Raw genomic sequence first — 121,896 nt, 5'->3', positions numbered from 1 at the left:
AGTGTGTGTGTGTGTGTGTGTGTGTGTTAGTGAGTGTGTGTATGTCAGAGAGTGTGTCTGTTAGGGAGTGTGTTTTTATGTGTTTGTCTGTTAGTTTGTCTGTTAGTTTGTGTATTTATCATGGCTTGAAGAAAGTCTATAAAGGGTACAGAATTTTCTTAGTCTGTTGCAAAAAGCTGTCCCATCATAATATGGGGGGGGGGGGGGAGTGAGGTGTTCTACACTTATTGTCTGTGCATCAGATAGGACAGAGGTGCTATATTGTATGTTTATTAGGATTTGGATTATATATCTTTTAATGTAAAATCACAAAGGGTTACATTTTACATTCTTATTACATGCATATCAGTAAGATTTCCTTTTAAGAGTGTCTGCGTGTTTAGTGAGAATTAGTTCTACACTACATACATATCTCTGGACTTAGAAACCAACCACCACCTACTTCCTTGAAGCAATGATGAAAAATGAATGTACCAGGAAACTCTTTGACCATGAGCATAGCAGAAGGAAGTACATATGGTAAAATAAAAACACAAACACAAAAAAGTCATTTAAAAAGATTTATTTATTCATTTTATTTAAGCAAAATTACTTTTAATAACTTTTTTCAGTATTATTTTTACAAAAAAAGTGTTTTTTATACATTTTTTCAATGGAGGCGGTAAGAGAGGATGTACACTGAGAGGAGGGGGATGGTCAGTAAATTAAGACATCCACACATCACGCACGCCCCTCGCGCTTCTAGACACAGCAGAATGAAAGATGAAATGCAGATTTAAGAGGGTGATGGGAGGGCCTCAGAGAAATGGGGAGAGACTACTCTTAAATCTCACAGTTTTTATTTTTAACGTCTTCAATGCCAGAAGGTTTATAAAATGTTAAAAATATCACCAGCAACAGAATAATCACCATTAAAAAAAACCCTACCCTAAAAAAGCATCAGCCCCTCTTTTGACTCACTACAGCATTTTGCGTCTTCGTTTACCCTTAAAGGGCCTTACAAAGAATTGTGAGTCGTTCTAGCAGTAATTAGTTAAAAGCCTTCTCCTCCGGCAGAAAAAGAGTACATTTCTAAAAATAAACGCCAATTTTCTGCATTTTGTGGCAAGCAAAAAAAAACAAAAAAAAAAGGTTAAGAATAAGAACATCTTTTCAAAGTAAGTAGCAAATGTAAAAGGAAGATATTTTTTTGCAGATTTTTCTCTTACCCTCCCCCCTCAAAGTGAGAGAAGTCACACACGTTTTATAATACAATATAAAAATAATAAAGTTCCCTTACAGTCGCAGGCCGATGGCATCAGCATGGATTGAATTCCAAATATAACTTACAACAACTTATTATGGCAGTGTGATGGTGAGAGGGGGAGGATTAGAAAGGAAGCACGCCCAGAGCTTACACATGCTTCTGGGAATCTCAAGTCATGAAGGAGTGCAACTTTCGGCACTGTTTATGTAAAGCAGGATATAACAGGGGCGGACTGAAGAAGGCAAACCATTTCTACTGGCCCAAATATCAGGCTACAAGTAGCATTCGCATTTACAATGCAGTTATCAACTGATCCGGAAAACCTACAAGTCTACTGAACCAAGACAAGTTAAAATGAAGGGACGAGTGCAATAGAGATCATCTTCATAAGCAGAATTGTCTATCACCATCCTGCTTGTCAAGGTGTTCTTTAGCAAGTTGGCTTTACTACACCAGCCTTGTTTGTAGACAAGTGGTCTTCTATGGTGGCCCATATCCTTAACACTTCACCAGCCTGGGGGACACACGTGTCCCATGCCAACCACTTCTTGAGTGCATATATACAGTGCATGTATGCCCATACCTGTGAATGTCTGAGTGTATTTATATCTATGTATTGTATACGAGTATGCACATCTCATTATATGCTCTCTTTGGCCTATACAGGTATATACGCACTCAAACAAACATGCACACATTCCATTTTTACGTAAAGTGTATTAAAGTATACACTGTAAATGTGTGCACGAATGTTTGCGAGTGTCAGATTGCAGGCTCTTCTATAAAATGTAGCTGCCTGGCTCCTTGTTAAAGATGGATATCACAAGAACAGGAGAAAAGAAAATGGTGGAGGACTCTATGGACGGATTGACAGGAGAGGGGAGGGATAATTGGATCCTTTTACATTCACACCATGCAGTAGCACCATAGTTGATGAGGTTACTCGTAGCTCTTTGTTTGGTTATTTTCTCCGTCGGCCACAATACTTTCCTTGACCACAGAGTCCACCACCTACAGAGACATTAAAATGTATATTGTGAATAGAGTTAAGGGCTAATACTATGATATAATTATGAAGGCTTGACATATATTCACTAAAACTCTGCTAATATTTGAAACAACAGAGCACAGGTAGAGTATTCTAGTTCTACAATTCTATTGTCATGTTTTAGAAAGAAACCTAATTAGCAAGTTAAAAATATATAAGTACGGAGTCCACTCATGAACAAATGTTAGGTTCGTGTATCACATAATCAGTGGGGACTGTGAGGATTTACCGTAGACATCTGAGAATCAGCTCATTTACTTTTGAGACTAGACTAAAAAACCCTCACACCAAGACAGCTTTAGGGGGGCCTCAGGTATTATAAGTATTTTGAATTATGACATTTTGACTGCTTTATATTTATTGGTGGACATTTTCTAAATACTAAATGTAGTCCATTTGATGGAGCTTTGGTTTGCTTGAAAACCATTGTGACTTTTAACCTAAATTCTGCTATTTTGTCTAATTAGTCTAACTTTATCAGGGTTTTACCTCCTTTTCACTCTTTTAGGGACAGCTTACCTGAAGGTACTATTAAAGGTAGTTTAAAAATATCTATATAATCAGAAAACAGATTTGAAGAGTAAATGTTTTTATTTTTATGTTATTTATTTTTAATACGTGTTCCGTCTATATCATTAGAATATAATTAACAATATACAAGTAATATTTATTTTAGGAACACATATGCTGGAAAATATCTGTTTATTTATGGGCCGATGGCTAACACTGGGAGCTATTTATATAAAGAAATTCCGGTGGAACATTCGGAAAAGTGGAGTTATGAACAGTACCATTCCACTAGTTTCCAAAATGACATTTTAGCACCAGAATTGTTCCTGAGATATAACCCCTGTTCTGTCTTTTTGCATGCTATAAGAAGAAATCGCAAATGATAAATCTAGTACAAAGAGAATGTTACTATAAATACCAATCATAAAAAGGACAATAAAATTATAGTCACCTCTGTAGTAAGATTTGGCTGGTTTTTGGGCTAAAACAAAAAACATAAAAATGTATTATACACTATAACTTAAATACTTTTTTTTATCCAAGTCATCACTGAAATACATAATAACTAACAAGTACATTTCTTTCCCGATATTCCTCCCCATTTCCTTCACTAATGTTGTTCCATCCATATGGTGCTTGGTTTGGAACAAAATTAGCCATCATATGTCATGTAAAGTTAAATATAGTTAATACAAATAATATATTTAACCTACTATGACATCTGCAGGCTAGAAGGATAGAAACCTTCAATTTGTTTTTAATATGCTGCTCTTTTACCTTATAACATTTCTCCCCTGTAAGGAAGGGATATTAACTAGCTAGTTCATTTATTTCCATATAAAATTCCTTCGCTTCATTAAGGCTCCATATCCACAGCAACTTATTGAAATGGAGGTTAGGAGTTATTACTTCATAAATCCTTGGTTATTTGGTTATTTTTAACTTAAACTCCTCCCTCATTCCCTCTGGTTACAAATCGAGAAGAACAATATCTCCATTGATCTCTCATAAGTTGTGAACACATACTGCCTGCTCACATTGACTATGTCAGTCTTCTTCACTTGCAGGAGATGTACTTTGAGATTGCACATACACAATCAGTTATGCTTCCAATACCTGCACATGTTGGAGGAAGTCTTGCATGATTTGAACATTCAATATGTGCTCACACTGTACAAGTATTTGGACGATTTAATGAGGAAGTGAAACATCAGTGGCAAGAGGGGTGGAATCTGTTTTAAGGCATTCGAAAAAAAAATAAAAAAAAAATGCAAATTTTTAAGATGAGTTTTCATAGACATCCTTCCACTAACAAAACAGTTAAAATAGGCCGCAGCAGATATGATTCTTATATTGCCCCTTTATCCCATCTCTGCCTTCTCCTCTAGATGTTATACATTATCTAAAAACCTTTTCTTGACACATAGCTGTCAGTCTTCACATAAGTACTATACGTTTACCTTTTGAGTAATTATAGCTTACTTCCTTTACAATGTAAGCTCGTTTAAGTAGGGCTTCATCGCCTTGTGTTTCTGTGTGACCAACTCGTTTTGTCGTATTTGCTTGTACGTTTTTTATACTCATTGTACAGCTCTGCAAAATGCACCAGCACTCCATAAATATTAATATTATTAAATCAAAATCCTTACCTCCTAAGGGGTATCCTTGACCAGCTCCAGCTAAAATAAAAAAAAATACAAAATACAAAAAGATAAGAGGCTCCATCTAGTGTTTACAATGCAGTATGCAAGTGATTGCTGACACATTTACCAAGTGCCCTTTTAAGATATGATAAGAGTGTGGTTTCAACAAACCAACTTTCTAGTTAAATACAGACAAGGCTTCTTTACCATGATGCATTTCTATATGTAGAATTTGATTTACTTAAAATTAAAAAGGTAAGTATAATGTATATAATGGGATACACAGCTAAGGCAGTCGTATTTGTCTATGTGAATTTTGCTGCCCCACAGTAAATCTAACCTTGAGTTACTTTCATACTGTGTGGAAATGTTGTTATGATGCAATTTAATAATTTATCAGTATTCAGTTCTTCTAGCAGTTATTTTCTCAGGGTAATTGGGAATGTGTGATGGAATTATTTTCTTTCAGCCTTATAGATGCCAAATTGCACAATTTTGAAACTAAGATAACTAAACATAAATAGCTTCAGGACTTCAGTAGTGTGAAAAGTTCAATTTCCACCCAGTGAGACCTTATTGTCCATCTCAACTAACACATTTGGCAACTGTTTATAGTTTTTATCTCCAATTTTAAATACACTGAAAATGATTGCCTGATTCTTGGTAATAGGGCAACATTTTAAACCTAAAATATAAAATTGTGTGAAAATGTCTGCTATAAGAGCATGGACTACAGGGAGAATAAAATCTTCCTGTGAATACTTTTCACTCATCCCTCTTCAAAATAAAGATGGCTGGCTGGGTTTAGGCCTTCTTTTGGGGTGCATTGTGTAAGGAAGCATTCTAAGTGACTGTATTAGTAGCTAGCTGACATTTAACAAAAATATGCAGCTCCTTCATAAAAGGAAAGTACATTTCCTTTTTTTTTTTTATTGCAAAGTGTGGCTGGAACCCCCAGGCCACATTGTCTAAGTCAGAGAATCTACACAATACAGAAACTATTTCTAGAGGAAATTGTGGCTGCCGTTTTACTAATGAGATTTAACTCCTTGACTGATGTGACGCTGCAATATCTCACGTAACAAAGAAATGAAAAGTTGGAAATTGTTTTGCCAGCAGATACGTTTGAGATTTAATAAATGGTTTACTAAAGTTTACTGAGCACAGCATGAGGAGTTTATTAGCCATTTTGCAGCCATTGTAAAGTATAATTCAATATGTTTATAATTCAATCAGTTTATTGTGCAGTTCAGCAATAAAACAAGTTTAATGAGAGGGGTATTTAAATCAGTAAACAAGAACATGCTTCATTGTATAATTTGGAGAATTGTAAGCATATGAAAGTAGGCCTGTTAGTCATGGAGGATTCATTCCAAATACTATAAAGTGAGCTGGGGGAAGTGCGTAAAGGAAACAGAAAAAGACAGAGAGAGGATCCATAAAAAAACTAAAAATTGTGTATTTTACTCCAAATTCAGACTTATCTCACCTCCTCCTACTCCTGTTCCTAATGAAGCTCCAGGCCCAAAACCACCTCCTCCGCCTACACCACCTACTCCTCCTCCGTAACCTGCCAATACAAAAACACTTACAAGTCAGCAATCCCATTCCAGTGGTCAAAGTACTGTATATACACACATTGACCTTAGACATTGTGCAATGAAGTTTCCTTGTGGATACTCATTGTTTGGAGAGGGGCAGGGGGGTTTACACATTGTCAAAAATCCCCATCTACAGACACCAGTTCCGTTAAATCCTTGTAGATTTTGCGTGTTTCCTTTAATCTTACCTACAGTGTCCGGCACATTATTAATATGCATTATTTTGAGAACACACCAAGTTTTTCTACAGAAAATATTTATGCAGTACTGCTTTATTATAATCTTGATCAGGTCAGTATAGGGAAAGATCTTCATGATCTTGGAGTGACCAGGACCAGGACACATGCAGAATAGAATGTATGAGGGACTCGTGGCAGTAAGGTTAGAAGCTCTTGTGATATGAACCAGTATGTACATCACGGTATGCTTTGATTTGAGAGGCAGAAAGTAACAGTCCTGGCTTTCCAATTTAGAGGGCCTGGAGACGTGACTTAAAGCCGCACTTTTAGTCTTCAAACTATTGACAGAGATGGTTTACGAAGACAGGGCAAGCTGGGAAATAATTAAGGCACTAAGACATCTTTAGTATAATGAAGTTGTTGTAGTGCTTACAATGTTCCATTTAAAGTAAGTGCTTTAAGAATGGAAACACACAGCCTAATCTATTATACCTGGTTTAGGGGGTTTTCCGCCTGCTCCCGGGTAGGTGCCTGCTGAAAAGACAAAGGGAAAGTGTCATTATCTCATCTGCTGACAAATGCATCAACTAAATCCTACAGAAACTTGCCTCACAGAACAGCACAGCCAAATACAAAGTTTGTAAACTGTATTGGTTGCAAGCCATGAGCAAACCTGAGACTCTTTCAGACACTTGCCATTGTATGTGATTGTTCATGGATCTCATTAGTGCACAACTCTTACCCCCAGCTCCAATCCCTCCAGGTCCATATCCACCTCCAGGACCGTAGCCACCTCCAGTTCCCAAGCCGCCTCCTTGTAAACCACCAGCTCCAGTACCCAACCCTGCTCCAGCTCCATAGCCTACAAATTAAGTTAGATCACGAAATTAAGCATTTATAATGTTCACATTGTTAGGCCTCACTCAGTCTTTTGTTTCTAATCCGGAGCATTTCTCTTGAATTTACCTGGTTTTGGTGGTTTGCCTCCAGCTCCGGGGTACACGCCTGGAAATGAAGGAAATATTTAAAAAGTATTACTGATTTACATATTTTGACATTTTAATGATTAAAGAAATGAGTAAAGCATCAAGAAAGTGTCAAATATTTTAAAATCTTTATATATATATATATTTAGTTTCTTTGTTTTTTCGTAATTTTATTTTTTTAATCAAGTTTATAAAGATGTATGCATTGACATATATCACTTAAGGATCCCTCCAAACGGCTAATTAGAGAATGTTCAGGCAGTTCAAAAGTACCACCATTTACCAGTATTATAGGGTTCTCATAAATAAACATATTTACTTCATAGACTATATAACTAGGTATTTTAATTCAGGGTATTTATTAAAAATGGCTTAGCCAAGGGGTAAGAAACCTTTTGCACTCCAGATGTTGTGGACTACATCTCCCATAATGTTCTTACTGGCATAATGCTGGCAAAGCTTCATGGTAGATGTAGTCCACAATATCCGAAGTCCTGAAGGTTGCCTACACTGGGCTTAGCCCATACCCTTAGATCCTGTTTGTCACAAATACAACAAGCCTACACTCAATTTAAACATCACTCTTAAAGATAACGTGGATTTAATGACTATATACTTGGGGGTGGACACTGATAAAGCAGATATAAATAAAATAGAACAATTGCCTGCTTGGATCTGCAAGTCAACAGGAAGGAAACGCAGCAATATGGCTTGCCCATTAGGTGGTAAGATATAGAGTATACTACAATCTGAAATGTGACTATTTGTTTGAATGGCATTCTAGTAATTGTGCAGCTATAGGTTAGAAATTATTTAGTCTGTTTCATCTTTTAAGTCATTTTGTCAAACATTATTGTTAATTGATATTAACTGCTGTACTTTCAATTCAAATCGTTAATCCTGGGGAAAAAAATGGAAGTATCATGCATCTGCTAAATAAATTTGTATATCTGAAGAAGCACCCTAGCACCAAGAAAATGAAACCACATTTATGGGTAAGCCTCTGTATATTGAAAGCCATATAATGGATTGATACTAATACACAATAATATTTTTTTTCCTAAATCTAGTATTTCTACTTGCTTTAGGGAACTTGAAGTACTACCCCAGGTAAGCAATTATTCTTCAATCTCACCTCCAGCTCCTGGTCTTACTCCTGTTCCTATGCCAGCACCAGGCACATATCCAGCACCAGGTCCATATCCACCTGTCCCAGTTCCGTATCCACCAGGCCCAGTTCCGTATCCGCCGACCCCTGTTCCGTATCCACCGGCCCCCGGCCCGTATCCACCGGCCCCTGGTCCGTATCCACCGGGTCCAGTTCCATAGCCTGCTGAAAAAGAACCAAACATAGATGTCAGAACAGGATTTGTCGAAAATCCAAATATTCAAATTGATCTATTTAGAGTCAACTGCCCATGATATAGTAATGTTTCCTACACTTCTAAACTACTACTTTCTAATAGCAGCCTGCCTCTTCTTTAGTATTATGTTTAGCTTTCTGTATTCTCCCTTTTCTTTGATAGATTAGGGGCCAAAGATGAGGATGCCTGGAATCAGGACATTGTTTAATCCTACGTTGCTGTGTGTGCTCAAATTTGATCCTCCAATCCTTCTCCCAGTTTAAAACAATTCAAAATTCTGCCACAAAACAGAAAGAAAAACTTCTAGACTCTGGATCAACAAGCTTTTAGCCACATGTTAACTATTATATCATAGAAAAGCCTGTTTTTATAAAAAAAAAAAAAAAAATGATATTGTTTACAAATCGGTGCAGAATCTGATAAAGCAACCTTGTTGGATAGAGAATTTCACATCTATATGAGTCTTACTGTAAAGCTGTAAATAACTTTTTCTATACTCTGGGTAAAATCTACTTTCTTCTAGTCTAAATGGGTGACATCTTGTCATTTGTACAAAGCCTTTTCATGTTTGTTCACAGTTGAACATGTTTACCTGGTTTTGGTGGCTTTCCTACTGCTCCTGGGTACTGACCTGATATTAAGAAGAAGGAACACAGAATTTCATTAGACATCAAACAGATCATCAAACAATCACATGAATTATTGTCACAGCTCTAATGTTTGGATGTCATATAAATGAGTATCAAGAATGATGAAATTTGACAATATTTGACTGTATTTTGTTATGGATGTCCTGGGAGGCAAAGTATACCTTAAAAACACAGCTGCCCAGACTTATACATTTTGGTGACATTGACACCACATCCCGGGTGCTGCAGACTGCCATTGTGGTCGACAAGACATCCCACCTTAACCCTATTAAAGGGCTTGGTGGTAGAGAAAGCTTCATAGGTGCATCTGTTTTTTCATAAAACACTTGCGACCTTGCTAAAACAATAATTATGGATAATTATGGAGCTCCTAATGATAATTTTAACAAATCAATGTTCAGAAATATTTACCCTTAAGTATCTTACCTCCAGCTCCTTGACCGCCTGTTCCCAGTCCAGCTCCTGGATAATACCCAGCTCCAGTTCCTGCACCACCACCAGGTACTCCTGCACCAGCTCCAGCTCCGAGACCTGCACCAGTTCCATAACCTGCACCAGCTCCGAGACCTGCGCCAGCTCCATAACCTGAAAATACAGCTTTCATGTGGTTAATAATGTAAAGAGCTGTGCAATTCTTTTGTTATTACATAACAACCTGGCATCCCACCTGGATATATATGGCCTTGTATGCAGGGTTTAAAATTGGAATTAGCCAATAGCTAATGGAGAGTAAAAATGTAATCTGGCAAATAGAAATTCACAGCTGACTTGCAGTGGCGAGTAAGCCTGGCTTGGCTATTAGCATAAGACTTTGAATTTTAAACCCTTTTATATGTATATATCTGTATAGCTATATCTCTGTCTATCTATCTATCTATACACATACTATCTATTTATACACATACACGCAAAAGCAAAAATGAACATAAAATAATTCTAAAAATAACGTTTTTTTTTTACATATATATATATAACATATATATTCTCAGGGTATAGAGGGCAACAAATATCTTGAGACTAGCAGACTCCAACTTTGAAAGTAGCTGCACCCCTCACACACGCACACTGCACCCTCACACTCACACATTGCACCCGTCACACGCACACTGCACCCCTCACACACACTTCACCACTCACACACTACTGCCCCTATGCCATATCACAGCCCCTATCTCAGCAGATCCCAGGTAAGTTGTCAAACTGTTCTTAAACTGTTTTACTACTTACCCTGGAAGGGCACTACGGCACTACTGGCACCATAACCACTACAAAGTGCAGTAGTGGTTATTGTGCCTGGATTGTTTCTTTAAATAATCTACCAGTACCCCTCCCAAGATTAGGTTCTGGATCTGCACCTGAACGGCAAGCATTTCTGCCGAACAGGGGCCCAGTATATGCCGAAGTGCTGTACATATATACAACCTAGAAAATTGTTTTAACTGGGGCGCCTTGGAAAAATATTGAAGTATTAACTTAAAAAGTTTGGGAACTACTGCTTTAAATAAAAGAAATACATAGCAACTGTTTCCACTGTTACGCACATCAGTAAGACAAGATGCTGCATTGGTTTTTATAGTAATATCAATGTATTTTGTTTATGGACAATCCTTCTTGTTTAATTAAATGACTCAATAAATTAATTCTAAAACGTACTCAATAGTGTCATAATTCGTTTCTGCTACAACTGGAGCGTTCATATTGGAGAATACACATACGTACACACTATGCACATTATATTACATCACAGCTTACCTGGTTTGGGTGGTTTCCCTGGGTACAATCCTGCAATAGAAAAACATTGTCAGTTGCAGAATAATGGGCTGGGTGACTGAATGTTAGTATAATAGCATGTAATGTGTTACAAGCCGCAGGTTTAGCTATACTGGGGGCAGTACCAAAACCCTTGATGTCTCTACTTGATGGACACTGTATTAAATGTGTGCTGGGTATATTAAACTGTATTTGAACATTAATGGGTATATTATTATGGGATATGTTACATTTTATAGAATATTACTGAGCATCAAACAGGATGCCATGGATGTAGGAACCAGAAAATAAAGGTATTGGTGGTTATAACCTTTTGCTAAGAAATCCTAATTCTGACAGCCCCCATCAAACCATTTATACACAGGCACTGCCACTGGGGGGATTTGAGTGCAGTATTTTTATGTTTCCATGTACCATGTAGGTATTTTATACTTTTAGAGGATAATTCGGGATTTATAAAACAACATAATGGATTTGATTTATTTTCCTATTCTAGTTAATCAAACTGTCCATCCATAATTATCCTATCCTTATTTAACCACTGCTCCCCTCACGTGTCCCACTTCATCTATTATGGTAACACATTTAGAATCTTCCTTCTTTCTCATAAGCTTAGTCCGTTATGATGTATCCCCCAGTTCCTCACTGGTAAGGATCTATTTCCTCTGAACCCTACAAAGAACACTTCTTGAGAGGAATGTGTCCCCCCACTATATTGACCCAAAGTGATCTCTCATAAGTCTGCAAGGCTACCATATCCACCATGTTTTTAGGGACACAAATAATTTTGTCATATTTATGAAAATGCATGAAAAGTATAGTATATATCAGTGGACTACATCCCCCATAATGCTTTTAAAACCCACAATGCTGGCAAAACATCATGGGAGGTGTAGTCCAAAACATCTGGAGGGCCAAAGACTGCCTATGCCTGGTATATCAAATGCATAGGATTCTTCATTGCCTAATTACTTCATCTTATGCACCTTCTTCTGAATTCTACGTACTGCAGGACAACCATTTTCATGAGCTGTCCATCAATGTGATATGTGTTGCTGAAAACACGGTAGATATGATAACTATATGTATAGCTGTAGCTGGTATCATTGCAGCATGTTCTAGTGAACTTGTGAAACAGTGCAGTGATCAGTAAGGTAGGTGTTTGCAATCACAGTAGTGAGCATACCTCCCAGCTGTTGGATCATCAGGGAACAAGGTTCTCCTTTCAAGGAAAAAATTGACTGTTCTGGAATCCTTTAAATTTATATAAATCTTATATTTATTGCCTACACTAATCTAACCAACTACTGACCCTACTGGTTGTCAGTGTTCCAATCAGTTAGAACAACTGCTAGTGAGTTTAGTTGTATGAAGGGAGTTTGGACTTCACAGGCTCCCTGTAAGTTTTCAGTGTGGTTCCGTGAGGGTTGAAAATGAACTTTTCACATTGTTGGATATTATATCAATGTTAATATCAGTGTTAATAATTAACAGTGGTAATTATATCACAGTTAATTTTATAATGGTGATTAACCACACAGCCATGTTATGTACTAATGTAAAATAATAAAACCAAACTCAACCTTCTGAATGGAATGTTAAAGGAAAACTATAGGGTCAGGAACATAAACATGTATTCCTGACCCTATAGTGTTAAAACCACCTTCTAGCCCCCCTGGGTCCCTCATGCCTCCCTTAATATAGCAAAATCTCACTTGTATTCAAGCCTGAAGCTGCTGGCTAAGCCCTGTCTGCTTCAAACCAGCAAGCAGTCTGCTGACATCATCAGCAGTGGTAGCCTGATCCAATCACAGTGCTTCCCCATAGGATTGGCTGAGACTGACAAGGAGGCAGATCAGGGGCAGAGCCAGCACAATTCAAACACAGCCCTGGCCAATCAGCATATCCTCATAGATATGAATTGAATAAATGAATCTCTATGAGGAAAGTTCAGTGTCTGTATGCAGAGGGAGGAGATACTGAATGTCTGAATGCATTTTAGGCAGCATGACCCAGGAAGGATCTCTAACAGCCATCTGAGGAGTGACCAGTGAAGTTATCACTAGGCTGTAATGTAAACACTGCATTTTCTCTGAAAAAACAGTGTTTACAGCAAAAAGCCTGAAGGGAATGATTTTACCCACCACAACAAATGCAATAAGCTGTAGTTGTTCTGGTGACTATAGTGTCCCTTTAATCTAACTCTGCCAGTGGGTTAGTAAATGGGTGAATTATATCATATGTAAGGGGAATAACACTGACTTTAATTAAAGAAAAATGTATCTAAGGACAACATACTTATCTCACATTATTGAAATGTCTTTCATTTAAAAGACTGCATAACAAACTCTTTAAATAGGCATGTTCCGAAATGTCTCATAATTTAAAATGTACAATATTATGGGTATATTTAAGATACATACCTCCGCCTGCTGCACCAGTACCACCAACTGTTTAAAACAAAGAGGAACAGTCAGACTTTTTGGTTAAACATTAAAATATATTTGTTTAAAAGGTTTGAAAATGAAACCAATGAAATGTTAATGCTAACTGCTCCATTTTTAGACTTTTATTACAAAATTGCCATTTGTACATAGTGTTGTTATATTCAGAATCTGTAAGAAAAGTTACATTTAAAGGAACATTGCAATCACAAAAAATATAACAGCCTGGTGTAGTGGTTATGGTGCCATGAGCCCCCAGATGCTATCCTAGTGTAATTTGTCAGACTGTTTTAGAACAGCTTGGCAAAATATCGGAGTCCCTGGAACTGTTTTTGTGACTTTTACTTGATGAATATGAGATCTCTGTTCTATTGTTTATCTCCTGGTTTATGCATGAGTAATTGTATATATTCACCTTATCAGATAACAGCTCTGGGGTATAAATTATAATACTGGTAAATTACATGTCTTCTTGCTTCAGGAGCTGTTTAGGCGCTCTACTTGTGCCAGTGCCATGATTTTGGGAAATCTAGGGATGGTCCCTCCCCTACCTAACAGGATTGGTGCTGCTTGTTGCTGGTACACTGGTTTAATAACCAGCATATTGGAGTCAGAACGTAATGACAGCTGTCTATCATTACTATCTTTCTCCAGCAAGCTCAAATCTTGCTTTTTAAAGGAATATCACAGGAACTGCAGTGCGTCTGCTATAGTTGCTGTGATGCAGAACTGGAGAGCAGCAAGAAGCTCTCTGTCACTTTTATGCAATTTGTTTTCTCTTAGATACTTTCATTTACAAATGATTTAAAGTGACAAAAGGCATTACTTTTAATATTTCTGGAAACGTTTTAAAAATGTTATAAATTATTATATATGTATAAAAAAAATGTATCAAGTTATAAAAAATAAAAAAATATTGAAACTCTCATGATGCTCTTTCTTGTTTGTTAAATCCAAGCTTAGTAATAGGATAACTGTGACATATGATGTCAGACTATTTATTTATATGACCGGTACTGTCGTTTTTTAAATTAAAAAATCCAATTAAAAAGGCCTATACATTTTATTATAAATACACATATATGCTGATACATACCACCACCTGGACGAAAGCCATAAGCTATAATGCAAAGAAAGAAAATGTTTAGGGATACTATAGGCACCAAAACAACTTTAGATTAATGAAGCAATTTTGGTGTATAGATCATGCCTCTCAGTCTCACTACTTAATTCTCTGGCATCTAGGAGTTAAATCACTTTGTTGCCACCCTAGTCACACCTCTCTGCATGTGACTTGCACAGCCTTCCTAAACACTTCCTGTAGAGAAAGAACTAATGTTTAAATTTCCTTTGTTGCACATTCTGTTTAATTTAGAATTCCTTAGCTCCTTCTAGACCATACAGGAGCCTCCTGTGTGTTATAAAAGTTCAATTTGCAGAACAGGAGATAAAAACTTCTAAAGTAAGTTAACATCTGATTGAAAATAAAACAAAATTGTCATGCTGACTGTGTGAATGACAGCCAGGGGAGGTGTGGCTAGGGCTGCATGGAAAGAAACAAAAGTGATTTAACTACTAAATGGCAGAGAAGCAGTGAGACTGCTGGGGCATGATCTATACACAAAAACTGCTTCATTAAAGGGTGACTACAAGCACCATGACCTCTTCAGTAATTTGAAGTGCTCAAGGTGCTAGTTGTACCCCCAGCACATGTGACATACGCTGGGCTGCCTAATGTCATTTCTGTGCATATTTTGTGTATGTCGTCAATGCGCCTGCAAGGGGAAGATAGCTTTCCCCTTTCTCTTACTCTGTGGACGCTCCCTCCCACTTCCCACTGTCCAAGAAATGGGAGAAATCCACCTCCCTTCTCCTCTACATTTGACCTCGGGAGTGCCAGGTGACATCATGACACGGCGCGGAAGATACGTGATGAGAGCTGAGCATGAAGCTGGATTAAAGAAACATTTAAAACCTTTTTTGCAGGTTTTTACAGAGTGGGACTTAATAGTTATGCCTGAAATGGCGTTTATAATGTATTTTGTTGTATCAGGGTTCGAGTGACCCTTGAAGCTAAAGTTTTTTTGGTGCCCATAGTATCCTTTTAATAGACATATTATATAAACAACTATATGGCAATGTTCTAAAAGTGGTATGGTCTTTGTGGAAACAAAATGTTCTATCCATTCCGATTTTTCTACAGCAAGCTTGAGTTAATTCTTAAAGGAAAAACACAGCAGCTGCAGTGCATATGCAACTGTTGCTGTGACAGAGAGCAGGAGAACCACAAGCCACTGTGTGGCTGTGTGTACACCTAAATAGGTGCTCCAGCACTGTGGTGTTAGAGATACATGTTGTTCCTGTACACTGTGTGGCTGTGTGTACACCTAAATAGGTGCTCCAGCACTGTGGTGTTAGAGATACATGTTGTTCCTGTACACTGTGTGGCTGTGTGTACACCTAAATAGGTGCTCCAGCACTGTGGTGTTAGAGATACATGTTGTTCCTGTACACTGTGTGGCTGTGTGCAAACCTAAATAGGTGCTCCAGCACTGTGGTGTTAGAGATACATGTTGTTCCTGTACACTGTGTGGCTGTGTGCAAACCTAAATAGGTGCTCCAGCACTGTGGTGTTAGAGATACATGTTGTTCCTGTACACTGTGTGGCTGTGTTTTCATGTAGAGCGTATTATTATAAATTTGTCGCTTCCTTAAAATGTAAATATGAACTGCAAATCTGATGATGCTCATCTTTTGTTGGTTAAAGCCAAGCCCAGTAGTAGACTGTGATATATAAACTCCAGGTGTCAGACTATCTACTTATATAATAGTCACTGTCATTTCTAAAATAAAATAAAAAACATCCAATTGAAAAGGTAGATAAATGTAATGATAAACTCACATATATGCGTATACATACCTCCACCTGGACCAAAGCCACCAGCTATAAAACAAAATTGAAAAATGTTTCAGAGATAGTCAGGACAGATTTAGGGGCTCTATGAGCAACTTTATGGAAACGGTCTAAAAGTGTCATGGTCTCTGGGGAAACCAATGGAATGTACAATCTCTCTGTCTGTCTCTCTGTCTATCACTGCAGTTGAGATGGGGACTTTTCCGAACCAGGTATTTTGGCCTAATTCTTACTATTTTTGTAATTCTTTATTTTTGTGGTGCAAACAGTTAACATGGGCTCTTGCCGTGCCCCAACAGCAGGTACAAGCTTGGTACAATAAATGCATGAACAAGTGTAAGGCATTGAAGGTCATTGCACACATTTTCTAAATTAAGTAGCTAGGTCACAGGGTAATGAAACATGTCTAGGGTATGTAGCAAACTTAACATGTGGTCGAAGTGAGTTTCCTAGACATGTGAGTGGGTATATGATAATGAAGTTTAAAACAAGCTGATTTTTAGTGAATAAACTACTGTAGTGAATAACTGTGTATGTTTAATTTTAAACACAATCCATTTTAACAAGATTTTATTGACCTTTCGTACATCCCGAACAACAAGTGAATCGCTAAACAAGCCAGAAAACGGAACTCAAGTAATATCAAGCTGCAGAAATGTTCCAATTAAGCTCTTTATTAATTTAAAACTAATTTTGTGACAATCTGCAACAGTGCTACATATTAAACAATTCATATGTATTATATAACTTACGTCCTCCTGTTAAACCACCTTGTCCAACTCCACCTATAGGCAAATCACACAAACATATATAGGTAAGTAAAGGTGCATTTGGTTTTCTTCATGAAAGAGTTAACTTTTAAATTATGTATCAATCATACACAGCTCTTAAACTGTCTTTAATGGAACACTATGGTGTCAGGAATACAAATATGTATGCTTGACACTGCAAGCAAAAAAACACATTTTAGATGTCCAGCCCCCTTGCCTCCCATTTAAAAAGTTATTTAAATTACCTATTTTTCCAGCACTGCATTGGTCTCGTACGTCTGGTCCCACTCCGCCTCCTTGGCTGAGATCATTAAATTTGACAATCTCAGCACATTGGGAGGCTATTGCGAATGCACGGCAAAAAGCTGCACAGTGCCAATCAGCATCTCCTCATTGTATCAATGCATCTCTTTGGGGAGTGTTCAGCATCTCAATACAGAGCGTGGAGACGCTGAACGTCAGTGCTCCACAACTACAGAACAGCTGCATTAACCCCTAAAGGACACATGACATGTGTGACATGTCATGATTCCCTTTTATTCCAGAAGTTTGGTCCTTAAGGGGTTAAGCTGAATTTTGACTAAAGTGTCTCTTTAATAGAAACAGGATAGGAACGTTGCATTTCTGATCCAGATGAAGAGCTATGGATACAAGCAAGTATGAACCTTCTCTGAACCAGACAAGAAGCACACAAGGCACAGTGCCGAGAACTAAATATTGTGGAAAATTTAGAGAATACCAAAAAATAAAATAAAAAATAAATAAACCTATTATATCAATCAAAATGGTTTCCTCTGCATATGATATCAAAGTTTGTATCCATCTCCTGGCATCATTTCATGTATATAAGACCACTTACCTCCAGGAAAAACTCCAGCTCCACCTAAATTATTACAACATGACAGGAGGTTTCGTATTTTGCATAACCTCTCTTTACTAGCTCCACACAGCAGCAAAGAAACACATAAAAAAAGAACCAAACTTTAAAACGAGTCCCTTAACTTTAGGGTCTAGAAGTAAGGACATTCAGTATCTATGAGATTTATTCTCTCTGCATGGGTTTTGCTCCCCCCTCTTCTCCTATCATACCATTCCAAAGAGATTTTCATTATCTATTGGTAGAGGAGAGATACTCATGTTTCCTATGTTTTTTTTTAGTAAGTAGGGGTGATTACTGCACTCATTATACCCAGTATAACTTTGTTTATTTTTTCCTAGATTCAGGAAATACTTGCCTGGCCCTCTTGTTCCCTGTATTTATAGTTGTTCTAGGATATATCTGCCTAGCTCACTGTTTAGCGAACTTTCTCCCACTGATTTATCCTGTCATTTAATCTCAGTAGTAATTACAAGGGTTTTTTCTCAGCCATTGTAGCTGTTTTCTGAGACCAATAGACAGGGTTGGGATCTAGAGCTGCTCTACACTCTACAACTATTCTGACTCCCCAGCTTTACTCCAATGTTTAACACATTGTCCTTATTTTGATTTCATTATTTAAGTATTTGTAGATTGGATATATTTGGTACAATCTAGCTGTGGGTTTTAGGTTTATTTTCCACACTAGGCTTATCTCTAAGAAAGTTATTTAGCTGACAATATAATTTTTCTTTCCTTCTTTTTGAACATACCAGTATAGAGTTTCTCCCCCTTGTTTTGGGGTATACTCTCCTTTTGTTTTTGTTTGTACGTATTCCATTTTAGGGTCCAAGCCCTCTGGTGGACCTGGTACCACCATCCTGACCTCTATGTCCCCAGCCCAATGAGTTGGGTTTGGGTGTCATAGTTTTGGGTGTACATCCTACCTACTCTCTTGTGAAGCTAGTGAAGAGAGATTATGCAAAATACTTGCCTCCTGCCATTACTAAAATTAAGATCATTAGTACACTAAAGCTAGCATAATCTTCAATTGTACATGAGAAAGAAATGGTTTAGTTGCCAACTCTAAAATGTATTATATACATATTAATACTTTTATTTCCATCAGACGGGACTCACCTGCTCCTGTCTTAGGGGGCTTAACATAGCCACCGACCCCTGTAAAGACACAATTAGATCTTGGGTTTCTAAATGTAGATATAGATTCTTGCTACATATATATGCAAGTTCTTCTACAGACGTTTACTGTCAGCTAACTAACCGTAAATCCAGGTTTATCATGGCCTTCATCCGTAATTCCTTGAGATTTGAGATATCGACTCCGTAGCTGGAGTCATATCGTTCTACCAGACAACATGACTTTCTCTTTTTTTTTATTATGTTTCCTTCCCCCTTTTTTCCACATTTTATTCTTTTCTCCTCCCATGTATTGTCTAATATTAAATCTAATCTGTGCTTTATAATGAGCTACTCTTTATGATACTTTATCATATTTTGATGAAGTCCTAAAGATGTCCATGATGTTACCCTCTTTAAAAAAAACAAGAAAAAATGAACATTAAAATAAAGTTTCTCTCTAAAATATATGGTTTTCATTCATGCTTCTTTACGATAAAAAATTTCATTGCACTGTATGTGCATATAAAACAAAATGGCAACTTTGTATATACTTAAGGATTAATTACTTAATAATTTTAGAGATCAACATTTGAGGCATATGTCGTATAAAGTAAATCAAGTTATTATCGTATTTATTATTATTGTATTTTGTGTACATTACCTCCAGTTCCTACACCTCCTGGTCCAACGCCAACTAAAATAAGAAAAAGAGTAAGAAATCATATATTAAACCACACCAATGACCAAATATTGCAAGTGTCAAGGGATCTATCTACCAGAACAGGTCATGCTACAATGCCTATGTATATATTATGTGACCTACTGCATTATCCAATTAAAACAATGACGCTGTTCGTCTACGCAATGGCCATGGGACAAAAGCTGCAGGCACACTACCATTCCATTAAACATAATTATTTGATACATTACAGCATTAGTTGGCCGAGAGCAGAAGGAATGGGAAACAGACCGTGGCTAAAACCCACCAGGCCAAGGCCACCAGCTGTTCGTGCTACAAATCTTGAAAAGTGACGTCCTAAGAGAGTGTTGTGTGAAACATCGAGGACAGAACGTTTTCAGTTTACCATTGCAGAAAAAAAGGAGATATGGGAAACACTGCCTGGAACATGCATTACGTAATATTGGTACTGCTAACTGTATCTCAAATTCATACAAAATACACAAAGGGGAATGATCACTCACACAAAATATACAGTTTTGAACTGCCGAAAGCTACTTTAAAAACACCCAGTCCTAACATTTTTCACTTTTTTTTCCACAGTTTTGAAATATTTGAAACTGTATGTGAACAGTTTTTATGTTAAGCATTTTTTTAATCAGGACTGATTATTTCTGAGCCTTCCTGCCATTTTGGTTATCATCGAAAATGTTACCATATGATGTGTGCTAAAAGGACAGGCCAGTTAGTATAATTATTTGGGATAATTTGTTTTTTGGCAGCCATTTTCTTGGACCATTTAATGAGGATTACCCTCACAAATAACAGTTCCTTCTCATTCCTGATTGCAAATCGATATTTACGTAAATGTCTTCAAAAATGGAATTAAGTTTCATATATTTTTCAGAAAAGGCTGTCCGATTGCATAGATTTGTAGATTTTCATGGTATTCTGTTTAAAATAATATTAATGATGCATTTTCTGCATTACTTTCAGTCAGTAGTGACGCAAAGCTCTTTGCTCATTACATCAAATGTGGAATTATAGAACTCTGAGTAGACCATGCTGAGGACTGAACCTATAGCACTGTGAGTTATGTAAGTTGGTGCATTAACCAACTAACCTATCTTACAAAAAAATCTAATTGTAGAGACAAATCTCAGGATTCTGCCTGAGACTCATGTTTAATTTAGAATGCCAACATCTATAAGAACCTGAAACATATGTCTGGGGATACTGTGATTTTGCCGACAGTCAATGTGCCTGGTGTGTGAGATCAAGCCTCCTTATGTGGAGTGAAAATGAATATGCAATGTAAGCATATTTACTAAAGTGTGTATTCAAGGTGAATTTAAAGTGAATTTCTAATTTAAGCTCATAGTAACTAAACTGAAAGTATAACTGACTAAGATATTTTTCCAGTTTGGCTATTTTTCCCTTAAATTTTTAATTCAAAATGAATTCACCTTTAATTCTCACTGTGAGATGCTTCAGAGTAGGTGGAATCCCATTAAACTAAGCTTTTCTCATTCTCACTCAAACAGCTCTGTCCTTTGACCATAAAAAGGGCCCTTTATGGAAGAAGACTGTGCCACTTACCACCTGATGGTACTCCGCCTGGTCCGACCCCGGCTAAAAATACAAAGAGAAATAGCGGTTACTCACGAGCAATTCTAGGATCTCTACTCAGATGGGAAATAACTTCATTTCAAAAGAATATATATCACATGTAAATATACTGTATTTACTAGAATCTAATGCGCCATCAAATCTAATACACACCTGGAAGCTGAAATATGTTTTTGCTGACGAATGTAATGCACATTTATACTAGAAGATACTATTATACAACATTGTGCTACAATGAAAATGTTTATTGCCATATACCATAGTGGCATTAATGGTATTTTAAATTTAGTGTTACATGTTAAGTCTATTCTTTCTTAAGCCCCCTTTCAGGAACCAAATTTGCCTGTGTGAATTCGCCAGAATGAAATACACCTGTGTGAATTTGTCTGTTTGAATTCACTAGTTTTAATTTGTCTCTGTGAATTTGCCAGAAAAAAACAATTCTCCAGAAAATTTTAAGTATTTCCCCCGAATGCAATGTGCCATCCAATCTAATGTGCATTCAAAGTTTGGAAACGTTATTTTAGAGTCGAGTAAATATGGGATATATCAATTTGTTTTATCATCTCAAGATTACACAGATGTTGTTTCACGACACCACTCCAGGGATTATGAGTACACCACCTGCAATCAAATTTTAATGTCCTGATGTTTCTGCATATCCGGTAGGTTTAGCGTGAGAGTGGAACATATACTGCTGATGACAAAGATTTCTGTTTTTTTACTCTCGAGATGAGCCATGCTAAGAGTGACCAAATGTGTCCAGAAATATTCCCAACTTGTTTTTATTAAGCAATAAAAAGTAACAAGTATAAAACATAACATCAAGTAGTATTTTCTATAATAAGTAATGCAATATGGGACAATGATATGGGGGATTGTAGATCCCTTAGTAATTTAGTGAGAATGATACAGAGCTATCTTGTGATAAGAGAAATTACATATTCCATTAGTTGTGTATTGCTTAAAATAGTTAACTGTTATTTCAATATTATTGTAAACATTATTGTAAAGCATTCTTCTAACCCAGGACCTTCTACCATTTGGGTTGATATAAAAGCAAGTAGTTATTCTGCACCATGCATACAGCTATGAAGGTCATATTAAATCATTTGGAATTTTCAGATTTTGTGATTTTATGCTCTCCTTAATTTTTAAAGTCATTAGCTAGTTAGTTTAAAAAATATTTAAAAAAAAATAGATATGTTGGTGTATGGTCACAGACTTGGGCACTTTAGTACATGTGCCAAGAACCAGTTCTCCTGATAAATATGTTCTTAATGTAGAATAGGTCACTTACCTCCTCCTGGTCCAACTCCAATCCCAGCTAGATTAGGAGAAAAGAGATTGTAATCAAACATGAGAAATACAGAGAAGATTTAATCTCAGCAGAGACTACTGCGTACTATCAAAATCATTATAGGAGCTGCCTAATCCAATTGAAATAATTACACTGTTTCTCTCAAAGCAATATATTAAACAGACCTGCAATGGTTTTGATTTTTGATCAAATAATTTACATTTAGTTTTTTTAATTTCAATCTTTATTTGAAACAAATCATTTCATATCAAAATCTAGAAATAGTCACATAGTTAAACACGTTTAGAGTTAACCAAATATCACAATAGTCACGTTGTGTTTCCTTTTGGAGAGAGAGAGGCCATTTGGTCCTTAAAAGTCAAATTTGTATTTTCGTTTAGTTGCCCAATTTGTTAAATCCCCTTTGGTTTCCTGTTCATCTCAAAACTTTACTTAATATACCAATTTTCCCAAGCTGACTAGCATGCCCTTTTTCATTTTCACTTGACATCAGCCTTAAGAGATAACCTCTTGGATATTTGGGATCATATATAGATCTTTGCATTGTGTGCTCTTGATCATTTCAGCAAACGTTAAACAAAAAAAGAAAGATAGTGAAGAAAAGAACAGGACAACAGGGATTACCATTTAAAAATGTGTTTTTCTCATTGGCCAATTTGAGATGATCATATTCATATATGTGAATAACGCTATTGGAACCTCAAATCTTTAAAATGCACAAAGGGTATATGAAGTTTCTATTTCGGATTTTTTTCCTTTCTCCTTTTCACATTTTCTCTACATTTCCTTTCCCTTCCTCTACCCTTCCCTCCTTCCTTCCCCTCCTTCCCTTCACCTCTCCCCTTCTTTCTTTGTAGCAGGGGAGTTTTTGAACTTTTTTGAGCCTTTGGTTTTTGAACTAATAAAATTCACAATATCAATAGGTTAGAACATACATAAGGAACTGCACTCAATCCCATCAATCTGAGCCAGGGTGCTTAACTAAACCAGAACCAAGCACCAGGTTCCAATGGCAATGATATTGTCTGCTTTATTGAGTCTAGTTTAGTTTCCATTCTTCCCAATGTTCTGCCTTAATTTGTCGATTTTCGATATTTGTTAACATGCAATTTCCTATTCTCACTTGCCATTTGACATGTATGTATCTTAGGGGTCTTCCAATTGTATAATTTGAATGAATAATTTAGCAGCAGTTATAATGTGTAGAATTCTAAATATAAATAGATACGTCAGTGTATGGTCACAGACTTGAGCAATTCTCCTCTTAAATATGTTCTTAATGTAGAATGAGTCACTTACCTCCTCCTGGTCCAACTCCAATCCCGGCTAGATTAAGAGAAAAGAGATTGTAATAAAACATGAGAAATACAGAGAAGAACTCAGCTCAGAGACTACTGCGTACTATCAATGTCATTATAGGAGCTGCCTAATCCAATTAAAATAATTACACTGTTTCTCTCATAGCAATATGTTAAACAGACCTGCAATGTTTTTTTTAATAAAATGTTAAATATATTATTATTATTATATCATTAAAGTCTGACTATATAATTTTTCTTCTCATTTTAACATTAGTGCTCGGATAATGAATGGACACATTTATTTTATGGCACTAGTATGCATGACTTGCATCTTGGCTGACCTCAGCCATCAATCAAGTTACACTGCAGAGGAAGCCAAGCAGCATTCTTATATAACACAACAACAGCTAAGACAGGGCACAGTTTGGGAAAAATAAACAACGAATAAAACACAGGGCCTGATCTCATTGCAGAGTGTTGAAAACACACATATGACCTTCCAATGTAAGCTCACTTGTGTACTCTGCATTTGCACCAGCAGTGCTGTGCACAGCACGTCATGTACCATGCAGATGGCGCTGAAGGAGTTAACTGATTTACATACTTTGCTGGGCTTTGCATTCATGGGGTATTTAAACTCCTAATGACCAACAGCAGCCTGTGCTTTCACAACAAGATGGGCCTTATAGATATTACAAAATGTTAAGTTATGTGTCCTAGTCATTAAACAACAACAGAGTTCTACCGAGCGATTCCCCTTTGCAATTACAATGACACTGTGATGGCACAACTTTGGATATAGTGTATAGTCATTATACAGCCATTTATAATGTTTGCCATTACAGGCCTAAAACCTCTTTTCTAGACGGAACCATTTTGGCATCACTCAAACTACGTTCAACATTTCAAATGCAACAGTTTAAATGCATATTGTATAGAGCAGGCAGTGCTTAATAAGTAGAACATTCAATGCTACTATAATTTATATTGGGAATCAGATTTTTGCATCCACTTTCTATTAACAAACTCAAGTCCACCTGGAAGGATGCCTACATTCCAGGTGAAGAGACACGGGCAGAGGATGCGTTAAACCACATAGTATGTCTGCTTTATTGAGTCAAACAAACTCAATAAGTTGATGGGTGTATTTGTAAAGACAAATTGCTTTCTACATGCTTAGATCGCATTTGTGTCTTTATGTCAATCTAATGAATATGTGTCTGGTTCAGAACTTATACCATACAGGGCAGATGACCACAAAATGCATTGACCAGTGCATTAAATTGAAGTTCAAGATCCCAATAATTATATAAGGATCAAAGCATCTTGCACATTGATCAGATGCTGAAAACACAGCTATTGTAACAGATAGAACAATAGACCTTTCTCTGGTTTTGTAGCATGATTGCTTTATTTAAAGTTGCAGAAGGTGCAAGAAATCTTCAAAATGTTGTGTTCTTGACATGTAATTTATTGGCAATATATAAATGAATCATACCAAAATAGGACAACAATCACAGTAACCAAAAGGCCCTATACATGTGTTTTCAATACTGCTGATAGACATTCCTTCCAGTCTTGTCAGCCCATACCCAACATAAGCTACATCAGTATATTATTCAAGTTATTGGCATAGCAGCCATTGAGGCAAGCCATGTCTTGGGACATTCTCTCATATGGCGATGCTTTCTACTATAATACTTCTAATGTTCACTTTACTGACTAAAACCAGTAATTTATTAAGCAAAAAAAAAAAACAAGTAAGTTGGAATTAGTGAAGTACAATGTCATTGTATTTACTGTAAAATCTTAGATCAAATCACATGATTTTATTTATTAATATCTCCAACAACTATAGCTCACCTCCAGTTTTAGGTGGTTTAACACCCAGTCCACCAACGCCTGAAAAAAAAGAAACAATCGCATCAGGAACCCATACGAGAGTCTTGCTAGATGTGTATCAAAATTCTGGTCTCCTAATAAGTCATAAGGAACTGTAGCTAATAAACTGTGTTTCTGTCGCTAATTCTTATTTTAAAGAGATGATATCAGATAAAAAACAGGTCAACTAAGTAAAACAATTCACATAAATATGCCTTAAATATAAAGTTTTTGCTGTCTAAATTATATTCCAGAAATATACAATAGGAAAAAATCATTTTAGCTTCTTACCAGCACCAGGTACACCACCAGCACCTGGAACCCCACCAGCACCTGGAACTCCACCAGCTCCGGGCACACCAATACCACCAACTCCTGCTACACCACCAATACCTGGCCCTCCACCGGCTCCTGGGACACCTAAAAATAGTAAGCCTTGTTACTAAATATCTTACAAGTTCATTACAAGCTGCTTAGTACACTGGAGAAATATTGGGAAATCCAAAGCGGGTAAAGACTAAACAAAGATCGAGTTTAACAGATGTTGGATGGGGATTTAGCATCGAATGATACTTTCAACAAAAGACAAGGAAGGTTCTGTTCATAGAAAGTAAAATAATTGTCCTTCCTGTTATAAAGGACTAAGGGCCATCATGTCCATATAGATATATAAGATACAGTGATGTTGTGTATATACAGGAAGCAATGTTGTTTTTATCAGATATAGTTAAGAAAATGGCACATACTTTGCCATCCCACCAGCATTCCCTGACAATTCAGCAGGCTCTACTTAGCATCCTTCCCATTAAGTTAGCAAGGGCCTTCTGATATTCAGCATCCTCCCCAGAAAACAGGCCTTTGGATCATTTGTAAATGGGCTGCAGTATTACTTTCTTAACCTGGCTTTGTTCTCTCACATAAGGGTAATGTTATTTTTTTTTAGAATATTTACAACATCGCAGTTCAAATGGCTTTATGTTATCATTGTCTATTTCTTTGTATGGTTTTGATTCTTATATATGCAGAGAATGCAAATTGCTTCATAAGTGCTGCTTTTGTAAAATGTGACTTGAAAATTAGCAAGTCAAAATAGTCAAATCATAAACATTCTCGAAGTCAGCGATGCTTTCAGTTCAAATACTTTGGCCTTAATTTTGATTTGATTTGAATTCTTACTTGAGTAAATAACCCTGTATGTGTAAAAAAACAATGACATATCATAGGATACATCCCAAAACACAATGAAAACAGGCTTCTATAGAAAAAAATTTAAATAAAATAATATATTTATAATGTATAAAACAACATGTTTTCAGATTCTTTAAATCCAGCTGTTTGTCCATAACACCGTCAGACACACAGAATGAAGTTGGCACAGTTTTATTCACTAAAAGGGAAATACCCATTTTGGAAACAATTTGCCTGCTGTTGCAAACAATTAGCAATTTACCAGTGCTACACAATCCCTGTTTTAAGAAATACATGTCAGTTTTTCCTCCTATTGTACAGCGCTACAGAATCTGCTGGCGCTTTATAAATAATGATAATAATAAATAATGCCCTTGGTCTATATTAAAGTATTTAGTCTTAAACAGGTCGTGTCATTGTAATAGAACTTTAGAGCTGCACTAAACATTTACCTGTCATTGCAAACAGAACCACTAGATGTCACTTTAACATAGGCATGGAAAAGCGATATCAGTCTGCCTAGAAATTCTTCATTAAATACTCTCAGCACTCTCACAAGAAGAGACTAACAAAGTAATTCACTCACCATATTTGGGTGGTTTTCCACCTCCCTGACCTCCAACTTGCAGAAGCCATGAAAAGACAGAAAAATAGTAAAATAAAAATAGATTAGAAATGATATCTTGTGCAATCCCACCTAGATAAATATATTTATAGGAAACAAGTCTACCTGCTCCTGGCACCAATCCTCCACCAGGGTAACCACCAGCTCCAGGATACAAACCAGGGACAACACCAGGAACGGCCCCACCTCCAGGAGTTAAGCCACCAGGTCCAATGCCCGTACCGGGTACAGCCCCAGGTACACCACCAATCCCTGAAAGAATTGATCGCTAGTTAACCAAAGTACTAAACGTAAAATAATGGCAACTAAACTAGTTACTAATAATAGTACCTAAAATGGTCAACTTTCACTACAGCAAGGAATCATTAAGTGTTCCAGTGTCTTTAACAAATCAACGTTGTTCCTGAATTTTACAGTTTGGATTTTCCTTATAATGAGGGGTATGTACCAACGTATTGTGTTTCAGATCTCATGATACCTTTTTGGGTCACTAAATTATGGGGTTGATTTCACCTACGCACTATTTGACAAACAGCGTAAAGTCCCCAATGACTCTGGTTTCCATGTGAACTTCGAGACAAACATAGAAGCCGCAGGTTTTAAATGAAGTCAGCTAGAACATTAAGCTCTCTGCATAGTGCAGACTAAACATTGTCTTCAACTATTGCTGGATCATGCCAACTATTGCCGTGTTACAGTCAGGTTCGGTTTACCCAGCTGACAGTGTGCCTTGGATGAAAGGTTTGATTTAGCTGACAATGTGCCTTGGATGGAAATTTAGATTTAGTAGACAGGCTCCTTAACATTTGTTCATTAAGTAACATATCTACCTTTTAACAAAAATGACAAGGATGTGGGTTATTGAAAGCCTATATCGTAGTGTATGAAAACAAGGATATAATACATATAACTCACCATATTTTGCTGCTTTGGCAGCAGCTGCGGCTCCTCCTGCTCCAAGAGTACCAACCCCTGAGAAAAGAAGATATGGGCATTCCTTAAAGGTGGGTACACAACCTCTGGGCGTACGCCAGACCTTTAGAATACCAGTCTGTACATTTGAGACAATAGTTTTCCATGAAAGATAGGAAATGAAATGACATGAACATGATGAGTCTGGCTCGAATAGAGGTGCCAAGCCTTCTCTGGCTTTTATGTGGGTAGAGTGAAAAAAAACACAATCTGCTAGTTATGACCGCCTCTTTCGGTGGGTTGCTTGTACCACCCCATATCTACTCTAGTTCTATGCCAATTAATCTACCATCTGGAAAGGGCCTGACAAAGAAACGTATCTCTCCTCCCACCCTAATGAAAACACCCCTCTAAATAAGGAATGCCATGCTGCAAATGTTAAAATATTACAATTTATATTAAAAAAATGACTTTGTAGTGTTTGAGTTGCTACCCCTAATATATGACGTGGCGACTGATTACCCTATCTACTGGCCAAATTTGCCCTGCATCCACCACGGCCCAAACCAAGCAAATCAACTGAAAGTCAATCTGTTTTAAGCTACTTAAAGGGCATTTTGTATGTTCATACCAGTTCCTGTTGGGTATCCAGCTTTCCCACCAGCTCCGAGACTACCTTGTCCATAAGCTGCAATATAAAGATAGTTATAGTGTTGAGAGCACACTGTCTAATAGACCAGACATTATTAAATCACACACATTATTCTATCCAATATCTGTCTTTAAGGATTTTAGTGGAAATTAGTTGATAGCAGGCAGTATCTAAATATCAAGTTATTGATCCTAAGCAATACAAATGTAGTTATATAAGACACAGCCCACTCTAGGCATATAATCTGTATATAAATAAATTTAAAAAAAGAATATTCATAATATATTCATGGAGAAAACCCAAACAAACTAACAAACAAACAGCCAAAGGTTTCACTCTCCCACAAGCAAGATGTGGCTTTGTGTGTCATGCTCTAACCCCATAAAGAATAATACTGTGTAAAATCTTTATTGAACAGACTGCTATGTGTTGTTAATAACTGAACGTTGACTTTGCTGGCTTTTAATATTCATTTTGTCTCACTGTTAGATGGTTGGCGCAGAACTCAGACCTATTAATGTCAGCCACACTTATTCTATCATTTCGTGCTATAATTTATTTTCAGATTGGCCAGACTTGTGGTATGTATGAATATTTCTGCTTTTTATAAACGGTTTGATATTTACTGCAAATGTCTGCACAGAAAATGTTTTATACACAAACACACACACACGATTGTGTTTGGAAGTAGATATTTATACTTAAAAATATAAATATATTTTATCTATTCTTGTTATTGTGGGAAAAACAAAAAAAGGGAAAACAGTCTGTTCTACTCTCACTACAAAGAAAAGCAAAATGCCTTGATGCAATGACGTGGGAATATTTCTTCCAAATGGAGTTCTGGCCGATATTTGAGTTCCAACACTGACATATTTTGAACACTGTGTCTAGACTCCGCGGAGACTTGTAAGCAGATAAATGCATCATTCATCATACTTACCACCATATCCCCCAGGTTTCCCTGATGTATATGGAAGCCCATATCCTCCTGGAAAAAGTAAATAAACAAGACAAAAATAAATAATTAATGTATCTATGGTGATACGCACACTTGTTGAAGCGACTATTTTACATTGAGTGTGACTGGATCGCTGGTGCACCAAAGGAATCAATGTCAGCGGTAAAACATGTGAAATATTAACAATTTTAATAGTATGGAGGGTGCTTCATACAGTCATCAATTGTACACGCCGAATGATGACAGCTCTGTGATCCAGTGCCGAACGAGTGCTTATCTTAACATATTTATATACACAGTGAATGTGGAGAGAATGGATCTCTTTAGAAATAGAATGTAGTGACAGATTTTCATTATTAAAAAGCCATAATGGATTAATGCAAAGCTAGAAAATACTGAAAGGAAATGGCATACAAATAATGTAATATACATTTTGTATTTGATTCCAATTTATAAATGTATAAAACTGGTATCGTTGAGTAACTGTATTAATCATTGAAAAAAGTAGCATATGGGTTTGATTATAGAAACATAGATGATGACGGCAGATGAGACCCATTCGCCCATCTAGTCTGCTCAATTTTCTAATCACTTTCCTTAGTCCCTGCCCTTATCTTATAGCAAGGATAGCCTTATGCATATCCCACGCATGCTTAAACTCCTTTACTGTGTTAACCTCTACCACTTCAGCTGGAAGGCTATTCCATGCATCCACTACCCTCTCAGTAAAGTAATACTTCCTGATATTATTTTTATACTTTGCCCCTCTAATTTAATACTATGTCCTCTCATTGTGGTAGTTTTTATTCTTTTAAATATAGTCTCCTCCTTTACTGTGTTGATTTCCTTTATGTATTTAAATGTTTCTATCATATCCCCTCTGTCTCGTCTTTCCTCCAAGCTATACATGTTAAGTCCCTTTAACCTTTCCTGGTAAGTTTTATCCTGCAATCCATGAACCAGTTTAGTAGCCCTTCTCTGAACTCTCTCTAAAGTATCAATATCCTTCTGGAGATACGGTCTCCAGTACTGCGTACAATACTCCAAGTGAGGTCTCACCAGTGTTCTGTACAATGGCATGAGCACTTCCCTCTTTCTACTGCTAATACCTCTCCCTATACAACCAAGCATTCTGCTAGCATTTCCAGCTGCTATTACATTGTCTGCCTACCTTTAAGTCATCAGAAATAATCACCCCTAAATCCCTTTCCTCAGATGTTGAGGTTAGGACTCTATCAAATATTCTATACTCTACTTTAAGTTAAAATAAAACCAGTTAAGAAAATAATCTAGCTTTCAGCTAGTCTAAATTTCACTTAGAATTATTTACAATTTACACGTTAGTGAATAGTCTTGTGAGGAAACAATATGCACCCAGAATAGTATCAACCCAGCTTCCCTGATTCAGAGATAAAACACTATAATTTGACGAGTACCAATATAAATGCTATTAAAAAGATTTTTCAAGCTGAGTAGAGCTGACTGTCAGATTAAGATAATGCTGTATCCTAACCTGGATGTCAAATAAGGGCAACCATCATGTTGCCTAGTGCAGGGTTAGACAACCTTCTGCACTCTAGATGTTGTGAACTAAATCTCTCATAATGCTCTTACAACCATGATACTGGCAAAGCATCATGGGAGATGTAGTCTAAAACGTCCGGAGTGCCGAAGATTGCCTTAAGATGAAGAAAACTTTTGACATGTTCTGTTTTCTTTGCCATAATAACTTGGTTGGTCAAGTAGCAATTCTAATATTAAGATATACCCTGCTGGGCCTCAGTAATGCTTGACTGTGACCTCTTTTTACCTGATTTTCAAATAAACGCAGCTCAGTTTGAGAATAAAACCCAGAATTCAGCTGGGAGGTTAAAAAAGGTGGATGTTTTTATTGGAGATAGGAAGATCGGAAGCAGCATGGGGAGATGGCTCTGTTTGCATGCTCAGACATGAATAAAAGATGCGGCATATCCTTATCACTCTGCGGGAATGCCCTGCCGTGGCTGCTATTACAAATGCAATTAAACTGAGTGTCCAGGGTTGAGCTGAGGTTTCGTTGTTTTACTCCAGGGGAGTCCAACGTTAGTTTGCCAGCTGCTGTTGGAGCATCATTTTCCTAATTCTCTATCAGCGGGAGGGCCATGGCTGGACACTCACTGTTGTGCTCACAGGGAATCACGAGGGGGGTTTACAAACCTTTTCACTTGCATTTTTCCAGTTTGGAGGGAAGCATATCTTATAATGATAACAAGTAATTTAGGAACCTGATGTACCCATAAAAATCACACATTGTTATTTCTGGAATATGGACAGTTAATGTGTGCTGTATGAAAATAGCAGTAATTTAAATAATGCAATATTTATTTAAGTTTAGAAAAGCCAAATGGATAAAATATGTAGGATACAATACAAACAAGCTACTATATCAGGTTTACTAGACAGAATGCACACATTGTTTAATATATCCAATCGGGATCTGTCTGTCAGTCTTGTACAGTGATACAGTATGAGTAACACATAGGCAGTATGTGACAAAATATTTCAGTACTTCTAAGAAAGATATGTGTTTTATTTTGTGTAAATGGCTGTATTCTTGTTCAGCAGTGGTTGAACAAAAGTGATGTAAAATAAGTGAAAGAACCAACAGAAAATTAACAAGCTTTGCGTTTTTTGGTTACATCAGATATGATAACTAGTCAGCCCAATATACCTACCTGGAAGTTTAGGAGATTTGATAGGATATCCTAAAGGAACACCGGGCTGCTGTCCCCCATACGCACCAAATCCTGCAGAGAAACACAAAGACAAAAAGAACATATAAGATTACTAGACATATTTACTGTACAATCTCTTTATAGTTAGATAGATGTAATGTATCAGGGCTGAGCACATTAGGATAATAACTTCATTCACAGCAATAAAACAAGGATCTGGTATTTTGAAATTTTGATTCTTGAAAAATTAACCTTTGCTGGAGAGATACAACAACTTCAACGTCATCAAGTTATAGCCTTCTAAATTGAATGCTCAGCTTTGTCAGTGGTAATGTAGGTTATTAAAAAGGCCCCATCTGGTCGGCAAACTCTACCAAATTGTTCCTTTGCATCCCAGGCAGAATGAGAATTTTCAGATGGTAATATAGCTTTTCACATTTGATTAGAATATTCACTTGAATTTCTTCTGGGACAATGTATTTATAGATATTTGCTCAATTCCTACAAATACACTGTTACTCCTGTTTAAAGTTGATTGATGTAATAATATTATCAGTAAGCATGTTAAACAGCCATTGAAGGTTCTTTCAATGTTTAATGTGGCCTGTAGCTAGTCTCACTGCCAAATGCAGGTAGGCAGATTACTATCACAGGCTGTTAGTATGCCATAACCTATAATAGGCTGAGTCTGTATCTCATAACTTACAATAGGCTGAGTCGGTATCTCATTACCTATCACAGGCTGTTAGTATCTCATAACCTATAATAGACTCAGTCAGTACTCTCATTACCTATCACAGGCTAAGTCAGTATCTCATAACTTACAATTGGCTGAGTCAGTATGTCATAACCTATAATAGGCTGAGTCTGTATCTCATTACCTATCACAGGTTGTTAGTATCTCATAACCTATAATAGACTCAGTCTGTATCTCATAACCTACAATAGGCTGAGTCTGTATCTCATTGCCTATCACAGGCTGTTAGTATGCCATAACCTATAATAGGCTGAGTCTGTATCTCATTACCTATCACAGGCTGTTAGCATGCCATAACCTATAATAGGCTGAGTCTGTATCTCATTACCTATCACAGGCTAAGTCAGTAGTATCTCATAACTTACAATAGACTCAGTCTGTATCTCATAACCTACAATAGGCTGAGTCAGTATCTCATAACCTACAATAGGCTGAGTCTGTATCTCATTACCTATCACAGGCTGTTAGTATGCCATAACCTATAATAGACTCAGTCTGTATCTCATTACCTATCACAGGCTAAGTCAGTATCTCATAACTTACAATAGACTCAGTCTGTATCTCATATACTTCCAATAGGCTGAGTCAGTATCTCATAACCTACAATAGGCTGAGTCTGTATCTCATTACCTATCACAGGCTGTTAGTATGCCATAACCTATAATAGGCTGAGTCTGTATCTCATAACTTACAATAGGCTGAGTCGGTATCTCATTACCTATCACAGGCTGTTAGTATCTCATAACCTATAATAGGCTGAGTCTGTATCTCATTACCTATCACAGGCTGTTAGCATGCCATAACCTATAATAGACTCAGTCAGTACTCTCATTACCTATCACAGGCTAAGTCAGTATCTCATAACTTACAATAGGCTGAGTCTGTATCTCATAACCTACAATAGGCTGAGTCTGTATCTCATTACCTATAACAGGCTGTTAGTATGCCATAACCTATAATAGACTCAGTCAGCATCTCATAACCTACAATAGGCTGAGTCAGCATCTCATAACCTACAATAGGCTGAGTCTGTATCTCATTACCTATCACAGGCTGTTAGTATCTCATAACCTATAATAGGCTGAGTCTGTATCTCATTACCTATCACAGGCTGTTAGCATGCCATAACCTATAATAGACTCAGTCAGTACTCTCATGACTTATCTTAAGCTGAGTCAGTGCTCTCAATACCCTGCATGCTGCAGTTTTATGATAACTAAATTGACCAGTGGAAGGATATTCTTTATTCCTCCCAGCGTCAGAGAAATAAGAAATGTATAGGCAGTTAAAGGCTTAGAATGTTACAATATTTTCTTTTAAGATAAAAAAATGATCTGAAAAGTGAATTAACTTTGTGAACTGAGGAGCTGAGACATTGAAGTGATGTAGAACTTCCTCTGACTGCGCCCTTTTCCCTGATATCTCCGAGTTTAACTCGAATCCGCCCAGCACAGGCCCAGCTCTCCCCCATAGCGTTATCTTTATTGGCGCTGGGGTGAAGACAGGGTAGTGTAAAGGAAAATACAGTGTGGTTTTGACATTTGCTTCCTCGTTCAAAATCCCCTGAAGAATAGAAATGCCTGCCAAAGATTGTCAGTTACGAAGTACATGCTCAAAGGACTCTTTATTTTATCTCAGCGTGCAGTGGGGGGGACATGACTAGTCTGTACAGACAGGAGTTGTTATAGGGTAGGCAATGATACATCTTGCACATGGCCCTCACAGTAATGTATCATAGATTTTACATATGTAACGCAATTAGAGCCAACATATTTTATTAGATTAATCAGGCTCATGTGATTCCAGAATTTCAGACTGAATTTGCAACCTAAAGATGAGCAGAAAACAAGATGCGCATATGGTATGGAAAAAACAAAAAACAAAGGATCTATGCAAATTACTGGCAACTGCATATGCCAACACATATTTCGTTAAATAATGTTCTTGTGTTTGAGCACACACAGTAGGTGTGCAGAGTGTAGTGGGGGGGGGAGGGGGGGGTCCCAGACAGTCTTTAGGGACTGCTCCATTGCAGTGCTCAACAGGATAATACACAGAGATGCCAGATGCAAACTTATATTGTGTGCATTTTTTTACTGCAACGTGGACAGCAAGGGAGCAGTAGGAGAGATGTATACAACCTTTCTTAGACTGGGTCACCAAGGTAATTGCAGAACCCATATAACATTTAGGAGCCACTGGGAAGACATTTACCAATGTTTAACATTCCAAATACGGTCTAAAGTGCTAAAAGCCTGGCAATCACATGGGAAATTAGTGGAATGGACAGGCATATTGGTGTCTATCCATAAAATCTCTCAATATAGTACTCAGTAGAAATATTGCAATTAATATTGTATTTATGCATGATGCAGTAAATACAGTATTTACTACTACCCGACATGTTGTTAGTGAATTTAGAGTTCACTGTATTGTGATTATTTAAAACAAAAAATAATCTTTCAGTGTAAACTTAATTTTGTTCACTGTTGGTAGACATTTACTAACCTGGAATTCCAGCATATGCTCCCCCACCTAAAAAAATAAAAAAAAGGCCAAAGGTCAGGTTTCAAATTTGGACTGATTAACATGGGCCTCTATTTGTACATTGTTGTTAAAGGGACACTCTGTTTTGTGTCAAGTAACAGGCTTAAACTATTTTGTATATCCACCTATCACAGAAGCAAGTTTCTGCTGTTTATAATACAGTAATATGATGGATTATTATTATAAATACTTAAGGTTGTTTTGGTATTTTTTTTATAAGGTTTGTGTTGAAGGCATCATGTCAATACAAACTATATTGGATCCTGGCACATTTGGAAGGAATCTGATTAATTGTCACACCATCAATAAGCCACATTCATTGGCTTCCCTCAGCAGCCATTAACAAGTGTATTTTTAGGCAAGTGCCCTTTTCTTAAAGGTTACAAACACAATAGGTAAAATCAATACATCCTCAGTCATCATGGAACATAAGAGTGTTGGATGTATAATCTATATATGACAATATTTGTTTTACAGTTCATATGTAGTGCCCTTGTTGCTAGATTAACGGCCAAATGTTAAAGTCACAGAGTACGTTATACATTGTAACAGAGCAGGAATTGTTAACTTATTATCTAATTAGATAAGTAGCAATAATTGTGTAAAGGTGAACAGTGATGGGACATTGTGGCTAATTGTAATGGCTAATGCGTGGTGCATGCTTAGGGACAATACTCAACTAATTTCAAGAAAATACAATGTATACAGCACAACTTGTCTCTTTCCAGTGAATGAGTGAAAAGCTGTTGCAAGGATCATCTAGACAACATGGACGCATATAAACTGTTAAGATATTTGTAGAAAGGCTGATGAATTGACTAGTATTGTTTATGGGTGCTGTTTGGTTTTATGTATTTTTTAAGTTTCAGAGGCCATGGCAGATCTAACCTGATGATGCCAAATAGTCCACAAATAAGCTCCAATGTTGCTCTTGGGCAATGATGGCCAATGTTGACACTCAAAATATCTGTGAGCTACATTTCCTGATATTTTGATATTCTAAAAGCACTTAACTAATACATAGACCTGAACTTTATACCTCAGATTGGTAACTAGGTGATTTAGTCTGAGACCCTACTATGCTCTAATAAGACACCCTGTCTAAATTAAATTAAATTAAGATGTTAGCTGCTCTTGAGAACTGACAATGAATAGCCAGATTGCCAATAACCATTGTTCCTTGTTAAATGTCCGCATCACCAGTTTGACACTTTTTAGGGACATTTTATAGGAAACATTCACCAGCTGCATGTAGAGTCTTTTAAAAGTTTCACTGTTTAAATTTATATCTTAGTGATGTAAAACATAAAACCCATATGCCAGTTCTCTCCAATGAAAAATGATTTTTTTTTTTTACACTTATTAACCTTGTTATTGATAATGGCTTCTTATGAATGTGGTTGCATTTTGACAGCAGAAACTTTGAGCAGGCCATTTGTCAATGTCTGTGAGTGTATCTTTGTGAATGTGTATATTTCTGGCATAAAAACAGTGGGCTGTTGGGCATCAAGAGAGGGAAGTGTGTGTTAATAATACAGAGGAGAGAAAGGAATGTTAAAGGAACACTATAGTCACCTAAATTACTTTAGCTAAATGAAGCAGTTTTAGTGTATAGATCATTCCCCTGCAATTTCACTGCTCAATTCACTGTCATTTAGGAGTTAAATCACTTTGTTTCTGTTTATGCAGCCCTAGCCACACCTCCCCTGGCTAAAACTGGTTTCACTTTCAAACAGATGTAATTTACCTTAAATAATTGTATCTCAATCTCTAAATTGAACTTTAATCACATACAGGAGGCTCTTGCAGGGTCTAGCAAGCTATTAACATAGCAGGGGATAAGAAAATCTTAATTAAACAGAACTTGCAATAAAGAAAGCCTAAATATGGCTCTCTTTACAGGAAGTGTTTATGGAAGGCTGTGCAAGTCACATGCAGGGAGGTGTGACTAGGGTTCATAAACAAAGGGATTTAACTCCTAAATGGCAGAGGATTGAGCAGTGAGGCTGCAGGGGCATGTTCTATACAAGAAAACTGCTTCATTAAGCTAAAGTTGTTCAGGTGACTAGAGTGTCCCTTTAAGGAGCCAATTTCTATAACAGCAGGGTTCCACTTTGGTGCTCCAGTAGTTTTTAAACTATAATACCCGGTGTCTGACCTTGTGCCTTCTGTTTCACTCCAGTTCCAGTTGGCACTCCAGGAAGCACACCAACTCCTGGGTATCGAGTGCCTGTAAGAACAGTGACACGTTATTTAGAATAACACCTACAGTTTAATATATACTACACTTCTGATTCCTCTACGAATTTAGTATAACATACAATATATTTAACAAAACACACCTGTACCAGGTAACACTGCTCCGGGATAGACTCCGGGAATTCCAGCAGCTATCACAGAAAGGGGAGAGAAGGGTTTTTGTTACATTAAAATTACAGGGAAAACACACAATTTCACAGTTTCAGTTGCACAGAGTTCCATTGTCACAGTACATACAGATATCACACTGACATACATACAGAAAAGCAACATAGTGGGACTTGAACATTACAGTAACGTGTGGTATTTCACAGTACAGAGCAGGAACACGATGACATTTCAGAGTACAGAACAAGGTGGCGTTGTCAAGTACAGAAGAAAAACATGGTATTTTAGAACACAGAACAGGAACACGTGGTATTTTAGCATACGTGACAGAAACACGGTAGTATTTCAGAGTACATGACGGGAACATGATGGCATTTCAGAGTACATGACAGGGACGGGGTATTTCAGAGTACATGACGGGAACATGTGGAATATTGACGAACAGAACAGGAACATGATGGGGTATTTGGGGTAACGGACAGTAACGCAGTGATATTGGATTCTCTGGCCTAATATGATATAATATATTTGGATAAAAACTGTGTTAATGTGTGCATTATTGTTCTATATGAGTGCAAGTCAACCAATATTTATGTAATATAGTGTTTTTCTCAGCGCAGTTGCAATTCAGGTAGGTGTAGGCCAATTAGAAGATGATCTGGATTTTGTTAAGACAAAGATAGACAGATTAATGTAGGTAACTTCGGGAAATGCCATGTATCAATTTTAGTTTCCTGAACATGAGCAAGTGTCAATGTCTCTTGCAGGTAGGCTGTGCTCCTATTGGTCAGTAAGCAGTGTGCAGTTCAGTGGGTTAATAAACTATAGGAAGACAAGTTATGAAGTGATTTATCGCAATTGCATTGGGCAGGTCGAAGAAACTCACTACAGTGGCAGAGTTATGTTTGGAGAGCCTGGGAGAATGTGGCACTGGTGAAGAGGAGGGCATTCAAGGACAGGAAACAAGTTGACAGAAAGAGGAAAATATTTTTCCTCTTTTTTTTCCTCCATGAAATTTTTCCTTCCCCCCATGATTTATGGGGTAGGTCATAGCATAGTTGATGTGAGTGGCCAGTTCTGGTAGGGGATGGGTGAAAATGGATCAAATAAGCCTAGGTTATAGATAGCTACCATGGGCATTAGAAAGCTGCAGGATCATATGTTTAAACTATATGCAGGCTTTTTACAGGCTTGTTACTGCGATTTAGTGTATAATTAAGAGACACAGGGTTCGATGCACAGCATGTGATGTCTACTAAGCATGAATCAATGTTAGAGGACACTATATATTTTTTCAGGTTTATCATTATATACATAGTCAGCAGTAATAGACTCTGACTGCAGACAACGTGAGTGAATAGACATACTGTTTTTATCATTTGGTCCATTTTTGGGATTTCAGCCTTTTTGAAGGAGTGGAAAGAAGCACATGATTGAATGTGATGTTCATCTTGTAGAGTGTACAGTCACAGTTTTTTTTTGACTAAACAAAATCAATTCAAATAAAAATGATAGTTATAAACTGGGCTGTGATTAAGGTTGGACGTGGCTTTTATATTTTAATTCCCAAACTTGCAAAGCAGCCTACTACAGCCAATAGGAGGCAGTGTTGCTCCTTCAAAGGAACCAAATGAGACTAGTTAAATTGGTGATTTCCATGTCTCTATCTAGAGCAGGCAAAGGCAACCTTCAGCACTCCAGATGTTGTGGACTACATCCTCCATAGTGCTCTTACACCAATAATGCTGACAAAGCATCATGGGAGGTGTAGTCCAAAACATCTGGAGTGCCGAAGGTTGCCTTTGCCTGCTCTAGATAGAGACAGGGACACTATAGCGTTAGGGAAATAGGTTTATCTATAGTGTTCCTTTAAGGTTAAACATTGATTCTTGTGATTTTTTTAAAAAGGTTATTATGGTTGCATTATTTTGCTGTTAATTAAGAAACTGGATAATTTTCCCATGCACCAGGCATGGTAGATTTGCGCTCTCTCTTAGGATACAAGTGGAGCATTCAGATAATTCTATAATCATAGGAATATGGAATTTGATATACTATCCAGATTTATCCAGCTGTATTGAGACTATTTACCCAATACCCTAATGGTCATGATTGCATTTAACTGATAATTATTTTGCTAAGACAATTCATTTTCTTATGATTGCATGTTAAATGTAGCAGAGAGCAAGACATACGGAGGTCAAAAATATTAGAGCTGCCACTACTTCTTATTCCCTAGGGACAAATGTTATTGTTCTGGCAGTTGATCTCAAATGTGAACTACGAAAGAGCCAACCCCTATGACCTTCAGAATTAACCTTAGAATGAATCTTCCCCTGATACATGTACTGTTAGATTCTGGCATCGGGTTTCAAATGGGATTCATATGTGAAGGCAATAAATAACAAGTTTAATTTTCATAAAGTTTTGGTGTTTTTCAAGTTTCACGAATAGTAAGAAACTTGACATTGTATCAGAAGTTAAGGCATGTTTGTGATGGACTATTCATCAAATATTAATTTATTATGTTTTATACAGTCTGATGAATGTAATGACTGCTTCCTTGCACTGTATTCGAGGTTACTGAAATATAAAAGTAGTTCCAAATACGGATTAAAGTGGTTCTGTCACTTACAGTTCTTTTTCCTTCACCCCACAAAATGCTATCAAAGTGTTTAATAAGATGAATAATGCTGTGGAGGTAAGCATAAAAAACACACTTACGTCCATGGCACTTCCATGTCACCCGTGATGTCCCTCATATAGGGCAGCACATACAGAGCTGCAAGGGTTACATTTTAAATTAAATTTTAATGCTGTGCCCGGATATCTAAGCGTGCATTGGAAATGAAAAATAATGCTAGAGAAAATTTTAGTAGAAAAACAAAACGATAGCTAATGTTTTATTAGCTATTGCTTTGCCCACATCTCTAATGAGTCACATTTCCACGTGCCTAAAGCTTTGTGGTGCTGAGAACAGATTTATTCTTAATTGCATACATTTCTGATGGGTGGATTTTGCATTGGCTTTTTTTTTATTGCACTTTGGAGTTTATGGAGTTGGTAAAGCTGGGTGGAAATAAATTGGTGGGTTGAAATGGCATGCATTTATATGTCAGCTTAGCAAGGTTCCGATTTCCATAAACTGAACAATTTGCATGTAGCGTCCGATGGCTATCACTGAATTAATGGCAGGGGTCTAATGTGTGTTTCATTCATGCAGTTACTGAAAAATTAGAAGAAAGACCATCACTCCAGGTCTAGTCCAATTCTATATTTGTGTATATTCCTGTATTAAAATGTATACACATGTGTGTCTATGTAGGTATTGTATGTTCCTCTATATTGATAAATGAAGGTGAATTTGGATGTCCCTGGCTCTAGGCTACCTTGTGTATATGCACTATATGTAAGGTGCCATATTTATAAAATTTGCATTTCTTAGTGACTTTGTTTGTGATGTGATGATGATTAAGAAAATGTTGACTGATTACAACACAAGTTAACATTATTCTGGTGTCATTGCACTGTCCACAATTAAGTCATATTGCTATTGTGTGTAGTGTACATGTATATATAACAAAGTCTGTTATATATTCATATCATTAGCCAGAGAGAGCCAAAGCTTAGTCCTTAAGGACTTATTGTGACACACAGCACAGAGAAGCCATACTGAACACGTATCCATAGCTCACTGTGATATTCCCACACCTGGCAATTTTCCTGGTTTTCCGCCCGCTCCTGGCTGACCACCGGTTTGTGGAACCACAACCCCTGAGAGCAATGATAACACGTCAACATTTACTAGTCAGGCATTGGCTGAGAGAACGAACTGTCACACAAATCCAACACACTAACTAATAAATTACCTGTACTGACTCCTGGGATAACACCCCCAGCACCTACCACGGAGGGAAATTATACAACTTTAGACAAAGGCGCTTAACATCCAACATCATCAGTCAGAATGTGCAAACTTCACATAGTTCCATCATAGATACATTACATAGTGATACAAATACTGGAGAACTTACTGACCCATTTGACTGCAACATTCACGTTATGTCAAACAGGTCGGCAATGAGTTACACAGGTTAGACTAGACCAGAAGGTATTTTGGGTTACAGTTTTACAAGGTGTTTGTTAATTAACCTCTGCCTATCTTTACCTTTACAACCATAATATAATCTGCAATGTGATCATGACGCCACATACAATCGATAACCTTTCCATAATATGCTGTGTTCCACATACAATCGATAACCTTTCCATAATAACCATACCATACTTCTGACATTTGTTATGTACTTTAAATGTACCTGCATGCAGATCTTGGCACCATATGTTTCCTGCATGGCTAGATTTCTGGTATATCTTCCTGTACAAACTAATTATTTCACCTCCATGCTAAAATTAATTCTTATTGGCCAGGTTGCGTTTACCTGCCCCATCCTTGACCAATAGGAGGTTTCCTGTAGTATATCAGGTGAAACTGGCCAGACAGTCAGGTGTATGAGGTATATTACAAATAAAATATTGTATATCTCTGATTCTCATTATAATGTAATTAGAGTTTACTAATGATTAAAAAAAAAAAAAAACTTTTAAATTGAAGGTTTTAATTTGTCAAATATATTTTTACTGGTGGTAAATAATGCAATGTACAATTATTATGCTACGATCTGCCGTGAGACTCACATTGTAGGTTTCTTTGCTGACTTCTGGAATTTTGTAAAATATGTGTCATACACAAAGTGTGTACCCTCCTGGTGGTCCAGGGCTATCTTTAATGAGAATTTACCCAAGAGAAGATTATCCTTTGTCCCTTTGATATAATTTTCATATATTGTTCTAGTTATCAGTGGTTTAACTATGTTCTCTGACTGCACCCAAAAATGACTTTTTGTAGCCACCCTCATCAAACCATATAATCTCATGTTTACAAATGCAGACTAGTCATGAAGGCACTAACCTGGCACTCCTCCAGGGTACAAGCCTGGGCCTCCACCTGTATTTATAACGCAGAAGGCACATATGTAAATGATTGCATTAAAATATAAATGGGGCAAATGTGAGGGGAAGGGATAGCATAATGAAAATCAGGTGTTTGAAAGAATATACCAAGCAGGGAGAAGCACATTAAGTATCCATGACTAATGACAGATAGCTATAAATGGTGAAGCATAGCAGACACAAATGTGTTTCTTCATCTGCTATTTACCAGACTATTTTTCTTTTAAATAAACAGTGAATCCTGAGTAATTATTTGCATTGCATGTCAGAGGAACATCTTTGCCACATGCTGGTTTCTGTCTTAAATGGAATTTTGATTCCTCATCTAGACGAAGGGAAACTTGCAGTCCTGCAAATGTCAGTGAACTACAACTCTCAGAACTCTCATAACTGGATGGAAAGTAGTTGATCAGCAGTTTGGAAAGTCCCCGCTGACCCTCTAATGTAAAGCAATAGTGAGTACAGGTGAAGTGAGGGAAGGATCACTAACCTGTGCCATAACCTGTTCCACCTGGGTATGTGCCTGGTAAATAGAGTAATTAAAAATTAATTGGCTAGAAATACACAACATTAACAATGTTAAAGAATGTGTTATGATTCTTCGATTCTATGATAGTTCATATTTATAACAGAGTGTAACAATGAATAAAATAGAGGATAGTTAGCTTTAATCTAGGTATACCTACCTGGTACTTTTCCTGGCTTGCCTCCAGCTCCCTGTGGAACTCCAATGCCTCCTTGTGGTGGAAAGATGAAGGTACAAACATTAGACTCTTTTATTAAACATATATGTACATGTATCTCCACTGGCAGACACAGAAAAAAAAATCAACAATCTGTAGAACCACGTAAAGTCTCCAGGACCTAGATATCTAGTTGAACATATAAATAACAACACTCATTCTAATGCTGAGCATAATCCATATGAAATGATATCATGCCTTTACACTAGAATGCTATCAAAAAAGATGTCTCAATGGAATATAAACAAGAGAACAAAGTCAAACCTTTTTTTTTTTATTCTAACTCTTTGTGTGACTGTCGCATATATAAGAGATACAGGATACAGTACATATATATACAAGAGATACAGGATGCACAAGTTTTATGGAGTAAAATGGGGAAATTTGGGACTTTTTAAATAAATATAAAAAAAACTATTTGAAGTGGATATAAATTAAATAGGAGGGAGAATTACTGGGACATGTTAAAGTGCAATATATACTTTGATTTTCATGGGGATGATATCATTCCAGGAGGAATGGAACCAATATTTAAGTCAGCAGGACATCACGCTGTGCATCTCACGTTTTCCATTTACAACTGTACTGCATGTTGAAAGCTGGCACACAATTCAAAGCCAGTATCATCTGCTTTTTTGACATGTTTTAGCAGCTACATTTATTGGTCTTGTGTTTTCTAAGGTAATGATGGTATTGGTAAGGCTGAAATGAAACTTATGTTTGTGACTGTTGTGTGTGCAGCCAGTTACACTGCATCAGTAGTACTATCACAGCTGTAGGGGGACCTCTGTTAAATAGAACATCTGTACTTTACATAATAGAAGCACATGATAATAATGTGAACAACACCTGGTGTTAGGTTTGGATGACTTAGTTTCTTCCCATACATTCTGCCAAGGCAGATCTGACTAGAAGGGATTCTTCAGAGGTGGGGTGACCTTTTTCAATTTATAGCAACATACTTTGTAATAACACATATACACTTTGGAGGCAACCTTCTACAAAATTCTCCAATTCATATGTAGACATTTTAATATAACTAAATACATTTATATCTCTTTCATTGCTGTATTTTCCAGAAGAAGAGTAAATATTAATCGAAAACATATGCTACGATCTTTATGAATATTGAGTGGGCATTAAAAGGACTCTATAGTTTTTTTAAGGAACCACCATAATGACTTCAGCCTTCTATAGGGGTTATGGTCCCAGGAATGTCCTGAGGGTAAGTAGTCATACCATTTGCGAACTTACCCGAAGTCTGTCAATGCATCGGATACCTTCTCCTTGACTGCCGAAAGCTCTTTGCTTTGAGCTAGCCTAGCAGGGTAGGGCTTAGCACATTGGCTGAGACCACCCCCAGTGCACCCCAGGTAAGTTGTCAAACTATTCATGAACAGATTGTCTCCTTACCCTGGAAGCAATCCAGAGCACTCCTGGCACCGTATAAACTACAGTGGGCTTTATTGGTCATGGTGCTTGGAGTGCTCCTTTGAATTATGTGTCTTACAAGCTCCCGTCAGGTATATATGCAACTTCTGTCTATGCATTGTGCTGGTGAAATATGTAGCAAATGTATAGATTGAAGGATATACTTACCTTACATTACTTCTGTTTGTAACAAAACATTGGAAGCAAGTGGATGTTTGTGGAGCGGTCCACCAACACATGTCACTCCCAACAACCCAACAATGTCATATTTGTTGGTGCTCATGCATTTGGCAAGAAGGGACATCTATCTATCAATGCATTAGTGAGCCATTTAGATAAGGCAACAAGTAATACAGTTAAGAACACATTACAACAAGACAATGTCAAATTTGGCAAGACGAAAGCCCTTCTAAAGTTTCCAAATTAACTTCTTGTCATTGTAATGTTCTTGGAAGGGGTTTTAATGATGTTGTTGAGTTGCCCTTTGAATTCCATCCACAGGGTGTAATGTGGAATTCGTTATCAGCATGTACTAATAATCTTCACAAGTCTAATGATCTGCTCTCGCCCAATAGTCGCAGCAGGTTTAAAGTAATGTGCTCAAATGAATGCTCGCTAAAAGCCAGGAAGCAATCCGAGGCCAACAAAAACAGACCACAATGGTAAAGGCTGATGTCAACGTGAACTAATGAGTAACTATTTCCAGTGTTTTTTTTCTATTGTACTGAATAAACAGAAATTTTAATTTTCTTTTTTTGCATCCGGTTGTTTTAGTAACGTTTATCAGATTAAAGTTTAAGAATCTTGGGATTATTTAATGGTTGTGTAATAGAGCAAAAATATATTTGAAAATTCTAAACAATTGAGCATAATACCCGGTTAAGTAATCGCGTCACCCGTCAAGAAGTTTAAAGGGTTACAGCTCACTGTACAATGGTCAGCTTTCATGGGGAAACGTGTTTTCTGATTGACATTAAGATACATTAACAAGAACGGCAAAGGTTTGTAATAGTGACTTTGTTTTTGTCAATTTCCAATGTTATTCAACTTTCCAAAGATAACAGGGAGTTAATGTGTATTTTAGGTTAGAGCATTACAGTTAGTATAGCAAGCGCATTGATATACATTTTTTTTTTTTTTTTTTAACTTTATAGTAAAGCAGGAGTGGTCAGATATATGTAGAAACTAGACGTACAACAGACGCATGTGGATGTGATTATTGCTGAATATAAATGAATTATCCCTTAGTACTGACCACCATTTACTACCCATTCACGAATGGCAATTATTCTTGGAAGTTTGTTAACGTTTTAAGGATGTTTACATTGAGCACTCATACGGCTACATTTATAGGGCTGTAAACACTTAATGCAGAAGATTCAACATTCGGCTTTAGCAAGCTCGGCCTTTGCTAAAGGAATACTGCTATTTATATGGTCATCCAGATATAAGAAAAAAATTTAAATGATTGATTACAAATTGCTAACTCATCGTGTCATTTTAGAGTTCACAGTAAACAGTGAATTGACAGCTGCTATTTAAAATCACTCTCAGATACACATACACACACAAACACTCTCTCTCAGATACACATACACACACAAACACTCTCTCTCAGATACACATACACACACAAGCACTCTCTCATGCACGGAAGGCTCAGTTAGAATGTGAATAAGGCCCATTAGCTTTACCCCTTTCTAAATGTAACTGGAATACTGTTTTAATATAATCAAGACAACAATAACCTAGAAAACTGTTGAGAAAAAAATAGCATAGCTAAATTCTGATAAAGAGCTGTATGTGTTATGATAGAGATTAATCATGTATGTGGGTTTTGGTCTGAAATCCACAGAACTCAACTCGACTGGGATAGTCCTTAACCATTAAAGAAACTCTCCAAATACCATAACCACTATGAGTGCTAAGAGATTCTTCTCACTTCTCAGGAAGAGAACTTAGACGTACACTCAGACTTAGCTCAAACAGAGAGTTCCCCGCTCTCTTTCAGCTGTAATGTGTCTGTATGTGCGTGAGGTAATATGTCAATCCATTCTAAAATGATTTGACTACTCACAATGGGTGGTCTGTAGTGGTTAAGGTGCTTGGATTGTTCCTTGAAACAATGTATCTTTTTTTCTATCAGTCACATGTTAAAACATTGAAATTGCACGTTTTAACTACTAAAAGCAGACTTATGGAATGTTGATGAACATCTCAATATGTTATCCAGTCCTTATAAGATTAAATTATCACTGTAAGTTTGTCTAAACTAGAGCAAGCACAAGTGTGTTTGGTGCAGTCTACCACAAAATGTCTGCACACACTACGATTACTTATGCTGTAATGCATCTTCAAGCTTCCCTTGTGTGAGATTGCATTACAAAACATAAGATTACAAAAGCATGGAAGCACCAGGTTCACTACTAAATTAGCTTGTTAGTATCAGTTAAGTGTGAACAATTTCACGTGGAATAGTTCACTACTCTGATGCGGTGTTATACCACAGAAGTTGCACAGTGTCTCTGCATGTGCAGCTTCTTCGTCATACCTGAGGCGTTTGTTGGCTCTTCTTCAACTTGTTGACCCCCTGGGGAACCTAGAAAATGACCGGTAGTCTTATACCGCTAATCCCAGACAGACACCTTTATAGGATCTCAGCCATATCCAACAATTTACCATATTTACTCGAATCTAACGCGCCGTTGAATCGAATGCGAAAAATGTTTTCTCTGTTGAATGTAATGTGCGTTTGTACAAGAAGATACTACTATACAACATATAGGTCGATAAGCGAGGATCGCCCTTTGACCAGTGCTAAATTCACCATGGCGAAATTCACCGACAAAGATGCGTGGTACAGCTATTCTGTACACAGAAACTTAGTCTCGCATCCCTGTCTCAATGATGCGAATGTACTGTATGTCTGTCATGTGCACCGGTCGTACTCAAATCTAATGCACCTTCGATTCTAATGTCATTCAAATTTTGGAGACTTTATTTTGGCATTAAAGTTGTGCAGTATTAAATTGGGGTGTGGGTAGGGCATAAAGCAGAGCTTCTTCACTCCTTCATCAGTAACTCACATCATCCTTAGCCTCTGCTCTACTTCATCAGCCGGCTGAGAGGGATAGTGATGAGCTGACGTTTGTAAGTCCAGGAACTAGATTGTCATTATGCTGCTATCCTGGGTCTCATTATATTTCGATTTCCATTTTAGATTTCTATTCTAGACTATTTATAGTAAGGACTAGGATTGCAAAAGGTAAAAAAAAAAAAGGTCAATTTTATAGAATCTCATATATACATCAGTAAATAGAGTCTGCTGAAATGTGTCAAAGAATCTAAAGTAGTTCTTGTTACACATGTATGGAAATTGTGGGAATTGACCAGCAATCTAAAACAATTAGGCTGAAATAGCTTAAATGGAGTAAAAAACAAGTCAGATATTTTTTCGATTCAGTTTTTTTTTGTATTTTATAACCTAGAATTCTTTAAACAAAACATTCACAGTCAAAAAAATGTATCTGGTAAATTCCAATTCACAATTCAATGAAAAATAAATTGTAAGCTCTTTTGAGCAGGGTCCTTTTCATCTCTTATTAATGCTCAAATTACATTTTTTATATATATATATATATATATATATATATATATATATATATATATATATATATATATATATATATATATATATATATATATATATATATACCTCTTTTGGTTTTTCCTTCCCAAGCACTGCCAAGCCTCAATAGCAAGCCGGTAACCAACCTCATGCTGATGATTTGCATTAACAATGAAACAACTGTCTATAAGTGGTTCGCTGGCTTTGCATCTTTTCCTGAGTTGTGTCTCAAAGCTGCTGTATACAGCGAACACAGACTCAAAGGAATCCATGTTTAAAATGGAATTAGGCAAAAATGTGATTCTTTGCATATGCCCACCCAGAATCCTTTGCGGTAATAACATCATTGTAATTCCTGTGGGAAAAGCAAGTCTTATGGCTTGACTGGTGTGCAGATTTTTGTTTAACATTATATTAATTATATATATATATCCTATTTCATACCCCTATTGTGAAATTATAAAGACCTTTGGAAAATGTCAGAACAATATATAAAATAATTGTGGAGAATTAGCCAGGGAAATTAACATTTTAAAACACCATGGTCAAACTGGATACATTTTCTAACTCATTTACTTTGCACCTTGTATATTTTGGTCCAAAATTTACATTCCCTTTTGAGTGCATAAACTCAAATAAGTTCAGAAGAAATAGGATTTAATTGTATTTCTGCACTATTTCAAAGATTGTATTTATTATAATATATTTATTAAAAATACTGCTTTTTACATATTTTACTTAATGAATATTTAATAGCATTTTGTTCCCTTGGGACAAAATAAATTTAAAAACGTACTGTATTTTTACTTACCAACTCCACCAACGCCTCCGACTCCACCAACACCACCAACACCAGTTCCACCAACACCGCCTACTCCAGTTCCACCAACACCACCTACTCCAGTTCCAACACCTCCATATCCTTTAAAAATTAAATCATGTAATATTTGAATGCTAGCTATGACTTTAAAAAATGGTTGTGGTAGCTCAAAATTAAAATTGGTTGAATTGGTTATATTTAATTGTATTTACACTAGTGGTTATCAAAATATCAGCACCAATAGCTGTTATGATCATGTTCCTCCTTATAAATGTAAAGGTACACTTTAGGCACCATAACCACTGCACTGTTGTAGTGGTTATGGCACCAGCATGCCCCTTGGACAATCTCACTGTCAAATGTTAAACCATTTTCAGCTGGTTTGACACAAACCGAGGCTCACTTGACTGCAGTTACATGTGCACAGATACATTTACATGTCTGCTTTAGTCATATTATTGGGTACAATAAGTTTATACAATGTTCATTGGCTGAGTGAGAGGGAATTGAACTTATTAAAGCAGGCATGTAGCTTCCACAGTGATGGGCAGTGTCGTGAGTGCCAGAAACACCCTTGATATGTGTTAAACCACTTAATAATCTTTCACATGTAACCCGGGTATAGCACTGGAAATATAGTGCTTCTTAACTGTGATTAAACTGTGAGGCCGTAGAACATGGAATTGGCCATGTAGTATAGTTAATCAGGTTTCATGATTTGATTTTATATGTTACAACCAACACCTGCAGCAGTATTGTAACAGTTATCTAATTTTTATTTGTTTCTTAATCTCAAGATCATTACAGCATAGTCAATATGGAGAACGAAAGATGACCATGTAAGCTCAAATACAACATAGAATGACCATGTAAGCACATGTATAAAACTAGCAATCTGTTAAGATATATATGCTATTGGAACTCAAAGAAACATTACTTTTATATGTAAATAAACATGTTTCCTAAATTGCTGAACTATGATTTTGTTATAGGTGCTAGATTCCAAATTCCTCATTTGCTACCAGTTTAATGTATTAGTCATAGATTAACACCCATATTGTATATTGACCATCATGACTTTATCTAGGTAACAACAGTAGATGAAAGGTAAGCTTTGCTATAAACATAACCGTAGACAAGGGTGTGACACATATAATACATGTGTTTCCTTATGGCATTCTTGAGGGAATTGTCTATTGCACTGGCACCCAACCCCGTCCTTATTGACCACCAAAAGTCCAGGTTTTGTCAGTATCTCCATTATAATAAAAAAAGGGAAATACATTAATCCTGGACTGTTGGTGGTCCATGAGGACTGGGTTGGGGACCACTGGTCTATGGAATGTTAAAACCTACAAAAACTATATTATTGATCGAATATAGCTTTATATATTGACTTTTAATAATCATTGTAACTAACCTGGTTTTGGAGGCTTTCCACCAGCTCCTACACCACCAGTTCCATAGCCACCAGGTCCTACACCACCAGGTCCATAGCCACCGGGTCCTACACCACCAGGTCCATAGCCACCAGGTCCATATCCACCAGGTCCCGCACCACCAGGCCCATATCCACCAGGCCCATATCCACCAGGTCCAACACCACCACCGCCTAGACTGCCAGTTCCAAGGCCACCTACACCTATAAAGGATAGGTGAGTACTGAATTAATTAAGCACAACATAAGTAAAGAGCTTGATAATCAATGCTATTGCATTTGTTGCAAATCCAGCATCAGCTACTATACCAGCAATGCAGGTTCCTACTGCCTTTTAGTTTTATTTTGTTAGTTTCATTTAATTTATAGTAGAAAATAAATCCATAGTCTGCATTAAGTTTACATTCTGCAAAACAATTCAAGGAATATTGTCCTCTAAAGGAAATGAATATGAATATGAATATTTATGTCTTCCCTGATAAACTTAATGGTTCAAATACAATCCAAATAAAAACAGGAACAAGGGACATCCTTGTCTGGTTTAATTTGTGACTGAGAAAGAATCTAAATGGAAACCAGAGTTAGATATGCAGATGGTTACGGTAGCCAAATGCGCTTAATGTTTCAGTTAGATATGACCTATTGAGGCAGCTGAAAAACATTTCTGCTTCTAAAGATACTAGGAATGTTGTTTCTGTGTAAATGAGAATATCATGAAGCTTTCTGGAGCTGTCTAATAACTGTCTATATTTAATGAAGACCCATTGATCATTGTTCAAAAAGAATACTGTTAAGTGTGTTTGTAATGGGTTTCCATATGTGCTATTCTTTACTTTAAATCTTCAGTTAGTTTGTACGTTCCCCAACGTTAACTGTCTAGTGAATAAACTACGTGGTAGGCTAATTCACTGCTACATTCTACCATGCCAGAAAGTCATAATTGTTGGATTTGTCTAATTCTTTATAAAATCCACTATTATCAGGAATTAAGCATTACTTAGTTGTAGTGTTTTTTGTAAGTAGTGACTCATTTCAAACATACCTTAAAATATAGAAATTCAGCCAGAAAACATAGTTTATAGAAAAAATATATAGGAAAGAAACATTTCTCCAAGATTCGTGAATCTCATGCCATCAATGGAACACCAGATGTTCTATGATGGGTTTAGAACCAGAGGCTATTATTGTAGTACTCTTGGGAAATAGTTATTTTACAACCATAATCTGTGGACATTACGAAATGTGTTGTGCAAGTTTTATATTAATCCATTATTGTTATTTTGAAGTCATTTGTGTTTCTGTTGGCTGAACTACATATGCTGGCTGGAATTTAATATCTAGCCGACTCATTCTTCAAGCTCTCTGATATCGTCCATTGGGGAATATAACAGTGTGTGAATATTTAAGAAGCGCTGTAAATTAACATTGTAATTTTATGAAAATTTCTCATTTGTAATCAATATTTTTAGAAATAGATTTTAGCATTATTCACTAAACTGAGAATCTTGAGGAATTGTGTAGGGAATTGTAAATTATAGTGGTAAATAGCCACATTTGGCCTATAATTTGGTCTGTGAGTTATTAATTAAACCCTACTGTCAGCAAATGTTACCGTATACTGCTTCCCTGTTCATTCCCTACAGTCAAGTTGCAATAGGAAGTCTGCAGGGGTGAGTAACTTTTTTACCCGGATTGTGGCATTCTATTAGAATTTTTGAGCCCTGATCTAGAGAGCTCAGATGCACACATTAACTGGGAAGGCATTTTAAAAGCACATGTAATGTTAAAAGGCCACTAGGATGCATTATTTTAAAGGCAATCTAATCTAAATGGTACAATCAACAGAATATCAAAGTAAGTTCACATTTGAATATAGATATATCACCTACCTGGTTTAGGGGGTTTTCCGCCAGGATATAACCCTACGCAAAATAAAAGAGTTGCAACAAGGTTACAATAACATATTGACAAAGGAGGTACGGTGGTATGATTATGAGTAAAATTGATAATGGTTGTGGGATTTTTTTTCAACAGTTTGTGATAAAGAAAGCAAGTCAGCTACCTTAAAGGGACACTCCAGTGCCCAAATAAAAAATAAATAAAAATCACTGTTTAGTAGATTAGCCCCAAATGAAAACTTGCATGCATTTAGTTATGTATATTTTCTATTGGGATTTATCTAAAAACAGCTTGCAAAATCTGCAGATCTCTTGTCTGCTGCCTTTGTAAACCCTCCCCTTCTAACCCCGCCCAGACTTTCTGTGGCTGTCCAAACATAAACTTCCCAATGCAGCTCAATGACATGTCTGTGCAAGCAAGGTGCTCTGGGCGATTGCTGCCTCTTGAGTTTAGCTCCATGGAGCTAATGAAACCAGGAAGTACCAGGACCAGTTGTCTGCGTAAAAGCCAGAGGGTGTAACCAGGTTAATTTATAAAAGTGCCAATTTATATTGAAATCTGCACTATTTGCAAAATGAAAAGAATCTGAAAGCTTTTCAGCAAGCTAAAGTGATTTAGAGGTCTGTAGTGTCCCTGTAAGCACTTGTAGCGGGATAGGAAAAAAAAAGAGGAGATTAGCCAATTTATGTAGTGCACAGAACAACACTCCAAGTCTGGTTGTGTTGAAAGGAATATGTAATAATTAACAAAGTATTTTCATTATATGTATTTAAGAACAAATGTACAAATATAAGGACAGAATAAGCCAGTTATGGATGCAGATGTTTGTCTCTAACTCAGATGTTCTGGTGTAAAAGTATTTGGATTGGTCCTTCAATGGTCTTTCCAATTTGTGAATTGGTACTTCATGACAAGGGCTATTTTACTCCTTAAGAACAAGTGTCATATCTAATCATTATAACATAGCAGTTCCATTCATACTGGTGATGTTTTAAATGCTACCATTAGCGTCAGGATTAAGAGGTACTTGAGATTAAGGTTATTGAGATTTGGAATCAGAGGTTAGCATTAATGGTCACTGAGGGTTAGGGCTAAGGAGAATTTAAGGTTAAGGATTTAATGTTAATCGATAATGCTGGCGGATTTAGGGTTGGGTTTTCTTGGCACTGGGGTAAGGCGGGTACTTAAGATTAGGGAAGACATAGGTCAGGCAGGGTTAAGTATGATTTATGACTAGAAGGACTTGCATTCATGATGCTGTGGATGATTATTCTGGATGTGAATGTTGGGAGTGATCATACAAATTATCTCCAATAACCTGATATTTAAGGGTAAATGTCCTTACCCCTGCAATTTATGGACATATAATGTCTCTATAATAAAGCTTGAAATTCTTAAAGTGGATTTTTTGGAAAGTACATTCACACTTTATATGGCAAAGCAACATGACAGCAGGAGTTGCAGTCTGACAATATATTTAATGCTGGCTGTTGTCTACTACCAGTATAAACCTCATGCAGGCAGTATTTATTCACCGGCTGGGTGTCTAAGAGGTCAAAACTCGCCTTGAATAATTATCATGATAATCACATTTCAATTTGTAGTGCAGCGTACAGATACAATCCGTTATCTATTGTTCATGCCTGCTACTGTTTTATTGACGTCATTTAGCATACTGAAGGTTCAAACATACCTGCTCCGGCTCCGGGTACTCCACCTCCTCCTAATGCTGCGCCTGGAATACAAAGGGAAAATAGGGTTACCGCAGAACTGGATTAATATCAAATGCTTTACTACAAAGTTAAATGCATATTAATTATAGACCATTAATTGATGGCAAAACAACACAATCATTGTTGATCCTCGAAACAGAATAAAGACAAGAATGCAATATCCATTTATCTTATTTGCACGTTATTAAAATAGTGAGATATGTGTATATAAAGGGATGGGGTAAATTCTATGGAATACGTTTCCTGGGAGTAAAGGGATTAATCAGCTACTGATGGACACGTTGGACTTCTCAACTGCTGAGTAGTAATGCTAAAACTATGATTTCCTCATTGATTTACTCAATGCCCATTTCACTGCACTCAGTCAGATTTACTATGACAGGCGTGCTTACCAGGGTATACGCCTCCTGCGCCCACACCCGCTCCTCCTGGGTAGAACTGGCCTCCTGCCCCGGCACCAGGGACTCCTGGGAAAAAGACACAAGAATTCACAGAATATTTTATTTGTCATATTATCGAATAAGACATAGCGGTACAAAAAAAAAACCAAAAAACAGCAAAAGCAATTCATTTTCTTGTTTTTCCCTCTATCTTTTCATGGAGCTAATCTAGACTATTGGGATTTAAATGATAGACATCTAGCTGAATTAGGTCTCATGGACCACTGCTAAGTAAACTCACAGAAAGCTGTTGCAATGGTTAATGGGAGATGTAGTGTGTTAATAGGTGGAAGTCTGATACTAAAAACCACATGTTTTCGACTACACTATCGGATGTTATCAATCAAGTAATACTGGGTGGTAACATTATATTATTTCTTATTTTTTATATGCCTAACTTTGCTGTAGAATGCTGTAAAATATGTATATTTATACTAACATTAATTGTCTTAAATTCAAGCGTTTTACAGTTAAATTCAGTTTTATTACAAAAAACAACACAAACAGTTAAATGTCCAGTATTGATATGGCTTTGTGATACGGCTATCTATGGAACCGGCATTACAAGGTCTTATAAGTGAAAATACATTTGTGTCTTTACATAGCAAGACAAAGTATACAGTTTATTTACATAGTTGGCATCGGAGTGGTTAATATACATAACATTAACGCCAGTAGAATACAAGTGTGATCTCACCTCTGTTAGAAAGCAGGAGAATATTGTTTCAGGATTATTTCATGCAGATCCCTTAAGACCTCTAAGAAGCCAGGTTTTCAGGTCAGCACATATTGAAACACTTTGCTTAGTAATATATACTTAGTAATATAAGATCATTTATAGTTTGCCTGTTAATTAGTCCAAAATCCTGGCTGGCCAGTGGCCCTTGAGAACTCAGCTGAACATGAGTATGCTTGTATAATGGTGGGGGGGGGGGGGTGTGCTAGAAAAGGATTAAAATAAGGATGAAATGACGTAGGTTAGGATATCCCCAATTAAAATGTTCTATTTTGGAATGTAACTTGGCGACCTTGCAGAGAAAGGGCAGGACTACGAGGATAAAAAAACTGTAAAAACAAGGTCTTCCCTCAATTATTCTGCTGGGATGTGCTAACCATGACGCCAAGACAGATCGAATTTCACGGATTACAGCCAGGGTACACAGTGTAATGAATGTATGACCCACACATCATGAACTTTGCTGTTTTTAGGTTTCAATGGCAGCACACCCATCTTCTCTCCAAACCGGAGCTTCGAAATTAGAACTTTGGTGCACTCTGTACCGAAATACCCAGATTGCGTGGAAAATCGCAAGACATCTGGTAAGCAATACCAGTTATGATAACAGAATAAATAGGTAAATTATAAACTAGTCCATAGCTGGTTTATAAAGAAATAAAGGTCCAGGCACTCCTTGGTTCAAAGAATAGGCACTTCAATGGAACCACAGCAACGTTTCGACCATATAGGTCTTTATCAAGCTAGGTTGATAAAGACCTATATGGTCGAAACGTTGCTGTGGTTCCGTTAAAGTGCCTATTCTTTGGAACCAAGGAATGCCTGGACCTTTATTTCTTTACAATTTTGGGAATTTGGTGTTTGGTTCCGGTACAGAAAAAGCACCCTGGCTCAGACTGATGGGAGTGAGTGCAGTTCCCTACATACTCTATAACCATGGCTGGTTTATAGTCACTGATCCTTTTGGATCATAGCCCATGCAATGCAAGTTCAAAACATAAGATATAAAAGAACACTGGGATCAGGCAGAAATTTTAAAGGAATACTCACTACTACCTCTACAGTGCTCTTGACACCCCTTTATAAGTAGTCAAACCATTTTAGAATGGTTTGACTTCTTATATGGGGTGTGCCTAGGGCCATGTCTTGCTTGGGAGCATCTGTTAGCCTCTCCTTAGCTGTCTTCATGGTGGCATTAAACTGATATGCAAATGGTGTTTATTATTACCTCTGCAATGACTTATGTGAGCTAACACTTGTTTTAGACCTGAGTGTGGACTCACATAAAAACATGCTACCAGAACCATGAGACCATATTTCCAAGCTTTCGCTTTGATAACTATATAAAGAGGAGTGTGTAAAATGAAGGAGAATTATAGAAAGTTAGAGTAAAATATATTGATATATAGGAAAATTAAGGAAAGAAGTGTAACAACGTAAACAGTTGGCGAGGAGTTTGGTTTAGAATGCAAAGATCAAGAGTGGGCTATGGACTGATATATTACATTAAGGAAAAGTTTTGCACAGAAAGAAAATGAATGCATCAAGATATTGGGTGATTTTCATTACAATAAAACAGACAATCTGTATACTTCTAGCCGTATCTTAAACAGCAGAAAATAGCCTAGCATGTCCTAAAATAGTCTTAATGGTGGCGCAAAGAGATTTACATTAAACAAGAGACAAATGAACGAGGAACGCAAATAAAGTATAAATATAGTGTTGATAAACTAACCCTACTCCTACTGAAATCAAAAGAAACAGAGGATAATAAAACATTTTGAGAAAAGTATTTCCTGAATTTCGAAGCCAAGAGGGTGAGTATCATGAAAAATCCCATTATTAACATATGTTCCGCACATAACATCAAAACCAAGTGGTGCATAACAAGAGCTGACTGACACCTACCATAAGTGTTTTGAAATAAACTGTAATGTTTCCAAGACAAATACTTAAGACGTTTACAGTCTTGACCTAATGTCTCTCATAAGAATGTAGAATCACTCTGGTTATAGTACGTTATGTCATTATAAAGACATCAAGCAGATGAGCAGAAGTATTTGATGTGCAGATAATCGGTGTTGCTGGGAAAATGTGTTTGTTAGAGCTTTGTCCAGCTCTCCAAAGGATGAATTCCATCCTATGACTAGATGGCAGATGCCTCCCACGCAGTAGTGTGTAACCACATTTTTCATGAATACAAGTATTTAGTCGTAAGACTACATTTCTTTGGTTTTATGTTCATTACTACTGACACACGTATGTAGCTCTTTAACAAACAAATTCAGAATTTGATCACGTAGAATTCTTAAAGTAATATTTTTTGCAGTCGACGACTTAAATCAGTCATTCTTAACCCCTATGTTGAGACCCAAATTTGGGTATTTCATTGAATCTTCAAAACTTACGGCTTTCATGTTCGGATTAACTGATCCAATGTGCATAATTTTGGTTTCTTTTAAAACGATTAAGAATTGCTATTTAAAGTAATATCTCTTAGGATGGTATAAATGGTACTTTAGCTGGGCAGCAGAAGTCCCAGTGCTTTCTTATACTAAAAGAAAAGAGGCTCTCTATTCATCCATACTCTATTAGAGATACTGATATTCAGCCATGGTGATTTCCCCCCAGGAGAAAGGTTCAGACTCTTAAAATTAGTTAGTAATGGGCATACATTGTCTGGAAATCTATTCATAAGCAGAACTATATTTAGTAGACAAGATCACACATTTAGACTGGGAGAAATGAGATTTAGTCTAAGGCAAAAAAAAGTTTTTTTTTTACAGTAAGAAAAACAAGGATGTGGAATTCTCTGCCTAAAGAGGTGGTTTTAGCAGAGTATATACAGATGTTTAAAAAGCAGTTGGATAAATACTTACAAAAACACATTATATAGGGATAAACGTTTTAATTAGTGGGGTAATAGTTTCATGATCCAAGGAGATATCTGACTGCCATTTCTTTTGGATCAACAGCAAAAACAAATGAGAGAAAGGCTGAAGAGGATGGGCACATGTCTCTTTTCAGCTATGTAACTATGTAACTTTCTGAATATAGCCTGACATGTAATAGCTGATTCTCAGATGTTGAACTGTAATCACTGTTTAGTAATTCCTTAGTCCTCAATCTGTCCATCTCTAACACCAACATGTAACAGCACTAAATTCTTCTGGATTATTATATTCAAGGGGTACCCAACAGGTAGCTCTAGAGATATTTTGGAATTTCCAATCCCATAATACACTCCCAGAAAGACATGGTAGAAATAACTTTCAAATTTAAGATTGTTATTTGAATTGATGTGAGTAACACAGGACTGCATTTGTGGTTGAATTATCAACCCCATTATCGAAATTCCACCTTGTGAATACTGGTGTTCCGCTGAAACTAAAGCTGGTCAGGTTGACCTTCCCTGATATACCAGAAGGATTTTATTATCACATATTAGCTCTCTGGGGTTTTAGTGAGTTAACATAGCAAGACTACAATAACTCAAGACATATGAGGATTAATGAAACAATGCTGTATAATGAAAGAGATTTATTCCAATAAACTCCATATGTCTCTCTAGGAAAGGAAGAGATAGTGCCAGAATAATCGAATGCTCTTTGTTTAGGGGAGGAATACATGGTATAGATTTAAGCTGACAGATAGTAAATGCCTTGGGCAGGGGAAAGTAGGGGAATTCGGAAGTAGGTCGATATTTCAGACCTCTGTTAGACCACTTTTCTATCTCTCAAGATAGTAATGTTTCTCAACCATCTCATCAGCTAAATGAAATTCAAATACACGAACTAGCTTAACTAAGACAGAGGCTGACAATTACTTGTAGGATTTAAATGATAGTAAAATACTATATATTTGTAAGTGAGACAGGATAAGATAAGCAGATAACATCTGTACGTAGATTTCAAGATAATTTATAATGGCAAAGTATTCTGAGAATTGGCTGCTAGATTATTCAATAGTAGAGAAGACAATAGACAATGTTTTAGTTGTAATCTCTTGACAAGGGTTTAATCCAGTCAGCAGGCCTCAAGAGTTAAAGCAGTGATGTGGATTAGGTTCCTCTGCTGGAATGAGGTTAAAAAAGAATAAGTACAGCCCCATACGAGAGGTGTGCATTTGATTAGCAAAACCCTGGGGGAATTAAAAATTCCAGAACTGTTGATCTCAGCATGAGAGGAATTTGGAGAGCACAGTATCTGATACAAGAGCGCCAGATCTCAGTGTAACTAAGACTGGCGGCCGTGGGAGAGCACTGCAACAGTACTGGCTCCAGGGTAGTTTAGTAAACAAAGTGCAGCGGGGGAGACATGCTAAGTGCTGTAAGGTGGTCCAATGAGAAGACTGGCAAAGGATGAAGAACAAAGAGGGTGGCGAACTAATTCATCAAATTCTAATGGTTTAAACAAACTGGTAAACAAAATGCACTCGAGACTTTATACCAGATACAGAAAAAAAAAAGAACTATTGAAGTCAAAGATGTAAATTGCACAGTAATTTAAACTGTATGTATAATATTTCTCTGACTTGGACATGGCTAACAGAATTGTGGTGGAAAGGAGTTTAAAGATAAGAAAACTTGTGGTAAGGGAGAGAAGAATATTGAATTGCAGTCGAGAAGGGGCACAAGGAATTGCAGTTGAGATGGATCTAGGGAGCACGGCAACAAAAAGGTGTCATATGGTAATATATACAGAAAAGTAGTCATCTACAGGAATCATAGTTTTATTGGCTCTTCTAATTTCTATAGAAATCCTCAGATTTCTGTGGGTCACAGAGACATCAAAGGGAAGGGAAACAGAATTCTGCATGGTACCCCAGATGCATCTTATCTAGCTAAGAAAGGCTAACCATCACTGTTCTAAATCAGTACTGCAGATAATTGGCATTTGAAAATGTGCAAATTACACTCAGAGTTATCAGACATTGCACCAACCTCAAATAGTCTCTTAACTTGTAAATTCAAATACAAATCCAGTAATTTCATATTTCCTTGTTTTGCAGATTGAAAAGAAATGAACAATGCCATCATTTTCTTGGTGCAGCTTTATGGTCGAATACAATGTTTATATATAGAGGGCAGACCATTTTTTTTTTTTTTTAATTAATCATTGTACTCTTGGTATGATGGGATAAGGGTGATAATATTGTATATTTTATGTTAATATTCCTTCACCAGTTTGATACTTCTCAATTGTTCAAGTGGATAAAGAGACAGATCGACCCACGCTTCTTCTGTAGATTAGCAGAATTAGTGTAATAGCAGTGGAATGTGTTTAAACATTTTTGGTAGTGCAGGCAGGAGTGAACTACAACTTGAAAATACAGTTAAAACACAAGGCAATAATTGTGAATACAAGAACTCAGGTCACCGTAAAACTAACAGAGGTTTTCACTAATAAGTGAGTATTGCTGGAAATGGAAAGTGAATTTCAAAATGTAGTTGAAAATAACTAAATTAGAAAAGTTGTTTGGCTATTTTGGCCTTCAATTTGAAATTCTTTTAACATCATTTAGTATATAACCCTGTTAATGTCTATTAGATGTTATAATTAGCTGGAGTCACAGTACAAATAGCATTAACATGACATTTTCCTGGTGCTATGAGCCTCCTGCTATCACAAGTTTAAGTGTAAGAGGACTTAGAGGAGACAGCCCTGAGAGTCTCCTTTGGCCATTGTAAGCCCTGTTCCTCCAGGGCAGCTGTCCAGGGTTCTGACATTGATGATACATGCACTAGCTGTTCCTCTTGTTGGCAATTCCCAGAAAACAATGGTAGTTTGGCTCGTTTTGCCAAAATGCACACTGTACTTTATGTCTACCTGCAATTCTGTGATGCAATTCCAAAAAAAAAAAACCACTATTTAACAGATAAGTGCCAAATTAGTGAAAGTGTGTAGCGCTAAAAAGTGGATTACTTACTCCCAACTTATTGGGGATATAGTAGTTGTAAGTGGCTGTATAAGAACAAAAGGGAAAAGTATATAGTGCAACACTGTTAAATTAAAAGTGGAAATATATATTCCAAATTGGAAGCACTCACGTGGTTTAGAGCCTATTATGGATTGGCTCTAATCACTTGCGCCGTTGTGCACTTAAGGTGGCACACACCTTCTAGGTCCACGTGTAAGATGTTCCTCAAAAGCATGTAAAACAAAGAGGTAGGGGGGAGACAGGGAGAATTGCCCTGGTGCAGAAATCCTTAATCAGGTAAGGTATAGTGTAAACACATATAGATGGCCTCTCACCTTAAAAAGAGCCTATCACTTGGCTCTTAAGTGTATAAGCAGATGAGTCCAGTTCTAGGGTGACTCTACCCTTCTTTAAGCAGGATAAATGGTCCACCAAAGTGTAGATTCAATAAAATTTATATTTATTCCATTAGTATAAAACTTTAAAAAATAGATTGCAATACATACACAGTGGTGATAAGTCCAAAGTCCAAAACGCGTTTCGCCGATTCTGTATTGAATCTACACTTTGGTGGACCATTTATCCTGCTTAAAGAAGGGTAGAGTCACCCTAGAACTGGACTCATCTGCTTATACACTTAAGAGCCAAGTGATAGGCTCTTTTTAAGGTGAGAAGCCATCTATATGTGTTTACACTATACCTTACCTGATTAAGGATTTCTGCACCAGGGCAATTCTCCCTGTCTCCCCCCTACCTCTTTGTTTTACATGCTTTTGAGGAACATCTTACACGTGGACCTAGAAGGTGTGTGCCACCTTAAGTGCACAACGGCGCAAGTGATTAGAGCCAATCCATAATAGGCTCTAAACCACGTGAGTGCTTCCAATTTGGAATATATATTTCCACTTTTAATTTAACAGTGTTGCACTATATACTTTTCCCTTTTGTTCTTATACAGCCACTTACAACTACTATATCCCCAATAAGTTGGGAGTAAGTAATCCACTTTTTAGCGCTACACACTTTCACTAATTTGGCACTTATCTGTTAAATAGTGGTTTTTTTTTTTTGTATTTGATGTAATAGGAATAGAGAGTTCCTATTTTTGTGTGAAAGCTGCTATAACTGAGAGCACTTTAAGTTTCACTATTTTAAGCGCCTTACAACACAGAACACTTTGTATATTTATTGTCTGTGATGCAATTAGCTAATATTTGCAAAATGACACAAAGAATCATCGTAAATCTACATTTTAAACCTTTTTTTTTTTTTTTTAACATTTTAAAGCATTGTTCATTGTATCTGCTAAGAACATATCAAACCTCTGGTCAACACTGTTTACACTTTGGCAAACCCTGAATAGTGCCGCAGTTTTAAAACAATTTGGATATGTAAAGTATAAGTCTGTGGCTATGGCCAAATCTCTCTGCAGCAGGGAATGCTTGCAGGAACTCAAGTCATACATTGTTAATGACGAAGAACAACAGGGAACAGCATGAGCCAAAGGGCCTGCCAATGAAATAAACCCCTCAGGGATAATATAGTGTATCATTTCAAGTGGACCTCCTGATCTTTTTAGAACAATACTTAAATTGAGACTCAGGTTTATATCCTTTGAAACAAATGCCTTTTATTTTAGTTTAGTGATCTACTCAACAAAGGTTTGTTTATCCGTGGAGAAATTTGAGTGCTATTTTTGAGTCAAGAAGCCTTCGAGCAAATATAATTTATTTTTTAAAAATATATTTTATTTGTCCTTCTTTTGAAAAAAAGCAGAAACAGCTGAGTGACAGGTCGAGCTTGTGAACTTTATTTTAAGTCATATTACAATGTAGCTGTGTACACTGGATGGCATTACGTTTTCTCATCCTGTTTGTCAATCGTTTAGGTTACAATTTCCCAATGAGGCTGGACAGGGTTTAAATAATAGGATAGCATACTCATTGATCCAGAGCAACCAAGCTCCCAGGTACAATATATTAAAGGGGTAAGCAACATTCGGCACTCCAGATGATGTGGACTACATATCCCCTGATGCTTTGCCGGCATTACAGCTGTGAGAGCATTCTGGGAGATGTAGTCCACAGCATTTTAAGTGCCGAAGGTTACTTACCCCTGACATAAATGAAGAACAGGACGTTGCAAAAATGGGACATCGAGTGTCATTTAATAGGATAACATAGCACATATCCCGCTTTTTATGCATTAATTATTTAACATACACTAACATTTTTTATCGTAATATGTGAATGAAACATATGTACAGCTTTATGTCAGTATGAAACTGTCTTTGTCTGTAACTAATATTCTGTATTTTTTTTAAATACCTTCCGACATTTCTATAAAAAAAATTAAATAAATATGATTCTGCTCCATCATGTTTTATATATACACATGGCCATCTGGTACTATATGATGTCACCGCAGCAGTCATAGCCTCCCTAGAAAGGCCATAAAAACAAATTTAATAATTCGTACTGTGGAACTCCCTAAATGAAAGGATTTCCTTTATAATAAAGGAAATTCAATTTTGCGCATAAATGCAGTTTTCGCATATTACTCGACTTTTCTGTTTCGCTAGTAGAGACATTGTAAAAACACACATCTGGTTGTATTTTCCAACCCTATTTAGCTATAGTGTCATTCTACATTTGAAGCGTGACGAAGAACTCAGTTAACTAAATACAAAGTGGTATCAATAACAAAAAAAGCAAACATGCAAATGAGATGACGTTTTCTCATATCCAGTGAACTCTGTTCTAATTACCAGCCATCCATAGGCTGCTTACAAATGACAGCAGCATTTACACTTTGACAAATGCACAGCCATTAAAATATTTGGCTTAAACAGAACAAATTATCTTGGCATTCGTCTGACAATAAAATGTATATCAGAAGACATGTTAACAGGAAAACAAGTCATGTAGTTCATATGGTAATCGTTTGCGAATTCTGCCAAGTTCCATTTTGTTCCGCTTTTTGTTACATAATTGATAGACTAAATGCCAGAAGAATAAAAAAAAAAAAAAAATCACTAACCACAGCTTATTTCCAATTTTAGTAAAGCAGTTAGGACAAGATTTAGCCTTGCGTTAATTTAATTTTTATATGGTGTAAAAATCACTGCAGACGAAACTTGACTCTATTTACATTAAGAGTAATAAACTAAGTTTAGAAAAAGAGAAAAAAAAGTCTAAGTAACTCACGGAAAATTATTTAAAAAGGAAAGTCTGGCATTTCTTTCTAAATATAGTGCACTAACTAAGACGCTTCTTCAAACTGGATACTTTCACAAACACAATATGGTTCATTTTTTTCACTATTCATGTGTTGTGTTTATAGGTGTGAAGCATTCACAGGGGGCTTACTAAACTGGAAGTTGTGGTGAATTGACAAAAGTTTAAAAAAAATGTAGCCAACAATAATTGAGTTGTAGAAAACGCCATTTTAGCTTAAGGTGACTATTTTCCAAATGGTGTTGTTTGTTAGTTTTGTCACTGTACCCCTCACCTGTCTACAACTCTAATAACTCGCAGGCAATCATGACTTGGAACAGAATTATGAGATTGATTGTCCAGTAACTACTGCTTTAGTGAATTGACCATTTACGCTTGTCTATTTAAATCAGCACACAAAATGGTTAATAAACTATGAATGGGTTTATTTTATATCACTGTGCTCTATTCCAGCTATGCATAGAGGGGGGATTTTAAGATTTATTTCAAATTAGTGACTGGCACTGGAAAGCTTTGCAGCAATCAGATGGCATTTGTTACCTAATCCCTTTGGTTAAAAGCTTTAATATTTTCCATCTTACAAGTTCCATTTAGCATTCTTCTGTAAAACAAATTAATGCTGCAGGGTCAGGATGGCCGAAATGTTTACAACACGATTAGTTAGATTAATTCTTTGCTTTAATAAACTATTTAAAAAATGTATTTTTTTTAAACTACAGAAGGCCTCATTCATAATTAAATACACCTGCAACAGTCATTTAAAAATGACATTTGGGGCACATAAGAGATAATATCACTTTTTAATAGCTAACAAAATAATTTTAAAAATGGATGTCTAAAAGCATTCTGCACCTCATTGTCTTTGAAAAGTAGGAGCTGGTTTTAGGACTTACATACCCATACATGTATGTTATTACTGTCTCATGCTAGTTTCGCAATTTACATGAGCGCCGATTGGGAAGTGCTCCCCCTTTTCCCGCTCCCCTGGTGCTAAAAATCCCCATGTCAAAATTTGGGGGTATTTTTTTAAATGCCCCATTCTCTGGTTATAGACCTGTCAGAAATGCTTAGTTTAATATGATATCTGATGTCACCCATTGGCTGTTGCCTGTCAGATCCCGGACACTCTTAAAGACAGGCCTGCATACTGTTATGTATTCTTGGAATGTCATTGGGTAACAATGTTCCCAAGTTCATCTAACTATGGGTCTTTGGTGTTGGAGGGTATGACCTTTCATTGGGTTTTACTAGTTGAGTACTTGGGGTTAAGGAGGCGTGGCCCAGAGTCAAGTCGGAAGGCAGAGTCAATTTCCAGGGGTAGTGTCAAGCTCCCCTCCATCTTTAAAAAACAGCGATTACTGAATCTACATTCCACAAAATCCATCAGTTTCCTTTTAAACATGAGCAACATAAGAAAAGAAAGAATAGATTCATATTAGCATTGCTTCACGTGATGTCCATCAACATGAAAAAAAGCCCAGAAAAAGAGCAAGTGTAATAGAGAAGCTGTCTTTGTGTATAAAACCCTGGTCTTTGCAATAGCATGGTTCCTTCGGAATGTCCATACGACTCACGTTCAGGAAAGAATTGCTTAGTGTCAACTTCATTTTATATCCGAGTCGGAGATCTGCAGGATTATTTACTAAGGTGCAAATTCAAAAAGAGTTTCAAATTTAAGGTCAAAATAGGCAAAATGGAAAAAATCTCTAATTCAGCTGTGCTTCCAGTTTTGAATTGTTGGCCTTACATTTGAAATTCACTTTGAATTCTCATTTTAGTAAATAACTCCTGTCAATGCTTAGATAGAAGAGACTTTGGGGAAATAGGTAAATGTGTAATCTCTATATACCCTTGTGTGAGATGTGTCCGATTTGAACCCCTTCCAAGACACAGCTGTGAGTTTACTGCCACCCTAACCTATGTTGAGTGTAGAGATGGTAACAGTTGCACTGGTCATATCATCCTTTGCTCTTGGTCTGAACAGAACATTTGCATAAATCTATCAGCGTCAGAATTGATTTGGTACATATTAACCACAGCAGACAAACGCAGTGATTGAACTAAACATGATTTAAGAAGAATATGTATAGTTTTGTAATCCACACCCACACATGTGTTAGGTAATATTATGTTCAAATATACTAAACTGCACATCAGTACTGTCTCAAAAACTCATTTAAAGTAACATCTAAATAGGGTTTAGAGCTCACAATACATCACACAGTCAAAACATATAATACATTATTCTCAGTGAGCTAAACCGGCAATCTTAATAACATTATTTAGTCAGTCTCTGATCCCAATGAACTTTTGTACTGATGTCATACCAATTAATAGAAAACACATTGCCTATTGATGTATTCTTTTTTTTTTAAATCTTTATTTAGAGATATTTGAACATGACATGCATTCAAGGCATGCAGAACGAGCAAAGCCAGATTGGCTTTACATTATTCTCATACATGTTATGGATTGTACTTGAAAAGAACATTCCTTCACTAAACTGGCAACTGTAGAGAGAATGGACAAGAGTGTTGTACATTTTAGATAGCTGGGAAGGTGGCAGAGTAAAAAAAAAAATGTATCCAGCTAGACTATGTTATTCTAAAGGTTCTGCCTGTGAATTCTCCACAATTCTCAGTTTAGAGAATAACGCTAAATGTGATCTTGTTTTCTTTCATTCACTAGCTAGGTGGAAAAAATGGGTTTATTCACTAAACATTAATTGCAGTAAATTAAATTGGCTACTTTTGAACAATTATCCAAATCTGTAGTCAAAGGACTTTGTAGGCACTGTAACAACTTCATCTTATTTATGTGGTTATTGTGTCTGTCTGGGGTCCCTTGGTGCCGCTGTTATATACTGACACAGTTGCCCAGGTAATTCTACTATATTACAGTGTATTATAGGAATCACAGATATAGACATATATAAATATATATAATCTGGAGTATATGTCTGTAATAGGTTTCAGTCCTGCAGAAACCCTATCCTTAACTGTTGGCTGTCAGGAGAAGCTTTCTTGAGAGCAAATAAGTTTGTCAAGAATATGTGACAAATTTCAAATCTGTCTTGTTTCAGCAAGTCTTGTACATGCTTAGTCTCCTTTAAGAAGAAATTGCAGGGACCTCCCATTCCTTTACATTTTGGCAGCAGAACTAGCTGTCCGTGAGCAAAGGTTTGCCTTTACCTTCTCTTTTAGGGGCAATCATAGCACCGGGGGGTGGGGTTACTGTACCAACTGGAGAGAGAAGCAAGAAGCCATTTAAGTAGCATTCAGAGAGCATAGAACCAGCAGCTCCCGGTCCCTGCCAAATGTTTATAAAATTCTTTATATCTCCCCCAATATTCTCAGTGCTTGCCTGGGTTCTGATGGGAATTTACTCAAATAAATTAATTGATAACATGCTTTGATAACATGGGATAACTGCATCACACTCTTTATCCCCGTGGACAAAACTGCTGATTTGAAGAAAAACTGTCACTTTTTTTTATTATTCTATTTTATTTGGGAACACGTCCTAGCAGTCAAATGACTGGTTATTGTGTATCCTTTTAGGAGTGAAGGGTGCACCTGGCTTGTAATGGGTTAAAGGAACACTCCAAAGGTTAAAACTGAGTATCGGTTTTAATGCTTGAGTGTTCCTTTAAGAAAATAAAACTATATAGCTGCACTGAGTGATATATACATCTGTAGAATGGATTTGCCATCAGTATGCTTTCTAAGGTTAAGCATTTGCTAAAACAGTTAACAGTGAAGCGATACAGCAAATAATGAAAGAAAATGTGAATGTGAATATATATAAGATGCTCTACATTCTCATTCCCCCAAGAGACTCATTTACTAAACCTATCTCTAAAAATAAGTTTAATAATGTACCACTTTTTTGTACTTCTTCTTCAATTCACTTCCTAGTGTCTTAGTATATAAAAAAATAATAATAAAACAAAATAAAAAAATCCTGCCAAATAACATTCCAAATCTCTTGGAAAGGATATGCCTGAAGTCTTTTAAAAGCACAATTGGGAAAAAGGATCATGTATCTGATTCTCCTGGATCCATATCTAATACAAGCATGGAGCAGATCTGTCAGAGTATAAGATTGCATTAGCTGCTATGAGAATACATTTCTAAATACTGGTTATGTGGCCCAGTATTTTTGCAGCGAAGAGACTGATAAATAGCCGTCAGGGAGTCTAGAACTTTAATAAACCACCAGGACTGGGCAGAAATTCTGACATTTCAATGCTGGGACCATATTTTATAACTGTGAGAGTTCTCGACTTTTGCATTATATTTTAATTACTACTTCTTTTTTTTTTTTTCCAGCAGAATACTGAGCCAGAAACACGTTTCAGTCCCAGATATTCAATTTTCTTTTCTTTTTTTAACCCTTTTAGGATCCTATCCAGGCAAATAACTTTTCATCACTTTTCTGACATCTTATAGATCATAAAGGGGTTAAGTAGACGAGTAAAAACAGGTTTACCACTGTAAACCTATCCTCATCTGTCTTCAATTTATTGTAAAATCATTATATATATGCTGTATGTGTTAGTGAAAACACAATTAACGTGTAGAATGTTCACATTACACCCTCCTTGAACACATTCCACATTTCTCTGTTAACCCATGTCAGTGTCTGGTGGCCAGGCTTCACAGTCATTTTCTATTAATCAGATGTATTTCATCGGGTTAACTCTACCTCCACGACTGCCGAGTTAACCGCAGGGTTAGCAAATTCTATTGAACATGTCTCCATTAGCCTTACTTATTATTGTGTCTTTGCCATTACAACATAATGATCTATGAACCATGAAAAATGGTAACCAAACTTAAAGACACTTGATCCATTGACCGAAGGAAGTGATTCATTACATGTAGTACTTATTAGTACTGCGTAAATCTAACAAAGATGTTTGATGAGCTACAGATGCCTTTTTAACCCTACCCTAACTGTCCTGTTAAACAGCGAGGAGATGACATACAGAAAGCTATTTAACTCCATTGGACTCTGTCAAATAAAATGTGTGATTGGAAAGCATGCATAAAGTTCTATGTAGTGATCTAGTAAAACTGCAAGCAAATGTATATTGAGTCATTTCACCTCTATGATGAAATGCTGATTGGCGCACAGCGGCATTTGGCACATATGCACAATAGCCTCCCAATACTTTTACATGAGAAAGCATTGAATTGGCTGAGATCTTCACTATTGATTATCTCACCCATGGAAGCAGGATGGGTCGAGGCCAGCATGGTGGTGGAAATAAGGTACACTAAATACCTTTTTAAAGTCAGGCAATGGGCTGGACACCTAAACAGTGCTATTACCACCATGCTGTCAGGAATACATGTTTGCATCCCTGACCCTATAGTGTTCCTTTAATAAGGTACTGAATAACAATTATATTGCATGCGGTTCTGTGATGATGCAATTTTATATTGGTCTGTATATTTTCTAAATCTCCCACAGTTTACCTGACAGAGTCCCTTAAATACCATTTGTATGTGGTTGTCAGAAAGACCAGAGTTCCCCCCGCCCCCCTTATTCTACCTGCCCTTACCTGACAAACTAATAACGCCCCCATTTGAAGGAATTACAAACTTCGCAACCAACAACCATCTAAGGTTCTAAAAGCGAGAAAATCATTATTAACCCCTTCCATGCTGTACAGCCATGTCTGTGGAATGCTAACTGTATTGATGCTCTACCAGCAGGTGTTTAAATCTCAGGTTTTGATGTCTCTGTCAGTGAAAGGATGGGAGGCCAGCCCTGTAGTTATGTCCATCTTTACTGTCAGGAAGGCGTTAACAGCTGCAGCCTTTGCTTTCGTGTCAGATGGGAATGTGTCAGCTTTCACTTGTGAGTTAAAGCTTTTGCTTCCCTTGACAGAAAACATCTGGATTTTCTGGGGAAAGAAATCAACAACATTTCTCGTTCATTTCTGCAATGCGCACAGCTAAACCAAAGTATAACATGGGCAGACCGCCCGCCCCAGAATGTGCTAAGCATTCCCATCACAAGGCCTGCACTGCCTGTTCAATATTGCCTGCAAACCTAATTTAAAGACAGATAGCCTTCTATGAATCATGGGAAGCAATGCTACAGGATAACACTGTTAGAGAGACTATTATAGCAAAGAAGGAAACCCGCCCAGCCCAGGTAATGTGGTTACATTTCCCTTCCAACCTACATAAATATGCTTCTATTTTACATGTAGAACTAATTGATTACATTATATGGCACATTATGCATGCAAGTAATGTAGACCTATTGTATCCAGAGAAGGATTAAATGAACACTAGTGTTAGAAATACAAAGATGTATTCCAAACATTAAAGTGCCCCTTATTACCACTCCCCCCTCTTAAAAAAACTCTTTCAGTCACTCACCTTACTCCAGTGCAGATGTCCCTCAGTTTCGATGTCAGAGTGATTCGGAAACCTAATGCGCAATTGTGACGAGCTCTGCGCGCGCATTAGGTCTTTCCCATAGGAAAGCAATAACTCATGCTTTCCTCTGGGGGTTTTAAAAGCCGCTGGATGTTCTATCGCACAGCGTGATGACGTCCATTGTTGTTTTGTGGAATCAAACTCCGTGAAAGGCCAGCTTGCGCCTTTAGTGGCTTTAGTGGCTATCTGGTAGACAGCCACTAGAGGCAGTCTTAGCACTATTGCAGTTTCTAAAAAACTGCAATGATTTACATTTCAGGGCTAAGGGGGGCAGGGACACTTCACTCAAAACACTTTAATGAGATGATGTGGCCTATAGTATCCCTTTAAGATCCGACAGGGCTCTAGAAAGGTTACCGGTTTTGGGCCCCCAATCCTCTGTTGTTCACATAGGGATGGTAATGGTGGCCAAGCAAATTAATGTTTCCAAAGGCACTGTCTATTTCCCAGGACCTTAGGCAGCTGCCTAAAATCACCTAATAGTTAAGTCTGCTTTGACTGTATCTCATGGAAACACCTACGTTCGTGCAACAATGGTAAGTAAATGAATGTATAATATTGTATTGTATAAGTATTAAAGCTCTACACTGATTTGCATCATTATTGGGTTGATGTGTGGGATCGACTTAATAATACGTACCTTGAGATATTAATCATTTGATACATTTTTTTTTTAATCTTGTAATTATATATATATATAACACCCTTTTATAAAATAGCAAAAATGTTTGCATTTATTAACACTGGAAATTAGTAATTTCTACAGTTTTTACAAATAAAATCACTGTCTGGTAACCTGTCCATTAACAGGACTGTACAAAAGATGAGATCTTCTATTTAAATCCAGGAAAGAAGAGTTGCCCTGCAGCAGAAAGAGTTTTTAGATTTTTTTTTTATTGTAACCAAATGAGTATAAACAAGACTATAACAGTTAAAGGAACACTATAGTCTTAGGAATACAAAACTGAATAGTGTTCCTTTGCCCATCCCTCATTCCACTCACCTGATTCCAGCACTGATGTCCCTTGGTGCTGGATCAGTGTCCTCCTCCGCTGATATCAGCACAATGCATGCACGGGGAACACGTATTAGGCCTTCCTCATAGGAAAGCATTGACTCAGCGCTTTCCTATGTGGTTTTTCAACACGCTGGGTGTCTTCATGCAAAGCGTGAGGAAGTCCAGTGTTGTTTTACAAAATCAAACTCCTTGAAACTGCAGGAAAAAGCCACTAGAGGCAGTCTTAACACTGCAATGTAAACATTGCAGTTTCTCTGTTTTCTTTACAGTGTTAAGGGGACAGACAATAAAATGAAGTGGTCTGGGTGACTATAGTGTCCCTTTAACGTGGGGAACAATGATTTGTTCATCCAGTGAGAACGTTGTCAGCCTGTATGCAACACATTTGATATGCCTAGGTAATGAGTACATCGTATGGTCAGCCACGCCCTGAGTAAAATAAGTAGTTTAATCAAACTATAGAATGCTCAGGCCAACAATCAAATAAGAAAGACAACTAATATACTATATAGACACAACCAAATGTAAATAATCATACTGTTCTTAAGTATGTTAGCCACACCTCTAACATTACCAACTAGCACACTCTACAACATGCTTCCACACCCCTAACATTACCAACTAACACACTCTACAACATGCTTCCACACCCCTAACATTACCAACTAACACACCCTACAACATGCATCCACACCCCTAACATTACCAACAAACACACACTACAATATTCTTCCAAACCCCTAACATTACCAACTGAAACACACTAAAACATGATTCCACACCCCTAACATTACCAACTAGCACACTTTACAACATGCTTCCACACCCCTAACATTAACAACTAACACACTGTACAACATGCTTCCACACCCCTAACATTAACAACTAACACACTTTACAACATGCGTCCACACCCCCAACATTAACAACAAACACAAACTACAACATGCTTCCACACCCCTAACATTAACAACTATCACACTCTACAACATGATTCCACACCCCTAACATTACCAACTAGCACACTCTACAACATGCTTCCACACCCCTAACATTACCAACTAGCACACTCTACAACATGCTTCCACACCCCTAACATTAACAACTAGCACACTCTACAACATGCTTCCACACCCCTAACATTACCAACTAACACACTCTACAACATGCTTCCACACCCCTAACATTACCAACTAACACACTCTACAACATGCTTCCACACCCCTAACATTAACAACTAACACACTCTACAACATGATTCCACACCCCTAACATTAACAACAAACACACACTACAACATGCTTCCACACCCCTAACATTATCAACTAGCACACTCTACAACATGTTTCCACGCCCCTAACATTAACAACTAACACATTCTACAACATGCTTCCACGCCCCTAACATTAACAACTAACACATTCTACAACATGATTCCACACCCCTAACATTAACAACTAACACACTCTACAACATGCTTCCACACCGCTAACATTAACAACTAACACACTTTACAACATGCATTCACACCCCTAACATTAACAACTAACACATTCTACAACATGATTCCACACCCCTAACATTAACAACTAACACACTCTACAACATGATTCCACACCTCTAACATTACCAACTGACAAACTCTACAGCATGCTTCCACACCCCTAATAGTAACAACTAAACTTTGTTATAGTCTGCTTAGCTATAATAACAACAACTTATTGTGTAGTATGTTTAGCCAGTACATTAATGCTATATTTGGCTTAACCACACCCATGATTTTAAACAACTGAGTAGTGTGTTTATGTAAACCGATAATATTAACTAAACCACTCTATAGAATGCTTAGTCACACCCATAACTAAAATAACAACTAAACAATGGTTAACACCCCCACATTCCTAACCTAAACAACCAGACTATTCTATAGTATACATAGTCACAACCTTAACATAAACACTAAAATACTCCATAGTATACATAGTCACAACCTTAACATAAACACTAAAATACTCTATAGTATACATAGTCACAACCTTAACATAAACACTAAAATACTCCATAGTATACATAGTCACAAGTGTAACATAAACACTAAAATACTCCATAGTATACATAGTCACAAGTGTAACATAAACACTAAAATACTCTATAGTATACATAGTCACAACCTTAACATAAACACTAAAATACTCCATAGTATACATAGTCACAACCTTAACATAAACACTAAAATACTCCATAGTATACATAGTCACAACTTTAACATAAACAGCTACACTACTCTATAGTATACATAGTCACAACCTTAACATAAACACAAAAATACTCTATAGTATACATAGTCACAACTGTAACATAAACACTAAAATACTCTATAGTATACATAGTCACATCCCTAACCTACACAAGCAAACAAGTCTATTGTATACATAGTCACAACTCTAACATAAACAACTAAACTAATCCTATAGGATAAATAGCCACAAATCTGAAATAAACAACTAAAATATTCTGTAGTATACATAGCAACAACTCATCAACTTAATTATACGATTTTCAGACATGCCCTATCTAAAATATACAACTACTCTACCATATGCTACGTACAACTTTCACTAATATACCACTATCTTACCCTTAAAAAAGCATGCTTAGCACTATTAATATTTGGTATGAAGAAACATTATTCTGCATTACATTCACTACTAGTGCCTTGCAAATAGAATGTTAAGGCATTATTTTCCATCACATTCTTCATAGAGCACACCCCTCCCTTTACAGCTGAGACTCTGTATAACACACTCGTATAACCCATTTTGTTCTATTGAATGTAGGTGCAAATACCAGTAAATGAAGACAATTAACAACACACTTTATTATTGTAGGTAGTAAAGCTCTGATGTAGATACGGAGATATTGACACTTTGCAGAATCACATTTTGAAGACTGTGTTAATTGTTTTCAATAATTTTATCCAGAAGACTTCTCTGTCATACCCAGTGCCTTTACCTGTATTCCATCGCTTATTACTATACATGTAAACTTGTTATTTTGCACACACGTCAGTTTCAAGGAATTAAACTTTCAATAACCCACCCTCTTCATAAACATGTCCGTGATAAACTCCCAGTTTGTTATAATATGCAGATTATTCTGTCTGTCTTACTGATCTGTGTCCTTCCTGGCTGGGTCATGCTATCCAGCTATATGTATAGGAGCATACGTTTTTATCAGTAGATTAAAGTCATTTGGCCCATCTAATCTCCTAATTTCCTATTTTAATGCAATATTTTGTATTCTTAATTATTTTCCTCTTTAGCACAGTAATGAATGCACTCCAAGCCTTATTGAATTCTTACGCCCCTTAGTCTCTCCCACCTCAGCTGCTAAGCAATTTCATATCTCTTTAACTTGTTCTGGAAAAATGTGTTTTATAAAGCTACCCATATATTTTCCTGTCAGCCAGTCTGTCAGTCTGCCAGAAGTACTAAATACATTGCTACATTAATATTTACTAGAATGTCTAGTCTTTTCCACACCCAAATTACTATAAAACAATTTAGTATGTTATAAAATATTGCATCACCAAGAGGTCACCTCCATACAATGCATATAATGTAATTCCCCAGCTACCTTGTAATCAAGAGATAGATGGGAACTTTATTCACTAAACACCAAATTGTGATGAGTTTGAAATCAAACTGCACAATTTCGGCAAGAACAGCAAATTTGAATACATTCTACAACTCATCTATAGTTACAGCTTGGCTTTTTTAGGACACATTTTGCAATTTGTTTTTTTAATTCACTACAATTAAATGTTTAGTGAGTAAACTCCATAGTTTCATGTTACACACAATCCTTACAAGACTGTATACTAGGTATCTCTCAGTGCTGTATTGCTAAATATTCACTTTTTACAGCAATTCCCATAATGCATTCCTCTATGACCAAATTAACCCCTTAAGGACACATGACATGTGTGACATGTCACGATTCCCTTTTATTCCAGAAGTTTGGTCCTTAAGGGGTTAAAGGTGTATCAGGTAACGGTTTAATTTTGTAAAAGTTGTGAAAACATCTTTTTACACTCAAAGCAACTACTCTAAATTTCACTTTCTTCATTATACTCTTAAGCATACAACTATCTATATCAATAACTATTCTGGCCAAATAACAACTTATTTTTAGTTAATATACAACTTACAAATAACTTTGATAACCTCTAGGGTAAACCCAGAACCCAACACCTATATTTCTGCACATCGTAGCGTCAGAACATTTGTTTTCATAATGCAACAACAAAAAGTAAAAATAATGTTAAGGAAACATAGACACAGCAAAATAAACAAACAATAAAAAAAAAAAAGTAGGACTGTCTCTTTAAACAGGTACTCTATGCTAAGGGCCCCAGACTGTTTATGTTTCTTTGCCTAAGCAGAGAATATCTGTTTCTTATATAAACTGAGTCATTTCACATGTGTTTTGCAAATGCATTAGTTACTTGAAGTGTATAGTATAGATCTCAGTCTATGAAATCTGTCTACTAGGCTGCAGTCGTGGAGACTTGTAGAATAAAGGCTAAAATAGCCAAAATGGAAAAATACTATTTTAACTCCGCTGAACTGGAGGTAAGATGCTGCATGTTAATTCTCAAGAACACCTTAACTGCCTGTTTAGAGAATGCATCCCTAAGGTTGGAAGCTCCTGATATACAGATCCAAGGTTAAGGTTAAACTAAGCATAGCTGTGGTGGAAATATTCTGGGAATCCAACGTTCTGAATGAGCAGTGTCAGAAATTCAGACAGGGTGTGATTTCCTATTCTGGAGTTAGTTTTTTTGGACTGTTATACAGTACCGGAGTGAGCTGAAAGCAGGATGCTCTCTGCAAGGAAAGGTGTAAACCTCTGTGCGGATTTGAGGAAAAAAAACCCCTGCATGTTCAGTTCAGAAAAGAAGAGACAAGTCTACTTTGCATAACCCTTTGATTCCCACTGGAGTCTGCTATATTTTGCTTTCCACACTCTCTGGATCTCAGAGGGTTTAGATATCGTGTCTGCACAAAAATGCACAGCTGTCATTAATCATTTGTATTTGGAATATGTGATGCTGAAGATGTTAAAGTGGCTAAAATGTATTTCAAGCTGGCAAAGTGTCATGGGAGTTGCAGTTGTGCAACAGCTGGAGATCTACCTCTTGGTTAACCCCTGCTATGGAGTGTAATCTGAAATATTGTCATGGGACACTTGTGTCAAATTAGGGCGCAATGGCGCATAATGCAAAAGATCAATGCCAGTGTATAGTGCTGTGCAAACCAATGGGCAAAATGATTTTTTTTTGTGCAACAAGGATAAAGTGCTTTACAAGAATGGAAAAAAAAGGTACGTTCAATTGGTGCTCTATGATGCAACCAGCAATGTTTCTGTTTAAGCAACTAACAATATAAAACTGTTGTCATGTGGGAGAGCATGATTATATAAGAGGTAAGTACAGAGTAGGGTAGAGTCAGGCCTAAGCTTTGCATGTTACAGAGAGCAGGGGTCAAAGTGCACTGGCTTGCATGTCCACTCACCTCCTTGCAGAGTAGTTTGGCAGAAAGCGAGCAGCAGGATAATGCTCCACATTGGAGTGGCAGGCCGTATGCTCTCCATGTCTCACAATGCCCACGTCCCCTCACACATGCTGGGTTTTATCCCGCCGTTCAGCTCACATCCCCAATGAGGGAGGGACAGTGAGAGACACGACGTCATTCTAACAGTGCCAGCAACCCCCTCCCACCCCTATGATTATCGGGAGAGGAGGGGGGATATTTTATTTTGTTTTGTTTCCTTTTTTTGGCTTTTTTTTTTCTTCGTCTTTCTTTTTTTTTTTCATTTTTCTTGGCTGACGTCCCCCTATTCTGGCTGAAATAGCCATGGGAGCAGAGCCAGAAGTGAGTGGTGGGGTGGGGTTTGGGGGGGGGGGGGGGGAACAGAATTCTCCGGTCTCTGGTTATCTGTCTCTCCCTCTCATTCTATGTCTGTCTGTCTCTTCCCTTTCTCTTCACAGAGGATTTATCAAAGTTTCACTGTTAGGTTGTACACTGGGGCAAAGAAACGTCCAGATTTGTCAATGAACTCATCCCTTTATTTTCAATGAGAAAAAGTGCAGGTGCAAGACTTGCAAAGGGGAGAAAGCGGAGACGGTATGGTTTAAGCAGATTGTTAAGTATATAGCAGAGCCTGTTCTTGGGGTGGGAGGCCCAGAAAGAAAATCTGTCATTGTTTTTTGTACTATTTGAAACTGTAACCTTTTGATCATCCAACATGTTTAAGGTTTTAGCTCTGTTCTATTTGTTTCTGTATGGAGAAACGTGCATTTTCTGCATATTTTGTGATAGTCAGAAAACTCCCTGCTACAAACATCGCTTTCAGAGCCCTACCAATTTCTCCTTTCAGATTACGTTGATACATTATTGAAGCAATTTAAAGATCCATCATATCAGGTGCATCAACCTGCCGCACTGCAGCCTATGTCAGCATGTAATCAAAATAATTCAGAATTGTCTTTCTAGAAGTAAAAATACAATTTCTCATGTGCTTTTATTTAAGATTGACATGTTTATATCAAATTTCCTAAATTGTCAGGTTTAACCCCTTGCTGGACAGAGGCATGTACAATTCATCGTTTGGTAATCTGTGTTCATATAAACAGCTAACTTTCTATAAAAATATGTAAAATTGACACGATGGCCGGGAATTCTTGCTTATGAAGCATTTTAATTTCATATGAAAGAAAACTCTCTCTATGTTTCTGCTAAAATACTGCATACCTGCTACCAATAATACTCTGCGATGCCAATAAAGAAGACACAATGATACAAAACATTATCTTCATTATTGTTCGATGGGTTAGTCGATTCCTTTGGCCTTTGTGAATAAAGGCTGATCCTTTGGCGCTGTTGTGGTCAGTATTTGCCGTGATACTCAGCCAGAGATTCTTGGACAGCCAAGATTTGACAAAAGGACAATATATCTGGTGTATCCATAAAATATAAGCTCCCAAATCTCTAGGCTCTCAAAAGTGATTCATATTGTTTCCTTTTGTTGGCTGGTTGAGCATCTTTGGGAAACATGAACCGCAGCTGCAGCGCCAAGGGTTAGTTATAATTGCCCTATGTTTATCATTAAGCTCAAGTGCATATTAAGCAAGCCAATGACGTCTACCTTGGCAGGGGCCAGAGACACATTACACACTATCACCTGTACATTTACACCATTCGAAGACAAGGCTCCTTTCACTAAGTCGCACACGAAGGGCCAATGGATAAACCCACTAAAATGAATTGCGAAGTGTAGAACACACAAGGTCCACATTAATGACATTTAACAGGGCATGTAAAATAACACGAGACAGTTTCACTTTGGGTACAGCTCAGCCGTAACGTCATCCTCTCCCAATACTTGACTAATGTTTTGTCTTTCCTGAAACAAGAGGTCTAGCTTTGAAATAAACTCTGGTGCCACCTCGATAATGTATTTGTGCCCAGCCAGGTCACGGATATTTCTCTCCATGCTCTTGCAGAACTGGTCTAAATATTTACGAAAATTACTCAGCTTCCTTGCGAGTTGCCAATGGCCATGCCAAACCCCACTTAATCTCCCGTTGGTTACTGCTCCCCAGATTTCAATAGGATGTGAGAACGTCCAAGACAGGAAACAAATCCATGAAGAAATTGAAAGGCTTAGATGCTAAGACTAGATATGAACTCCGCTGCCTCATTTACGTGTTTCATTGCAGTAATCCTGTAATATTAATTTCCTTTAATATATTATAATGAATGCTTTCTTGTGTGGAAAGAGAACACCAATACTTGGCCCACCAACCAGTTTTATGCTACCTGTGGCTGAATAGTCAGCAGTGCCATACTACAAGTCCTAACACAGCAGATATAATAGGAAACTCTGTGTGCCACGTTTATGTCTTGTAGTGTGAGTGTATATCTATGTGTGTGTCTGTATGTGGCATTCCTATCTATGTGTCTGTATCTGTGTCAAGATGTGTCTGGTGGGAGAGGATAGTGTGTTTGTAAAGAGCACCAAAAATTCAGAAGGCCGTCCTAGTTGCCATGATGTATGAATATGTGAAGAGACAGAACATACATCAAATATAGTATGCTGGTTGGTCATTTGCAAAGTAACAAAGTGGGTTCGACACATTTCTCACTAGAAATATGCAAATGTTGTAGAATATTTGCAGTTGTGTTTGATGTTGTATATTACTGAATATTTGAAAATATGTGCTTAAAGGGACACTCACATCACCCTTAACCCTGCAAGTGTAATTATTGCAGTTTTTATAAACTGCAATAATTACCTTGCAGGGTCAGGCCTTCTCTAGTGGCTGTCTATCAGACAGCCACTAGAGGGACTTCCGGGTTCTTAAAACACGAAAAGTGTTTTAAACGACGCTGGATGTCCTCACACTATGAATGAGGACCTCCAGCGTCGCCGGAATCCCCATAGGAAAGCATTGAATAATGCTTTCCTATGGGGAGTTGTAATGCACGCGGGATGAGGGGTGGGGGGGAACATGTTTGTTTTCCTGGCAATGGAAAGTCCCTTTAAAATGTTTTTAGCAATTGATGATCTTGTAACGAGGTGATGTAAATTGTGTCAAATGGTCCACTGCCCTGACAAGTTGTCTGTAATGTGTTAAACAGCACCAAAGTGTGACAATTGGACCGCATGCCTCTTCAGAGGTTTAAGTAGCTATTATATAATTACAGGTGTGTTGAAGCCAAGCCACCATTTAAACATCAGGTTTCAAATAGAAAACGTATGAGTACAGTGATGGCACTGAATAACTTAGAAGTTCACTTGGCTAAGAATGATGTACTTTCCATACATGCAACTTGAATGAAGGTGTACTCCATGACCAGCATTGATTGTCCCCAAGCACTTAATATGGACACTTGGGTTGGAGAGTTACCTATCCCTCTGTAGACACTATACATATGTATATATTTTCACTTACCCTAGTGTTGCTGTTAACTCGACATATAGCTTGGTGGATAGCATTACAGATGGAGTCACCAGTTCAATTCTTGGAAAGTCAACTTAGCTTTTCATCATTCCATTGTTAAGACTAGTATCCTTAAGCCAGGTAACAATAACCGTCTAGATGTCAGGATGTACTTGGGAACTAAAACGTCATGAATACTACTGTAGTGTAACAGATTTGCTATAATGATGAAAATCTAACAACACCTCGGATCTCTGAGTCGGTGACTAAGCGCTGTACTGTGAGGGAGATCCTAAAGTGGTCTGCCTCTAATATCGGTGCACACCACTTAGCCCCTCCTCACATACATTTCTCAGTTTCCTCCACACACAAGACTCAGCCACTACACACACAGTCACACACACACACACAAAAAAAACTGAGCTACCACACACAACAGTCAGAGAAACAGAGTCCAGGTCTTTATGAGGAAGCTGCAATCTAGCAGCCTACCCAGTGATCTGGTGACCTTAATCTAGCTCTGTTAGAAGATCAGTGGCCCCACGCAATCTGTGCCTTCATTTTGAAGGAAAGAACAAATTATTTCTGAAAAAATGTGGTGGGATGCAGGGGAGTTGCTAGATTCTAGAAAGACTGGGGGCTTTGAGCTCGTAGGAAAACCCAATGGCACCTACACGATCAGAGAGGCAGAGATATGTCACGACACATCCCTACTTTCTGTACTATGTCCCCTTCTCTCTACACATGAACAGCATGCTTCAGATGCTGTCAGAGATCTCAATGAAAGTATAGAAAGAAAAAAAGCAGATGCTAAAGAGCCAAGTATTCAATGGGATCCCACCACACTACCTAACTAACAAAGCGGTGTGCAGCAAAGTTCTATTAAACAGCACCCTCTGTCAGCAGTCACTTGGGGGGCACCACCACCTCCCTCTAATTAGCCAGATGGAGCACTGTACCACTCATATTACTTTTTATAATATAAGGTTGCTTTAAGAAGCCGCTGTCGGATGTAAAATGAAAAAGAAAAATTAGAAAACAGTAATTTAGTTCAGCACACTCCACCTACTTTACAGATCCGGGGCTAACGTGTCTCACATGCGGAGCTTCAACCTCCAAAGCATCCCTTAGCAACACCTATGATGGCATGGCTTCAAAAGTGGAATGTTAGTGACCTGTCGTGGATGTGGGTGCAGCTACAGGGAGTCCTGTCCTTTCAGAAACACATTGATTTACCATATTAGCGCAATAAATTAAATGCCATAGTTATGGTATGTTTATAAGTGCTTCAGTTTGACCCAGAGTTGTTTTATGGGCATGTACTTGGGAATCACTACTAACCAATGCATGCACATAAAACATATGTATATCAATATAAAATCTGCAATCCTTGCGGGAAGACTATTAACAATATGTATCCTGTGTTCATATAGCATAGCCATATATATTTTACCAACAGAGTTAGTCAGATGTACACAGGAAATATACCCTCATGAGACACAGGAAAGGCCAGTTTGGACAAACACAGCTTTTTGAAAAATGTTTGAGAGAGAATTCAACGATGCTATGTCAAAATCTCCAGACTACATAACTGAAGGAAAACCTGCACAACATATATCAAAGATGAAGCAATGGCAGAGTGGGGGGAAATTCAGCAATTAGGTGTCAAAATTTCCATTTTACATAGCTGTAACAGAAAGCTTTATAGATTAAAAAAAAATATTAAATCCACAAAAAAACATGCAGAGGGTTGTTATAATCTTCTGGTAGGACACAGGATAACGTGAGAGGGAAAAAATCGAATTCAGAATTACCTGAGGGAAAAGACCAGTTCTATGCTTATCTATTTGGGCTAGCTAAGTTTAGTTGCGTTGACTCAGGATGTGTTGTTTGGGAATTTGAAGTGGCAAAAAGAAACCCTATTTAAGATTAGTTTTATCTCTTTAGATTCTGATGTGATTCTAATGTGATTTTAAAAAAAAAAATGAAATGTTGATACTTTTTTTTTTTGCAGTGCAAAGAGTTACAAACAGGCCTGCCATGCTCCAACACCATAAACAAGCATCTGAGATGGCATAGTAAACCACGTGTGTGGCTTGCGATAGTGCACCATTTTAACAAAAGCAAGCTAGGGCCTCTTGTCTAAACAGTAGAGAGACTTTAAACTGACATGCATTTAAGTCAGGTTAGAAATGAGGAGTAATAGTAAAAAAAATTCTAGAATAAAACAAGCTTACATGTGACAGTCTCAGTTTAGAGAGAGTAAGTAAAAATTGTCATATAATGTTCAGCTTTATCTCCCTAGGAGCTCCCCTCTCCCCACCCCCCTACCCAGAATTTACAAACACTATCCAAAACCGGGGCCACGTGGTCTTTGGTTGTTTCATGAGCCCCACAGTCCCCCTTGGGAATCCTGATTCGGGTCACCTCAGGAAGCAGGATTAAGGTTGAGAAGTCAATCTCTTGAGATTTAGCTGAAATTTATCAAAGCCAGCTGTGTGTATTGATATTCAGGTGGGAGATGCCATCTGCCACTTTCGAGGTCTCTTCACTGGGAGAATTGCATGCCTGTGATGAGAGGGTGGCCAGGGGTGAGTGGTCACTTGGTTCTTACTCGATAGCTTTTTGCTCTCTGAGTGGAATTTCCCTCAAAAGGCAGCAAATTTGTTATCCTGCTTGGTTGCGATGTCAGGCTTCTCACCACAGCAATTTGGATAGTACGTGGCATCTGTCATGATACATGTCTTCCTGTCAGCAGTCTGCTCGCTTGGCATCAACTCTCATGCCCGACACAACCAGACTGCCTCCCAGGAGCGAACCAGGATCACACCCAGCAGTCCACGGGGAGGGGGTTAGGAGGTCAATGCATCACCAATTCAAGGACGAGGAGAGCGAACACCTCTCTTCGGCTCCCTCACCCGCAGTCTGCAATGAGCCACCTTAGGCTCCCAGTGGCGGAAATACTTGGGATGGGTGTCAGGAAACTCATCAGAGCACCCCTACCTTGGGCAGTAAACTTTGATGACTATACAGGCTTGTAATCTGTGGATGTTCCCGAGAAATCAGGAAATTCATCGGCAGCCCTTCTAAAGTGTGTCTTTTTAGCTTGCAGGTCAGGCTCCACCCCTGATTTTTTAGCTTTTTATCAGTATTTTCTATAATAATGTGTCATTGTATGTCAGCTCATTGCATAATCCATTTCCATATCTCATTATTAAAATGGGATACAATTTCTTATCTGTGGTGGACGTTTTTGGTTACAGAGTGAAAATAATACAATAAGTCACAGAATTTGGAGTCACATCCCCGAGATGTGCTAAGTAAAATGGTCACCTACCACAAGAATCACCACAGCTTATTGTATTGGTTATGTTGGTGTGAATGAGGTCCTTGTACTTTATTTGCTTTTCAGACTAACCTGCAGTACCCAGAGAGCCCACCCCAATCACTGATATAATTGAGGGATGCATTGATTCCCTATTCAGCTGTCCAAGTGCTTATACTTCCTAGCAATAAGCACTACAATAAGCTGTACTCTCTCTTTAAGAGCAGACGTTTTATGCTTGTCCTAAAATGGCCATCTGAGATGGATTAAACAATGCACAGCACTAGCAATATGGAGGGAAAGACAAAAGAAAAGAGTTGTAAAAAAAAAAATGTTAATAGAAATGAGGTTATACATGAAGGTCAGTCCCCATGGCAACCTATAGAATAAGCAGAAACATTCTATTAATGTCTTCACTTTTAGACTGCTGACCCACTTGTTATACTAACAACACTTTTATAAATCTCCCCAATTGCTTTACAGAGTGGCAGGGTGATTTGGCAAATATACTGTAAAACAGAATAAGGAAGTGGGGGGGGGGGGGGGAGGGGGGGACATTTCATAGGTGACATAGAGATGAGAGAGGATTATTTTAAAGAAAAAAGCTACAAACAAGATTGTGATTGGGCGAGGAATCACCCAAGTGTACGCTTGGAGCCTGTTTCTTACAGATGTTTAGTTCAGAATTTTACCATATTTTGCAGACAGTAATGTACTGCATTAGCTGTGTTCAGCGAGAGTAGTGTGCATATTTGAGGATAGGGGGGAGTCTTGTACTGCAGCTGGGGATATTCTCCTGGCTAAATCGAGCAGTCTGTGTATGAACAGCCAGACCTCTTTAATGGCTCTGCTTCTAATTTGTGGTGCGTTCGTACACATGTTTGGGATGGGGTGGCTGCTCGTGTTCTATAATATGTTTAATACCCTGAAGCTCTAACGTCAGGTGCAGGCGCAGCCAAGAATACATACATTTCCCAAAGCTGTTAGAATAGACTTGTCCTCTGCATATATATAAATGGCAAGGTCCGTTTTGGGTTAATTCAGACTAATGGAGATATTAATTAAACAGCAGATTGTGACGAGACAAGGGAACTGGGCATTTTAGGCCAACAAATTTAAACAATAACCAAGTTGGAAAATCTTTTCAGTTCAACTTATTTGGTATTCTGCAACCGTCTTGTCATTACTCCACAATATACAGTTTAGACAATAAACCCCATGCTCTACTGCAGGCGAGAAACGTCGATTTCACTGAAGAATGGGACTGGATCTGTGATGTGGGCTGCGCATGCATCACCCCAATAAAACACACAGATGGCAGTGTGGACTAACCACTTTGCATTATGTGGTTGCAGTGGATTCTATATCACTATGCTGAATGGCGTATTATACCTATATTATTATTTCTAATTTGATTATCTGTAAAGTGCCACTTTATTGTATTCACATGCAGGATTCAATCTCCAGTGACACTTCTTGTGGGTAGCCCCCTTCTTTCTCCTGATGGCAGACCTGCCAAACTCAGCAGGTCTATGTATGTCCCTGCTCAGTTCAGAGCATATATTAAAAATATTAAATTAGGGCATCTGACCGTTATGAATATCTGACGGTCTATAGGCAATCCCATCTTTTAAGATGATTTATTTATTAACTATTTAAAGACATCACATGCGTATTGCAGTCACACAGGGTTATTTACTAAATTGATAATTGTCAGGACTTCAAAGTGAATTAAAAATTTACTTCAAATTTTAGACCTACATAGCTGAACTGGAAACAGTCGATTTTCTTAGAACTTAAAATTCACTTTGAGTTATTTTGCGTCCATTAGGGTTCAGTTGTGATGATTGAGATGGTACAAATGAACTTGATATGGGGCAATAATCGGCATTGCTAGTGAGCAGACTTTGGTGGCTGAAGACCTGGATGTCGCCTCAGTCCAGCGACGAGCGGGCTCTAATGCGCAAGCGCTACAAATGCCGCACACGCATTAGACCTCCCCATAGGAAAAGGGGTAGACAGCCATTAGAGGCTGACTTAGTGTTGTAATGTGCAATGTGTGTACCCAGACCACTGGACCCAGGCACCCAGACAATGAGCTGAAGTGGTCTGGGTGCCTACAGTGTCCCTTTAAGGACATTGAATTAAATGCGAGTGCATACATTAAAGGACCACTATAGGCACCCACACCACTTCAGCTTAATGAAGTGGTCTGGGTGCCAGGTCCCTCTAGGGCAGGCATAGGCAACCTTCGGCTCTGCAGATGTTTTGGACTACACCTCCCATGATGCTTTGCCAGCATTATGTGTGTAAGAGCATTATGGGGGATGTAGTCCACAACATCTGGAGAGCCGAAGGTTGCCTATCCCTGCTCTAGGGTTAACCCTGCCTGCTGTAAACATAGCATTTTCAGCGAAACTGCTATGTTTACAAATGGGTTAATCCAGCCTCTAGTGGCTGTCTCATTGACAGCCGCTAGAGGCGCTTCCGCGCTTCTCACTGTGATTTTCACAGTGAGAAGACGCCAGCGTCCCTAGGAAAGCATTGAGAATGCTTTCCTATGGACTGGCTGAATGCGCGCGCGGCTCTTGCCGTGCATGCGCATTCAGCCGATGACGACTGAAGGAGGAGGAGAGACCCCAGCGCCGAGGGAGCCCAGCACTGGAGAAAGGTGAGTGTTTAACCCCCTTCCTCCCCCTTCAGCCTGTCGGGAGGGGGACCCTGAGGGTGGGGGCACCCTCAGGGCACTATAGTGCCAGGAAAACGAGTTTGTTTTCCTGGCACTATAGTGGTCCTTTAAGTTACAAATGACTCCAGCTCTTAAACTCTGTAATTGGTAAATTTACCCCCAGATCTTTTCTAAATATCTATTTACAAAAGAGTCCTATATATGAGAATGATTTTGGGATATGCAGCTTGAGTTATTTTAAAGGCACGTTGTCAGAGTTCCTGTGTTAAAGGGGATTGCAGGTCATCTTTTTATAGTCTCTTCAATGTTATTAGATGTTTGCCAGAACTCACTCTGTGTACACATGACTAATATCTGCTGAAGGATTACGGCCTTTGCGTTATGTAGTGTGGATGTGCACAATATTATTCTACTCTACATATTGTGTTAGAGGACAATATCCAGTTTAAAGGAATTACATATTATTTGTAACAATTAGAGATATAACAATTTCCCCCTCAATTTATAAAAATCAGTTTGCAGATTTACAGACATTTTACATTAACGTGTAGAATTAAAGAAAAATGCATTTATTTTACTCCAGTTTCTGGTTAAGTGGTACAGTGAGGTTAATCCTATATCCCAGAATCCATTTGTTGACATTAATCCCTACGATAGCATACCTTCCATACAGTTGGTCATGTGACTTGATTCTGTTATTAATGTGGGGTTACATGACATGACATCTCTTAAACTTCTATTGGCCTGTCTGTGTCAGTCCCTCGTGGACTCGGGATATTTCTGATATCTCAATATATTACTGCACATGTGACAACATACATAATTAGCCAAAGGATTCTTCTTGGTCACAGCCCTGGGGGTATCACAAAGAATCTCATAATTCAATGCTTTGCAGGGGAGATATTCTCCATTGGCTTTTTTTTTTTTTAGCTCGGAGGGGTTAATAGTGCCTTGTAAGACAGGTTTCTCGACCCAAAAATCCACTTAACTGTACCCAGTTTAATAAGGTTTTGGAATGACGTGCTAGGAGAAAAATTTGGATTGTAGAAAGAATTTAGATTAGGAAATCTTGTTCCAGTCGCAGACGGTCGCTCTGTGTAGCTAGTTCTAAGAACATGTTAACTCTTCCATTATATAACAGCATGTTCAAAAACTATAAAGTAATCATCGCTGTGCACAAGGCATATTGGCCTTTTAGGAGGAGGGGAGGATAGCTGTGTGTGCACTCAGCAAGAGGAATACAATTGTGCATTCTGCAGTGAAAAGAGGATGATAGCAGGGGCGCATTTGGCACCCGGGGCAGGCCTGTGTTTGCCCCCCAAAAGTAAAAAAAACAAAAACAAAAAAAAAAACACTTTTTTTTATGTATTGCACAAATTTGTAAACTTTGTAAAAACCCTGTCAGTTCCTTCTACAAAACCCCTGTCCAGCCCCTCTCCTACAAACCCCCACACCCCACACACACAGTTACAGGCACACAGTTACACACACAGTTACAGGCATAATGTTACACACAGTTACAGTCAGACAGTCACATGCACACACAGAGTTACAGGCAGACAGTTACACACACAGTCTGTTACAAGCAGTCACACACAGTTGTAGCCAGACAGTCACGCACACAGTTTCAGGCAGACAGTCACATATACAGTCACACACACACACGGTCACAGGCAGACAGTCACACACACAGTTACAGGCAGCATCACACAGTCACAGACAGATAGTCACACACACGGCTCCAGGCAACATCACACGGTCACATGCAGACAGTCACACACACAGTTATAGGCAGACAGTTACACACACAGTCAGTTACAGGTAGTCACATACAGTCGTAGCCAGACAGTCACGCACACAGTTACAGGCAGACAGGCAGACAGTCACATATACTGTGGTGGAATCTCGGTAAAAATAAATTTAGTAGGCCGAGATTACCACGTGGCATGTGTACGTGCATATGCTGACGTATCGATCAGTTGGTTGCACGTGGCAAGATACGATCAGTAGTGTACGGAGCATGTGCAAGAATACAGGATATAGTATTCCCCTCCTCCATTGTGCTGGACAGGCCATGCGGTCAAACAGGAAGTTAATTCTTATTTGTGTTAATTGGTTAAGAGAATGTGCGGGTGGAGCTTAATATGGGAGGAGTTATGTGCCTATATAAGGAGCCTGCACTATTGTCCGGGGCTCAGAACTTGCTGTATTTTGGTGACGTTAGTCCCTCTGAGTCCCGATCGGTGATCCAATAAAGAATCTCTTCCTTCCTGAAGAAACCTGTGTCCATCTCTCTGTGCTTCGCTTCCGTCAGTTTCTCCGGTATCATTTGGTGCATTGGCCGGGAAGCTCATCGTTCAACGGTAGCTGAGAGGCAGAGGCGTGAGACGGTCTATCTTTGCCCACGTTCTCTACGGCTGCACCCCTGAACTTCTGCGTGGACCTCCCTTCGTCTCGGCGCCACTGGGCCGTTGTCCAGGAGATCATCGGCCTCTACGTGAGAAGTGCTGGGGTGTCCCCGTCGATGAGTGTGAACTCAGGTTCAGGAACGAGGAGGTAAGACAACTGCTGTTTTAGACGGAAGAACCCACTAGGGGTATACCGATTGTGCGGTAGGCCCAAAGGGGTTTTGAATCTGTGTATCTGCCCCCTCTGTCGGAGGGAAGGAGCGAAGGCGCACCGCTCGATCGAACGCTCTTTAGTCAGACCGTTTGATTTTGTTAGTCAGGCGGGGTCCTGGTGTAAATAGCCCTAGCCGGACACCGGTGTCTTGTCTAGACTAGCGTTCTAGGGTGTATATTACGTTCGCTAGGTCGGAGGGACCGGGAGACTAAGCGGCGCCTGTGTAAATTCGGTTCGCTAGCTCTCAACCTATCTTGGCTAAGTGGGAAGGCGTGTAAATTTGGAACCCACTAGACTTTTGATAGTGCGACTAAGAGGCGCCTGTGTAAATTCGGTTCTCTAGCTCGCTATATGTGGTGATTGGGCAGTGTGGCTAACCAAAACGGGTGTATATAGTTTTAGGTAGTCCATTCAAGGTACTGGCCAATAGTTTAGTTGGGAATTGTAAATGTGATAAAGATTGTTTAGTAAAGTGTATATCTTGTTAGATAGCGCGAGCTCAGCCGTCTAGCGAGAGTGTTAATAGTGTGTTGCTGTATCATAGTGCACGGTACCATAACCCTGTATATTTACTGACACTGTATATAAGTACTAATCATTGTCGTCTATTGCATGTTTTAACACCATAACCACTAATAATTGTATTGTGACCTTAACTTGTGCTTTGACCTATGCTAACCGTACTGTAACTGCTATTTGTAAAAGACGATGTTACTGGGGTGTGTTATAGACGGGTAATTCGTATATAGAGAATTATAGCGTGGGTGACTGTATAGTTACGCCAAAGGGCATAATATTGATTATCTAGTGACTGGTGTAACAGCTGTGTGTGTACGGGAATTCCCTGAGTGTTTATTGTTATTGTGTACGTTTCACTTGGTAACTGTACCACGTGGTGCTGTTGCCAGAGGAAACGGGTGTGACTGTTGAATAGTACGCGTGTATAGTATTCGTTGTCGACGGCGTTCCATTGTTAAGTATGGGTGCGTCGCAGTCAACGATTCCGGATCCCTTAGGTTGTATGGTGAAGAATTTTAAAAAGGGATTCAAAACTTGTGATTTTGGGGTTAAAATGTCTCCTGTACGTTTGGTCACTTTGTGTACTAGGGAGTGGCCTACTTTGGTTGCGGCATGGCCGCCACGTGGCAGTTTGGATCCAACTCTGGTACAGCGCTTACACGTGGCTGTATCAGGTAGGCCTGAACTTTACGGCCAGTTTCCTTATATTGACTGTTGGAGACAGGCCGTAAATGACTCGCCAAAATGGCTTCAGACATGCCACGAGGAGCAATGTTGCCTCATGGTAGCTAGGACTTGTTTGTCCACTAGGACTGGTGTTAGGCCCATTTTGGACACGCCCCCTGAGTCCGAGATCCCTTTGCCGCCCCCTTACTTTCCGTTAAGAGGAAGTGACGCAAATGCAGGAAGTCCTGCACCCCTCCCCTCATTACCCTCATCCACTTCCGCTTCCTCCTCCAGTACAGGATCCACCCCCCCTCGTACTAAATCTCCCCTTCCGGAATCAGAACCAACCCCCATTAAATCCGAATATCCTGATTTGGCGCCACTTCAGACTTCCGGTCAAGCTTCATCTAGCTCGACTCGAAGTGTTTTATTTACAACCTTTTCCCAAAACCAACTTCCCACATCCCCATACCCTATCTCTCCCCGACCGGAACCCATTACTGACGCCCCTTTACGTAGCCCCATCCAAACCCGACAACTGACTGGTACCCAACAATTAAAGCACTATCAGATGCCTCTTCGCCTGAATCCCGGGTCAGCCTATATCGATGCCGCAGGTCAAATGGCACATGCTGACCCAGTCTTCGTATATGTCCCATTCACTACAACCGATCTTTTAAACTGGAAGACCCACAATTCCTCGTATACTGAGAAACCACAAGCTATGACTGATCTGTTCACCTCAATAGTACAGACACATAATCCGACATGGGCTGATTGCCAGCAGTTATTAATGACTTTGTTTAACAATGAGGAAAGGACAAGAATTAATCAAGCAGCCATTAAAGCACTAGAGGATAGAGCCCGTGCTTTGAACCAAGCTAATCCAGCAGCATGGGCCGCAACACATTATCCCAACACCGATCCCGATTGGAACGTAAATGGTGCTGATATGGTTCAACTCAGAGCCTATAGAGACGCTATAATTGCTGGCATGAAAGCAGGAGGAAAGAAAGCTATTAACATGTCGAAGACAGTTGAGGTGATTCAGAAAAGCGATGAAGCGCCCAGTGTCTTTTATGACCGATTATTGGAGGCATACCGCTTGTATACCCCCTTTAATCCGGAAGACGCAGATAATTCCCGAATGGTGAACTCCGCCTTTGTCAGCCAAGCTTACGGAGATATTAAGCGCAAGCTACAAAAGTTAGAAGGGTTTGCAGGTATGTCCATCACCCAACTAATGGAGGTAGCGAATAAGGTTTATATGAATAGGGATACAGAAAGTAAGAAAGAGGAAGAGCGCAAGATGCGTAAAAAGGCTGATATGCTAGCGGTAGCGATCGCAGGCGTAGATAGACGGGGCCCGGATAGAGGCGATAGTAGATGGAATAGGGAGCCTTTGAGTAGGAATCAATGCGCGTATTGCAAGGAAGAAGGGCATTGGAGGAACGAATGTCCACAAAGAGAGCAGTACGAGAGAGACCAACCCAGGGCAGGTTACGGAAACTTTAGAGGCAGAGCGAGAAGTAGAGGAGGACCCGGAGGGAGTAATGGTAATAGAGGGAGTAATGGGAACAGAGGAAGTTACTTTGTAGGATTGGCTGACACGGTCATGGAGGACTATTGATACCGACCGGGCTCCATCCCCCTTGGTCGAGCGGAGCCTATGGTCGATGTATCAATAGGGGGAAAAAGGAGTGCGTTCATGATCGACACTGGTGCTGAACATTCAGTGGTGACTAATCTAGTTGCTCCTCCATCTGGAAGGACTATTACTGTAATAGGAGCAACTGGAAGAAGTGCTGAAAAACCGGTTCTTAAAAGTCGACTCTGTACATTGGGAGGCCACGTAGTAAAACATCAATTCCTTTATATGCCTGAATGTCCAGTCCAATTGCTGGGACGTGATATGCTATCTAAATTACAAGCGCAGATTACGTTCCTACCAAATGGAACAACATCTTTAAAGTTTAATGGACCTTCAGGTATTATGACTTTATCCGTACCAAAGGAAGAAGAGTGGCGACTTTATACAGTGTTGACTAGCCAAAACCCTAGGAGTGATGAGTCCTTATTCAACATACCAGGAGTTTGGGCAGAGAACAACCCACCAGGACTGGCCCGCAATATTCCACCTATTAAAATCGAACTAAAACTTGGGGTTTATCCAGTAAGCCTAAGACAATACCACATCCCGCAGAAGGCTAAGAAGAACATACAATCTTATCTGGATAAGTTCATACGGTATGGTATCCTAAAATTCTGTACTTCCCCCTGGAACACCCCATTGCTGCCTGTTCAAAAGCCCGGTACAGATGAGTATCGACCTGTGCAGGACTTGAGAGCAGTCAATGATGCGGTTGTTAGTATACATCCAGTCGTGCCCAATCCATATAACCTGCTTGCTTTAATTCCGGGCGGGGCTACCTATTTTACAGTCTTAGACCTCAAAGATGCCTTCTTTTGCCTCCGAATTGCCGCAGAAAGTCAATGTATCTTCGCTTTCCAATGGGAGAACGCTGTAACGGGCTCAAAACGCCAAATGACCTGGACAAGACTGCCCCAAGGGTTTAAAAATTCACCTACCCTATTTGGTTCAGCTCTAAGTCAAGATCTACTGGATTTCGAGTCCATCCCAGGAGAGTGTGTATTGTTACAATATGTAGATGACTTGTTGATAGCAGCAGTTACAAAAGAAAAATGTCAGCAAGCAACGCACGATCTACTACACATTCTCTGGAAGGCAGGATACAAGGTGTCTAGAAAGAAGGCTCAGTTGTGTTTGCCAACTGTCAAATATCTGGGATTCCATATCTCTGAAGGTCAAAGAATTATGGGGCCAGAGAGAAAAGAAGCTGTCTGCCAAATACCAATACCCAAGAATAGAAGACAAGTGCGAGAATTCTTGGGGGCAGCAGGCTTCTGTAGGATATGGATTCCCAGCTACGCGATACTGGCAAAACCTCTGTACGCAGCTATCAAAGGTACAGAGCACGACCCCTTCTTATGGACTCAAGAACAGCAAACGGCATTTGAAGATGTGAAGAAGGCTTTGATGAGTGCCCCAGCATTAGGTCTACCTGATCACACACGACCATTCTACCTGTACGTACATGAGCAAAGAAGAATGGCTGTGGGAGTATTGACACAGTACTTGGGATCATGGCAAAGACCTGTTGCCTACATGTCTAAGCAACTGGATGCAGTGGCCAGCGGACTTCCACCTTGTCTAAGAGCCGTAGCTGCAGCCGCCCTGCTAGTAGCTGAAGCCGATAAACTCACTCTGGGTCAAGAACTTTATGTACGAGTCCCGCATGCAGTACAGACGTTGTTGGATTACAAAGGAAATCATTGGTTTAGTAACAGCCGTATGACCAAGTATCAAGCAATGTTGTGTGAAAACCCAAGAGTGCATTTAGAGACTGTAAACACCTTAAATCCAGCTACCCTTTTGCCACAGCCTAATGAAAGTCAACATGATTGTTTGGAAGTAATGGATGAAGTATTTTCAAGTAGACCAGATCTTCGTGATTTTCCCATCCAGAACCCCGATGTTCAATATTACACCGACGGCAGTAGTTATGTGAAAGAAGGGATCCGCTATGCAGGATATGCAGTAACAACAATAGACAAGGTGATAGAAGCTCGGCCACTGGCGAAAGGAACATCAGCACAAAAGGCAGAATTGATAGCACTGACACGAGCGTTACAATTGGCTGAAGGTTTAAGAGTGAACATCTATACGGACTCCAAGTATGCGTTTTTAACCACTCATGCCCACGGAGCTTTGTATAAAGAAAGAGGACTACTGAATTCAGAAGGCAAAGAAATCAAGTACGCAGCTGAAATCCTACAACTATTGGAAGCAGTGTGGGAGCCGAAAGAAGTCGGTATTATACATTGTCGAGCGCATCTGAGAGGAGATGGTGATGTAACCAAAGGAAATCGGATGGCAGACAGTACAGCTAAGCGTGCCGCTGAATCAGGAAGACAGGAATATGTGGGGCATATAGCTGCCCTAATACCAACCCCGCTGTCTCAATGGACTCCAGTTTATACAGCTCAAGAAGAGGAGTGGTTAAAGACTGAACCGGGAAAGTATTTGGAGAACAAGTGGTATCAGCTAGAAGATGGAAGAATAGTCATACCAGCATCACTAGCGGTAGAAATTGTCCAAAACTATCACAACGGGACACATTCTGGGAGAGACAGTACAGAAGAATCTCTCAGAAAACATTTCTACATACCAAGATTGTCCAACTTGACTCAGGCCATTGTACGCAGATGTGTAACGTGTGCTAAAAATAATGCAAGACAAGGACCAGTAAAGCCACCAGGAGTCCAGTTTATGGGGGGACTCCCCATGTCCGATCTACAAATAGACTTTACAGTGATGCCTAAATCGGGTGGACATCGTTACCTGCTGGTAATTGTGTGCACCTATTCAGGCTGGGTAGAAGCATGTCCTACTCGTACAGAGAAAGCAGGAGAAGTTGTGAGATTCCTGCTACGAGAAATAATACCCCGATATGGACTACCCTGTTCTATAGGATCGGACAATGGTCCAGCTTTTGTTCACCAGTGCCTACAACAACTGACTCATATGCTTGGTATAAAGGGGAGGCTTCATACTGCATATAGACCCCAGAGTTCTGGTAAGGTAGAGAGAATGAATAGAACTATTAAGAACCAGTTGGCTAAAATGTGTCAGGAAACCCAACTTAAGTGGAACGTTCTCTTACCCATAGCTCTATTGCGAATCCGCAGTACCCCTACCAGAAGGATGGGCCTCTCTCCTTTTGAAATCATGTATGGGCGACCACCTCCCGTACTTGGTAACTTAAGGGTAACTTGAGTCAGTTGGGAGAAGGAATTACCCGGCAGCAGGTTGTAGAGTTGGGTAAGACTATGGAGGAGGTACAGAAATGGGTACAAGATAGATTACCTGTGAATATTTATCCCCCAGTTCATAGTTACCATCCAGGAGACCAAGTGTGGATTAAAGAGTGGAATAATGTACCGTTAGGGCCCAAGTGGAGAGGTCCTTATGTTGTTCTTTTGTCTACCCCTACAGCGATAAAAGTAGCCGAAGTGACTCCGTGGATACATCACTCCAGGGTTAAACCAGCAGCAGTCGATTCTTGGCAAGTTACAGCAGATCCAGAGAATCCCTGCAAGATCCGGTTAAAACGCACTACTCAGTCGGAGTAACGAGGAATCGTGTGGATTACAAATTTTATTGTTACAGGGATTTGGTGAAGTGAGTGTTTTAGACGGCCATAATAAAGCCTGTCCGCTCACCAGCACATAGTATATAAGCCAGGAAAGTCTCGAAGGGACACCTGTGAAGACGAGCAGAACTCCATTCCCTGCAGCCCTTACATCCTGGAAGCTGAGGTGCCTTCGCACGGACGAAGACTGAGGATGACGGCGAAAGATGTGTTTTTGATAGTGTTTATTTATGTGTGTTTTTATATTCAGGAAGGTAGAGGTACCGACACTCCTAGCTGTGAGGTATGCATTAAGACTACGAGAACAGGTAACCATATTTCCCAAACCCTAATTTGGCATTCACAATACGAGTGTAAAGGAGATGTATCGAGATGTAGATACCTAAATATAGACTATAGTGTGTGCCATTTAGGAGTAGGAGAACCTAAGTGCTTCAGTCCAGAGTATCAACCCCGTACAATTTGGTTGACTCTCAGGAATGGAGATCCTCAGGGGACCCTAATTAATAAGACGGTGTTAGAATCCGTACATTCTTCGGGTGTTCTGCTATTTGATGCATGTAAGGCGATATCAAGTGGTAGAAAGCCGTGGAATGTATGTGGGGATCTTAGATGGGAGAGGACGTATGGATCTAACGATAAATATATTTGTCCCAGTAGTAAAAATAAATATGTGAGTCCTAGATGCCCAAATAGAGAGTATAACTTTTGCCCATATTGGTCTTGTGTGGGGTGGGCAACTTGGGGACAGACAGTAGACAAGGACATGATAGTGACTAAGTTGCCGACTAGCCCATATTGTAAGTCTATGGAGTGCAACCCAGTCCATATACTTATAAATAACCCCGACAAGTTCTTAGACAAATATGGCAATTTATTTGGGTTTCAAATATACGGGACGGGTTTAGATCCTGGGACAATATTGTTTATAGGGATAGAGACTGATACGGTATCCTCCCAGACTCATCAAGTATACCATTCCTTTTATGAAGAGATGAGTATAGATAATAAGATCCCCCATAATGCTAAAAACCTGTTCATTGATTTAGCTGAAAGTATTGCCGGTAGTCTTAATGTTACCAACTGCTATGTGTGTGGAGGTACTAACATGGGAGACCAATGGCCTTGGGAAGCAAAGGAGGTAATGTCCGGTTCTGAGGCAGTTGACCAACTAATATCTACACAAGCCGATTATCATATGAGTGTTAGAGGTAAATCTGAGTGGAGATTAAAGACCTCCATTATAGGTTATGTTTGCATAGCAAGGAAAGGAATAATGTATAATACTTCTGTAGGAGAATTAACTTGTCTAGGGCAAAAAGCTTATGATGATGATACAAAGAATACAACTTGGTGGTCGGCTTCAAATGTCTCAGAACCATCTAACCCGTTTGCTAGATACGCCAATTTAAAGGATGTGTGGTTTGATCTATCCATCACATCTACCTGGAGAGCCCCAGCAAATTTGTACTGGATCTGTGGTAAGAAAGCCTATTCGGAGTTGCCACAGGACTGGGAAGGGGCATGTGTGTTGGGTATGCTCAAACCATCCTTCTTCTTGTTACCCATTGAAACAGGTGAGACTTTAGGTGTTAAAGTGTATGATGTGAATCATAGGAAGAAAAGGGGACCCATAGAGATAGGCGCCTGGGAAGATAATGAATGGCCTCCCCAGCGTATTATAGATTATTATGGGCCAGCCACGTGGGCAGAAGATGGTACCTTTGGTTATAGAACCCCTATTTATATGCTCAACCGCATTATAAGATTACAGGCGGTGGTTGAGATTATTACTAACGAAACATCACAAGCGCTCAATCTCCTAGCGAAGCATAATACCAGGATGAGGACAGCAGTATATCAGAATAGATTAGCCTTGGATTACCTTTTGGCAGTAGAGGGAGGTGTATGTGGGAAGTTTAACCTAAGCAATTGCTGTCTTCAAATAGATGACGAAGGGCAAGCAATAGCTGAGCTTACTAGCCATATGGTTAAACTAGCGCATGTGCCTACTCAGGTATGGAAAGGGTATAATCCAAGTAGTTGGTTTGGTAGCTGGTATGAGTGGTTTGGAGGGCTTAAGGCAGTGGTAGGTGGAGTCCTACTGATTTTAATGTTGTGTCTACTCCTACCGTGTCTTATACCCTTAGTAGTTAGGTCCGTGCAAAGCCTGATAGAAAATATAGCAGAGAGGAAGGCTGCTGCACAGATAATGGCAATATATAAATATAAGGCTCTAGATCAGGGAGAACCAATGCAGGAAGATGAATGTTGAAGATTCACATCATAAGATAAGTCTGGTCTGGTTCAAGGTAACTTGCGGTGTAAGCAAACTGAGGTTAAGTGATGCCTCAAGTAATTGTAAAATATCAAGAGGCATCAAAGGGGGGAATGTGGTGGAATCTCGGTAAAAATAAATTTAGTAGGCCGAGATTACCACGTGGCATGTGTACGTGCATATGCTGACGTATCGATCAGTTGGTTGCACGTGGCAAGATACGATCAGTAGTGTACGGAGCATGTGCAAGAATACAGGATATAGTATTCCCCTCCTCCATTGTGCTGGACAGGCCATGCGGTCAAACAGGAAGTTAATTCTTATTTGTGTTAATTGGTTAAGAGAATGTGCGGGTGGAGCTTAATATGGGAGGAGTTATGTGCCTATATAAGGAGCCTGCACTATTGTCCGGGGCTCAGAACTTGCTGTATTTTGGTGACGTTAGTCCCTCTGAGTCCCGATCGGTGATCCAATAAAGAATCTCTTCCTTCCTGAAGAAACCTGTGTCCATCTCTCTGTGCTTCGCTTCCGTCAGTTTCTCCGGTATCAATACAGTCACATATACAGTCACACACACACAGTCACAGGCAAACAATCACACACACCTTTGCCTGTGCTAAGGAGGGGCAAGCCACCTAAATGGTGGGTTAAACACTATAGGGTCAGGAACACGTGTTTGTGTTCCTGACCCTATAGTGTTCCTTTAAAATTCACACATGAGTGGAATAAGAATACTGTGCATTAGTACCCAGAAGGGTACCAACCCTGTACACCATCTATGCTATGTGTAGAACTCTCTCGGGACTCAGACCCACTTACTTGGAGTCCGAGTCAGTGAACTATGGGTGAGGGTTCTTATATTTGCCATGGCCTCGAGAGGTGACGTTTGGGGACACTACTTTTGCTGACCTGGGGTCGGATGATATTAAGCTTTTTTGTCAACCATCTCAACAAAGTTACAGTCCCATATGCCTCATGTTTGCATGATACCATGCATGCTTCACGTGTTTGTTTTTAGGCTAGCCTAACTTGGTCGATTACAGCTAGAAGTATGAATATATTTGAGACAAGCTATTTGGTTTTTCACTTCTTATGTGGCTACGCTTCATTTAACTTTTATAATCTACAAACGTGTGCAGATATGCCATCATCTTTTCATGGATAACCCTTCTTTATTTCACGATGGCACGTCTATACCTGTTTGTGCTTTTGTCGCTGCACCACAAAGGTAAAAATTAAAAAATAATATTCAATTAAAAAATAAAACATATGCTGCAAGGCATTATTTATATCAGTGGGACTTGAAGCAAATAAGAGTATTTTCATCACTGTGCCACCTCATTTTCACCTCATTTAGTATATATGAAATTTATATTCGCTACCATTCGATTTAAGCAGCTGGGTTAGAATCTGTGCCATCCTTGCAGCCTCTCAATGAAGATAGATTTAAGTGCAACAATGAAAATCGTCTGTCCTAAACCCCTCTCCACTAAGTGTATATCATATTTCATTTGAATGGTGAAGAATATTTAGATTTCACCAGAGCGCATTTAGCATGCATCAACTACACATACTATCAATAAGGCCAGTTCAGACATTTCTTTATTTCTACAAGGAATGTTCAACCAGAAAGGTTATATCTTTAATCTTTCTAAAGGTTAGAACATAATTGATGTGTATTTTGAATTCAATTACTTTCACATTTAAACGATCATTATATATCGCTCGAAATATAAAACACAAGATGTTGACAGCTGATAAGAGATGTTTGGCCCATTTAGTATAGGTTTTTTTTGCCAGGTCTAGATCCTTACATCATTCTTGATGTTCATTGATGTATTTAGGTATTGCCTGATGTCTTGCCTAAGCATGTTTTAAATTCTTTCAAATTCAAGGTACTTGAGTGAGGCGCCTTGAATCCGTAACTTTTCCTAGAAAATCCAACTGCATGGCATTCCCCTAACTTGCCAGGTTGTAGTGTGACCTTTTTTTCTGGCATTTTGCCTGAGTTCACTTGTATTTCGCCAATATACATAATTCACCTTGAGTCATATTTACAATATTTGTGATTTACTGATGTTGTCCTTTTTGTTATAAAACTGTATGGGAGAATATTGGAGGGCTAGTTCCAATAATCTACACATGGCATAACTACCTCCTTCTAGGGATAGGATTTTGATCATTATATCTATAAATTCTTCTGTCCCCAAGATATGAAATGCACGGACTGTTTACAAAAAGAAGTTCAGTTGCTAAAGAGAAAGTATGGCAAATTATGTAAAAATGTTTTTTTCTGGAGGCTTACCTGTTTTGCACTACTATAGCACATTATAAAAGGCCATACCCCTTGTTTTTTTTTTTTTTTATAATGAACAATTCAAGGCTGAGTCAAGGTATATTAATATTTTATAGCCTTTAACCCCTTAAGGACACATGACATGTGTGACATGTCATGATTCCATTTTATTCCAGAAGTTTGGTCCTTAAGGGGTTAAAAAAGTTTTACATTCATGTACCAAATGGACAATGTTTGGATAAGTGTTGGGGTTACTGTAGTGTTGTTGTTAAGGGCTATTGCTTGGTGTTAGTATAATGTAGTGGTTGAGTATAGTGCATGAGTAAATGTTTAGTGTTAGTGTGATAAGGGGGAGGGAGATATATACAGGCTCCCCTGCTGATTGTACTTGTTGGTTTTTTATTGTGTCATCCTATTAATGTAACTATGTAACCATTGTCATGTTGAGCCCCTAAGGAAGTCACAGGCGACTAAAAAAACGCGTAGGGCACAGACAGAGGATCTATTAGTGGCTGGTGATATTTATGATATTCTTTTTTGCTTTTTTATAGTTAAGATCAATTAATCAGTGTATTTTTTGTACACTAGCATTACTCTTTGCATATGTTTTTATCATAGGTCCATTATTAAAGGAACACAGCGTTACAGTGGTTATGGTGCCAGGAGTACCTTGGCACCCTCTCATGGAAGTAGTCAAATGGTTTTAAGGCTGAAGCTCTCAGCCAAAGGACTTCGCACAGGAGATCTAACAGAAGCAGTTTGTTTCTCTGTAGCAGAAGTAGAGGTAGGGAGCAGTGCCAGGTGTACCCTAGGTATGGCATAGCCCAGGTATGAAGTCAAGCAAACAGCTTGCCTACTTACAGTGGTGGGGGGCGATGATACCTGGGTACTCCTGACACCATAACCACTACTGTGTGCTATAGTGGGTATGGTGCTTGATGTTTTCCTTTAAGAAGAAGAATTTTACAACATGATAGGAGGCTTCATATTTTGCATTAGCTTTCTTTACTAACTCCATAGCAGCAAAGAAAAAAAAAATTTGAAATGAGAACCAATCAGAGCGAGTCAGAGTATATATAAGTCTAAGCATGACCAATCATTTCCTCTTTCTTTGCTGCTCCATCACAAGTCAGGTTAGAGTACTAATTTCTTAACTGTCATATTTCAAATGTATTATAATCTTATAGTTAAAGAGACACTGTACTACTTTTTAATGTATTATTTTCTAAGTATTTATATATATATATATATATATATATATTTATAGACTGTATAGCAGCATTATAATTATTTCATTATCTTATTGTGCAAAAATACAATTATTATTGTATAGGTTACTGTCCTGGGGGTGGCAGGGGATCCCTTAGTATTTAATACCCATTGGGCTGTTAACCGTTGCAGGGGTTAACCCTTCTTCCTTCAGTAATGGAGAATAAATATAATCTCTGTGCTGTATTGCTGCATTGTAAGCTTGTGAGACTTAGATAGAGAGGCATAGCAATGTGTCAGGATCGGGACAGAGATCCAACACGCAAAGTACAAACAGGAGGTAGGTACGTATACCGGACCTTAGAATGGCCGGACTAACGTAAGGAGTAAGCAGAAAATGGTCTAAAGACAAGCCGAGGTCGAGGGAACGAGAGAGCAGATAAGCGAGAGACAAGCCGAGTCAAAGGGTAATAGAGGTAAGCAGAATAGAACAAACAAGCCGGGTCAAAACCAAAGAGACAAATAGATAACAAGAGCACTGAGTGACTAGACAAGCTAGAACCACGACAGGGCAATGAACAAATGCATAAAGCCCACTTTATACCCTGGTTCTAGATAGGTAATCACGCCCCCGACGAGTCCTGATTCGTGGTCGGGACTTGATTGACAGGTCGGAACGGATTGTCGTCATGACGTCGGCTACTGAGCGCCGCGTCATAAAAGGAAGCGGGTCCCTCGCGGCCGGCGTGTAAACGGCCGAGAGAACTGCGAGGAACGAGTGAGTCAACCCCTCTGAGAGGATGAACGTCTAAGTATCTCACCTCCTCTGAGGTAGAGACAACAGGTACCCTGACAGTACCCCCCCTCTCAGAAACGCCCACCGGGCGGAAGGAACCGGGGCGAGATGGAAAACGAGAGTGAAAAGCCATGCGGAGGCGAGGAGCATGCACATCCTCCTGAGGTACCCAAGTCCTCTCCTCAGGACCATATCCCTTCCAGCCAACAAGATATTGTAACCTCCCCCGAGAGATTCGAGAATCGAGGATGGAGTTGATCTCATACTCCTCCTGACCCTCAACCTGAACAGCGCGAGGAGAGGATACAGCGGAGGAAAACTTGTTACATACTAGAGGCTTCAACAAGGAAACATGAAAGGAGTTAGGAATGCGTAAGGCAGATGGAAGGGCCAGACGATACGCAACTGGGTTAATTCGAGTCAGGACCCTGTAAGGGCCAATGTAACGAGGGGCGAATTTCATAGAAGGAACCTTCAAGCGAATGTTTCTGGTACTCAACCATACCCTATCACCTGGAACAAAAACCGGAGCCGCCCTTCTACGCTTATCAGCGTGTTTCTTGAACAACGCGGAATTATGCAGGAGAATTTGTCGAGTTTGATCCCACAACTTCCTCAAATTGGCAACATGAACATCAACCGACGGTACCCCTTGGGAAGGAGAAACCGAGGGAAGAATGGAAGGATGAAAGCCATAATTCATGAAAAAGGGGCTAGAACGAGTAGAATCACAAACGAGATTGTTGTGTGCAAACTCCGCCCAAGGAATCAGACCGACCCAATCGTCCTGGTGTTCGGAAACAAAACACCGTAAATATTGTTCAATCTTTTGGTTGGTGCGTTCAGCAGCTCCGTTAGACTGGGGATGATAGGCAGAAGAGAAATTCAATTTGATGCCCAGTTGAGAACAGAAGGATTTCCAAAAACGGGAAACAAATTGGGAACCTCTATCAGAAACAATTTCATGAGGGTATCCCATGTAAACGAAAAATCTCTCTCGCGAATATCTCAGCCAATTCGGGAGAAGATGGCAGTTTAGGTAAGGGCACGAAATGAGCCATCTTAGTAAACCTGTCAACCACCGTGAGGATAACAGTCTGTTTTTTAGAAACAGGCAAATCGACAATGAAGTCCATAGCCAGACAGGACCACGGTCTCTCAGGAATTTCCAAGGGATGCAAAAGCCCACATGGAAGCGTATGAGGTTGTTTAGTCTTCATACAAACCTCACATGCTCCGACGAAATCCCTAATATCCTTACGTAGTGAAGGCCACCAGAAATCTTTGGAAATCAAGGCACACGTCTTGCGAATGCCAGGATGCCCAGCCACCTTACTGTTGTGAAAGCACTGTAACAGTTCCAGTTGGAGTTCAAGAGGAACGAAATACCTCGCCCCAGGACCCTGTCTAGGAGCCAGATGCTGTAACTTCATGATCTCGGCAAGCAACGGAGAATGAATCCTGAGACTCGTGTTGGCGATAATATTGCACTTGGGAACTATAGAAGACAAAACCGCCTCAGATATAGTAGAAGGTTCATGTTGGCGAGACAAAGCATCGGCTTTAGAGTTCTTAGAACCAGGTCTATAAGTGAGCACGTAATTGAAATGAGTGAGGAACAAGGACCAACGAGCTTGCCTGGCGGACAAGCGCTTGGCCTCCCCAATATAGGACAAGTTCTTGTGATCCGTCAAAATAGTAACAGGATGCAAGGTCCCTTCCAATAAATGTCTCCACTCCTTTAAAGCCATGATGACCGCTAGTAGTTCCCTGTCACCAATGTCATATCTGCTTTCAGGCCCAGATAATTTCTTGGAAAAAAAACCACATGGATGTAACGGTTTATCCACACCTAACCTTTGAGACAAGATAGCGCCTAAACCTGTCTCTGAGGCATCTACCTCGAGTAGAAAAGGCAAAGTCGTATCAGGGTGAACTAAAATTGGTGCAGAAGCAAAAAGTTCCTTGAGTGTCTTGAAAGCAACGAGAGCTTCAGTAGACCAAGTCTTAGTGTCAGCCCCCTGTCTGGTCATATTGGTAATAGGAGCAATAATAGAAGAGTATCCTTTAATGAAACGCCTATAATAATTGGAGAATCCAATAAACCTCTGAATGGCTTTGAGACCCCTGGGTAATGGCCAATCTAAAATAGACTGGAGTTTATCCGGATCCATTTTAAACCCGTCCCCAGAAATCACGTAACCAAGAAAGTTTATCTGAGATTGGTCAAAACTACATTTCTCCAATTTGCAGTACAAGCCATGTTGTAGAAGTTTGCGCAATACCCTTCTGACTTGTCTGTGGTGGGTCTCAATTTCTCTAGAGTGTATTAGTATATCATCCAAATATACAATAACGCAATCCTGTTGAAATTCCCTAAGAACTTCATTGATCAGGTCCTGAAATACTGCCGGTGCATTACAGAGCCCAAAAGGCATTACCGTGTACTCATAGTGCCCATATCGGGTATTGAACGCTGTTTTCCACTCGTCTCCCTGCTGAATTCTCACCAAGTTATACGCCCCTCTGAGATCTAACTTGGTGAAAATCTTGGAGCCTTTTAGACGATCAAAGAGCTCAGTAATCAAAGGAATCGGGTAGGCATTTCTAATCGTTATTTTATTCAAGCCTCGATAATCAATGCAAGGCCTTAACGTACCATCCTTCTTATTCACAAAAAAAAAAAACCGGCCCCGGCAGGAGAGGAGGATCTCCTAATGAATCCTTTGTCTAGGTTCTCACGAATATACTCCTCTAAGACTAAGTTCTCCTTAGTGAATAAAGGGTATATCGTACCCCTCGGAGGCTTTTCCCCAGGCAGAAGTCTGATCTTGCAGTCAAAGGGCCTGTGTGGAGGTAAAGTGTCAGCATTCTTCTTGTCAAAGACTGCCTTTAAATCCAGGTACAGAGGCGGTATTTGTACGTCTGTAGACTGGGTAGAATTAGCTGGTGCGTTAACTACGCAAACCGGTGAGACTTTCTGTAAGCACCTGCTCTGGCAACCCTGGCCCCATGAGATTATCTCCCCTAGTTCCCAATCAATAATAGGGTTATGTTTCTTTAACCACGGATACCCCAGGACTATAGGAACAGAAGGGGACGAAATAAGCATAAGAGATATACCTTCCTCGTGTAGGATACCAACAGTTGAGTTAACAGGTATGGTCTCACGAAAAATAACAGGTTCAGATAATGGTCTACCATCTATGGCCTCAACGGCCAAGGGTGTATCCCTTAGCTGGGATGGAATAGAGTGTTTAGTAACAAAAACTTGGTCAATAAAGCTCTCAGCAGCTCCGGAATCTACCAACGCCATAGTTTTTAGTACTCCCTTCTCCCAAGCTAAAGAAACAGGTAGCAGAAGCCAGTGATCATTATAATTATGTATAGAGGACAAAATAGAAACACCCAAGGCCTGTCCTCTAGAGAAACTTAGGTGCGAGCGTTTCCCGGGCGATTAGGATAATTTAGGCGTAGGTGCCCTCTTACTCCACAATACATACACAAGCCCTCCCTTCTCCTGTACTGTCTCTCTTCTTCTGAGAGGCGAGTATTGCCTATCTGCATAGGTTCTGGAAAAGCTGAGGTTGTGGATTCTGGACTTTGAAATGAGGGAGCTAGTTTAAAGGAAGGTCTACGGGTTCTATCTCGAGTGTTCTGCCTCTCTCTTAAACGTTCATCAATACGAGAAATAAAAGAAATTAAATCCTCCAAATTTTCAGGAAGCTCTCTTGTAGCAACCTCGTCTAGAATTTCATCTGATAATCCGTTTAAAAATACGTCTATATAAGCCTGTTCATTCCACTTAACTTCTGCCGCCAAAGACCTGAACTCTAGTGCATAATCCACAAGGGTTCGGTTATCTTGTCTAAGGCGCAACAATAATCTAGCTGCATTGACCTTTCTACCTGGAGGGTCAAAAGTTCTTCTAAAAGCAGCGACAAAGGCATTATAATTATAGACTAACGGGTTATCATTCTCCCACAATGGATTGGCCCATCTCAGAGCCTTATCAATGAGTAGTGTGATAATGAATCCAACCTTCGCCCTATCTGTAGGGTAGGAGCGGGGTTGTAATTCGAAATTAATACCTATCTGGTTTAAAAAACCACGACACTTATCCGGAGAGCCACCATAACGTACAGGAGGAGTAATACGGGAAGAAGCACCTACTGTGGCTACCTCTAGACCTGAACTTACAGAGGAGATGGATGTAGTACGCATCTCTTCTGGTTGATTATTAGAACGAGATAATAAAGCCTGCAGCGCTAGAGCCATCTGATCCATTCTATGATCCATGGCCTCAAATCTAGAGTCGGAAGAACCAACCTGAATGTTTGTACCTGCAGGATCCATTGGCCCTGTCGTAATGTCAGGATCGGGACCTTAGAATGGCCGGACTAACGTAAGGAGTAAGCAGAGAATGGTCTAGAGACAAGCCGAGGTCGAGGGAACGAGAGAGCAGATAAGCGAGAGACAAGCCGAGTCAAAGGGTAATAGAGGTAAGCAGAATAGAACAAACAAGCCGGGTCAAAACCAAAGAGACAAATAGATAACAAGAGCACTGAGTGACTAGACAAGCTAGAACCACGACAGGGCAATGAACAAATGCATAAAGCCCTACTTTATACCCTGGTTCTAGATAGGTAATCACGCCCCCGACGAGTCCTGATTCGTGGTCGGGACTTGATTGACAGGTCGGAACGGATTGTCGTCATGACGTCGGCTACTGAGCGCCGCGTCATAAAAGGAAGCGGGTCCCTCGCGGCCGGCGTGTAAACGGCCGAGAGAACTGCGAGGAACGAGTGAGTCAACCCCTCTGAGAGGATGAACGTCTAAGTATCTCACCTCCTCTGAGGTAGAGACAACAGGTACCCTGACACAATGTCAGTATGTCCAGATTATGGGATATTGAATAGCTTTTTTTCCATGTGATATTTTTATTCTCTTTTCATTAGAAGCCTCTTCTGAGGCAATGGCATTTCATACCCCCCTCCCCCCCCTTATGGTGGCTACGTTCGCCACTTTCACTCCTTTCCCGCGCTGTTCGCACTGTAATCTGTGCGTACAGAGCGGGCAGTCACTCTGTTCGCACATGGCAAGGCACGAACAGACGTATGACTGACTCCCCCGCCTGTTCGCACTATATTTGTGCAAACGGAGCAGCCAATAACTGTTCGTGCCTTTCTACACGAATGGGCCAACCACGAGACCCGCGGCAACCATTTTGTTGATGTAGTTTTGGTGGAATACCACACTCATCATGATAAGGCAAACCGGCTGAAGATTTTCTACAAAAATGACCAGAGATGATTCCAGTTTTCTCACAGGGACGTGTGCAGGTTGGTTTGACTACCCCTGGGGAGTGGGACTGCCAGTTAAGGTATACCCTAAATAAACACAATAAAAAAGGCTGCGCACATAAAAATAAAATCCAATTTAAAAAAAGAAAAGAAGTCCAACTATTTTATCCTTACAAGTGTCCTTGGTTGTTGAGGTCTTCTACTTTTGTAGTGGTTTCACTTATTATGAAAGAAAAAAGGGGAAAAAAGACAACCAATGGTGTAGTACGTAAAATTCAGATATAGACGTAAAAAAATGATAGTATAAAACTCACATTTACCAGAGCTAATGTCCAGCTCTGGAGTGAAGCGCGTACAGCGGTTTAATCCCCGCTTATGGGATATAAAGCAGGTTCCTCTCCGTGAATGGTATTCAATTCTCGGGATAAAAAGAAAAAGAAACAGCCAATAGTGCTCACTGTATGGCAATATAAATAAAAATAATAAAAGAATGTACTTACAAAATAAGAGCAGACACACTGCTCTTTGATGACAGCTTGGGTGGATTGATCCCCACCTAAGGATTTCTTTGGGTACAGGAAACTTCCAGGAATTATCAAGGTTTCTTATAAAACCAGTAAAAAATGATAAAATAACAATAAAAGGCCAGGGTAAAAAAGAAGTTATGTGTCTATAAAAAAGATAATTGGCACAAACAAATGACCAAAAAATGCTTTAATATATAAAAAACACAATATTTTAAATATCCATAACGCGTTTCGTCACAAAAGGACTTTTTCAAATGGAATAACATGTTTTACCTTGCACATAGATGTTATATAGGAACATAATTACTTGAATTTTGGCGCCAAAACTTGGTCCATCCAATCAAAAATAAAAGCACATTTAAAACTTTAAAATACATTAATAACTTAATAGAAGCATTGTTTATAATATAACAACATGATTCTAATATATATGAATCAAAAACGAGGGTGGGAAAGTATAAATATAAACGTTTAAAAATAGTCACATGACCGGCGGCACTTCCGCATTTCGGAAGTATAGCCGCAATGCTCAATGGGAAATGTAGTTAGATTTGGCCGCGAGCAACGGCCGCTTCTAAAATCACTTAAACTTAGACATATTTTTTTTACATGTTAGTCTAATGTAAATTCAGGGGTAGGTTGATAAAAACGAAGATGCCAAATAGTAATTTTAAACAGTAAAAAATGGTCACGTGATTTTCGGCAATAATGGCCGAAATGCTTTATGGGAAATGTAGTTTGGGTAGAAACTAAGAGGCAAATACCCAAAGGGAACTAATAAAAACTTATAAAATAAGAGAAATAATATGGGGAATTAATACATTTATAATAAAAGGAACAAGTACACCTTATGTTAAAAGGGGACAATACAAATGAAATGGGCAGGATAAATAAAAGATTCTAATAAAAAAGTAAAAAAGTAGGTTTTAAAAGGTAGCAGTAAAACCATGATTTATGTAAATACAATAAATGACAGTAAAACCATACTTTAAAGGTACAGGCATCAAGTTACATAAATATTCATAGAAAATTGTGTAGGTCAAAATCTGCATTGAGGCCATGGGGTATAAGAGTCTGAAGTTTATACACCCATTCCATCTCTGTTTTTCCAAGTAACTTTTTTATATCACCTCCACGCCAAGAGGTAGAGCATTTTTTTATACCGATACATTTTAGTAGGCGTGGGTCTTTATTGTGCATAATAAAATGTTTGGATATGGCATTTTTAATCTCTCTCAAAAAGTTTTATCAGCTGCACAACTGTCTGTTTTAAGTAAGGGTCTTAAATTTGCCCCCACTTCTTCTTTTAATTCATTTCAAGCTTTTCTCGATGTAAATAAATTTACTAGAAAGGCTACATTGAAAAGATTTTTTATAAGCAAAAATGATGAAGAACCTGCCCCACCTACTTTACCCTCCTCTTCTGAGACAGCAAATAGCCCTTTTTTAAATACGCACCTCAGAGAAAAAAAAGTTTTATCCATCCCATTTTAAATCAGCCCCCTTGATTTTATTTGAAAAACTTGTTCTTAAAGATTTAGAAAAAATTAAATACAAAAAATATGACCCCAATAATCTCACAAACACTGAGAGACAAGCAATCAGAGAACTTCAAAAAGATCGCGATATTGTCATTAAACCAGCCGACAAGGGGGGTGGAGTAGTTATTCAATCAAGTAAAATGTATATAGATGAAGCTCATAGGCAATTAAAAGACGGAAATGTATACGAACAACTTTTAACTGATCCCATTAAGAATATCCAAACCATTTTACTTAAATTTTTAAACAAGGGTCTAGATGTAAAAATTTTAAATAAACATGAATTTAACTTTTTAAACAAAAAATTTCCTATTACCCCTGTTATTTATTTTCTTCCTAAAATTCACAAAAACGAACAACATCCCCCAGGTAGACCCATCGTTTCTGGGATAGGTTCACTTTTAAGCAACCTCTCACAATATATTGACACTCTCCTCCAACCTTCGGTAAAACTTATGAAATCGTATTTAAAAGACTCCATGTCACTTTTAAAATTTTTAAATGATTTTACCTGGAATAATAATTTTATATTAGTCACCTGTGATGTTCAATCACTTTACACCATTATCCCTCATCATATTGGTTGCCAAGCTATAAAAGAAATTTTAACTCAAGAAGCTAGGATCCCTGGTATTCAAATCGATTTTATAATAGAAGGTATCAATATTATTTTAAAAAATAATTATTTTTGGTTTTTAGACTCTTTTTATTTGCAAAGAAGAGGTACTGCCATGGGGACTAGGTTTGCCCCCAGTTATGCCAATCTGTTTATGGCTGACTGGGAAAATGGAGCCATCTGGGGCAATCACACCTGGCGGGCAAACCTAGTCTCTTACTTTAGATATATAGACAACCTTTTTTTTTTATCTGGGATGGACCTGAAAAACATCTTATTGATTTTATTAATCATTTAAACACCAACAATAGAGGCATTATCCTTACACATGAATTTAGTAAACAATCCATCAATTTTTTAGATCTTAATATTTTTATTAATAAGGGACAACTCCAAACAAAAACTTTCTTTAAAAAAGTATGTGTAAACACGGCTATAGACAGATCCAGTTACCACTACAAGCCTTTGGTTAGAGAGTGCCCCTAAAAGTCAGTTTTTACGCCTTCGCAGAAATTGTTCTGAACTCACAGATTTTAATGTACAAGCAGAGTTTTTAAAAAATAAATTCATGGAAAAAAAATATTCAGAACCAGATCTAAATACCACAATCAATACAGTTAAACAAAAAGAACGAAATGAACTTCTGATATACAAAAATAAAGAAAATAATGAAAATATATCACTTCCAGTTATTTTTAATTTTAATAATAAAAGCAACGATGTTAAAAATATAATAAGAAAACACTGGCACATACTTAAACACGATGAGATACTTAATCCCATTATACCCACTTACCCAAACATTGTTTTTAGAGGAGCACCCAATTTTAAATCGATTTTAACTACAAATTTTACTAAAAAAGATCCTTCTAAAAATCTATCATTTTTCCCTCAGACTAAAGGTTTTTATAGATGTAAACAATGTATTGTGTGTAAAACTGCGGATCATGTTATTTCATCTAAAGTTACAAAATTCATGTCTAATCAAACCAAAAAAGTGTATGATATTTATGACTTTATATGCTGCAATACGAAAAATGTTATCTATCTGCTCGAGTGCCCATGTGGCCTCCAATATGTGGGGATGACCACAAGGTGCCTAAAGATAAGACTGAGCGAACATTGCAGAAATATTAAAAATGGATACCTAAACCATACAGTATCCAAACATTTTATTATGCACAATAAAGACCCACGCCTACTAAAATGTATCGGTATAAAAAAATGCTCTACCTCTTGGCGTGGAGGTGATATAAAAAAGTTACTTGGAAAAACAGAGATGGAATGGGTGTATAAACTTCAGACTCTTATACCCCATGGCCTCAATGCAGATTTTGACCTACACAATTTTCTATGAATATTTATGTAACTTGATGCCTGTACCTTTAAAGTATGGTTTTACTGTCATTTATTTTATTTACATAAATCATGGTTTTACTGCTACCTTTTAAAACCTACTTTTTTACTTTTTTGATGCCTGTACCTTTAAAGTATGGTTTTACTGTCATTTATTGTATTTACATAAATCATGGTTTTACTGCTACCTTTTAAAACCTACTTTTTTACTTTTTTGATGCCTGTACTTTTAAAGTATGGTTTTACTGTCATTTATTGTATTTACATAAATCATGGTTTTACTGCTACCTTTTAAAACCTACTTTTTTACTTTTTTATTAGAATCTTTTATTTATCCTGCCCATTTCATTTGTATTGTTCCCTTTTAACATAAGGTGTACTTGTTCCTTTTATTATAAATGTATTAATTCCCCATATTATTTCTCTTATTTTATAAGTTTTTATTAGTTCCCTTTGGGTATTTGCCTCTTAGTTTCTACCCAAACTACATTTCCCATAAAGCATTTCGGCCATTATTGCCGAAAATCACGTGACCATTTTTTACTGTTTAAAATTACTATTTGGCGGGGGCGGAGCCAGCACCCGAGCAAGCAGGACGCACCTTGCAGTAGCTCCGCTACGAAAATCCGCATACCGCAGAATTTATGATAAAAACGCTATAAATAACAAGCTAAACAACGCCCTCGGTGTGCCTAACATCATGGGCAAAAAGGCCAAGAAATATAAAGCCGACCCCAGCTCCGGTACCAGAGACATAGGGTCGTTTCTCTGCCCGACCTCGCGGCCGCGGCCCGGCCTAAGCAAGATGGCGCCGGCAGAGGCCTCCACCTCGCCATCATCGGATGATGAGAGCCAGACAGCAGCCTACCTACCTCCACCGAAGGTACCAGCCAAGCCCCCGTTGCCCTTGGAACTCGGGGACTCTGCCCCAGCCACGAAAGCAGATATAAAGGCGCTGATTATAGAAATACAGGCGATGTTCCACGCCGATATGGCGCTTGTCAGAGAGGAAGTCTCGACACTCACAAGCCGCGTGGCAACAGTGGAAGAGACCCTCAGGGGAGCCGGGGTGGCTCAAACTGCCACAGACGCATCCCTGGGGTCACTGCAAAAACAATGCAAAGCCCTGACTACACAGCTAGCTCATATGGAAGACAGGGCGAAGGCGCGGAATGTGCGGATCCGGGGGGTCCCTGAATCAGTTCCCAACTCTGAGTTGCCTCATTACTGCCGACGGATGCTAGCAACAATACTAATACCTAAACAAGTGAAGCAGATGGGAGTGGACTCTGTCTTTAGGCTCCCCAAAGCCATTAAAGCACCTCTAGAAGCCCCAAGGGATGTACTTGTTAAATTTAACCGGGACTCTGACCGGGGGGCCCTCATGGGCGCTACCAAGGACTCTCCCACGGTCCCCTTTGAAGGAGCACAGCTGACCTTTTACAGGGACATTTCCAGGCACACTCTGGCATGGAGGAGATCCCTTGGACAGATCACTCAGCAGCTGCGGGAGAAAACCATCCCATACAGATGGGGGCAACACCGACTGATGGCGGAGAAAGACGGCAGGATGCACATCCTAACCCACAAGTCGGAGGCGCCAGTGTTCCTTCGAGCACTAGGCTTACCAGCGGAGGCGGCCCCGGTGCACACCCGCCCTTCATGGACTGTCGCAAACATTAACCCATTTGTGCCTAGGGGGTCGAGACAGGACGCGCCGGGATCTCCTACATGAACTGTGTAATTACTGTTGTTTACATTGCCATTCGGGGTCTGGTTTTATTCTATTTTATTTGATTTGGTTCTAATTTATTATATTTTGTAACTTGTTTTGTTTAGAAGTTCACTTAAATCTTCATGCGGTATGACTATAATGACCTCTAGAATACTGCTCCTTACTCCTGGCTCTGCAAGCAGCAAGCCAGCCACCATGACCAGCTACTTACTCCTACCCTCCCCCCCTCCCCTAGAACACGTGCCCATCCCTTAGTATGCAGGCGAGAGGATCCAGGACACGTACAACAGCCAACCCAGCCGACACGACTTCCCATAGACTAACCTCCACGGTAGACTAAGACCTTACCTACCAGTTGACAAATTGCATTCCCCCACACCCACACGCCCTAGACAACAATAACCCCCGACAAAGCCTTCTCTGACTACACAGAGGGTGTACACGCTAAATACCGGCAACCTCCAGTCACTGACTGACCTACCCGGCTGTAATGCTGAGAGGAATTCCTATCTGCAAATTCTTATTATAAAATTTGGGTATGTTATACGCAAGTGACGCTGTTTTTACTGCAAACTGTAACCTATCTTGAAAGCATTTATGGCACACACTGTAACATGATATGTTTTTGATTACCCACAAAAATAAAGATTTACAAAAAAAAAATTACTATTTGGCATCTTCGTTTTTATCAACCTACCCCTGAATTTACATTAGACTAACATGTAAAAAAAATATGTCTAAGCTTAAGTGATTTTAGAAGCGGCCGTTGCTCGCGGCCAAATCTAACTACATTTCCCATTGAGCATTGCGGCTATACTTCCGAAATGCGGAAGTGCCGCCGGTCATGTGACTATTTTTAAACGTTTATATTTATACTTTCCCACCCTCGTTTTTGATTCATATATATTAGAATCATGTTGTTATATTATAAACAATGCTTCTATTAAGTTATTAATGTATTTTAAAGTTTTAAATGTGCTTTTATTTTTGATTGGATGGACCAAGTTTTGGCGCCAAAATTCAAGTAATTATGTTCCTATATAACATCTATGTGCAAGGTAAAACATGTTATTCCATTTGAAAAAGTCCTTTTGTGACGAAACGCGTTATGGATATTTAAAATATTGTGTTTTTTATATATTAAAGCATTTTTTGGTCATTTGTTTGTGCCAATTATCTTTTTTATAGACACATAACTTCTTTTTTACCCTGGCCTTTTATTGTTATTTTATCATTTTTTACTGGTTTTATAAGAAACCTTGATAATTCCTGGAAGTTTCCTGTACCCAAAGAAATCCTTAGGTGGGGATCAATCCACCCAAGCTGTCATCAAAGAGCAGTGTGTCTGCTCTTATTTTGTAAGTACATTCTTTTATTATTTTTATTTATATTGCCATACAGTGAGCACTATTGGCTGTTTGTCAGGGTACCTGCGGTCTCTACCTCCGAAAGAGGTAGAGACTTAGCTGTTCCTCCATCCAGACGGCCTGATGGCTCCCTTCCCCAAGGTCTATCCGGTCATGCAAGGCCGGCCGCGAGGGAGTGACTGCCTTTTACAGCATCTAGGCAGGAAGTTGTCATCAGGACACTCCTCCGGAACGACCTGTCACTCAATTGCTGCAGGACCAATCAGGACGCCTCGGAGGCGTGGTTACTGCTCTGAACAGGGTATTTAACAGAGCTTCGTTCATTAGCTCATTGCCCTGTCGTGGTTCTAGCTTGTTCTAGTCACTCAGTGCTTGTGTATTCTATTATCCCTTTTGGTTTTGACCCGGCTTGTTTACCTTACTCTGCTTATCTCTGTTACCCTTGATACGGCTTGTCTCTCGCTTACCTGTCTTCTGTTACCCTCGACCTCGGCTTGTCTTTGACCATTCTTTGACCATTCTATACTGTACTACTTACGTTAGTCCGGCCATTCTAAGGTCCGGTATACGTATCTGGCTACTGTTTGTACTCCCTGTCCCGATCCTGACACTGTTTCTTTTTCTTTTTATCCCGAGAATTGAATACCATTCACGGAGAGGAACCTCCTTTATATCCCATAAGCGGGGATTAAACCGCTGTACGCGCTTCACTCCAGAGCTGGACATTAGCTCTGGTAAATGTGAGTTTTATACTATCATTTTTTTACGTCTATATCTGAATTTTACGTACTACACCATTGGTTGTCTTTTTTCCCCTTTTATCTTTCATAATAAGTGAAGCCACTACAAAAGTAGAAGACCTCAACAATCAAGGACACTTGTAAGGATAAAATAGTTGGACTTCTTTTCTTTTTTTAAATTGGATTTTCTTTTTATGTGCGCAGCCTTTTTTATTGTGTTTATTTATCTTGTTTTAAAGGGTTTGAGGGATTCCTTTTTTTAAGGTTGCTGCCAATAGTTATCTAGCGCTGTCTCATTCTTTTTATTTATTAAGGTATACCCTAGTAGTCTGGCAAGGGGTGGGCCCCCATTTGGGTAATTCCCTGAGTGCTGCCTAACGGAACCTGTTAAAGCAGCTCCGAATTCCTGGGTGAGCCCCAGCGTTAGAGAGTCTGCTTTTTCCACGCCACTGGGCGACAAACATTATACGGCCTAACGGCCTGTCTACATCCCTCCCACAAGGTCCCTTCAACCCTCATACCTGTGCCTGTTAGTGCCCGAATCATGGATGACACACAGAACCCGATTGACCTTCAAACCATGATCAACGCAGTTGCTGCGTCCTGGAGAAGGCAATGGCGAAGGTGTTACCAATGGCCTCTGAACCTATCAAGCCGGTTGGCAATCATTCCCACACCAGGGAGGACTCAGATGAGTCAGATGATTCCAAGGAGAGACAACGCCCGGAGAAATGGCACTAGACGGGCGAGGAGTCCAAAAGGCCCTATGACCACGGCCCCACATACAAAACTCAAGAGATTTCCTCGGATGAGGACAAAGATATGCCCCAATTCCTCTCCACTCATGGATGAGTGGCAGGCAGAGGTTTTAGATTCGGATGAGGGTGATTGGGGCTCCAACGCCTACGTCAAGGAGACTTCCCTGGGTGAGCCCCAGTGTGAAGGAGATGTGGAGCCATCCGCTAAAGTTGCTATACCAGAACAGGAGATATTCCTGGATGCCACGGGGCAGAGGGTGTTTGACCCCAGGAACATACGGCACCCCCGCTCCGGGGAATGGGCCCCTTCTGAGCACCTACTTAGGGCTATGCACTTTGGACCCGCAAGTCCCTGGAGAAACACGTCCGCAAACGGACGAGAGTGGAGTGCCCCAGACCACCCCTGCAAAACAAGGTGGCTTTTCACGCCAGAGTTTGACCAACTCATGCTGGCCTTTATGGAGCGAAGGGACGACCCGCACAAAGGGGTCAAGAGAAGCTTTGAAGGGGCGCAAGACAAGCTCCTGGACAAGATGGGGCCACTGGCCCGTGTGATATACCTGGCGAATGAAGCTTACGCCAGAGCAGACTCATTTACTGCGGACATGGTGCGTGAATGAGCACATGATATCCGAGAATGGACCCAGAGGGGTTTCTGCTTTCTCGAGAATACCAATATGGCCCTCACATTAGAGCGGTGCCGCGCAGCACTTTTCCGCATTGACCCCAAACAGGCCGATCTGGGGGTAAAAGAATTGGGCCCACAGGCAGAGGGTAAAATTTTGGTGAGGCATTTATGAAAGAGCTGAATGAGCAAGTTAACGGGTTCACCTCGCTGAACAGAGCCGCACATCCACACGCAACGTCTTCAGGGACAACCCTTCAAAGGTTTTTTTTTCCCAGGGCTGATCGGCAATGGGCCATGCCACCAGCCGATTCGGGCCATCAGACCCCATATGGGACACCCACAGCAGTTTACCTGCAACAAGCTTACCAGCACACCAGCTCTAGACAACACTACCCCTACTACTAAAGGGTACAGACAGAGGATGGGGTGGTCGCGGATATACCCGCGCAAGAGTCCCCACCGTTAAGAGACCAACACTTATCAAGGTCTCAACTAAACATGACTGCCGGCTGTTTTTCTCTTTGTTCCCAGAATTGGGCAAAACTACCCGCAGATGCTATGGGTGTTACACATCGGGCACCACATCGAATTATGAACATTCCCCGTGCAGAGGTACCCTCCTCGTCCCTTATACCTCTCAACTTCGGACGCTCACCTCATAGAAGTGGAGCTCCGCAAACTACATATGAAGGGCGCTATACAACCCATGTGCAAACAAGGGGGCTTCTTCAGCATCATGTTCCTCGCCCACAAGAAAACCGGGATTTCAGATCGGTGATGAATTTAAGAGACCGGAACGCCCAGGTGACCTACCGCCACTTCAAATTGGTAGACATACACTTACTAAGGGGCCTCCTTCAAGAAGGGGACTGGTTTACGCGTCTAGATTTCAAAGACACATACCGGTCGATCCCAATTCACAAAGTCAGCCGCCCCTTCCTTCGGTTACTGTGGCACGGTTTCCCATGATAATTCACTTGCCTCCCTCTCGGACTAAGCTCTGCACCAGGGTACTTCACCAAAATGTTGAGACCAGGGGTAACACACCTCAGAACGCGGGGGATTAGATGTATCACTTACCCGGACGACATACTCTTAGTCTGCAGAACGAGAGAACTGGTCGTACAACATACCGACTACACAGTACAATTGTTTAAAACCCCGGGTTTCATCGTCAACAGAGCTAGACCAGGAATGACCCCATGCAAGAAATTAAATTCCTGGACTTGGAGATAAACTCCAGGTCTCGAATACTCCCGTCGACCAAAGCGATAGCCATCAGGAAAGAGTTCCGCAGAGTACTCAAGCCCGACTCCATTCCGCTCCGACAACTGACGCAGATCGTTGGCCTACCCTCCTCACCAAGACAAGCCATATTTCCAGGCCTCTGCTTTTTCATGCCATGCAACGGTTGAGAGCCCGCTTCCTTCGATAGAGCGCCACATATAACCAACCAGTTTCGCTGACGGACGATGTGCGCCAAGAACTTGGATGGTGGCACAACTGCATGCAAGCATGGAACGGTCGGTCCATTTCCGGCAACCACCCGAGCTTTGTACCGGAATCGGACGTGAGCAGACTGGGATGGGGCGCCATGGGTGGAGTAGGCATCCACGGGACATCCCAGGAAACTCTCGATGCATGTCAACTGCCTGGAACTACTAACGGGGTCATTTTGCTATACTCAACCTAACAAAAGCACAATCCAATTGTTGGATACTTCTACGGATGGACAACATATCTGCAGTACGGTACATCAACAACTTGGGAGGGACTCGTTCACAAAAACTGGCGAATTTGACTAAGGAAATCTTTGTCTACTGACTCCCACGCAAAATCATGATACGTGCAGAACATTTACCAGGTGGTCGAACCCTATTGCAGATTGGTACTCTCGACACTGGAGCGACTGGCAGTGGAACCCGCAGATATTCGCCTACCTGAACGAATGGAAAGGACCCTTCCTACTGGATCTGTTTACCCCACGCAACAATCAATTACCGCAGTTACAGCTGGCTCCCAGACCGGAGTGCTTGGCAGTGGACATTTTCAACCAACGCTTGCCATCACAGGGGACTTATGCTTTTCTACCATTCGTTATGATTGCAAGAGTTCTCCACCACATCCGGAGACGAGTAATAAGTAACCCTCCGGATGCCCCTCTGGCCGAACCACCCCTGGTTCCCAGAACTCCTCGAGATGTCCTACGATGACCCAATTCTGCTGCCGAACGACTCCACCCTACTCAGGGACCCAGTGGGAAACCCACACCCCATGCTACTGGACGGACGCCTATCCTTGGTAACCTGGACTCTTTCAGGGGAACATGGTGTACCAACGTTTTATCGACAACGACTAAGAATCTTCTATGGGACTCCTGGACCCTTGGAACGCGAAAGAGCTACTTATCTGCAGGGCGATATTGGACCAGTTTGGGCATGGGAGGGGACCTACATCCCTTTACTGCCCTGTTTCCAAGATCATGAACTTCCTCTCGTCAACCTTCAAAGAAGGCAAGTCGTCATCGATCTCCTATCCGTTCTTCACCTGGGACCCCCAAATGTGTGTGGGCAAGGCTTGGCAGGCATATGTGGCGGCAGCGGAGACGTTACGCCCACTGACAGACCGACAGCTATGGGTGTCATATGTTAACCCTCACGGTCCGGTTTCGGTCATCACACTGGCCAGATGGATCAATGGCTCCTCTCTGTAACCGGTTTAGGCCCATGCGAGGGGCAACAACATCATCGTTTTTTTCTGGCAGGTGCATCCCTAGCAGACATATTAATAGCGGCGGACTGGTCCCGCGAACCGACGTTCCAGACATTCTATTTTCGTCCGTCGTCCAACACCGCGTTCGCTCTTCTACCTAAGCATTAAAATTGCAAAATATGAAGCCTCCTGTCATGTTGTAAAATTGAAGATTATGCTAGTGCAGTGTACTAATAATCGTAATTTTAATAATGACAGGAGGCGAATATTTTCCCTCCCTTTTTCGACTTGATGTTCCCACCCTAATCTGAGGTAAGTTAGAATTAATGGGTACTAGTCTAATTCTAAAGATTAAACATTTATACTGGTATGAACTATGGTTTGGATTGCTGATGTTTATATCATTGTGGATTGACTCTATATGATAACATTTATGGTTAGTCAGATTAGTCATTAGAGAGAATTTATATATATACTCATAGACTTATGTTTTCATACGGTCGATTCCGTATCACTGATACTAGTCTCTCTTTTCTTTCAGTTTAACAAGTCTTATGGATTACTAGGATGACCCAATTCCATTATCGGTTTCAAGTTGGATCAAGCTGAATCGGACATGTTATGATGTCGCATTAGTCAAGAGGAAATGATTGGTCATGCTTGGACTTATATATACTCTGACTCGCTCTGATTGGTTCTTTATTTCAACTGTTTTTTTTCTTTGCTGCTATGGAGTTAGTAAAGAAAGTTAATGCAAAATATTTGCCTCCTGTCATTATTAAAATTAAGATTATTAGTACACTGC

General features: G+C 39.0%; 1 protein-coding gene across 4 annotated transcripts; it reads right to left on the bottom strand.

The window, feature by feature from the left end:
• Nucleotides 1-1,875: 1,875 nt before the first annotated feature.
• On the bottom strand, nucleotides 1,876-78,877 carry ELN (elastin). Of its 4 annotated transcripts, none has more exons than XM_063449404.1 (43): nucleotides 78,744-78,877; nucleotides 55,753-55,827; nucleotides 55,321-55,362; nucleotides 53,618-53,650; nucleotides 51,711-51,932; nucleotides 50,282-50,392; nucleotides 48,394-48,441; nucleotides 44,355-44,405; nucleotides 44,159-44,191; nucleotides 43,628-43,663; nucleotides 42,525-42,557; nucleotides 42,367-42,429; nucleotides 38,631-38,678; nucleotides 38,447-38,518; nucleotides 36,250-36,276; nucleotides 32,985-33,056; nucleotides 30,253-30,300; nucleotides 29,289-29,345; nucleotides 28,661-28,717; nucleotides 27,851-27,997; nucleotides 27,707-27,742; nucleotides 26,224-26,352; nucleotides 25,915-25,953; nucleotides 24,050-24,076; nucleotides 22,730-22,756; nucleotides 21,400-21,432; nucleotides 19,783-19,815; nucleotides 19,122-19,160; nucleotides 17,108-17,140; nucleotides 16,362-16,385; nucleotides 14,538-14,561; nucleotides 13,421-13,447; nucleotides 10,980-11,009; nucleotides 9,654-9,812; nucleotides 9,170-9,208; nucleotides 8,349-8,546; nucleotides 7,194-7,232; nucleotides 6,970-7,089; nucleotides 6,720-6,761; nucleotides 5,928-6,017; nucleotides 4,454-4,477; nucleotides 3,256-3,285; nucleotides 1,876-2,257 (listed from the first exon to the last, which is right to left on the bottom strand). In XM_063449404.1, exons 1-43 carry the CDS (start codon nucleotides 78,820-78,822, stop codon nucleotides 2,208-2,210), a joined length of 2,646 nt encoding a protein of 881 aa, XP_063305474.1. In that variant the 5' UTR covers nucleotides 78,823-78,877; the 3' UTR covers nucleotides 1,876-2,207. The 4 variants fall into 4 exon arrangements, with proteins under 4 accessions (XP_063305474.1, XP_063305485.1, XP_063305493.1 ...); XM_063449415.1 differs by having other exon boundaries at nucleotides 6,720-6,758; XM_063449423.1 differs by lacking the exon at nucleotides 48,394-48,441 and having other exon boundaries at nucleotides 78,744-78,876.
• Nucleotides 78,878-121,896: the final 43,019 nt, after the last annotated feature.

The sequence above is a fragment of the Pelobates fuscus genome, chromosome 1, assembly GCF_036172605.1.
Source record: "Pelobates fuscus isolate aPelFus1 chromosome 1, aPelFus1.pri, whole genome shotgun sequence".
Classification (NCBI taxonomy): domain Eukaryota; kingdom Metazoa; phylum Chordata; class Amphibia; order Anura; family Pelobatidae; genus Pelobates; species Pelobates fuscus.
This window is presented reverse-complemented; position numbering and strand designations above follow the sequence as displayed.

What these genes read in the sequence shown, in the direction of transcription:
- ELN (XM_063449404.1), bottom strand. Translation starts at nt 78,822, where the DNA reads ATGGAGAGCATACGGCCTGCCACTCCAATGTGGAGCATTATCCTGCTG. An exon ending in CGCAGGAGGCGTATACCCTG is followed by an intron (nt 55,363 to 55,752) that starts GTAAGCACGCCT and finishes TTTGTATTCCAG; the next exon opens with GCGCAGCATTAGGAGGAGGT. An exon ending in TAAACCACCTAAAACTGGAG is followed by an intron (nt 24,077 to 25,914) that starts GTGAGCTATAGT and finishes CTCTTAATCTAG; the next exon opens with CCGGGATTGGAGTTGGACCA.